This window comes from Mya arenaria, chromosome 15, assembly GCF_026914265.1.
Source record: "Mya arenaria isolate MELC-2E11 chromosome 15, ASM2691426v1".
NCBI classification, from domain to species: Eukaryota; Metazoa; Mollusca; class Bivalvia; order Myida; family Myidae; genus Mya; species Mya arenaria.
The window spans coordinates 56,080,576-56,224,754 of record NC_069136.1 but is presented as its reverse complement, the minus strand read 5'-3'; the positions used below and the strand labels follow the sequence as shown (position 1 = coordinate 56,224,754).

The 144,179-nt window shown below is 35.3% G+C and overlaps 3 protein-coding genes, 1 long non-coding RNA gene and 1 other non-coding gene across 13 annotated transcripts; 3 read left to right on the top strand and 2 right to left on the bottom strand.

The window, feature by feature from the left end:
- The first annotated feature begins 6,075 nt into the window (after positions 1–6,075).
- LOC128220258 (threonine-rich protein-like) lies at positions 6,076–12,317 on the top strand. The gene is made up of 8 exons (XM_052928587.1): positions 6,076–6,146; positions 7,962–8,047; positions 8,174–8,242; positions 8,721–8,847; positions 9,285–9,404; positions 9,926–10,063; positions 10,868–11,073; positions 12,083–12,317. Exons 1-8 carry the CDS (start codon positions 6,083–6,085, stop codon positions 12,170–12,172), a joined length of 900 nt encoding a protein of 299 aa, XP_052784547.1. The 5' UTR covers positions 6,076–6,082; the 3' UTR covers positions 12,173–12,317.
- A 27,162-nt stretch (positions 12,318–39,479) lies between these two features.
- On the top strand, positions 39,480–55,547 carry LOC128218741 (sushi, von Willebrand factor type A, EGF and pentraxin domain-containing protein 1-like). 2 transcript variants are annotated; one of them, XM_052926428.1, is made up of 11 exons: positions 39,480–39,509; positions 39,686–40,703; positions 44,329–44,548; positions 44,920–45,035; positions 45,260–45,339; positions 45,679–45,878; positions 46,096–46,224; positions 46,350–50,720; positions 51,621–51,950; positions 52,387–52,740; positions 53,874–55,547. In XM_052926428.1, exons 2-11 carry the CDS (start codon positions 39,720–39,722, stop codon positions 54,047–54,049), a joined length of 6,960 nt encoding a protein of 2,319 aa, XP_052782388.1. In that variant the 5' UTR covers positions 39,480–39,509; positions 39,686–39,719; the 3' UTR covers positions 54,050–55,547. The 2 variants fall into 2 exon arrangements, with proteins under 2 accessions (XP_052782388.1, XP_052782387.1); XM_052926427.1 differs by lacking the exon at positions 39,480–39,509 and having other exon boundaries at positions 39,526–40,703.
- Positions 55,548–72,171: 16,624 nt separating this feature from the next.
- On the top strand, positions 72,172–134,940 carry LOC128220296 (metalloreductase STEAP4-like). Of its 8 annotated transcripts, none has more exons than XM_052928647.1 (2): positions 72,172–72,194; positions 133,270–134,940. In XM_052928647.1, the coding sequence occupies exon 2, from the start codon at positions 133,272–133,274 to the stop codon at positions 134,787–134,789; it is 1,518 nt and encodes a 505-aa protein (XP_052784607.1). In that variant the 5' UTR covers positions 72,172–72,194; positions 133,270–133,271; the 3' UTR covers positions 134,790–134,940. The 8 variants fall into 8 exon arrangements, with proteins under 8 accessions (XP_052784607.1, XP_052784602.1, XP_052784601.1 ...); XM_052928642.1 differs by lacking the exon at positions 72,172–72,194 and adding an exon at positions 83,925–83,949; XM_052928641.1 differs by lacking the exon at positions 72,172–72,194 and adding an exon at positions 100,563–100,799.
- LOC128220817 (U6atac minor spliceosomal RNA) lies at positions 110,148–110,268 on the bottom strand. Its single transcript, XR_008258857.1, has one exon. It is a non-coding gene; the product is annotated as a U6atac minor spliceosomal RNA (small nuclear RNA).
- On the bottom strand, positions 122,592–127,091 carry LOC128220298 (uncharacterized). Its single transcript, XR_008258745.1, has 4 exons — positions 126,901–127,091; positions 124,858–125,060; positions 123,482–123,691; positions 122,592–123,011 (listed from the first exon to the last, which is right to left on the bottom strand). It is a non-coding gene; the product is annotated as an uncharacterized LOC128220298 (long non-coding RNA).
- Positions 134,941–144,179: the final 9,239 nt, after the last annotated feature.

The following is a 144,179-nucleotide window of genomic DNA, read 5'->3' as shown; positions in this document are numbered from 1 at the left end:
AATCGACTCAACGGGTTACCACTGTTTCATTAATATTTCTTGACCGTTTTATATTGGAACTTTATTACGGGCTAGTACATATGGGTGAAACACTATTTAATTTATAAATAATATATAGCATATTAATCTGCTGAGGAAATAGAAAGAATGTCAAACAAGCCAATTCGTTGCATTACATTTCCCTGCCAGAATAGGCAATAAAGATGGAATGGAAATCAGATGTTCATGAAATATTCAAATACAATACCGTTGCAGACTGACGGACTCTTATGAGCATTGGATAAGAGGTATCTGTTGTAAGAGAGCTGCTCGTCTGCGATCGCCTTGTTTAATAATTCTATAAGACAAAAAGTTAAGCTAAAAATTAAACGAGAAGAACATATCGCCTGCATCAAAACAAATTAACGACCATAATGCGTACTGGCTCTTTAAAGTGACATTCTTATTCAAAATCAATACTTTTTGTGAAATAATCCTTTAACCGATGGGAAAAATGGTGCTCAAAGTTCAGACTATTAATTAGTTCAATACAATATCCCAAATATATGCATGCGAAAAACATACCTTTAAACAGATGATTTAATTCCATATATAAGTATTTTGTTTTAAATGTGTATTCATTTGTTAAAATATTTTAAGCAGATGAAACGTTTATAGATTGAAAAGGCTTGAATTTGTATCTTTATTTCAACCATACATTTCCACGTTCTGTACGATCCGGAAATTTTAACCAACAACGATTCCATCATTAGCACTGCAATAGAAACATAAAGATATACATTATACCATTGTGCAGTAGTCCCAGCCATCCAATCATCATTAAAAAACGAAAGTAATTTCGTAGTCTCGAGCACAGCTAATAAAACCACAGAACAGCATGTCAGTATTCAAAAATATCAATATGAATCTATTATGCATGTTTTAACCTACATACTGCTGTTCAACAAGACAAAACGTCAGTATGTAAACCTTTTAACATAAGGGATAACTTAATTGTTAGAGTCATACCTGTTCTCGCAAATGTATTTTTGTGACCGAGTGCATGTAGCATCGGCCCACTGGTAATTCTTGGACGGGGCGTACAAAACGCAGTTCTCATTAGACAACCTGCCTGGCTCGCTGGATCCCCAGTTTGTAAACGCGCCTGGTTCAAGTATAGTGTGCGAGGAGGCCCACGTCCACACACCCTCCACCGCCTTGTCATTCAGACCGATCCAGAAGTAATCACCTGAGATGTTGAGCATTGTACCTCTTAGAATTAGTAGTCCGCATATTCCTTTAAACCAATTAGGCTTTTCTTGAAAACTTTAAACCAATTTTACATAGCAAATGCAAAGTGGCGCGGCCAGTAATTGAAAGTGTCAATTAAAAAGATACTATTCTGGTTTAACCAGAATGTACCATTAGTTAAGAGCGTTGAGTTAGGTGAATAAACGTAAGTGAGATTGAAGTCTATGCCTAAGAAATAAATCACAATGTATTAAAACCAACCGATTGTGTTTTCTAATCCTGTCTTGAGAGACTGATGTTGCCATACGTTTGATGCATTTTTCAATATATTTTACCGGTTCAATCAAATTTACTTCTGTCTTTACTACATGTATATAATAGTGTTTTGATCGAAAAGGGGTCGTGCTATCATACCATTTTTAGGCAATCACCGAGTGTATTCGCCCTTTCAGACAGGTAAGTCTATTTTAGAACCTCATTTACTGTTTTAACAGTTAATCATTAAGGACAGGTTAATTAATATCTGATAGAAACGTTGGGATTTCAAATGTTAAGTAAATAGAAGGGCTATTCACCGAGTGTCTTGGCCTTTCCTGACAGGTACCTGTCCTCTGAATAGTCGTTTACCTCAACCAGATGTCCACCGATTATCGAACAACTATCCTAAAAAAAATCAATGCCGATTAACGACGTCAATAATAAGGTGCAAAAGTACGAACTATACAAAATAATCATTTTAGAGGCAAAACTCGTATTCGTTGTTAGAGTAAAGCAATAATACTTAAGTGAAAAACCACCGGTCAAAGATTTACTGTGCATTTGTTCGACCTACCAAAAACGCAAATTGGAGAATACAGGGACCAAGGTACCTGCCAAAGATTTTATGTGAACTTGTTCGACCTTCCACAAACGTAAAATGGAGTATACAGGGACCAAGGCACCTGCCAAAGATTTTATGTGAACTTGTTCGACCTTCCACAAAGGCAAAATGGAGTATACAGGGACCAAGGCACCTGCCAAAGATTTCATGTGAACTTGTTCGACCTTCCACAAAGGCAAAATGGAGTATACAGGGACCAAGGCATCTGCCAAAGATTTAATGTGAACTAGTTCGACTTTCCACAAACGCAAAATGGAGAATACAGGGACCAGACACCTGCCAAAGATTTCATGTGAACTAGTTTGACCTTCCACAAACGTAAAATGGAGTATACAGGGACCAAGGCACCTGCCAAAGATTAAATGTGAACTAATTCGACCTTCCACAAACGTAAAATGGAGTAAACAGGGACCAACGCACCTGCCAAAGATTTAATGTGAGCTTGCTCGACCTACGTTAAACGCAAAATGGAGAATACAGAGACCAAAATTTATGCGAAAAGCTACAGAAACAAGCTCAGTAGCAAAAAAGTTTAAACATAGACCCGGGTTAATGGCACTGGGTAAACGCCAATGACATAGAACATAAAAATTAGGTATGATTAACAAGAAATGTTAGGGACGCCTTGGAACGGTCAGTAAAAATGTAAATTTACTGGGGGTTTAAACCAGTTCATGTGTACAAACCTCACTCTCATCCCAACAATACTTAATAAAGATAAAACGCAAAAGATAAATCTTATTAAAGTATGCATTAACTTGAGGAAACTTAACAATAAAACAACTAATAATAAACTTATAGGTAAACCCCAAGTACTTCTATGATTAGAGATCCCAACTCTATCGGCAGACCGAGGAATATAATAATGCAAAAACTTTTCAAAGATACGATGCAGTCATTGCCTCCTGCTAAAGAACCAAAGACTAAATGTGAATTTGCTCGACCTACCTCAAACGAAAAATGGAGAATATAGGTACAAAAGCTTCTAACAAAGACTAACTGTTCGTTTGCTCGACCTACCACACACGCAAAATGGAGATTAGAGGGACAAACCCACTGGCAAAAAACTTACTATGAGCTTGCTCGACCTAACACAAACGCAAAATGAATCGATTACTTTTATACATTTTGAACACAAAACTGTTTATGAAAATGATTTAACAAATGGCCTTTCACACGCAGAGCACTTTATCTAAAACAAAAGAATAGCTATCAAATCTGTTTTGTCAGCGTAATTTATGAAGTTTACATTAAAATAGATTTTTTTTTTTTATTAAACTACTTTTTATTGATTTTATTCACATTATTTATTTTAATATTTGATTGTATCATAAAAATGAAGTAAGGAATACACCATTGTACTTAAAAATCAATGTATTAGTTAATCTGTCCTTACATAAGCTCCGGTCCATGTTTCTTTCCCATGACTGAAGAAATAGCAGGCACCCTGGTGAACCTCGAAACCGTCCGGCAGTCCGCATCACAAACATCTGCAACAGGAATAAATAATAAAACCACGAACCTTATTTGTATCCCATATCAATAAGACTAGGAATAAAAACTTTATTTAAACTAAGAATGTATTACCAATTATAACTGAAAATGCAAATATCAGATGAACCACAAGGTGTGACGCCATTGTTGGTAATATGAATGTTCAAAAAAATAAAAAAAGAATCCTTATCTTGCAGCTCTTTATAGCCAAATGTAATGCTCGCTGTCATGTTTCTGTTGATAACGGAGTTCACTGGCCAGTGGACATCATTGCAGCTAATTACAGCTAATTGGGCCACGGAAAGACAGAACTGAGTTTCATCATTTAGGTATCACTATAAATTATCACAGACTAAGAGTTTTCTGTGCAGTTGACAGGAATTTATGCAGACTGAAGTCTTATTCCGTCTCAATCCGTATGACACGTTATAACATCATCGACCATCAAATTAATATATTTTTGCGAACAAAAGTCACAATTTCCAGCATTTTCGCCCCACTACTTGACGCATATACGCCGCACCACTTGGCGCATTTACGCCCCGCCATTTGGCGAATTGATGCCCCGCCATTCGACGCATTTACGCCCCTTCACTTGACCCATTTACGCTCCGCAACTTGGCACATATGCGCCCCGAAACTCGACGTATTTATGCCCCGCAACCCGACGCATTTACGCCCCGAAACTTGACGCATTAACGCCCCGCCACTCGACCAATTTACGCCCCGACACTTGACGCATTTACACCACGCCACTCGACGCATTTACGCTCCGCCACCCGATGCATTTGCGCCCCGCCACTTGACGCATTTATGCCCTGCAACTTGACGCATTAACGCCCCGCCACTCGAACAATTTACGCCCCGCCACTTGACGCATTTACACCCGCCACTCGACGCATTTACGCCCCGCCACCCTATGCATTTACGCCCCACCACTTGACGCATTTACACCCCGCCACTTAACGCATTTACGCCACGCTACTCGCCGCATTTCCGCCCCGAACTTTCGCCTATGTCATGCATGATGATGTTTTTATGATTACTTCAATTCATGCGCAATTTCATATCTGAGGCAATGATAATGGATTTCACCTTTAATTGAACATTTGCTATTGTATTTTTTAACAAACATCCACAAGTGTCACAGTGACACTTTGTCGTTATGTTATACCTTACATAAATGTGTCCCTTCATTTTTTATATATAAAGTCGATCGGTCCGTTCATTGCTGTATTTAAATAAAATTCCAGTTTTATGATATCCTCGGTCCATAAAATATTTCTGTCCTGTCCTTATATTTGATAGACCTCTGACTTCATAATAAATGGTAAGTGTAATTTTCACAACGAAAAAAATGTCGCAAGTAAACATGAAAAGTTGAAATGCTTGCACATTATTTATTTGTCAATAAAACACATCAAAAGCGATTACAAATTATTGAATGATAATATAAAATGCTTCGTATAACATAAGAAATATAGGTCAAGGGTTATGGACATTGCTTAAAGCATCGGTCTATATACACCTTAGGGGGTTGACTGGCCGTTCCTTAAAATGTCATATGACCTTTATTGGTATGTTACATTTTTTAATTATAACTTGAAGGAACAGTTGTGTCATGATATTGTATAATGCAGCTATTATGCAGCTAAAGCATTGCAACCAAATAAATAAATGAATAGAACTTTAATATTTTTGTATTCATAATGGCAATCATATAGAAATGAACACAATCAGGTTATTTTCTCTCGCACGATTATGTATGTACTAATATACTAATATACAAATCATCAAAGCTAAGAATATCTATTTATTTTCATAATAATATTCGTGTTTTTGTTTTAATTATTTTCAAACTGAAATGATCTGTTGTTGAAAGTTGAATACATTAACAAAGCAGTAAAACAAGGGTATTTTAAATCCATTTTTTTAGTAATAATCCCACACGATGGTACACGCGATATATATACTTTACTAATGGTCACTCGACTAAGGTACATGTTCCTTATCCTTAACACTAGATTTGTTAACGAATCTTAGACCATGCACAATAACAGAGCTATCAAGTTGCCGTTGCAGTAATTATAACAACACATTTAATGGCAAAAAACATCTGAAGGAATACACATTAACTAGTATTTATATTGCATTATTCAAAAAAATATCTCCTTTTCTCAAACTTTTTGGCCATGTCATATCGAGAATAAAAATCATCGTCTCCCAACAGCTGCTGTTATCACTGTGTCAACAATTGCGCAAAAATAGATAACTTCTGTTTTTAAAGCTTTGAAACGTGTTATATGAGCAATAACAATAATATTAAGGCTTTTGAAGGTCACACATATGTTTAACACTAAACAGCATGAATTTTCCCCTTGATTCTCCATATAAAGGAATTCGTTGCCCCAGTTTGATATGGTAAATTGCGTCGACGTCTTGAGAGTTCAAAATAAAAAGATCTCATAACGCGATAGCATGATGACATCTAAGCACTTTCTTATGTGTGTTATATTAGAGGTGGGATTCTTCTTCCAAGTCGGTAAGACATGTGTTGTTTTTAATTGTTATATTTGAAGCTAAAACGTTAAGAAATGCAATAAAAACGAGAGGAATATGTGGAATATGATTACATTACTTATTATGTTCTTTTCCTTGGACCTTATTAAAATCCCACGTTTTTTTAAAAAAAAAATCGTTTGCATTACATAAACGAACTTTTCAACATAAAAACAGTGTAATTACGGCATAAACTAGGGACGTCTGCCGTTATAATGTTCTGCAAAAGATCCTAAGCGTATCACGTTCAAGTATCGTTTTAAATTCAGCCAGATTACTTACTTTAACTTGACTTGATAAAAACAAAAAGAAACACTAGTTAATCGTGATTATCCTAAGATAACTTCCTTTATAGTCTAAATCCCTTCAAATAATGTGCTGATTTTTATATTGTTTTATGGTACATTACAACTAAATGCTAGAACCAGGATGTGGTTCATGATACGTTTTTTTATATTTAAGATTGATTTTGCTAATTTAGATTGATGGTTCATTTAAGTCTGAGTGATGCACATAATTTAAATTTGTTATACTATACATCCAGTCCAATACCTCCAATCAGAGAGAAACAAATCAATTAATATCTCACAGATTAATAATGTTTTGCTGAACCAGAACTTGGCTGTCTTCCGGCCTGATTCAACATGAGTGTCGGGGTGGGCGGGTGGTGGGGGACTTGTGCTTAACTATTAAGTGGGTGAATGTTTTTAGGAGAAACGCGAATGCATTTTTATCGTTTAAATCAATTGGATTTGAACTGAATTTAAGGGCGTTTTTGTTGGTTATAAACTGGTTTCGGTTTTATTTAAGTTTCACGAACTGTGAATTTGTTGTTACAGTTTCAAATAAAAACAAACCAGTTTTATCGTTTTTTTTAACGAAAGCCGAAATCGGTTTTCGAAACCATCGAAACCCCTACCGCAGGCGGTTTCATCGGTCCGTTCCATCCGAAAACTAGTTTACTTTGAAACCAACATGGCGGAAAGTGATCAACCACGTTTGTTAAAACTCAATCCTTTTGATAACAATGCCTTACAATGGGCAAATGAGCTTAATGATAAAGGTTATATTTATAATTGGAAATGATGGCTACATGCAGTAGCTCCGCCATGTTGTTTAAACTGTAAACAAAACCATGCATTTGTTACTTCAAGCCAAACTATCAAAACCGAACTGTTGAAACCATTGACACCAACACTGAAACTGGTTTGGTATCAACAAAAACGCCCTAAGGAAATGTATCGTTTTCATATACATGTAACGCTTCAAATACCAGTTCGTTCCGTTCTGAAGTGTTGCCTGTTAGCATTAAAATGTATAGAGAAATTAATAAGAATTGTATAACCATAAGGAATATCGCACTGATACTACATCTAATTAAATAATGTTACAGACAAAATCTATGATCATCATTGCAGCCCATTACATCAATCCCACATGAAATATCTTTATTCTTAAATTAATGTAATCAAGCTTTTAACAACATGTTCGCAAAGACATCTGGACAAATTCACTCATACCCAATCAGTGGATGGAGAATATTACTTATTTTCTTGTAATAACATTAAGACTTTTAGTATCAATCTGGCCTCGCTTTTCAAACATACTAAAACCTGTTATATCATCTAATGACATTGATCACGAGATAAAAACAAATCCAACCACGTTTTTTTGTTTGTCTTCACATTGACTGTATAACAAATAGTTTAAACCCGTTTTGCCTAGGATATGTGCGGATCATTTGGCTTTCGCTTACGGGAAAAAGGGTTAATATATATAACACAAAACTGTCTTCCAGAATGCGTGCCAATGGAGTGTTATAAGTGTCAAAGTGTAGAAGATCAGACACTTTGTAATACAGTTATTCAATGCCAAACGGGACAGGTGTGTATGAACACTAATTTATGAAATGAATGCAAAGTGCATGTTTGTTTAATCGGTCAATTTGCTTTATATGTTATTGTATATGTATATGCTGCCAGTATATATTAATCTCAATTTTCTGTATAGTCTTGCTACGTGAAAACGATTCAGTCTTCACCTACAGTTTTGTTCGAGATGGGATGCGAAAACAATCAGGTATTCTTAATTTATGATCTAAAACAATAACACAATGTTGATTTTAAACGAATATACAGGAATCACTTAAGACATAGTTCAGCTCACTGAAGGCCGTTCAATATTTTGGAACTATAAGGTTTGGAGGATTAATTTGTCCGTACTATTTCTCATTTTATACTGCACTTTTGTCTTAGCTTGGAAAATAAACAGAAACTCTTCATTCACTTAAAGTTTTATTCCATATTTTTTAAAAGTACTCGTGAAATATTGTTCTTGCAAAATCTACTCAACGGCTGCACACACGAAGTCTTTAGCGGGTCTTATTACCCGAATATGTACGATGTACAATATCTTTGCAGATGGATAATTAAGATAAAGAATGTTGACTATTAACGAGGGGGTTTAATGAATGATTTCTTAATAAAAACAGTTCATGATAAAATAATTGAATATTTACAACGCCTTTTGTTTCGTCATATACAGTTATCTAATTCAGCGTTGTAGCACGGGTTCCCCGGCATCGTCGATCGTCGGTAAACGCCAGACAGCTGCCTCATATTCCTGCCATGAATGTTGTTCAGCAAGCGACCTTTGTAACGACGGACTGTGTGCCCACAGGAAACGTAAACCATTTTCCTGATCTATTTTAATCTTCATTTAACTTTTCATATTTGGCTGTAATTGTAATAAATGTAAACGTTAGATATACGAGCTTAAACTGTTTGTTTGCCTTTGGAAGTAATATGTAAAAGAAATATAAGACAATAAATAAGAGATTGTAACTGCACACTTTATCTGTTGTTCTCTTGAAATCATTCACAACAAGTTCAATTTGCGAGTTATGTTTACTTTTTAATTACTCGTGTAATGTGTAAAGTAACTGATCTGTAAGTTCTTGTCTCTTAGTTAGTATACTTATATTTCGTTGTTAAGTATTCACATGTTATTTTATTGCACGTTAAGAGCTTTGATTAAAAGTATTTGTTCTGATATTAGAATTATTGTATAAAAAACAAAGATATAATCACCAACATCCAAATGTTTGTGTAATTTATTTCAGGTGCATGCGTAGATTCTGAAACTATTGACTGCGCCCTAATGCATTCAGTTTTCAACGTTTGTGCTGATATCGATCATGCGAAAACCTTCTGTCCAAAGTTTTGTGGGCTCTGTGAACATGGTAGGTAAAGTTAAGCATCAACATGTTATTTTGTATTATTATGGTGATATGAATCGCTCCAAAAGTATACGGGGGCACCAGGTACAACCAAAATGGTAACATTGTTGCTAATGACTCGGTACATTGATAGTTGTACATCGGATATACATAGTTCATGGTTTTATTCTGTATCTACATCTACGATATGATAATGTTATTTTATAGAGAAATACTTATTATATTATATACAAGAAAAATATATTTTGTGTAACCAGGACACGAATAGACGTGTACATAAAGATTCAATTCTTTTTAATATCATTATCAAAGCCCATTAAATGCATCATATACTTGGAAGGCTATGTTCATTTGGAAACACTTGTATTTCCATTATGACGCCGCAAAATAGGTTTTATTACACAATTAAATTCAGGCGGTCGTAGGGACATTTTATTTTGTTATCTGACAAAAGTTTAACTCAAGCTTGACTTAGGTAATATTACTTTCTAAATCAAGCGTTACCACGTTCAGAACAATTTAAGGTCAGACCACTACGACACCGACTTCAACTAAGCCGACTCCAACTACGCCGACTCCGACTACGCCGACTCCAACTACGCCGACTCCGACTACGTCGAATCCAACTGCGCCGACTCCAACTACGCCAACCATAACTTCAGGTAACACTGTAGCTACTACCACTGACGCAAGTAAATGTTTATCATTTAAGGTTATCAATTTCGATGAAAAATGAAGTATTGTCATAGTCTTATGATGATGGTTTCGGTGTCATCATAAAACATGCGTTCATGTTACTAGTCACAATAGATAAGAACATAGAGAAGAAAAGCCAATCACATTTGGTTTAATAATTGTTGAATTATGACCTTTCATTGTCATAGAACAATGGACGAGCTTTGGTGCCTACTCTGGTACCCTTGCTAAAGCATGTCTTGATGTAATTACCACTTAATAGGTTCGGACAATACAAGCATATATTGTAGGTTGTTCTTATTTCTTTAGATCACTTGTAATGATAATATCAGGATTGATTTTATCTCTCTCTAAATAAATAAAAACATAATTATATCCACATACCTTCAAAAACACTCCGAAAAGTGAGATGTTGCATACGTGTTTGTCAATAATACCATCAACTAGTTGGCACAGTATATAGGCAAATGTATTCGTGCAGTTGTGCCGGCACAGGCATTTTGTGAAACAGTTTGCTACAAGTAATTAAACCGGGTTTATGTTTAAACATTTTGCTACTGAGCTTGTTTCTGTAACTTTTCGCATAAAAATTGGCACATGGACGCGCGCATGTACATTCGTTTATTCATGCTTTAACGAAAGTTTTATATTTGTTACGCCATTTACACCATTTACACCGTATGTGTAAAGGACATTACTGATATACGCCACAAACTCATAATAATATAGAATATTTTGGGTATGTAAATACACTGTCTCACACATTTCAGTGCCCCTGCGTGTGATTGTGTGTGAGAATAATAATGGTCAATTGCATTGTCCAGCGGACAAGAAAATACAAATAATCTATGTCAACTATGGACGAACACAAGATGCATCAGTATGCCCATATTTTGATCCCTTAGCAACCATTAACCATAATTGCTCGGATAAAGGGGCCTTCGACATCATTAACGGCGCTTGCAACGATAGACAGGTACTTACGCTGCAGAAGTTTGTGTTCAAATAAATTAATACAGTTTTGAGACTGGCCTCGCAAAACTTACAGCAAACATAATTTGATAAAGAAATGAGGTAGGAGAGTTATATAGAAACAAGGGCTGTTCGTAAAGATCGATGACAGGCTTCGTATCTTTAATATCAAACTAGTTATGTAATGATAAACTAAGTTTTTGAAAAGACATCTATTTTGGTTCATTTTTCACACATATTATGTAATTATGTATTTATGATCATATATAAACCTTATACTTAAAGGTAGATATATTGTATAGCTCACTTAAATAATTATCATTTTCATTTTTTATAAATATTTACTTACAAAAACACATTTCAGTAATATTTGTTTTAGTAAATTCTCTTTGAGCGAAAAGTGAGCATTGTGTGTAATCAAGTTTCGTTGCTCAAAAGCATACGTTATGACTTGCTTTCAAACTTGTTATGATCTAGTTTTGTTAAAAAACAAAACTGCGTACTGATACGCACAATATATATTGAACGTAAAAATATGCAAACTGTATATGGCGTAGCAAATTTGGTGTTAATCTCCCAACGCCATTTTTTTCCGCGAACGACTTATTTTTTCGTTGTTGATTATTACTTTCAAAATACACAGAAAACAAACATTAACTATGAACAATATCTTACCAAAATGAATCACGAAATAGAAGTATTCAAGTTTTTATGACTGTTAATATTATTTTCAGACAAAGAACGATATTACTCAAGCATCGTCGTTAAGGGCTGACCCAATACGTTCGGTATTCAGTATTTGGACAGACTGTAATGCTAAATTTTCAGTTAAGTCCGTTTGACAGATGTGGGAGGAGTACGTACAAGGACGCCTTTCGAAATGGCAACACTTTCCAAAGAATAAATAATTATTAAAGATAAAACGAAATTGCCTGAACCAGATTATTAAATATCGTGACATGCAATGTTCTTAGTGATAATATCAACATATTTATTCTTAAATATATTAACAGCAATGCAGCTTGAGCACCTTCTGGTTTGGGGATCCTTGTCCTCATACGTACAAGTACCTCGAGGTCGAATTCATTTGTGTTGGTCCCTGAATTACTGAACTACGGAGCAACATCGACATAGCAAAAGTCAGATACTGTTTTGCTATGAGTGGTTTTATTTCAATAATTATTCCATTGGTGTAGGTAACGAATTGCGATGTTACTTAAAGAGTTGAATAAATATTGTATCAGTGTAGTTGTGTATTATTTATTAGACATAATATTGACGTTAGAAACGTTTCTTTTTTTAAACAACTCATTTACTTCTGGTATGATGTTTTTTGCCTAAAATCTGGTACAGGTCACCATTTAATTCTCGATAGATTTATTGCTTTTAAAGAATCAATTGCAGTTATGCTATGTTAAGTGCACCCATTTTTCAGTATTGTCAAAACAAGGTATCGGATGAGGTTTGAATGCATGAGAACGGAATAAATTCGTAGTTTTGAAGAACAAAGAGCATTAAGTGATTCGGTAAGCCTTGTAATAACTTGCATTGTTTTCACAAGATATTTTACTACAGACAGCGATTTCACCATAGTAAACAAGCAATTGCTCTTCAATCGGTACACAAGGTCGTTCCTAAAAATATTCGTTGTAACATAGATAACACAGTTTTTGCTCGGCGAATCAAAGACGTTTTTTTTACCTCAAACAGTGAATAAGAAAATATTACTGCCCTTGAGAATTATAAGCATGAAATTGAAAAATAGAAAATGTTCGTTTCAGTGTTAAATTGGGATACTTTCAATTAATGACGAAGTCGCTCATGCAAAAGGTTGCTCACTCGGTGTGATATGTTTTGCTAGATTACACTGAACAAACCATTGTCCTATATAACATGAGTTCGGCATACTAAACTTCGATTGTTCATGTTTAATAGAAGGCCATAAATGGTCAAATGGTATGGATTTGCGACTCTCATCAAAGAGTTTGTGGTTTCGACATCGGCATGGAAAGACGTCGGCATGGAATCATTTAGGGAATGTTTTATAAATATCTTGAGCGTAAAACGCCTGCCAACCATATCACAATTTTCAGAGAGCATTTTAGCGAGACTGTGCGGCTTGAGATACAAAAAACGATCGTTTTTGTTGACATTAGCATTATAAATATAATTCCGTCCGATGGGAACCTTACCTAGAAAAAAATACGTACTTATTCCTTTTTCTGGCTTTAAAGAAGAGCTGCTTTCCGAAATGAATCATTTCCGTGCATGAATGAGAATAGAGTTTTCCGTTGTGCTATTGTTCATTATCGAATTTTGTCGAGAAATAGTGTAAACAATGATTTGCATTTTATTTCATTTGCAACATCATTAAATTCCTTTTATTCAAATTATATAAATTGATTTATTTACATCAAAATCATTTTAAAATGAGAAATCAGAAATTATGCTTGATATATTAGATGAAAATGACTAGTACCAGTTCCCTAATGAATTTTTCTGTTTGTCCTAGTCAATTATGGTTGTTTGAAAACTATGGTTGCGCCTATAGTTTTCTAAATTATATTCTTATGTATTCATTTTTTTCTGAAACATCAATGGGTGCAACTATATGGCATTGAGCCATAATATATGGTTGCAAGAACGAAGCGCTCATAATGTATTGGTTCAATCATTAAAATATGTACTGTACAACCATAAATTAAGGGGGCACCGTAGTTAGATCCGTATATTATGGGAATATTGTACACCGACTTTTAGACCCTTACATGCTACGGCTATTACTTGAGCTATACGGAGCAAACGCCTTACCAAAAGCAGCCTGTGTAGCATATATACAAAGTGGACGTACTTTCGAAAATCTTAGTTATCTTAACTTGTTCCACTCACACTTTACCGTTAACAATTTTTCTGCGCGACACAAAATAATGCGAACTTTACCATTCTAAAGCGGAACGATAAATGCAAGTAGACGTATCCCTTTAAAATGGCCGGACGTTGTTTTCATTTCAGTTATTTTTTATATTTAAATAAGCAAGGTGATTTGTACAAAGAAGGGGCGATCACGCATATCAAGTAGTTTCATTCAGACAAATAAAAGCGTGAAACGGTTCAAGGTGCTACAATTAAGATTTACAATTTAAGATCGTTGTTTTTTGAACGCCAAAAATAGCGTCGTCCTTTTCTTACTTTATCGATAGATTACTGATTTTGCAGTCTTAAAGATAAAGACTTTACATTCAAATACATAATTTCATGTGTTTCATCACAGTGAATATCCAAATGCTTTCAGCGCTTTCATTGAGTTACGACCATGATCAAGTGTATTTTGGTCGCCTTCTACTACATGACGCCTACAATGATTTAAAGGCTATCACAATACTTCGACCTTTTGTTGGACGAACCAAGAACTGAAACATAAAGTGTAAATTTCACTTTTGGAGCAAGTCTCACTCAAGTCAGGATGTAGTTGTACTGATATATTCACCAATGAAGAACATTCCGTTTGCTATGATCACGCAGAATGCTGCCTGACCTGACACAAACTGTCATCACCCCAACTGCCACCACGATGAATGCCCTCATTCACAAACATTTGTTTCACGAACTGATGATCGACTTGCCAACTCTGACTCCTATAGTTGTACCGGGAAGTTTTTTCCGGTCCATCCAACTGCGCACAGGATTATCGTTGTAGAAATAAATATGTAATGTTCTAAATTGCACCCTACAACGTTCACTTTGTCCTTTTTTGAGTTATTCTGATATGTTGCAAGGACGTCAGACTTGATAGTTTATCTATAGACATGCAATTCACCCAAATGGTTCAACTGTCTTAATTTCGTTTTAGAGAGTGCTTGGCAAATATGCAATATTAAGTATTACTTTCTATGTAGAAGCCCAATTGTACTCTCTGTTTGGTTTTACTGTTACTTTATGTATACTAAATGCATTTCTAACAGAAGAAGCACCTTTAGTCGCTTATCACAGCAACAGCCATTTTCAGGACATCAACACATAAAAAATAATATATAGTGTTTGTTTGAGGCTTATATATTTGAAACAAGTTATATTTCGCGAAGTGAAATTTATTTCGATTTTACACTGAATGGGTACAATGAACCTAATGGGGATACACAATGAAAGTTTTGTTCCTTAGAAAAGCAAGGCATCTTATATGCAACCGAAAGGTCATTTCGGAAATGACATCTTTTGAAATTGTGTCCTACCGCTATGATCTCTGACGTTTGAATTGGACTTTTGAGCGAGTTAAATTTTCAGTTTACATTTCACTGCTAAATCGTTATAAAAGCATTTAGTAATAGGGTAATCTTGATTCTCAACACAATGATTCCTTTTGAGTGAAGATATTTTTCATACCAGTTTAACGATGTCTTAGGTCAACTTGTACTCAGTTACAAAAAGAATCAATCACACCATTGCTGTCCGGTCAGTTGTATTGTATTCTGGCTGTTCGGTAGCATTTTAAAATACAAGGCGTTTGAATTATGTTTTTGGTCAATACTCAAGAGGACCTACTTTTGTAGGCTCATCATTTTTATATGGACAATCCTAGTTGGACATAATACTCGTATCAATATTTACGGGATATTTGCCAGTTGAAACGCCTTATTTATGTGTATACTCGTATATATGCATTTTTACCCTCACAATGCACATAGTATGTGCTACATTTTATATTAAACATCATAATGACAGACCACATCTTAACTCTTTACATTCTACCCCTCTAAAACACGAGTGGTGTTGTCTTTAAACTTGCCATTGCTCTACAACCCTCGAACATAATATACATGTAATCACCTTGTATTTGAATGTTATGAACGCAAAATATTAATAATTTATTGCACTAGTAGGCCCTGCATTTAGATATATCACCATATTTATCATATTTTATCAGACAATGATACCAATGTTTAGATGTTAGTGCAATGAAACTAAAATACTTATATGAAGCAGGTATTGGCATAATTGTTTATTTATTTATTGTATACACATGTTTTACAGTAAGGTTTCCAATTGAAGAAACTAAGATTATATCATTGTATTATTAAATTTATTCTCTTATCTCGACACGTTCTTTTCCATTGTCTGACCTTCACCACCGGAACACTGCGAATTACCGATGTTATGATTATTACAAATACGTAAGAATTTTTATAACCCTGGGCGTTATTACCTCTATTTTAATTTATTTTAATTTTAAAAATAGTCATAATATTTTTCTGCTGATATTTTAATAACCTAATTTATTCTAATAAAATATAGGAATGTGATGGCGGTGACGTTCTACAGCTCTCATGTTATTAAGCTGGTTTCAATTAGTTTTCGGTTGAAGTTCAAATAGTTCACATATCACACATATGGACTGACCCATGAAGTCCAATCCCATAACTAGATTATCTCCTTTAGCGAACTACCAGTTACATCGCCTGATTATATCTACTTCCGAGGATTCCAAAAATGGCGAATGACATCTTACATAGAATTGCATTCAACAAAAAAACACACAGCCCTTATTGAACCTCAACAACCATAAATATGTCATGATTGAAAAAATTGAAACTGTCAGTTTTTGGCATCATTGGCGACGTCATTATTTGCAGGGATAGGACCGTATGACGCAATATTTGAATATTTGCAGAGCTTAACAGATACAGCGTCGCTATAGAGCGCACACATTTGAACATTATTTATTCATGACCTTTACCAATGGTAAGAACATACGTTAATTACATCCCTACTTCGATTATATCATTATTAAACAATAATTATATTTTATAGATTGAAAATGCAAATTTGTTACCAGGAGTCCAACATCCTCCTTTAGCTAGTAAAATACAGATTGACATGCGGAGGTAACGAATTCACCACAAAAACGAACTTGAAATACCCCCAGTGTTGACGAATGAAGTTAGAAATGACGTCCGCCACGAACCCTCCGTCGGCGTGTTATCATCACAGTTCTTGATCTTAAAAAGTCCCAACAACCATTTCACAAGAGCATTTTATCGAGATCGTGCCCTCAAAGTACATAAAAATATCGTTTCGGATGAATTTAACTAAACAAATATAATTCTGTCCGCAGGTAGCCCTATCTTAAACACATACTTTCATTTCATTTTCACGATTATACGAAGAGCTACTTTCAGGAATGAATCATGTATACTGTGCACACAATAAATATAATAATAGTCTGTTGCACTATTGCTTTTTTGTGGAAATATATCAGGAGATAAATGAAAAATACCTGGTTGTTGACGTATTCCTAAGGCCACTGAATCGTTTCAGCAGGTGCGCGTGAGGTAAGTTCCTACCATTGTAGTATAAGTACAATTGCCGAAAACGTTTTACATATAACTAAGTTAAACGTACCGGGAGTGAAAGGGAAAGGTTTGTCACAAGTTAATATAAATTTGAAGTCTTTAACCTCATTTTTAATTACCAGAAATTCTGCTGCTGTTGACAACAATTATATACATAAAATATTTTTAAAAAAAACATATACAATAATAGTTTATACATTATAAATATATATGATGCCCAAAAGTTTACATATACACTATCAGCCACGCATTTTTGCATATGTATTTAAATATGTGTAAAATGGTATCTGCTATTCCTAAACAAATTCGTTAAAACATTACTGTTCTTATTTATCGAAGACATTTTTGCATATATTAGTTGTACTAACCCATTTTATAATTTATAAACTATAAAACTGTTTGAATCCAATTAACTATGTGCAATATTTATTCTGTTAAACGGGACTATCTGGTCTTTAAATATTTGATACACTTGAATGTATGTTATGTCTTTGAATACTCAATTTGAGCCTCTGAATTGTATTGTCTTTATCAATTACCTCATTTTTTCATGTTGTGCATGAATTTGAGTGAATACAAGTGTTGCCTTGACTTTGACTGCATATTTCGCACATCGCCGCGATTTTTCCTTACCGCAAACGTTATTTTTTTATTCTAGAGTTCACTATACGCTGTGATTGCCCACCGCGTTCATACCTATACTTTCCCCGCGTTCCACCGCGTCGAGTCACCACGATACGTGTTAGTTAACGTTAATTGAGGAAGCTGTCATTTCACTAAAGGCTTTTTCTTTGTTCCCGTTCTATACATATAATTCTAGTCAGTTTTATTAAACTGATACAAATTCGACCCTTCATCTACAAATCTTGGTTTGTACTCAAACGTAGTTTGATCCCTGAAAATTATGCTTGGCAATTATGAAAATATTCAGAGGCTATTGTCGCCTTGTTCGAAAAAATCTAAATTTACGATTGTGATAAATACAATTTGGAGTTAATTAACTTATCAAAGATACTCAAACACTAAATTTTCTAGCGATATAATTATCAAGCTTGGGAGATGAGATTGTTAACCCTCGCAACCGAGTGAATTCCATTCTACGAGCATGGTTCAAGTTACATGTACAACCTCTATTTGTACGTATCACATTAACCTGTTAAAATACCTTCATATCGCGAAAGGCGCATCATGAAGACACGGTGGGTGCACACTTTCGAACGTCGAATGCGATAGATGACGCGCACCACCGCGTTGGCCACTGCGGAATATATCGCCTCGATTTTCCACGATAACACAATCTTTTCCGCGCTGGCAACGTGTTTTCTTGCAAAACACGCGTGGTTGGTAGTGTTTATACAAACATAATGACATTATTGGCTTATTATTAAACTCATGTAGAAAATTATGTCATCACTAAATAGAGACATACAACATTTTTTATTTCACTAGGTTTTATATTAAAAACTTTAAAACGCATGATCAAAATTTGAGAGGTCCGATTTTATTCAACTGAAATAAAGCTACTTTGCATTTGATAAAGTACACAACTGCATTTGAAGAATATATAACAAACAGAAATAGAAAATATCACACAACAAGAATGATTGCACTGAATAATTTTACAAACAAAAGTAAGCGCGTTTTTTTCTTAAATTGAAATCATGGCCAAACATTTAATCAAATACTAATATTAATGAAACAAAAGGATCCGTTACATTATAATTTCAAGAAATTGATTACACATGCTCAATTAATTATGTTAACCCAAGCAAATCTGAATCAACATCTGCAAAAAAGCATCTCAGTGAGAATACAAAATATATTCTTATATCTTTGTTATAAACATAACAAACCCCAAAACCAGTTAAAACACTGTTGCAACATGATAAATAGGAAAAACATACGATGCTTAGGATTAAATGAAATATATAAATACTGCTTTCATTAAAACCAATACTGCAGAAGAATCTAAGCATTCATTTCATAAACTATTAAAATAACTTTCAAGTATTTAAACTGATAAATTACGTTGACATAATATTCAAATCATGTATACAGGTTAATGATTAAAATGATCTAAATTTCAATGAGTAAATATTTTACACAGCCTAGCTAAATTCAGGTTTATAAAAACATAGTTCTGTTTTAGGCATTTTACACTGAAGCATGTACACATGCATATTTTTAATTCAGATCATCTAGAGTCACCCTTTTGTCTTGTCTTCAAACATAAAAGGTCATTTCTTTCATTTGATGGGAAACATAATTGTATGAAAAAGTTCATAGCTTTTAACGGCCCAGTATGTTACGATAAATCAATGCAAATGTAAACCTATCGAAGAGTATGAATACCAAAACGACTTCTCTTACCCTCTTTGACTTGTTTAACCCCCAGGTTGATGAAGAACAATGCATTTATCACAATAACAAGCATGCAACAAAACCGAAAGTAAACAAACAAAGTCACTTCCGAATTAGCAACTCACGTGGCAAAATTGATATTTGAACACAAGTACTCTTTTTCGTTATTTACAGCTGGATCGTTATCAATAACTGTGGTCTTGAGCATATTTATGTATACAATTTACAAAACAGACTAAAAACTTGTTTACATTTAGTTTTAGGTTACACTATGCAGCACAGCCCGAAGTTTGAAGAGAGTCTATAGTATGAGTATGCGACTATGTGGTTTATTCATAAAAGCTAGTCCATTCATATCGGTTATATACTTATAACTTATCAGTATGACAATATACAAACAGTGATCTATTGTTCATAGACAGTCAAAACACCACTATTTGCCAAACTGATTGCTTCCCGAGCAAAGAAAGAATAACTAAAAACTAAAAGATGCATGTTAAGTGCTTGTGTTTTCATATGTCAGATGAATACTTGATGCAAAGTTAATGCAGCAAATAGTATGTATGCCCTAAATTAATTTCTTTTTACTTTAAGTTATTGTTTTGAAAGCTTATTTTTGCACATTTCTTAGGAAACAACACTTTGTAATAGCATTGGACATATATTAAAATACGAAATGATTTTATTCAATTTTGGCGAAGTCAATTGTCTTATTAATATAAATAAGTATTTAATTCAAGACTAGGCTTGCTTTGCTATAGGTTAACTCAATGTACATTGAGTTATTGGAAACTCAATCTATTTTTGAGAAATCGTCTGAACCCTGTGTTGAATAATCCAATAATATAAGGATTAATTGTGCTGTTAATCATGTATGTCCTCACTAAAAGTCATATTCCTACCGGCATTTCAGATTCGTTCTCCACTTTGATAATACTGTATAATCGGATGATCAGCACAGGCTTCAAGCTGACTACAGAAGCCGCAATTAGTACGAAAGTCATTAGTGTAATCTCTTTTGGATTGTTCTTGTTTTGAACTTGTCTGGTGATAATGAGGATGGATGGTTGACTGCCGCCTTGTCTGGCTCTTTCCTTTTCCCATCTAAAATCATTGCCGATGTCTTGCGGTCTTGTAAGTCGAAATGTTCGTTGCTGTTGGTATAATTACGTGGAGCATTTGCAAGCGTTTCCCCACCGATTTCGTCGTTTCGAATTTCTTTATCCTTTTTGTTAGACTCATTTGGTTTTGTCTCGTCAGCTTTTCTCCTCGATACCATCTTCATGGCAATGGTGCCGTATAAAGTGCCCAATATAACAATAGTCAGAACGACTTGTAAAACATCAACGGTAATAAATATTATTTGAATAAGCTCCAGCAATTCGTCCTTAAGGTAGAAACATTATACCCTGTTACAGTGACATTGTTTGGCATTGATATTTGAATCGGGACCGATCCTCCGACAAAAATTTCTCGAATAGACAAGACAAAGGAAAATATAATTATTCCTGTGATAGCCATTTTCGCTGCTTTCATAGATAATCGCTTCGAAGACATAGCCATCAAAATGCAATAGAATCTATCTGTAGCAATCGGTATAAGCAAATATAGCGAGTTTGAAATAAACACGTGTGAGAACAGTAAGTGGATTTTGCACAAACTATTGTTATAGTATTTTAGGTATTTGCCAACTCGTAAAAAGTACAAGGAACGTTGACGCTATGAGGCCATTCGAAAGAAGAGCCATCAGGCACACATTCGAAACAGATTTCCTTCCTTGTTTCAAGTAAAATGCAAGAACGAGAGCATTTCCAACAATGCCAAGAAAACATACAATAGCAATAAATATAACTTCTGGAATTAATTTGTTCTCAAAGATCCTTTGATTGTATGCATTTAACATCTCTGTGTGAGCCTCACTCATTGTGTTCTGCCTCAAAAAAGAAATAATATGAATTACTGTTGATACAGGTAACGATAATAAAAAACACCTGTGTTAATATTAATAGTTACATGTTTTGTTCAATGCATTAACTTATGGTCATAATGATGGTGTTTACAAAAAATATATGATGCTAGTGATGAAATATAAATTAAAATAATTCTTTACATAACTTAGATATGTCCATCTGATAATATTCCTTTATCTTCAATTGCTGCAGCGCTTTAATGGGAAGTCTCTTTTCGCCTCCAGTTTATAAAGCCTTTGATAAAAATCTACAGCGTGCTAACTTCCAATGGCTATGTTTCAAGACTGTATTCAAGCGACGGATGTTAGGTAGCGTTCTCAACTACTGCTGGGATGATTCAAATCTTGTAGCTAGTCAAGTCAAGTCAAGTCAACAGTTTATTGAGTAATTAAAGGCCATTGGCCCAAAATACATAACATACAAGAAATGCATGAGTTGTGTCAGGGTAATTAATCGATATAAGCAGAGTGTAAATAAAATACTTCCCCTTAACCATTAATGTTTAGAAAGAGATGGTATACATAATAAGCTAGTTTTCGTAAATCTCCAGATTGATTTGTGTTTAATAACCTATAAAAATCTTCTAATTCAGTACCATTAGAATACCAATTAAATAAATATTGCGTTCGTATATCATTATATTTACAACATATAAAAAATGCATGGTATTCACAGTTTAAAACAAAAATGTTAATATTATCTAGACAAAACCGACAAACGCGTTCTTCTCTTGGGATATTATTATGCCTACCAGTTTCAATTAACAAATTATGATTTGAACATCTAAATTTGCTAAAAGCTAATTTGTGTTTGTAAGGTATATCTAAAGATAAATAACGTTTCACATTAAGCAAAGTTTTGTATTCTTTATAATGAAAACACCGACTGGAACTGTTAATAGAATTGTGCCAGTTTTGGTTGAAACAATCAATAATTCTCCGTTTAAAAACATTGATAAATATAGATATATCGCCAACATCTTGAAATATCCTGATATAACCGAAGCCATACATAAAACGCTTATTCTTAATATAAGTTGCCCAGCAAGTGCGTCCAACTTCATCCAACGACTTGAGCTTTAAGTATCATTGTTTAGGGTATCTATTATTAGAAAGTTGTAATAATTTACAATAATACCTAATACAATTAGAAAAATAATTTATACATAAAGGCAATCTTCCACATTCACCAAGAATCATACATGTATTAGTGCTTTTATTAACACCAATATGCTTCCTACAGAAATCGTTTTGTACATATTCAATCTTAGGACAGAATGTATAGCCCCAAATCTGGGACCCATAACATGGAATAGGTTTTATCATAGTGTCAAACATTTTAAACAGTTCTTTTGTTGGAAAATAACCAAAAGGTTTCTGGTAACGTTTAATAGCAAATAAAGCTTTTTGAGCTTGAGCTGCTAGTTTGTCTTGTGCTGGCGTCCATGACAACTGTGGACTAAACAATATACCCATGTATTTATAAAACAGATGTTGTTTTTATATCTACGCCACGAAATAACCATTTCTCATTATTTCGTAAAGGGCCACCATTTCTAAAAACAATTATTTCAGTCTTATCAAGATTGACCTCCATACCGGTATTTGAACAAAAACTATCTAATACGTTTAATTGTTGTTGCAATTTAAAAACCGTTTCCGCACAATTAGCTACGTCAGCTGCAAACATTAGGCAAATAATATCTGGCATGTCATTAGTAATGGAAATCCCAGAACCACAATTTTCTCGTAAAAGGGCTGATAACTCATTACTGAATAGGACAAAAATTGTCGAACTTCACTTGTCTCCTTGTCTTGTATCGACATTACATGGGAACAAGTTTTTTGCACCATCTGGTGTTTCAACACATGAATTTAAATCGTGATACATATCTTTAAGAACTCTTAAAAAAATACCATGTATACCTTTGTATATTTTGGAGTAATTGGAACAGTTTAACGTGGTTTATTTTGTCAAAAGCCTTACGAAGTCTACGTATAAACAGTAAAAGCGCTCTCCCTTTTAGCTAGTGGTAAAGCACTTGACTGTCAACCCAGGATTCGAAGGTTCCATCCCCCTCTTCTAGTTGTCTTTGAAGAGGAACGTTAAATCGGTGTCCCGTGCGACAGGGCTTTACACTGACACACGATAATGAACCTGAGTAGTTTTATTTTTATGTGACGTGTGAACAAATTACTTGTTTCAAAGATAAAAGTTCAAGTAAGAGCTTCCCGGTTAATAATTATTTAAAGATATACATTAAATGAATAAAATACTACATTTAGTCGAAAGCATTAGTAACACGATTGAAAACCGTCGGCTTGGTTTATCGAAAGAGTGCTCAAATGAGTTTCTGCCAGTTGATGTTTCGTGATGTTTCGTCAATTGAAAATTAAGAAAATAACTGAATTTGAACGAATGGTTGTATTATGCTTCTAAACGCAGGGAACTACAACACCGCCAAACTCGGGGTACCAGAACTCCCTTAAACGCATGGTTCTATTACACTTCCTAATGCAGATTACTGCAACGCCTACGACTGCAACGCCTCTGAACTCGGAGTACCACAATTCCTTCAAACGCATGGTTCTATTACGCTTCTAAACGCAGAATACTACAACGCCTCCGACTTTGGGGTACCACAACTCCCCCAAACGCATGGTAGTATTACGCTTCTAAACGCAGATTACTACAACGCCTCCGACTGTGGGGTACCACAACTCCCCCAAACGCATTGTTCTATTACGCTTCTAAACGCAGATTACTACAACGCCCCCGACTTTGGGCAATACAACGCCTCCAAACTTCGGATTACACATCGCATCCAAACATGGTACTATTACTTTCGTTAACACAGGGTACTAAAACCCCCATAAACTTGAGGTACTCTCGATAACACAGGGTACTAAAACCCCCATAAACTTGAGGTACTCTCGATAACACAGGGTACTAAACCCCCATAAACTTGAGGTACTATAACGCCTAATGAGGTTGGGTACCACTAAGACTCCAAACGCATGATACTATATCGCCTCTTAACGCATGATACTATAACGCCTCAAAACATTGGGTACTATAACGCCTCCAAACATTGGGTACTATAACGCCTCAAAACATTGGGTACTATAACGCCTCTTTAAGGTTGTTCACTCGTAAATGATTAATACCATTGGTTTAATGCGATTTCTGCGTTCACGTTCTTTAATTTTGTATGTTAATATTTTGCCGTCAGATTTTTTTCAAGCTGTTAATCTCATTCCTAAATAGGAAAACTTTAGATCTGTTAATTGAGTGTCATTTGATGATAGTTTATTGCCAGAAGCCTGATATATTTAATATATCTGCGTCGTTCATCATTATGCGCCCTCCCTACTATGGAAATTGCATTTCGTTTTTATCTTTAATGAGTCGACTTCGTTTGAAATAAAGACAATAATATCCCAATGTATTTAATTAAAAATACTTTTTACGGAAAAAATTGATGTAATAAAGAAATAGCATTTCATTTGAAGAATATTGACATATATTTTTTTGTATGTCTCGCGATCTAAAAATTGAGTTCATTTTGGTTAAATTTCAATTATGATTTAGGCCATGTTCAAAATAGGTCTTAATTGGATCTCAAAACGATGTAGCTAATTGATTGCTTGTTATTGATAAATGATCAATTGAGCGAAAGAGTCAATGATGTATGACCGTAAAATTAACTTAATTTGAATATTGAATACCACCCCAGACCGATAAAATGACTGTTATTTGAATACTCAAATGAGAAAAATCTATTAAACTTCCAAATACAAATAAGAATAAACATGTTAACTTGCATAGCCAACTCAGAATACCATATGCAACTTGCAAAGCCAAATGATTATAATCTATTGAGCTCATTGTTATTTTTATTTGATATGTTATGTATGTCTGTTATTCATGTCGGAAAATAGCTCATTGAGCTAATGTTTCTTGTTAACACATACCCGACTTTAAAGAAAGATTTTTGTATCTTGTATCTTGTAACTTGAAAAGCCAAATAAGATTAAACTTGTTAACGTGCATAACCAAATAAAAATACACTATTCACCTGGCATAGCCCAATTAGAATACTCAGTCAACGTGCATAACCAAATAAGAATACACTATTCACCTGGCATAGCCCAATTAGAATACTCAGTCAACGTGCATAACCAAATAAGAATACACTATTCACCTGGCATAGCCCAATTAGAATACTCAGTCAACGTGCATAACCAAATAAGAATACACTATTCACCTGGCATAGCCCAATTAGAATACTCGGTCAACGTGCATAACCAAATAAGAATACACTATTCACCTGGCTTAGACCAATTAGAATACTCAGTCAACGTGCATAACCAAATAAGAATACACTATTCACCTGGCATAGCCCAATTAGAATACTCGGTCAACGTGCATAACCAAATAAGAATACACTATTCACCTGGCATAGCCCAATTAGAATACTCAGTCAACGTGCATAACCAAATAAGAATACACTATTCACCTGGTTGCTCAATAAGAATACTCAGTCAACGCGCATAACCAATAAAGAATACACTATTCATCTGGTTGCTCAATTAGAATACTCAGTCAACGCGCATAACCAAATAAGAATACACTATTCACCTGGTTGCTCAATAAGAATACTCAGTCAACGTGCATAACCAAATAAGAATACACTATTCACCTGGTTGCTCAATAAGAATACTCAGTCAACGCGCATAACCAAATAAGAATACACTATTCACCTGGTTGCTCAATAAGAATACTCAGTCAAAGTGCATAACCAAATAAGAATACACTATTCACCTGGTTGCTCAATAAGAATACTCAGTCAAAGTGCATAACCAAATAAGAATACACTATTCACCTGGTTGCTCAATAAGAATACTCAGTCAACGCGCATAACCAAATAAGAATACACTATTCACCTGGCATAGCCCAATTAGAATACTCAGTCAACGCGTATAACCAAATAAGAATACACTATTCACCTGGTTGCTCAATAAGAATACTCAGTCAACGCGCATAACCAAATAAGAATACACTATTCATCTGGCATAGCCCAATTAGAATAATCAGTCAACGTGCATAACCAAATTAGATAACAATTGTCACCTGGCATAAGCCAATTAGAATACTCAGTTAACGTGCATAACCAAATTAGAATACACTATTCACCTGGCATAACCCAATTAGAATACTCAGTTAACGCGCATAACCAAATAAGAATACACTATTCACCTGGCATAAGCCAATTAGAATACTCAGTTAACGCGCATAACCAAATTAGAATACACTATTCACCTGGCATAAGCCTATTAGAATACTCAGTTAACGTGCATAACCAAATAAGAATACACTATTCACCTGGCATAAGCCAATTAGAATACTCAGTTAACGTGCATAACCAAATTAGAATACACTATTCACCTGGCATAAGCCAATTAGAATACTCAGTTAACGTGCATAACCAAATAAGAATACACTATTTACCTGGCATAGCCCAATTAGAATACTCAATCAACGTGCATAACCAAATAAGAATACTCTATCCAACTTTCAACGCCAAGAACGAATTATGTTTTCAACTTACATAGCCAAAAATGGTCTTCTCTTTAAACTCGAAAGAGCTGGCGTGTGTGGTAGTTTATTGTCTTGGTTCGCCAACTACTTAGTAAACAGACGACAACGCGTTGTTATTCCTGGAGCATCATCTGACTTAAAATCAATTAAAGCAGGTGTTCCACAAGGATCAATTCTGGGCCCTCTTTTATTCCTTGTTTATATTAATGATATAGTTAGCGAAATTGATTCGTCTATTAACCTTTTTGCTGACGATACTAGTCTATTTGTTATAGTGGATTCCCCACAGACGGGGGCTGTTCAATTACAGAGAGATATTGATAAAATAAGTCTTTGGGCTGAAAAGTGGCTGGTCAAGTTTAATCCAAACAAATCAGAATCAATGGTTATTTCTCGAAAGAGGAACAAACCAATACATCCCTCTCTGTACATGTTTGATATCGCTATCCCTGTAGTGGAATCACACAAGCACCTTGGTATTTTCTTTTCTGATGGAGGAAATTGGCATTCTCATATTAACTATATTATTGAAAAGGCTTGGTCTAGAGTCAATATCATGAAACGACTCCGTTATCAACTTGATAGGAGGTCTCTTGAGGTCACCTATCTATCATTCATACGGCCAATCTTGGAATACGCTGATGTTGTTTGGAGTAATTGTACTCAATATGACAAGGATGAACTTGATAAAATTCAAACTGAGTGTGCACGTATTGTTACTGGTTGTACTCGACTTGTTTCCCTGCGACTTCTTAAGATCGAATCTGGTTGGGAGGATTTAAGTTCTCGGCGAGAAAAACACAAGCTTCTTCTTTTTTTCAAAATGAAAAATGGTCTTGCACCAGATTACCTTTCTGACCTCGTTCCACAAACAGTAGGCCAAGCCTCGTCAAGATTGTTAAGAAACTCATCACACATATCTAGCATTCGTACAAATACTTCACTTTATATGAATTCTTTCCTACCCTCTACTATATCTGCATGGAATAATCTCCCAGGCGAAGTAAAATTGATTGACAGTGTTTCTGGATTTAAAACTTATCTGAAGTCGGATGTCCCAAAAACGAATGATCTTTTTTATTATGGTAAGCGCCGATTACAAGTCTTGCACACACGTCTTCGCAATGAATGCAGCTCACTGAATCATCACCTGTTTGTTAGAAATATCGTGCCGTCTCCCCTCTGCTCGTGTGGAATTCAGGAAACATCTTATCATTTTCTCCTAATTTGTCCTCTTTATACAGATCAAAGGCGAATAATGCTGTCTTCTGTAGAAGAGCTGACTGAAGTAACTCTTCATAATCTGCTTTATGGTGATGAAACTCTTTCAGAAGATCAAAGTATGATAGTGTTTGATGCTGTTCATCTGTTTATTCAATTGTCCAAACGATTTGACTAGTTATCCAACATTTGTATCGAATTCAGACTAAATTTGTAATGTCATTCATAGTACTAAGCTAAGTAGATTGCTTGACACTTGAAGTGTATTACATAAACCAACGACCTAACCTTTCCTTCTTCAACTCTATATTTCTCCGTTTGAATTCAATTAACGATATGGTGTGATACTAGTAATTAAGTAACCGTGTTATCATATGTCCCAGATATAGTTCAACATTCTATTACTTTATAATTATTCATCGTTATGATTTTCATTTTGTCATCTATATAGAGTTATAATGCCCGTCACTTAAAAAAGCACTCTACAAATTGTTTGGAGAAGAACATTATAAGATTTATTTATCTTTCGTTCTCATCCGTTTCATAACATTTGTACTTGTATTTGATTTACATTGTATTTGACATGTATTGATGAATAAAATATGTTTAAACTAAAAATACAAATACAAATAATCTATGCGAAATATATATTTCACAAATTTGAATCAATCTTATTAACTTTCCTATAATCCGCGACCACGAATGTATAAATGTATAATTTTTCACAAAATACCTCCAGGAGTGTCGACTTGGAAAGTGTCCGAGCGTCGGGAATCTGTGTAACATAAATACTTGGTATCCACCCAGAACTATCTAAATGTCTGGAATAAATCCTGTTAATTCACTTGATTCATTTGCGAATTTATACATATTTTTATGAATGTTATTTCTTTTGTCTCTTTGAATAATCAGAACGACATAATTGACCGAAATAGAACAATTGTTTCTAAGGAGTATATTCGAACACAGCTCAAAACTATAAGTGTTCCGGTATATACAAGCATACTTTGCATATGTTACACACATGTACTGTGGACTCGGTCAAGTGACATAGTGTGGTGATCTTGTAGGTCTTTCCGTAGCTCTCTTCCATAGAGGGCATTTGGAAGCACTGCGCTTATATATATATATTTTTATGCATTGTTTTTGTCATTGAGGCTGTAATCGTGTTTAAGCTAAAGATGCTTAAAACTGTACTCTCAGAATGAACGATTTGACAACTGTTTTATCTTTTGTCTACAAACGACCCAATTTATGCAAAAGTGCAAGAAAACCAGTGATATAAATCTGCTGACAAAACATGGGATCGCATTTGACCATATTTAAGTTATAAAAATTATGTTTTATGCATTTTTCTTTAAACGTTAGTAACGCTTTAAGCCATGAAACAAAATCTTTTATCATTGGTTTGCAGATATTTACGCCAAAAAATGCTCTCTTTCCAAGACGAAAAAAAAAAGTTGTAAAAATGGTATATCTGTGTGAGTGCATCTTTAATGCTCCATCAACGCTGTGAAAAGTTCATAGATAATCTTACTCCTGAATCACTAATTCCCCGTTGTGTATGTCAATTTACTATTTCTTTTGAAACAATAACATTAATTGTATCGATCATTCCTTGAGTTTCTAGAACAAACGTCAATCAGAGATTTGAGAACATTCGGCATCATTATTTAAATGAAAAAACTACAGAAACAAGTCATGTCGTCCCCATGGTAGGACATACCAAACGCATATTATTCATTTTCAGACATGTCATGATGGCCCAGCTTTGAATTACATAGTTTATGAAAGTCACATAGTAAAGAACACTTAAGCCTTTGAAAATGAACTATTTAAAAAAGTTGAACATCGATAGCAAGTGATACAGACCATTTACTGGAATCAATACGAAGCAATGTCTTTGTTTTTATTTGCCTGAAATATTCATCACATAATTTATTTAATGCCATTTCAGACCATTTCAGACTATTTAAGAGGGTTTCGAATCAAAGGTGATCATATGGGTATACAATTCGGAATGTGTACTATGCATGTATCTTAATTAAAGACCATTCTATACTGCCAAGTGTTGCTATCTTAAATTGTACCAAAGATATTTCATCATCTGAAAACAAAGTTTTAAAAAACATGTATTGTCTAAATAAAATTATGATATAAGGAAGGGAATATGAGTTCAGTAATGTACAATATTACCTAATTTGTTATAAAGAAAAATGTTAAATGCTGTGAAGTTATTAATCACAACACATTGGTCAAAACAAATTCATGCCTAAAAGCTTAGCTATAGTAAAAATGTTCTTGAGGCTTGCTCAAGTTCTTGATTTCTTATAACAGGGCTTGTTAAAATTACTGATGTCTAGCACTAGTGGAAATATTCGGACATGTTACTCCAAAACACTCATTTCTTTTACTTTTGTTTATTCGACATTGTGCAATACTAGTTGACGTCATCATAAAGGCCTAACTTGACTGTTTTTATATCACATCTTGTCATTAATTATTTACTACAGACCGGCCGCAATGATTGCTTGAGCCATGCTTTTTATATTTTAGATCAGTATTTAAATGTGCCATTAGTCATTGTGTGTATACCACGTGATTTATTACCTTATATATGCCACGCCGAAAGGCAACATTTTGCATAGAATATAGACTTTAATAAAAGATAACTTTTCTTTTACTACACAAAATTAAATAAAACAAAGGGCAGTCTATGCCACTTAAAGAGCCCCGCCTTCGTTTTATTACCGAAGTTTGATTCGGTGATTACACTTCAACAAACCTGTTTCAAATATAATGTTTTGACAGCGCTTCGTCAGACGGCCGTATAGTGAAAAAGTTTTTCACATTGTTTGAAGAAAATAAACTCTCGATCAAGAGCGAATGTGGGGCTTTGCAAGAGGCGTGGACTGCGCTATGTTTCATCTAAAATGGTGAAGTTATCTTTGTTATAAGTCTTCATTCGAAGCAAAATATTGCCTTCCGACGTAGCATTTATGACGCAATTTATCACGTGGTATACACACACTGTTAGTAAATAATCGGAATGTTTTTCAGAGTTGATTAAAAGAGTTGTAAGTTATAATAAACATAGGTTTTTCAAATGCACCAGCTTTTGCCAGTTATGGTTATTTGTACATAATATATGTTTACTTTTCTTGATCGGGGAAATGTTTAAATATTTCACCAGTTAACTTGTATGATTTGCCGTCTCGAGGAAGTGTACAATCGATAAGTGAACGAAGTTTTAGCCTGTATGTTTAATTTTATATTTGATCAGTTTAGTGATATATTATTTGAAGAATACCAAATGGTTGAAAATGGTTCATAAAAGATGATGGAGAGAAATAGAAAGACAACTTACTTAGAGTTTCATAATTAGTTGTTTCCATAAGGTTATAAAAGTCATTTAAATCTATACCAGCAGGGTACCAATTAAACAAATATTGTCTTCTTATATTGTCATACTTTATACAGACAAAAATGCATGATATTCACAATCTAAGACAGATACATGTTCGTTATCATAACAAAAGTACATATATGATCATCTTTTGGTATGTTTAGATGGCTACCAGTTTCTATTCTCAATGTATGGTTTGAACATCGAAATTTTGGGTGTTATCTTGTGTTTTAATGGTATAGCTTCTGATAGGTATCTTTCAACATTCAACAGTGTTTTAAAGTTTTTGTAATGAGAACAGCGAATAGAATTGTTCACAGATTCAAACCAGTTTTTGTTATAACAATCAATAATTCTCTGTTTAAAGATGCTTAGAAAAACGTTAAAACTTCCGAAGCATGAGTTATCCAAATATATCCAAATCCATATGTAAACAACATGTTTTTAATTATTTGTTACCCAGCCAGTTCGTCCAACTTAATCAAGAGATTTAAGCAATAAATAGCATTGTTTCGGATATCTAGTATTGGTCATTCTTAATAATTTACAAAAATATCTCATACAATTTGAAAAATATGATATACACAATGGTAATCTACCACACTCTCAAAGAACCATGCAGGTGTTCGTAGTCTTATTTACCCAAAGGTGCTTCCTGCAAAAGTCATTATGTACAGACTCATAAACTAATATCTATAAATTTGAGAACCGTAACATAAAATAGGGTTAAGAATTGTTGGGATAAGAGTGAGGTTTGTGCACATAAACTGGTTTAAACCCCCAGTAAATTTACAGTTTACTGACCGTTCCAAGGCGGTACCTAACAATTCTTGATAAGCATACCAATTATATATATATAGTATTTATGCAATGTGCTGTTTGTAGAGTTGTATGCTGTTCTATGTTTATTGTCTGTGAATTTGTGTTCTATGTCTTTGGCGTTGCCCATTGCCACTAAACCGGGATTATGTTTAAACTTTTTGCTACTGAGCATGTTTCTGTAGCTTTTTGCATATATATTAATCATGCTATCAAATATCTTAAACATTTCTTTGGGTGGGAAATAACCGAAGGGCTTTTGATCATGTTTAATTGCAAATAAAGGATTATGTGCCTGAGCCGACAACTTTTCTTTAGCTGATGTCCAAGACAATTGTGGGGTAAAAAGAAGGCCCATATACTTATAAACTGAAGTAGTTTTAACGTTAATTTCACGAAACTGCCATTTTTCATAGCTCCTTAAAGGTCCACCATTTCTAATACAATAATTACTGTTTTCTCTAGGTTCACCTCTATACCGGAATTAAGACAAAATTCATCTATCGTATTGAGCTGCTGCTGTAATTTTAATGCCCACCAGTTGTTCTAACAAATGAATTAAGGTCAAAGTACATATATTTCAAGACTCTTAAAGTAGTACCATATACACCTAGCTTTTGAAGCGATAGAAATAGTTTTACGTGGTTTATTTTATCAAAAGCTTTACGGAAGTCAACATATAAACAGTAAAAGCGTTCTTTTTTCTGAACCATAGCTTGCAAACAAAATATATTATCAGGGGCGTAGCTAGGGTCTAAAAAGCTTGTAGGCCCAATGATTCTATGTGAGTTTGTGGACTTTTATATGCATATTACACACTCAAGTATACATTACAATTGCAATGATTACAATACAACCAAGAAAAACACCCTGCACGTAGTTTATAAATAAGAGCACCAAAATTGATTTCTTTAAAATAAAGCAGACTTTTGAGTTGTTCAAAGTGTTTGAGTAGTTTTTGCTGCATTTTTGAGTTATTCAAATTTTTCAAAAAAAGTTGTAGGCCCGGGCCTACAAGGCCTTTATGTAGCTACGCAACTGATTATCAACCGTGAAATAATTTCGACAAAACCCAGCTTGACATTTATCAATCTTATTATTTTGCTCAGCCTAATACAGTCTCCTACTTACAACACGAGAAAAAATCTTATACATGGTATTTGTAATTGATATACCACAGTAGTTTCCTGGTACAGTATTTGAACAGGTCATTTTAAACTTATACCCAAAATTGTGGAAACACTACTTTTCCAAACTCTTATTGAATAATAACACGAAAAAAGGTCCTATATCAGAACATGTATATTTATAAAATTCAGACGGAATTCCATCTAACCCACAGCTTTTATTATTTACTAGTTTGCAAATAGATGATTCTACCTCAGATAAAGTAAAAGGATCATTTAGTGTGCTAGCACTTTCGTCTATAAATTCATGAGCATTTTCACTATTCGGATCAACCAATACTGCATCTTCATCATAGAGAAGGCTTCTGAAATAATCGTGCCAGTCATTGGCAGTAATACTAGACACAGCTTTCGATTTCTTTGTACCAAGTTTCAATTGCTTCCAAAATGATGTAAGGTTTGCACTGTTTACCAATCTAAATCTATTCTTACATTAATAATCGTATTGCTTCACACAGCAACAGTTTTTAAACGCATTGCGCTTATCTTTATATATTTTAAGGTCATTGCTACTTTTAGAATGACAAAATGTACGTAAGGCAGTGTTTTCTTAATTGTTTAAGTTAATAGCATTCTTCGTCCCACCATGGAGATTGGTCAGACACATATTTAATTTTGCTTTTCATACTTTTTCCAGCATCATAGTATATTTTTGTCAGTACTTCTATGCATTAATTTATACCATCGTCCATTGATTGTAAAATAAAAGCATAACGAGCATGTATGCTATCAGTCATAACCGTAGTTTGCGATAACTCCTCGGACTTTAGGTTTAACACACATGAGAATGGAAAATGATCAGAGTCATCTGCATTTAACACTTTAAAATATGTTATATTGAAAAAGGTCAGTAGATGTTATCATATAATCGACTGCACTAACACCATCATTTGAAAACATGAAAAATCTCTGTTTAAATCGCTCGGAAATCTACCATTTATAATATGAACGTCAAAAGTGCAGCAAAAATTAACTACTGTTTTTACAAAAATTATTCCCGCGAATCATATCTTTATTGTTTCGTGGCATTTCAAAATAACTCTCCACATATTCTACATCGCCAAATACATAGTTAAGATTATCATTGGGTATAAAATGTAAAAAGTCTTTAGTACGAGTATTAAAGTCACCTGACAATACTAATAAAGTATTTGCATAATCGTGGCTAATAGTTTCGAAATGCTCAAACAATTGTAATATGCCATTTTTATCAGTTTTCTTATCGTAATATGTGTAACCCTCTGGTAAAACATATGCAAAATACATAATAACAACATTACATTGATATGATGACGATACGTTGACATGTAAAACAACACAATCTTCAAACTGCCTAAATATGCGTTCGAATATGTTCAATTTATACAGAGAATGCTTAATAAATACACATATTCCCCCGCTATTACGTTTAGCATTACCTATCATACATCTAACACTATCAAAATGAAAATATGAATCTAAAAAACTATCGAATTTGCCTGTTTTATTTCATGCATACCGGTGAAAGAGTGAAAAATATAAATGATTGATAACTTGATCATTTTACTCTGGCTCAAGTGAAATTTTAACCCTTGCTCATTCCACTCTGTACAGTACAGACAACTCGCGACTATTTTTTTCCATCTTTTATAAGATTTGCTTCCCTTGACTTTGAAAAAATATATGTATGTCACAAGTACATGTTTGTTGTCGTCTGTAGTGCAGTAATGTATACACATTGACCGAATCGTATTGAATTGTCAAAATCAAATTATGCAATACTTTTAATAATACAAACATTTTTTTGCGATTGATTATAACTATAAAAAAAGAACAAGCTTAACAATGTATGTATAAACTACATGTATTTCATGGAACATACTGTTACAATTAACCCGCTTGGTAGGTATCGGTTGAATATTTACTTGGCCACATGTGCTTATAAAAGAGTTGATAGATCATTTCTTCCTACAAACTCTAACCGCGTACATGCATGCACAAGCATTTTGAATTTGACCAATTTCCAGTTTATATTCATCAGTTCAACAATTCATTTTTCTTTTTAAAAACTTTCAAAGTCTGCGCTGCATCCCTCTCAAAAGCATCTTCGGGCACATCCTCGACATTTCCTCTGGGGTCTTCACACGGGAACGTGACATTCAACTTTAATAGATATGAAACTAATTCGCTGTCTCAACAACAAAACATCCTTCGGCTGCACTGAGCATGAATTCACCCCGAAAATACCGTAAGATCCAGAGTCTGAGAGCGACAGTGACTAGATATACACTACGATAAAAATAAACACAGACTTCCGTTGCTTTTACGAATTCACACTTGTATAAGTCCATCATTGTTAATTTAAATATGTTGAAATTGTTTTTGAATGTACAAAAATGTCACATGCTCAAGTTTCATTGAATTGTATTTCTACGCGATACATTTATTTTTATTTCCGAAATGCTTTTGTTTAAATACTTGTTTTGTGCTTCAATAAATGTTAAACGTGATAGGTTTCGTTGATTGAAGTAGGGTTTTATCTTAAAATAATTTCAATTCCAACAACCATTTCCATAAAGTGTGGAACTGTTTTTTAGTGGACAGACTGCTCACACAAAGAGGAGGTAACTTTGACATAGCGATTATGCCGCAGTTACTTCCCTTCGCAAAGAGGCCACAGAAATTAACTCTAGCGGGGAAATATATTGAAAAAAAACACGATATATGCATGAAATAAAAAGAAATTTTTTTTAAATTTAGTGTAAGATCGTATTTTATTTCACTCGTGGTCACAGAAAAATACGACCACTCGTGAAATAAAATACGATCTTAACACTGATTTCAACCAATATCCTCTATATCATGCTCCATGCTTCAAATAAACAAATGATATCAAATGAACCGCTTTACGCTTATTTTATCATTATATTTCTTTAGTCCACCAATGTTCCACGTGCCAATGTTTACATGCGTGGTTCCTTGAGTACGTATTAAGTGTGCCTCGGCCTAAGTCCGTGGTCGAATCGGAGAAAATAACATCATGGTGTTTTTTCCGTTACATAGCTGGTTTGTCTTGATGGACCACGTGCTCCAAATCACGGTCTTCGCGCCGTGTCGTAGCCAATGGTCTGACCGCATCGAGAACGGGTTCATCCCCATGCGGTGATCTAACACGTGGTCTTGTGAATGAGCGTTTTCCAATAAAAACAATCTGATTACTGTTATCATCATATTTGTAAATAGAATCACTCACAAACAACTTGTCATAACGAATGGACGCATATTTGTTCTGCTGGCATTCATGGATCATTCGCTCCCCGAGTATTCGCCGGTGTCTTTTTGCACGGTAACTATTGTCCTGTTGTACTAGATATTGTGGATTGCGCATACCTTTGAAAACAGCGCTTGCTTTGTCAATAATAGTTTGACAGTCCTTGAATTTATTGAAGCGTGCTATAATTGTACATGATGTAGGGTACTTTGATTTCACTCTGTGCGCACGGTCAATCTCAAACTGTTCAGTTTGTTGACCAAAATTTGATGTCGTTTTAGGAAAATCCCTTACTTTTGTGCTGTAGTATCACATCTCTCGTTAATATTTCCTGAAATCTGAGATTATTGCGTCTTGATTGATTTTCTATTTGATAAAGCTTGATCTGTAATTCAGACATCTGATTATTAAGTTTTATGTTTTCCTTTTTCAATTCATGATAATCCATTTTTAGCTGCTGTACAGTAGTAAGAACGCCATCGATTTTGCGATTAATTGCATTAATGGTACTACAGACGCGTTCGTTCTGAGTGATTAAATAGCTTTTTATTGTTTTAAGGAAATCAAAAATGTCACTAGGCTGACCATTTTCATTACCCTGTATGATGTGTAATGGTTCATGCGAACTGTTGACGTTGGCATGCGAGGTTAATGGTGCCAGCGGTGTTGTTTGAGTGGTGTTGACGATATACGTGTCACATGTTATATCAAGTTAAAAACGACTTATTTCTATGTGAAAGCTCTTGCTATAACCGGCACAAAACTGATGATATATGTTAACATTAGAAAACCCTAGAAATGTTCTCTGATGCAATTCGTTTTTTCATTATATTGGTGCGTGTTTTTTTAAGTGGACATAATTGCTAAAACAGCATTGAAATGCTTCGTTTCTTATATTTCCGTTTAACAACATTTCAAAAGACAGGTGTCATAATTAAGAATGTTTATCGTTTGTGTGAACCTCAATAAAGAGATAAATTTTAAGCTATGACGTTTTAATTTCATTGATAATACAAGATATTGGCAATCATTGAGTTATAGGCTAAATCGTTAAGAAATTTGACTGTCGCGGGTGTTTAAAACCCCACCCAATGCCACCCATCCAATTCCCTTGTCCTGTGTTAGATGTTGCGTTGACAATGTGTCAGCCAATGAGGTAGTATTCTAATAAGGTAAGATGACCTGGAGTTATATTATTATGATTAAGAAGGAATCGTTCGCTACGCTCAGTCCGCCCATTTTAATTCATTAAAATGTAACTTCATATCATCTATCTATTTCATGATTTCAGTAAGGTATGCTATCTATATTCTGTCTTCTATAAAGACCTTAAAGACTTCCGCTTTATAGATGAATGGTTTAATATAATACGCATGGCATTGTTCCCAAAACAACGGCTATTATGTTAATCAATCGAAGTACCGATATGTAGTACATGTTCTCCAATTTAATCTACGATATATCAGGGATATTATATTTTATGTAGGAACCCCATGTCATTTAGTGAATGCAACTCTTACACAACAAGTAAACATACTGAACAAACATATTGATCCTGTGTCTTTTTCAGAAATCTTGTTATGTATAAATATTTGAACTATGTCGATTTCAGTGATGGAGAGTTCCCAGTATGTACTATATGAATATTCACCATGTGTCCATTTTAGAGATATTCCTCATTTATTTTTCGTTTTATTTATTTTTATGCACAATATTTGGAATACCTCTGATTTCCCAATTTGAAAGATAACGCTTTTGATTGGCGTTCTTTTGCGGTTAAATGTAAGCAACGTCGATGGAAAGTGACGTCAATAAAGTATGCTCTATTCAGCCGAGTTAATGAAACGGCCCGATACACACACATGCACGCACATGCACGCACGTACACAAGCAAACACTTGTATGTATACATTATAGGTAAGCTGTTTTTATGCCATTTCCATAGTCCCTTTTGGGTGATGGATGTTAACATATTTAGTAGGCTTTTTTTGAAAAAAAACAACAAAAGATAGACCCGGAAAACATTTGTTATGACTTAAAAACACTAACAATATAGCCTTTTGTTTTTGTTTGCACAATGTCTTTATTGTATGGTTAAAAAAAGAGACATGCTTATTTGAATAGTTTATGTATTGATTTGGATCATTTTTAATGTATTAATAATGCGTGTCAAATCAATACCTACAAAATGGACTAATTTGAAATACAATACCATGTAATGATCGTATTGCATTTTCAACAAAGAGGTGTTAATTCGAAAATCATTTAAGGCAAGTATGTAAGTATTATAGATATAAGGTTTGGAATGTAAACAACCTACAAAAAATGTTTAAAGCCACTATTTAAGTTTGTGAAACATCAAAATATACTAAAATCGATTACTGTCTCCTGTTTATTTGGTTTGCTTATTCAAAATTCTTATACAACTGGCGACTCGATTCGTTTTTTTGTCAGTGCGAGTTTTGGGAATAAGGAGGCATAGGGAACGATGGCATATTCCTTCGCTCAAAGTGTTAAGGAAAATAATAGACATACTGATGATCGTATACCCCAAGATGCGGATGGTTATGTTGATTTGAGCGATAATAACGACATAGGATTTGCATGGATAGATAATGTGGAAAGACAAATTAACTGGGATAAAACTGTCCGTGATGTAAATGACGACAACTTTATGACAGCACGTGGAGATATGTTAAGGACAACGCTTCACCAAGATACTAAGGAGAGTCCGCAACATAATGGTGACCTTGGGGAAACGTATAAGAAGGATTTTTTACGAGGTACTGGTCGTGACGTCAACATTATGTTAGGGGTAAAACAGAAAGAAAATGACCATAGGCCAACAAGGGATTATAAATTAGGAGCATCTGGGAGGTGTCCTGACTTAGAATTTTCTAGAAGAGTCGATTTTCTCGGAAAATCTAAAAAGAGAAATGAGCTAGACCGAAGTAGAGTGGCACAGAGTTTCGACACCGGCCGCATAGATAACGCCATACAATCTAGTCGACGCGATAACAATCTCAGAATGACATCTGTCCAAGACACTCATTTAGAAAACACGCAAGATTACGACAACTTAGGACAGACATACAAGAACAATGTCTTCCAGGGAACTGAGTGTGATCGGGACAAAATAACGAGCAGAGAAGACCCGGATTCCTCCACAGATTATGAAACAACCACCCGATGGGGACAATCAAAATACTATAAAAGGTCGAGAAAAAACCCAGCGTCCCCAACATACGATAGAACAGCCTTTCGAAAGAGTAAACACGGTGATGCCGGCAGAAAGCTGTCCACCTTAGCAGAGGTGAATAAAAAAGATGGACTGCAAGCAGCAAAAACGTATGACTATGCTTATTCTGGTGTCATTAGCAAGAGTCAGGCGAACAATAACGCACACACTCCAGGCTGGAATATGATGGCAGACTCGCCTTTCATGGGAAATATGAACAACCAGTTCAACCAGGTAAACTGTTATCTTGTGTACCTATAATATGCCGTAGTAGCTGAAAATATATATATCTTAATGCATTCTTTTGCAAATCTTCTTTCAAAGCGTTACTTAAAATGATTTATTTAAAGCTGCACTCTCATAGATTGAACGTTTTGACAACATTTTTTTATTTTTTGTCTTGGAACGAGCCAATTTTTGCGAAAATCCATGGAAACCAGTGATAAAAGACTGCTGACAAAAAATTAGATCGCAGATTTTATATTTAAGTTTAAAAAAAAAAAATTCTGCATTTTTCTTAAACCGTAAGTAACGGTTTAAGCCATAACACATTAATTTTTGAACGGAAATATGCGAATCTACGATCTGATCTTTTGTAAGCAATCTTTTATCATTGGTTTGCAGATACTTATGCAAAAATTTGCTCTTTCCAAGACAAAAAATAAAAAAGTTGTAAAATCGGTAAATCTGTGAGAGTGCAGCTTTAATAAACAGGAAGCAATAATAAATGAAACAAATATAACAAAAAATAAACATTTTAACTATTGCGATAAGTCTCTTTTTTATCAGCGTCATGTATATATGCAGAATCTATTATCACCTAGTCCGAATGATCAACTATAAAATTTGTTATACTGCTCTTTTAACCAATGCACTTGAATCTATGTTTAAATATGAATTCAATTGATATGCGTATAAGTTATAGCTCGCTGTCAGGTCGCAAGTAATGTAAACAAATGAGTATTTGTAAGATATAAAGGTTATTACTGAATAGGTTTTAACTTTTCTGCAAGTGATTCACTGAGCAATAGCATTATTGATTATTATTTATCATTTCCATTTTAACTTTTTTCTTCTTTTCTAAACAGTTTGTTTACAAACGAAAACAAGAAAAGATTTAACAACTTCAAAAACTTCAACTTCAAAGTTTATTGACAAATCGGCATATAACAATACCTTTGGCCATTAAACATATTTAACATTGTACAGACGGCCGAATGATATTTTTACAACACAATTACATATATAATTATAAGGAGTACATGTTTTTAAAGAACATATAGATAGATATTAAGCAAAAGTTAAGAAGCAGGTATATTATCAAGCTGTTCTTGTCTATTTAGCATAGCATGATGAATATATTTAGAAACATTTCTAATTGTTTTTGAATTTTCACACGACATTAACTTAATAAACTTTTGTATAGTCGGGAATGCTACATTTATACAATATTTTAGTCTTAAATTACGATAAAGTGGGCAGCATAAAATAAAATGGTATTCGGATTCTACTACTCTCAAATTACAACATTTACAAAGTCTAGCATTTCTATCAATATTTAGATATCTGCCCGTTTCAACAAGAAACAAGAAAGAAATGATCCCAAACAAATTCTGCATGTGAACGTATCGATGTAATGAATAACTTAGTTATTTAGTTTACAAATACATGCTGTTTGCAGCTAAAGCATTGTAAGCCTTAATTTAAAATGAAACAAGCTATGCGACTGTTGGCTATATTTAAATCCTTTAATTCATACAAAATACTAATATATGTTGAGATAACTACTGTTGCATATATTTAACTATGTTGTTGTCATAACAAATGTCATTTCATTGGTATTTAACCTAGGGAATGCAACGCAATGAAGTGGAGGACATATTGCTTATTCTACGAAATGATGATATGATGTGGTGACTACATCTTTCACGATGCATACTTCACAATTTATGAATTCACATTTCACTATGTTCTTCAAACCTTACCTCTAATGTTTTCTTACTACTTCCAAAAACATAATCACGATATCTTAAAGGAAACAGATGAAGTCCGTACATGTTGAGTCGTATCTGGTCTTCCTCAAAAGACAGATGTTCTGTGTTGGAGTAGTGATCCTGCTAAAGCATTATGCAATCTAAGGCCAAAAATTGTAATACCTGTGTTTCCGGTAACATGGTGAAAAAAAATAGGATCGGTCGGTCGGCATTTTTTTTTTTTCACAGTTTCGATTTTATGCAAAATTCTGTTGCATCAAAACAATAATATTATATCTAAGCTTTCCATAATTAACAAAAAGTCAGAAAAAAGAGCATTGTTTAATGTCTGAAATCATTTCCTTACCTTCGACTAGCGTATTTTCCCGCCAATTTTGTCCATGAAATTTCGTGTTTTTTTTTGTTTGTTTACAATACTCCTTTATAAGACATGATCGGTTTTTAGAATAAATCCAGCACTTCAATTTCTACAAATCCATGATGATGTTCTAGTGAAACAGTCATTTATCAACTAATTTTTTAAATTTGCTTTAAAAAATCGCCGATTTTCTTGTCTGCTGTGAGCTCTCTTATGTGGAGGTAGGTTAATAATAGAACAAGTAAACGCGGATATGGATTTATTTTACATATCTTATTTTATTATTTATAATTTGTCATGATTCTCGTAATAATCAAAGTTTCATTCATATTCGTAGTGAATTTAAACATTTCGGTCATTGTTTAAGGATTCCTAGACGACGATAATTGATTATATTTTTTCGATTGTATGGTATTTTCTTACCCGCCAATGGGAAATCTTGGCAATCTAATAGTATCATACGGTATCCGAGCGACCGATTTAAATACAAACCATAGCCGCGCGCCTTTGATCTTATTACCGCTCGTGCTCTGACGTCACAAATTGTACTGTTTGATCTGCAGCCGACACATTCCTATACATGTGTTGTTATAACTTTCACAGGTTTTTGTTTGGATTTCAGTTGATGAGACTTAAAATAGGCTAAATAAATAACCATTGATAATTGCGGATAAATTAATATAACGATTAATTAAATGTGAACCTCGCAGTTAGGCCTGCATGAATTTGCAAAGCCTGATCGTAAGAAGCCTGCATGATATACGCAAAGCTGATGTAAAAAAGTAAGTTCTATTTTGGACATGAATAAATAACACCTCAAACTATAATTATCTTTAATATTTTCATTATAAAGGCAGCAAAATGTGTTTCCTGTGTTCAACCACATGTTTGGACCATAAACATGCGTTTGCCAATTTGAAGATATCGGACAGGGTTTTGCCGAACTCCGCCATTTTGTTTCCCTGTTGACAACGCGTCTCGGTAATAGTATTACATAATCAGGAATGAAAGTTTATTCTCCGGGAACAGAGACAGACAAACAACGAAAATAACAACGATATATTTAATTTTTGATTTTTCACTTTTATGCCTAAAAAAAGATTAGGATCGGCGAGGAAAAAATAGGATCGGTCGGGTTACCGGAAACATAGGCATTTTTTTTGCCTAAATAATAAACATTGCACTTTTGGTTTGACTGAGTGTTCTCATGAACAATACTTGTACTGTTAAGACTGTCAGTGTTATCCTTCCCCTACCCATCCGCATCACAACATCACACACCGTTCCTCTTTCGAAAGCCACGAAAATTATTGTATTCAATTTTATCGAATTATTCCAATGATATAAGTACATAAAACACAACCGTTTGGTCGGAAATACAATGGAGACTTAATGGCCCCCACACAGCTTCTGAAATATTCAATATTCCACCCTGTTTTCGCAATTTCGGAAATACGATTACGCATTGTTCAGAAAAAATAGCTTATTACTTAGTGAATGCGTTTAGGTAATACCGAGGTTGGCGCCAAGCTCTACTATGAGCGACTACAGTTCGGAGAAATGGGATGAACAGAGTACCACCGATAGCAGCAGTACTGGATCGATTTCACTAGAGGAGCAAGCGGCGAAGCGATCCAGACTGATCATTGTATGCTTGATTCTCATTGCAATTTTATCTCTGATTGCGATTGTTGTGCCCGCGGTGATACTTGTTTCCAGACCTGATGGTGAGTACTTTAATTATCATCAACATAAACAATTGAAACGTTTAATACAATTTGATTCTTTGTTATTTCAGTAAATCAACGACTTCAGAATTCAAGAATTGGAAAAATAATCAAAACTTCCGTGTCAATTAATCAACAAGTAACTTGAATACCATATCTTATGTTAATTGATATGTTTGATATATATATCGTAATTATAAAAGATATCACCTACCTTGAGACAAAGCGTTAAGATCAGATACCAGTGAACACAATGGTTATAAACAAAGCGAAAGATTAACCGTTATGGTTTTATGCAATGACTTGATTAAAAATGTCAATTTGTATATACTAGAGTATATCTTATTAAATTGAATATATTCGATTTGAAGATATCACTGAGAAATACGCATTGGAAACTCGAGTGATCAGTGAATCGTTCACAGATGAACTACAAAACAACCAGTCTGAAGAATACCGTAATTTTACATCTCTATTTTGCAAAGAGGTACATACTTTGGCTACTTGGTTTGTCCCTCTGGTTTTCTTTGTATAATGTACAGTTTTTGCTGGCACATAATTTATCAAACATCAAAAAAATAATTACATTTGTTGTAAACTTGCACTAACAAAAGCAATCCTTTCATAAACGTGGGTTCTTTAAAAATATATATTCTATAAATCAATATTAATTTTGACATTTGCTTTTTAAACCAATTTCTTTAATGATAGTTGGAACGGACTGCCAATGAAAGCAATCAACAACAGCATTTCATAAAATCGTTTGAGGGATGCACGGTTTCAAGATTAAGGTAAGTAATTGGTCAATATATATATACTTTGAGGTCGTTAAAAAAGACAAGTAAGTGTTGCCTTAATATAAATTTAACCGTAGCTGGAAGGCATTAGCTGTAATGTACTAACCATTTGTTTCCCTTTTTTTGCGGAATCAAACCAAAATGTCAAAAACACGACCCCTTTCCATGTAATTGTTTATATGTTTTTATACAATGTAACATTAGACTGTTTCAACAACATGATTAAACTTGCGTCCATACGTTGTTTTTGTGTCTCCGTAGATTTCAGGTATACATTATGACTACTTGAAGATTATGTCAGTGCTAATATCCTAATATATTTGCATCTTTTAGAAGAGGCAGTGTTGTTGTCAGTTTCATAATTGTAATAACGCGGAGTAAAGGATCAAACAGATTGTCAACGGACACACTTAAATCGTTGCTAGGAATTTCAAGTTCCGAAGATGTTCAGTTAGGGTCATTTATAATCGGAACTGAACTCGTTGTCCTGGATGTAAAAATCCTTGAAAATGATGAACCTGCTATTCCTAACAGTAAGGCAAAAGTGTGACAGTATCAATTACGTTTATTGTACATCATAAAAGATTGACTCTTTCGTAGTTTTTACTCACTATTTTCCTATAAAAATAATCATCTAATAGTAAATAAAATTATTTGTAGCGATATCATTTGTAGAATAAAGTTTACATAATCTGTATTTTGCTAATTATAAAAGTAATGTTGCAATACGTATAGCGTCTGCTTTCTTAGGAATTGCATACAACAAGGCATGTACATTGCACGACACTTGCGCGAACCCCCTTGCTATGTGTAGGACTGGAACATGTTTATGTCCTCTACACAGATTCTACGACATTGAAAATGAGGAATGTGTACCAGGTATGTTTAATTGAATATTAAGATAAAATAATAGTATTGATATTCTTCTTCAAAGACAAACACCGTTAATGTGTTTATATATTTGAAGCTCGTTTCAGACGAGTCCTTGTTTTCTTTTGTTTAAGTAAACTGTGGAAATCTGCCTAGCATTGAGAATGGGAATATGACCAGCAATGGTTCAATGTACGGGAGCATCCTTTCAATTTTATGCTACGAGGGACACCAGTTTCATGACGGTGGCAATAGGACTAATATAGGCTGTGTCGCACACGGTTCTTGGGGAGAACTACCTCCGTGTATTCCAAAGAAGTGCTCCTTTATTCAATTAAACGAGCATGTGATTCTTGAAAATGGAACGATTGAAGCGTCATACAGTTATGGTACGACTTTAGGGGTTCACTGCGAGAATGGTTACACATTACAGGGCGAGGTTACAATTACATGTCAGTCAGACACAATTTGGACTAATGATACTGTATGCATCCCAATAAACTGTACTGGTTTCGATATTCCTCGCAACACTTACATTGAGAAAGGGATGAACTCCAAGCACATATACAAAGACAATGTTACTTTTGTTTGCAAAGAAGGATTTACTATGATTGGCGACGCTATAATAACTTGCCAGGCAAATAAGAGTTGGACTTCACTTCCTAGCTGTGCTCCTGTAAACTGCACAAACGTTGTCCTTCCATCACACTCTGGCATTATTACAGACAACCATTCAGAAATGCTAGTTTATAACGACTCTCTTACACTCTTCTGTGATAATGGATATGATCTGAATGGAAGTTCAGAGGTGTGGTGCCTGCATGATGGAAACTGGACTCAATTTCCGTCCTGTGACCCGGTGAGATGCGAGAAACTTCTTTGGCCTGTGAACTCAGTCATAAACATGAACCTGACAAATCTACTGGTGTATAATGAATCTATAAGCATTGAGTGTATAAATGGTTACCAATTGAATGGATCTGACACAGTCACATGTTTGTCCGACGGTAACTTGACTGATGTTCCAAACTGTGATCCTGTTGTATGTAAACAATTTACAGTACCAGATTTTAGCAAGAGAATGGGAATGGCTGTGAATGATATTGCAACAGAATATTATGTTAACGACACGGTAATATTTGAATGCTTAACGAATTACGTCATGTTCGGGAATGCAAACGTGACGTGTTTATTTGATGGAAATTGGAGTCCATTGCCAAAATGCGTTAACTGTCAGAACTTTACCGTGGACGATGGAACCGTAATTATTGAACAGCCAGAAGCAGTAGTAATGTGTAGCACAGGCTTTGTTTTAGATGGAAATGACACTGTAATATGTAATGAAGATGGGAATTGGACAACGTTGCCAGTTTGTAAACGAAAACCTTGTCCTGATTTTATATTACCACAAAAGGCATACGCCAATGAGCAAAATACAAATAACAACGTGTTTGGAGATATTTTAAATATTTCATGCTCTACAGGTTATAAGGCTAATGGAAACGAGTACCTCACTGTCGCTTGCAGTTCTAGCGGGAAATGGAATGACAGTGTAGTGTGTAATCCAGTAGTATGTACCAATAATCATGTTCTTAACTCCGGGTACATTTTAAGTGATCTGTTAAATGAGTATGACTTTAATACTTCTGTAACTGTTGCATGCGCAGATAACTATACCATGTTTGGTGAAGGCATCGTGACGTGTTTAGCTGACGGTAATTGGAGTAGCATCCCAAAATGTGTACAGTGTTCAGAATTTGAAATTGAAAACGGAACTGTAAATATATCTCAGCCAGTGGCAAAAGTGATGTGTGACACGGGATTTATTTTAGATGACAATGACACTGTTATTTGCAAAGAAGATGGAAATTGGACGGCACTTCCAGTATGCAAACGAATTCCCTGTCCTAATTTCAACTTAACCCAAATGGCTTACGCTGATAGAAACATCACAAATAACGTGTTTGGAGATATTTTGACTATTTCATGCGGTATAGGATACAAGGCTAATGGACAAGAATATGTGAAGGTTGCCTGCAATTCTAGCGGGAAATGGAATGATAGTGTAGATTGTGATCCAGTAATATGTCGCGGTAATGATACTCCTGCCAATGCATACATTTTAAATGGCTCGTCAAATGAACTATCTTTCAATACTTCTGTATCTATTGCATGCGAAGAGAATTATACAATGTTTGGCGAAGACATCGTGGCGTGTTTAGCTGACGGTAATTTGAGTAGCATCCCAAAATGTGTACAGTGTCCAGAGTTTGAAATTGAAAACGGAACTGTAAATATATCTCAACCAGTGGCAAAAGTGATGTGTGACACGGGATTTATTTTAGATGACAATGACACTGTTATTTGCAAAGAAGATGGAAATTGGACGGCACTTCCAGTATGCAAACGAATTCCCTGTCCTAATTTCAACTTAACCCAAATGGCTTACGCTGATAGAAACATCACAAATAACGTGTTTGGAGATATTTTGACTATTTCATGCGGTATAGGATACAAGGCTAATGGACAAGAATATGTGAAGGTTGCCTGCAATTCTAGCGGGAAATGGAATGATAGTGTAGATTGTGATCCAGTAATATGTCGCGGTAATTATACTGCTGCCAATGCAATCATTTTAAATGGCTCGTCAAATGAACTATCCTTCAATACTTCTGTATCTATTGCATGTGAGGAGAATTATACAATGTTTGGCGAAGGCACCGTGACGTGTTTAGCTGACGGTTATTTGAGTAGCATCCCAAAATGTGTACAGTGTTCAGAATTTGAAATTGAAAACGGAACTGTAAATATATCTCAACCAGTGGCAAAACTGATGTGTGACACGGGATTTGTTTTAGATGACAATGACACTGTTATTTGCAAAGAAGATGGAAATTGGACGGCACTTCCAGTATGCAAACGAATTCCCTGTCCTAATTTCAACTTAACCCAAATGGCTTACGCTGATAGAAACATCACAAATAACGTGTTTGGAGATATTTTGACTATTTCATGCGGTATAGGATACAAGGCTAATGGACAAGAATATGTGAACGTTGCCTGCAATTCTAGCGGGAAATGGAATGATAGTGTAGATTGTGATCCAGTAATATGTCGCGGTAATTATACTGCTGCCAATGCAATCATTTTAAATGGCTCGTCAAATGAACTATCCTTCAATACTTCTGTATCTATTGCATGTGAGGAGAATTATACAATGTTTGGCGAAGACACCGTGACGTGTTTAGCTGACGGTAATTTGAGTAGCATCCCAAAATGTGTACAGTGTCCAGAGTTTGAAATTGAAAACGGAACTGTAAATATATCTCAACCAGTGGCAGAAGTGATGTGTGATACAGGTTTTGTTTTAGAAGGGAATGACACAATAAAATGTCAAGACAATGGTAATTGGACGACGTTGCCACATTGTGAAATTGTAGATTGTGGTCCACCAGATAATGTCGACAATGGTATAATTGAATTAAATGCTGCAAATGAGACAGTGTTTAAATCTAAAGCTTATATAAAGTGTGACTATGGCTTTGAAATATCAGGAGATGGGATCCTTAACTGCGAAGCAAATGCTTCATGGATTGGGTATAAACGTTGCAACATTATTACCTGTCCAACTTACAATGTTACAGCAAATATGGCTATTATGAATGATACTGGTTTAGATATGTATGACTTAAACACCACATTACGACTTAATTGCACTGATGGTTATTCGTTCACTACTAATGAAACATTTGTTGTTTGCGTTGCAAGTGGTGGTTGGGAAGGCAATCCTGCATGTCATATTGATCAGTGCACGGTATTTGACATCGACAACGGAAACTATTCTTCAATGTTATCTGTAGTTGACTTTAATGAAACGATAATATTTTCCTGTAACGACGGGTATGATATATTTGGCGAAAACATACTTGTCTGCGGTGCCAAAGGACGGTGGAGTGATTATCCGAAATGTGTTCCCATTAATTGTACAGCCTTCGAGAGGCCAAATAATAGTACAGTAACGCCGGAGAAAGACATATATATTTTTAATGATTCTGTCGTAGTGAACTGTTCGGAAGGGTTTGAACTTGTCGGAAATGCTTCAACGCAGTGTCTTCCAAATGGAAGCTGGACGTCTTATCCAACGTGTGAACGGGTCGGCTGTGGCAAATATTCAGTAGCTAATGGTAAAGTAAACAGTACAGAGGATATAAATGGTACAACAATGCATGTCGTTTGTGACGTTGGTTATTCACTCGTCGGTAATAGCACAGTTGTTTGCAAGGAGGACGGATCATGGACGAGTGGTGTGTCTTGTTTGATAATTGATTGCGGTAACTATACTGCAAATGCAAGTGCGAGATATAACGTTGATCCGGGAGAAACACAATTTGACAGCAGACTTCAGGTTACCTGCATCCCGGGGACAGTTTTCACGGAGAGTTCTGACAAAGAAGTTATTTGCAAAGAAAACGGTTGGCATGGGAACCCAGAGTGTGAAATACCAGGTAACGATTTTTTCCCAAAAATATATGATCCGAATTTGTTTACAAACACATAAATTACCTTAAATAGTGTATATAAAATGTAAGGTAAACAATAATATCATGTTAATGAATGCAGTTCTTTGTAGGCACTGTTGTTTGAATAAGACATTGACACTCTGTACAAGAATGCAGAAGCATGTATTGTTTGCCCCGTAAGCAACTATTCCAGATGGCAACAATTAACTATAGCTAAACCACTGGCACAGGAGCTGTTGCATACGTAAAATTGAATTTCAAAAGATCATGTATCTATAGATATTGAGCTTACATAATTTAAACAATCTGTAGCAAATTACAGTGGAAATTGGTTTCGGTTCTCGCAACGTGATGTTTCTAAGTCTTTCAGAATATTGTTTTTAGTTTTACAATTTTACAATACTAAACAATCACCTCAAGTCGTGAAAAATCGTGTTATAAGATATGAACTATTTGTGACTTTAATGAACTACATACAATATGCAATATCATACAGCTATTAGTACCGCGTTTTGATCTGGAAGGTTGTATTCGGCTCGAGTGGAATATTTTCAGATTCTGATTTCGAGAGGCGATAACAGAGTGTAATCTGCAAAAATATCGAATAGTCGAATATGACATTCCAGATCAAAACATAGTAATAATAGCCCTTTTGTTTCAGATACATTATCTATCTAGTATTGCAGGGGAATACGGAGTATCGTATTATGCGATATGTTTATCGTGTGGACATATAATGGGTATATAATAAAGGAGTCCATACATCCAAAGAATCATGTATATTGATGATCAGGATTTCGTACAACTATTAGGAGATTTTTTTTAAATGTTAATATTAATCTTGTTGAACTAATTATCAAGTCAATGACTTTGTGATATTTTCAGTAAATTTTGTTTCCAACACTTACGAACTGTCAGTCAGTGAGCCAGGAATAATCACATGCATCGGTAGCCTTTCCAATTGGACGCAAATCCACATAGAGAGTGAAGATGACTCCACTTCCGTTATTCTGTTTGCAAACGGAACAAACAATTTAGGGAATACAACCAACATTGATGTATCAAGGAGTGTGATAAATGAAACCGCTGCAATGTTGGTTGTAGATTTCACACCAGTGGCTTGCCCTGCCACAGGCGAAGAGTCTTTGAACTATACATGTGCAATTCAAACGGACAGCGTTAATTATTCTGCAATAACCAGCATACGGTTTCACAGTAAGTGAATTGTAGGATACTTTTTTCCGAAATTTAAACTCAATTTTGAAAATAAATACAATTTTTCGAATCGCTAAACTAAGTTTTATATATTTTAAATCACAGCAAAAGATATTTTGGGATATAAATGTTTTTTTATTGAAACTCATTAAGCAAAATACCGCGATAAGTATGTATGACGTAATCAAACACTTTGACGTCAAATTTTCTTATTGCTAATAATAAAACTGCGGTTTCCTTGTTGTGATCTGCATTAAAGGTGTTGGAAATATAGGTATATACTCTTTCTTCTTTTTCTGAAAATCATATTTGAAATGATGCTCAACACATTTTTAAAAAAGTTGATTTAAAATGTATTATAGACTAATTTCTGATTGTAGAGGTTCATATTAAGTCACTGTGTTAAAAAGTAAACGTATAAATTTGGTTTTTGTAGAAGCTCGAGGTAACCTGACATTTGTATTGCCGAAAAGTGCGCAAGAGGGAGAGCTCACAGGCCAAAGAGATCCGCTACAGTGTTCGTTGGAGCTAGGGTATCCAGCAGAGCAGTTCGTTCTTAAAATTGAAACATACAACTCTAGCACGAGGAACTATGAAACATTCAACAGAGGGAAGAATCAATCCACAGTAGCTGGTGAAGACTGTCCGCCTAACATAAAATTGGAATATATAAACATGAACTTTTCCTCAACTGAAAATGGCACGCGTTTACGATGCAGTGCATATGAAAATGCTTCATTCTTGGAACCGAAGTTTTATACAGAAGATTTACAGCTTAACATCATAAGTAGTAAGAAATACAATTTATTGTTAAGAGACTCGTTCATGGTCAAAATTGTAAATTGCTCATTTTATGATTGATTTTATTAATACGACAAAGCTTTGCAAATTATAAGGAGCGTTAAAACTTGCACACTGCCGGCTTAAAACCTTCAACAAATATTGATATTTGCTCAAATATTGTCTTTGAAGTCCATAATTCTGAATTAGAGTAACTAACGAGATTTAACAAAGGGCTGTAAAGCGATTGGTCGATTGACATTATCACGTGATGCTAGCAATGTTTTCACTAAAGGTTAAACTTCCGTCAGCTTTGTATAAGTACCTGTGGGCGAGTAGATACAGTATCTTTTTATTGTACCGACATGGGTTCGCTCCCATTAAAATCAGGATGTTTCTCCATACTTAAGTTGTACTCTTTAGAAAATATCAAATAACTATAATATAAGTGTTTTCAGATTCATTTTGTTGGTTTAAAAACCTGTGCAAGTCACAAAAGCTTATCAAGATATAACATATATTTTGTGATATATATCACCCCATGGTATTAATTGTCCCGGGGTTAATTTTATGTGCGCCTGACTTTACGTACTTAATGATGAAATAGTATATATATATATATATATAGTGGGAAAAGTTTATATATCCATTTAGAAAAGTTTGTTTCTTAAATTGCCTAGTATTCTAATCATCTGTTCTTATGTGTAAGGTTTTACATTCTAAATGGAAAGTTCCAATACGGTGTCGGTTGATAGCAGTACTGTCAAATTTTACAGTCGCCCAGAGGGAGAAATTTTACTGTCAAAACTACTATCAACCGGTACGAAAATACCCGGAGACTACCAATGACTAAGCGCAAGCGCATTCATTGATATTTTATTTTAGATCTAAACAGGCGAAAACAATTAATAATATGACTAGTTGTTTTGGTTAGTTTTATGAAATCAATAGTGATGTGAATAAACTTTCTTGGCGTTATTTGTCATTTTGAATTAACAACAAACCATTGATCCCCAAATCCACTGTTCGTTCTTAAAGCAGCTTTAAACACTATTGTTTTAAAAACTGTAAAACTTTTTGACCACATTGAAACGTTATACGTTTTCGTAATACAAGTTTAATATCAACCGCTTATATTTTCAGATCCCTGTAATGGCACTGGAACTTATACTATCAAACACCCAACAGCTTGTGAATATTTCATTAAGTGTCAGAATGGAATAATGAGTGCTCTGCGGTGCGAGGCAGAAGGCACTTGCCCTATCATTTTAGACTTAGACTTCACAGCATGCACATCAGAACAATGTAACGAATGCTAGTATTGATGTTCAGAATTAGAAAATGCACCCACTTCCCGAGTTATTGATGAAATTTTAATTTCAAATACGAGGGTTATGTATAGAAGCTAGTTTATACAATAGTGTCAACCAAACGACAAAGCTCTCTGATGTCATTAGGTAAACTGTGTGAGTTATTCAGGTGTGTTAATAAAATACTATTCGTTTGCCATTTCTAAACGGAACCTTTTAATGATATGGAGTATTTTGAACTATTGACATATATTGTCAACAACTGAGATGGGTTTTTTTCTGAGTAATCGTTGGTTTCACTTTATCCAAAGAAAAGAAGGAAACTCGGACTTCAAATTGTGTGTGAAGATTTAATTTTTATGTGCGTTTTTCGCCGAGAATGTATTACTTTTTTATTATTGTATTTGTATTGTTGTCTTTCGTCATATCAGTCGAAATTCGTCCAATTATGATGTTTCGTTTTCCTTTTTTATATTGATTTCAATAATTATAGGTTATCTAACATTGTTCTGTACAATACGGATATCAATTTTGACGAGAACAGAGCTTGGAAAGTCATATTACATTAATATGGATTTCCAAGATGTGTTCGAGTCCGAATATATTCCGTATTGTACTGAACAATGTTAAATGACCTTTTTATTCTATAACTATAAATATAATCCCATTTATATTCTGTATTGTACAGAAAATGTTAAATAAAAAAAATCTTAATAATAATAATAATAATAATAATAATAATAATAATAATAATAATAATAATAATAATTTTTAATAATAACAACAACAACAACAACAACAATAATAATAATAATAATAATAATAATAATAATAATAATAATAATAATAATAATAACTTCCGTGTTTATAAACGACAATATCGATCCGATAATAACCGAGCTTTATCGTAACGCTTTATTTAGAGCGCCTGTTGATTCGGATTTTCATTCGGAACCTTTTCACGGGTTTCGGACTTTATCGAAGGTTTAACATGGGACATGTGATTCGTACAATACGGAAAAAATATGGCATTTTTGTACGCGCGTGCGTCCCAATACGGTAAAATATTGTACAGTCACGTGGTTCAAAAGTGCGTCTACAATTCGACGTATGATTAAGGTATAGAATAATATAAAACTAATTGTAGGCTACCGTGTAATTTCAAGTTACATATAAATAATAGCAACATATAACAGATATGTACACTTTTTAAAATCTCATATTTCGTTCCAAAGTGGTAACCCCTACATTTATTGATTAAGATATTTTGGCGCATGTGTGATCTGTCTGTCTGTGTTGTTCATACGTGTTTTGTCTCTGGTTCAATGTCTGTTAGGCCTTGGCTTTTTGCCTTTAGAAAGGTATTTGTCAAATGTTTGGTTACTGGACTTGTCATTGTAGTTTCTATTGTATTATGGAAATGTCATTTCGACCTGTTCCTATTTTTCATGTTTGTCTAACCATTATGAGTTTTGCTATTTTGTATTTTAGTAAAACAATTATTTGACATGTCTGTTGTGTTTCTGCTTTTACAGTCTCTAAAGGCATTCATCAGTGCAAAACTAATGAAATTGGTAATGAGTGGTCAATTTCCAACGTCTCGCACATTTTTTATGTTTTAAATATAATATTTACCTCTACCATTATTTTAAGATGTTGTAAAATGTTATTCTCACCTTTTAATAATCATAATAATGACTGGAGCGTATTATTTTCAGTAGCAGAGTGCTTTTAGTATTTTCGTTCACCAATTGTATGCCTCAAGATTCTCATGTATATAAACATATGTTTGGAAAAGAAAAGAATTTGGCCTTTTGCAATAACAAACAATATTTTATACACTATATGCATTTTCCCACGTTTTTTTGATAAAAAAGTATAAATCGCCCAACATCGCTCAAGAACCGTATTTTGTAAAAAATATCCCTTAAATGCGCTGTTTTGAAATATTGAAATCGAAAATAACAAACCATACAGCGCATTACCTATCCGAGGCGAGACGTAAGTGAGCAAATTGACATTTTAGACGCATTTAATACAAACAAAATCGCTCAGGGTCGCATTCCACCTTAAGCCGACCTCTCATATATGCCAAGATTTGAATATTAGTAATTTGAAACTTACAATGACGGTCGAAATTGGTCATTTTTAACAGGACCTTTTCTTTTCAACCACGTCTTAACGTGATATTATCACTAATTATAAAGTTGAGGAATTTTTAAACTTGACTTACCAGTGAAAAATACCAACTTAGTGGTCGAAATCTAATTTTATGCAATTGATAGTGCAGTATTTTTTTTAATCTGCCGTACAATTATTTTAAAAATATCAATGAATCCACCGTTATTGATTTTAATCAGATCAATCGGTTGATTCAAACAGAGACTGCGTCAGTGGACAAAATATTATCTCGACCACTAAGATGGTAAAAGGCATTTAGAATTACCAAAACAAATTTGTATGCGAGACAGACGCATTAAACCATTTCTTTTTGGAAAAATATACTGGTCACCTTCAACTTTACTTTGTAATACAACCCCGAGTGCGTTTCTACAAAAAAAAATCGTTAAAGGTTATCTAACCTACATCCACCTTGAATAAATACTGAATACTAAATCGTTAAAAATTTCGGTTTGCGTTAGAGGAACCTCTCTTCTTGCTGCAATACGAATTTTAAAAAAAGTGCTATATCACAATTGTAGACAAAGCGACTTTATAAACGCACAGAAAGCTTAGATGCTAAACTCGTGCGACCCCAGTAGATTCAGCATTAGTACTATCAGCTTTTATTTCCCTGCAACGCATCGAGGCTGATGTAGAGTTTTGATTGGTAGACAACGAATCATTGCTGTAAAATGTATGCAACGTCTATGAAACAAGCGGTCAAAATGTCTTATTATTGCTATTTTCAATTTTGGAATCGTTATTTTCAAGATAAAATTTAGATTAAATTAGATAAACTTTGCAAATGATGAATGTAAATTTGCATAAAAACATTAGGTCTTTGAAAGGATACGCGTTCGCTCTACTTACCATGCACTGATCAATTACTTTCATACACCGATAAACTGAATCTCTAAAACAGTATTATAACACACACACACGCACGCACACACGCACATACACGCGCGCTAACAGTGCACTGACCGATTGCTTCCCTACAACGATAAACTAAATAACTTAAACAGTAAATTCTGAAAATGCATCTGCTAATATGAACACGCACGCACGAACACACAAACACACATGCTAGTTCACATATACACGCTAGCATTCACCCCCCCCCCCACACACACACTCACCCACATCTCCCCACACGTACGCACGGACGCACGCACGCACGCACACACAAACACACAAACACACACGCGCAAGCGCACGCGCACACGCGCACACACACACACACGCACTAAAGAACACTCACATAAGCACGCTAGCATTCACAGACGCATACACAAACACAAACACGTACGCCCGCACACTCAAACACGCTCGCATTCACACAAGCACTCACACATACACGCAGGTACCCACGCACACCACACACACACACGCACGCACGCTCAAATATATGCACGCACACACACACACACACACACACACACACACAATCACATTCGCACACGCATGCACACACACTCACATTCACGCACGCAAACACACACGCTCGCATTCACGCATGCAGACACACACAACCTCGCATTAACGCACGCATACACACACGCTCGCATTCTAGTATGCAGAACACAAGCTCGCATTCACGCATGTACACACACTCACGCATTCACGCTCGCATACACACACGCTCTCATTTGCGCATGCATACACATACTTGCATTCGCGCACGCATACACTTACGCTCGCATTTCCGCACGCATACACACCCACTCGCATTCACGCATGCAGACACACTTGCTCACATTCTCGCACGCATACACACATGCTCGCATACGCGCACGCATACACACATTCTTTCATTCGCGCTCGCATACACACACGCTTGCATTCGCGCACGCATACACACATATTCTCATTCGCGCACGCATAAACATAGAGGACGAACAGGGCGGTTTTCGCAAAAACAGAAGTACAATAGACCAAATCTCTAGTCTTACTAGCATTATTGATACCAGGAAAAAACGCAAACTGTCGACATTTACCGCTTTTATTGATTTTAAAAAAAACTTATGATTTTATTAATAGGGATAAGTTATGGATAAGGTTATTTGGACTGGGTTTATCTGGTAAAATGCTTAAGGCTGTTATGTCGCTCTATTCCTCTGTCAGTTCCTGTGTACGTGTTAACTCTCTTTGTACAGACTGGTTTAATGTTTCTAGTGGCCTACGGCAAGGTTGCATCTTGTCGCCATTATTGTTTAATCTATTTTTAGATGACCTAGTTAAGTACTTAAAAAGTTTAAATGTTTGGATTTCTATTATAGATGAGAAAATGTGTGTTTTATTATATGCAGATGACATTGTTCTACTAGCGTCAAGCGAAGCTGACTTACAAGTACTTTTAGATGCTTTAGCTGACTGGTGTAATATTAATGACATGACTATTAATACAACTAAGAGTAATATAGTTCACTTTCGTCCTCAATCTGTACAACGCACAAATTTCAACTTTAAGTGTGGCAATGACAGTTTATATGCAGTTGATAAGTATACTTACCTTGGCATTGTTATCAATGAATTTCTTGATTATAATGTGACTGCTAAAGCCGTTGCTCAGAGTGCTAGCCGGGCGCTCGGGCTTCTTATTGCTAAATGTAAAATCGTTGGTGGTATACCGTATGACGCATACACTAAATTATATGATTCTATTGTTTGGCCGATTATAAGTTACGGTGCATCTATCTGGGGTGTAAAATCGTTTTCATGCATCAACACCGTGCATAATAGAGCCATGCGTTTCTTTCTCGGCGTTGGGAAATATACACCTAATGATGCTGTTTCAGGCGAAATGGCCTGGGTACCACCGATTATCCGTCAATGGAAATCTATAGTCGGACATTGGTCTAGGTTGTGTAATACACCTGTGTCTCGTATCAATAAACGAATAGCTCTTTTGGGCAAACGGCAAGCCATGTAATACATACAAATCTTGGTTTTATTATGTAAATGAGAAGATGGTAAGCCTTGACTTGGATATATATACTAATATGAATGACCATGTACCAAAGTCCACCGTTGTTAGCCAAATATATGATAAAATGATGTCAGCGTATATCAATGAGTGGCACGATTCTATTAATAGAACAAAAGGTATACGTGGAAGGGGTGGAAATAAGTAAGAAACTATTGCAAGTATAAAATTAACTATTCTGTTGAAAATTATTGTAAATTGATTATGCCGCCAAAACATAGGGCAGCGTTAAGTAAATTTAGATGCGGAGTAGCCCCTATTCGAGTGGAAACGGGCCGATATGAAAATCTTGCCCTAAATGATAGTCTTTGCCCTTTTTGCAAGTCTGTTGAATCAGAAATGCATGTGTTATTCTATTGTAAGTTGTATAATAATATAAGAATGCAATTGTTAGAAAAGGCGAACACATTTAATCCATTATTTCATGTCAAGTATGTCCGATATAGATAAGTTGTCTTTTATTTTATCAAATAACATGTTGTCAAGACTTAGTGCCAAAACCTGCAACGATATTCTTAATTAATTCACGCACGCATACACACATGCTCGTGTAACGTTTCTTCCCTAGGTAGCTCGGACAAGCTACCTTAAATTAAACTACAAACCTATTCTAGGACTGCATTGTCCCAAAAAATAAATATGAAATTAGTAATATATACAAGTGATTAACAATGATTGCTTACAAAACCAATGATTGGAGAAATAATTATTATGGTTCAAGAATCAATGTTTAATTATCCCAAATCAAGAACGCACAAACAAAAACACTAAAACACCATTGCTATATCTTCAAACAGGACCAGCATACAAAACGCTTATAAACCAATCTCACAATATAGCAGTAAAACCCGCAGTCCTAATTGTATAGCTTTTACGGGGAATCAAACCATTGACCCTGTTCCGTCTGTATCGCAATGATCCAGGCTTACTAAGAGGCCAAAAAGAAACCCCACGGATGTCCGGAACTGGAAACTAGAAGCTGTAGCGCAATGCTTCACTTTAATTCTCCTAGCCTCCGATAGTTCAGAACCCGCCCTAAACAGTACAAAAAGATACTTTAAAGCTTCCCTATTTATTAACATGTTGTTCTCCCATCGGCGTCGAGACACGAACTAACTATCCCTAAGTCTTTCGCTGCATTTATACCCTAACATCACGTCACCAAAATGAAATGATCCATTTAAACAAACCCGATGGGTGAAACCATTATACATTACTTACATTACAGAGTAGGGGTGTCAAGTTCATAAATCTTATGAAAAGAAGTAAACTATTAAAAATAGTCAAATTTTGTATTAATTTGTGATTTACCGGCTAAGTTTAGACATTTAATATTAAAACCTTAATTAGTATTAAATACACGAAATCATCCCAAAGAAGTAATAGCGATAAAGCAAAAATCAAATGCTTTATAAATTTCACTAAAACATAAATGTTTATTTTCCGGGCTCCGGACTACATGATTCCAGGAACATTACAGTCGCATTCGCGCACGCATGAACACACATTTGAGTTAGCGCACGCATACACACGTTCGCATTCGCGCACGCCTACACACACGCTCGCATTCGCGCACACATACACACACACTCGCATTTATGCATGCAGACACACTTGCTCGCATCCACGCACGCATACACACACACACACTTGCATTCCCGCATGTACACACACACACGCCCGCATTCCCTCACGTATACACATACACTCGCATTTACGCATGCGTACACACACGCTTGCAATCGCACACGCATACACACATGCTTGCATTCGCGCACACATACACACACACACACACACTCGCATTCACGCATGCAGACCCACATGCTAGCACTCACACAAACATACACACACGCGTGCATTCGCGACGCATACATACACTCGCTTTCCCGGATGTACACACACACACGCTCACATTCACGCACGCATACACACATGTTCGCATTCGCGCACGCATACACACGTACACTCGCATTCACGTATGCATACATACATGCTCGTATTCACGACGCATTCACACACAATCATAACGGTACTCTACCCATCGACATCGATAACAATAAAATAGTTGGCATTACCATCTGTAAACGGTCATAAAAACTACAGAGACAAAACAAAGTTGTCACTGAAACATTATTTTATTTTGAATAATTCTAATAATCACGTTTTTGTTGATAGAAAAATAAATACAATCTCTTAATTCCAGATAAATAGATCACACATGTTTATTTGAATAGTTTATCTATTATTTGGGAGCATAAAGGATCAAATAAACAAGTTTTAAATATCTACCTTCACAATTGAATACATGAAATGCAATATCATGTCACGCAGATCGTATTGCATTCTCAACAAAGATGTCTTACGTTTTATTTTTAAAAAGAATTTAAAGCAAGTATGTTAGCAATACAGAGCTATGTATATGAAGGTATACAAACATAGTAAATTGTTTTGAGCATACTTACTAGTAGACGCAATAACTATCTACGAAATGATTATATGCATGTTGTAGTGTCGTTTGCGACGTTGGTTATTCACTTGTCGGTCACAGTACAGTCATTTGCAAAGACGATTGATCATGGACGAGTGGTGTGTCTTGTTTGATAATTGATTGTGGTAACTAGACTGCAAATGAAAATGCCACATATAATATTGATCCAGGGGAAACACATTTTAACACCAGCCTTAAGGTTATCTGTATCCCGGGAACAGCGTATACAGAGAGTTCTGACAAAGAAGTTATTTGCACAGAAAACGGTTGGCAAGGGAACCCAGAATGTGAAATACCAGGTAACGATTGGACACAGGCGTCCGTTTTCTCAAAATGCTACGGACTGCAAAGGCGACATGATTGCTACAATTGTATTGGCGTTTACCAACGCAATATCAGAGATTCAAATCATTTTAATCAAATAAAAAACCTGTTGAAGAAGTACTTTATTCAGAAATAAAAATATTTAAGATCCCCTTGACCTTTGGTCAATATAAATCGACATGAAATAATAAATATCAAATCAGGATAAACAAGAATTTTCCTTCGAAATTTGTGCATTGAGCATAACAGTTAAATAGATCGCCAGTGTGATAAAACTAGTTTTGGAACAAGCAACATCAAACAATTTAAGAATCCAAGACGTTTGTTTTCATTACAATTTCAGAAAATCCCTTAGTAAATACTCACTTTACTCATATATCTTATGAGAAATGAATTATTTGACTTAATAAAGGGGAGGGTAGACCCCATAGCAACCTTTTCATTTATTCTCGATATTCTGTTCAACTATATGAGATAGATAAAGTGACATTAAAACATTAAGTCATACACTAGTCATTTACTTTGTGTTTTGTTTTCAGTTAATTTTGATTCCAATGATTACCATCTGTCAGTTGGTGAGTTAGGAAGAATCACATGCATTGGTACTCTTACAAATTGGATGCAAATTCACATAGAGAGTCAAGATAATACACTTCCGTTATTCTGTTTGCAAACGGAACAAACAATTTAAAAACAAAACAAAAAACAACCAACATTATTTTAAAATATAAACGTTTTTATTGTAACTAATTAAGATATAAATCGCGAGAAGCAGAAATGGGTATTATAGAATGTATGACGTAGGCAAACAAAATGACGTCATAATTTCTTATTGCTATTAATACAACTGCGGTTTCAATGGTGTGATGTGTATTAAATGTTATTGATACATGCTAGGTAATTACTATTTCCTTGTTTTGGGTGAAAACCATATTTGATATGATGCTTAAAACAGTTAATTTAAAATTGTACTATATACCAATTTCTGATTGTTGTCGTTCATGTTAAGTCAATGTGTTAAAAAGTAAACGTATAAATTTGGTATTTGTAGAATCCAGAGGTAACCTGACATTTGTATTGCCGAAAAGTGCGATAGAGGGAGAACTCACAGGTCAAAGAGATCCGCTACAGTGTTCGTTGGAGTTAGGGTATCCACCTAAGCAATACTTTCTAAAAATTGAAACATACAACATAAACACGGGTATCTATGAACTATTTAAAAGAGGAAAGTATCAATCTACAGATGTTGGTGAAGATTGTCCGTCTAACATTAATGTTAAATATATACACATGATTTTTTTCTCAGATGCAGTGTATATGAAAATGCTTCATCTTTGGCACCGCAGTTTCATTCCGAATCACAACTGAGTATTATAAGTAGTAAGTATGTTTAATAAACGACAATAAATAAAGTAAGATGAACTAAACTGTATATTATTTTCTGTTATATCAAATATAAAATAACGTTTAACAATAGATTTCTTGTTATCTCACTTGACATAATTGTTAGAATGCATCATCAAGTTCACACATGCTTCGAAATTCGTATAGCGTTCACTGATACGGTTTTCATCTGTTATGTATTTTCAGATCCCTGTAATAATACTGGAACATATTTTATCTACCATCCAACAGCTTGTGATCACTTCATCCACTGCCTAAATGGAACATTGTATCCATATCAGTGCCAGGAAAAAGGTGCATGTCCTTTAATAGAAAACTTTTCTTACCATTCCTGTAGTTTGAACCACTGTATTAGATGTGTGTAGTAATGGCATTGTTCTTCGAGCCAATGTCTTAAGACATTTAATATTGGAAGAACTTTACCTTACAATAAGTATTTCTTTGACTAGCATAATAAGTTGCTGTCATCCGTTTTGACCTGTTTAACAAACAGTGTTATAAATGTGTTAATCGATTGAAAATCCTGCAAGGACAGTTACTAATATTTTCCATATTCAAACTCTACTTGAACGCACTTGTTCATTCAGTTCAGTCAAATTAACTGGCGTATCTTAATTTGACCTAGCAAACATAAAAATGATACCTTCGAAAATGTTGATGTTTATTTTGGCGCAAATTCAGACTCAGATAGCTGCTGTAATTGTATTTTGTTGTTATTGTTAATTTTGTTGTTGTTGTTGTTGATTTTCCATAAAATAAAGACACAATTATACAGTCACTTACTTAACGTTTTACCCCAATAGTTATAAACGAGTATGTAAGGTGCTGTAAAAAGGGGGAATTGAGTGTATCGAAGCCACACCGGTTTATTCAATGCATTTGAATGTTTTTAACAGTTAAACAGTACCTAAATGGCAGGAAAGCAATCTTGCAGCAAGGTTTGTCGTCATATTCAACGGAAGTCACAAAAATTATCAATCTCCTCCCAAGTATATACCTGATGGTGACCAATTATTGGGATTCGAGTGAAATAGTAAGGGATGTCATATTAAATACATTACGGAACAAATCCCTTCAACTATTTTTTTAAAGACGGCTAAAATCTCCCGTGATTTTAAAACAGCTTGTATGTTGTTCTGGGTAGAAAGTCTGTGTACTGTTTAAAACATATATAATACACTTGTTACGATATATATGGTTAATGACTTATGGCAAGATAAGGCAAATAAAAACGAAAATATATTGAGGAATTTGTTCACTAATGAAAAATATGCATGGATGGGGATGGCAAGTAAAGGCGAATATCTTACTTACGGATTTTATTCACTTATGCAAACTATCATAGAGTTCGAGTTGTGTCCTCCCCGATATAAAAAACAGCATTTAAATCAGTTCTACTTTCATCATTGGTTTAAGTATTAGACAAGATGACAGTATGATGATATCGGTGAACCCAAAAAGTGAAATATTATTTTGTGTTAAAAAGCAAACTTCAGTGTGTCCCAACAAGACAATGATTACGATAAATTATGTTTCAGTGCAAAACAATCAACGATAAATATTTAATTGATTGCATGGACGGCATCGGAACCTGATCAGCTATGCCGGGACTTAAAAATAGAAATAGACGTGTTTGGCAAGTTGGTCAAAGAGTAGTATTCGTGTTCGGAGAGATGGTAGCAAAAGATAAGGCACTGATAAGGCACTGTCGGATCTATGCAAGTTTACATCATAGTGTTCATGCAAAAGTCACACATATAGTTCACATTTTTTGCTTAACGGAAAGACATTTCATCATTGTAAGCAGTTCTTAAGAAATTGGAAGAGAGATGTTTCACCATTTACATCCAAAAGTATATTTCAGTCAGATCTAGGCTGGACATCGACATTTATTTCAATTGATATAACAATGACATAACTTTATGATATTGTGTTAAATTCAGGTGTACCAAATTACAAGGATGCTAGGATACCGTTGAAGACAAACTGGAATATTTCCATTTTGCGGTCACTTCTAATGGATTATCAACTCAACTAAATTTATGTGTAAATAAAGGCCTCCGACCCAGAATACAACATCAACAAACGTGTCCAATAATATAATCTGAATGATTTTGAAATATGTGATTTTCTTGAATATGGGTTTTTCTATTGGATATTGTAAGGACATTTCACCAGTATCGGACGTTATAAATCCCAATTTTACGCTTGATGTAGATTAATTCATTGACGCCGAATAAGGTCACTTTGCTATGTATGGTCAATTTCAAAAGAACCCTCTTTGCTGTGACTTGGCTTTTTCGCCGTTGAATACTGTTGAGAAATGTGAATCGAGACGCCGAGTGATTGTTGACTTGAATTTACATTTTATTGACCGTTCCATGGCGGTACCTAACAATTCTTGATAAACATACCTATTTTTTATATATAGTATGTATGCACTGTGCTGTTTGTGGAGTTTTTAGCTGTTCTTCTATGTTTCTTGTTTGTGATTTTATGTTCTATGTCTTTGGCGTTTACCCATTGCCACTAAACCGGGTTTATGTTTAAACGTTTTGCTACTGAGCTTGTTTCTGTAGGTTTTTGCATAAATATTGAGCTGGCCAGAATTTACTTCAGTAAACAGTGGAATATTGAAAAACATGTACTTAGGAGAGGACATACAACTTACATTTTCAACCGTTCATTCCTTAGTGGATATCATTTTGTGTCAGGGCCCTGGTTAATTGATGTTAAAACAGACCTATTACGTGCATATCGCCAGATACGCGTTGGCCCCGGTGATATTCATCTTCTATCTATAAGATGGCGCGGTAAGATTTACAAAGACTGTGCACTCCCGTTTGAATTACGTTCTGCAGCTTTTATATATCAGCGAGTAACATCCATAGCCTATTATATTGTATATTTGCAAAATGTACCCAGTGTAAATTATTTAGATGATTTCGGGGGTGCTGACGTACCCTCTCGCTCGCACCACTCTTACCGTGCTTTGTCGGATACGTTGCACCGCGTTGGTATGCAGGAGAACGTTAAGAAGGCATGTGAACCCTCGACCTTAATGGTTTTTCTCGGTGTCCTTCTGGATTCAGATCGTATGGAGTTACGTATTACTCCGGAGCGCTTGGAGGAAATTCGTTCTCTACTACCAAGATGGATGAAAAAGAGATCGGCCTCAAATCGGGATTTACAGTCACTTCTTGGAAAACTTCAGCTTATTGGCAAATGAGTGAAACCAAGCCGTGTGTTCATATCGCGTATATCAGTGTTGCTACGTGGTTTGAAAAATAATGATCAAAAAGTGAAGTTGAGAAATGAATTTAGGAAAGATATCAAGCGGTGGATAAGTTTTGTTCATATCAATAATGGTGTGTCCATGATTAAAACCAATCAATGGTCTACTGTTGATCAACTGTTCACATCAGATGCTTGTCTTTCTTTCAATTAGTATGGTGATATCTTTCATAAAACGTTTCCCAAATGTGTTCTTGAAACGTGCTCAAATATAGCTCAGTTTGAGTGTATCTGTGTTGTAGTCGCTTTAAAGTTGTGGTTTGTTAAATGGCAGGGGATGAAAATATCCATATTTTGTGACAACCAAGCAGTCTGCTCTGTTTCGAATTCGGGGAAAACCAAGGATCCAATCTTTCAGAAGTGCCTTCGCGAGGTAGCATACTTGGCGTGCTCTCGCGAGTTCGAGCTTCGAGCAGTGCATCTGTCCTCGGCTAGCAAAAGACTTTCAGACTTATTCAGTCGCTGGCATCTAGATCGTTCTTACGCAGAACTATTTGCGCACGAGGCGCTTCTGAATGGATACACGGAGATAAATGTTGATGATTCAATGTTTTTCTCCAACCTCAGATAAGTAGATCCAAAATTTTAACCATGCTAGAAATTTTTATCACGCCCACGGGCAAAGATAAAACGCCCGTATGGAACTCCTTTTTAATGGTCATCACATTGCAATTACCTCCCTTGTTGAAGGCTGTCGTCTGTAGCATCATAGAAACCTTGTCTTGTGGCAATATTTAGAATGCTTATTTTTTTTTCTCGCTTCAAATGTCACCATAAAACAGTTTTCACGCACCTTTCAAAAAGTAATGCTTCACTCTCCTCAGAACTATTTAAAGACCGATTTGACTATTAACATAATCTGAATCATTGCGCGCATATCCATGACAACCACGAATTATCACATATCCATACGCATTTATTTTCACTATACTCAAAGGAGTTCCAGTAAAAAGTACATTTCCTACTTCATTTTTTTAACTGAGGTAGAAGAAAAAGCATCTTCCATAACCGCTCGTGTAAGATAGGTTCATCCCAACCCTCGCGTAGGGTGTTTTGCTGATACTCGGTTAACCTCGTTTCCCCAAAACACTTATAATCTTAGAAAACGATTGGTGAACATATTGATATACTTTGGTAATATTCATTGATTGGTCGATATATTATTATAAACATATATTTCTACATGGGTTTTGTTTTTGAGTAAATTTTGTTAACCTGTGTGTAACCCATTTGATCATTTAAATGCATATCTTGGTAATTCTTCATTTGATGTGCCTAAGTGTTCGCAATAGTGTTTAATTCATGAGCTTTAGATCAGTTCGACATTTATTTTTATTTTCATTTCTTCATGCCTCAACGGACTTATAATGGTTTAAATGTCCTTGGTACCTCTTACGTTTTTTTATGAATAAGCCGTGCATTTTAGATGCGTTTCTTCTTTTAACAGATGAAGGATCGAACAATAGTATGGGGCTTGATATTCTTCGTCAACAGTTAGTTCATACCCAACGGTCTGCTTATTCACAGGGGACCTACAAGAACTTAAAGACTCAAATTCGCTCATTTCTGCTATTCCATTTCATGCTACGATATGGTGCTTTTTTGTTTGCATTTTACATGATGTGCAGGAAATCAAGCATAGTTCCTGATTCTCGTGTTAAGTTTGGTAAGTCTAAATACCTGTGTAGAAACGATGTGTCAGTGACAGATTTTGACATTTTTGTTTTACTTATCAATTCGGGGACAACAACGTAGTTATTCCGTTATGTAAATAATTTTCATGACTCTTCTTCTTTATGTCCAGTAAAAGCGTTTCAAAACATGTGTAGGTTAGTTCCCTTGGCACCCACAGAACCGTTGTTTTGTACTGTTTCCGGTGGGAATGTGATCCCACTTGACGCGCGAGCAGCGTTGATCGTATGTTCGACGTATTATGACACAACTTCCGACTGCTCACGCTCACGAATACACCATGCGCTCCTTCCGACGCGGAGTAGCTTCCTTCTGTTTTGAATGTTGTGTGCCGGGCGTACTTATTCAATTGTTTCGTAACTGGAAATCCGACTGTTATCTACGCTACCTTAGATTTTTATTTTCTAGCATGATTGACGCGGCTCGGCTTGTCGCTTTTGCTTCATAACTAAGATTCTGGTATTTAAGTTCAGGTTTTGGCCGTTTTGGGGGAGGATTTATGGCTGCTTTTGACATAAGCTTTATATCTATGCTAATTTCTTTTCCAATCTAGCAGCCCTTTCTTTCGGCCAAATTAAATTTATATTTTACATTTGTCTTTGTTTTTCCTAAGCGCATTAATTTAACAAATTTTGAGAAAATTTAATAATTATCAAGGGAGGGAACTCTTTCTCAGCACTGAATGTTTAATTGTCCGCACTTCTTTATTTTGGCGCCTTTCTCACTTGTTCTCTTGTTATAATCCGGTTCGAACGTGTGTTTTCTCCCTCCCTCTTGCCCGGTTCTTTTGTTTCTTTTTTCGGACAAGTTCTCAATTTTATCTTTGCTTAAATGATTAATATTTTTTCCCTATATTATCTAAGGAATTTGAATATTTTATTATGTTTTTCACTTTAGGCCACACCAAATTGATATTTCGTTCCGCGATTTAACCGCTCCTATTTTTTTGAAAATGTAAAAAAAATATTTTTATTTTTTTGTGTGCGCCCGCACATCCATTTTGATCGCCAAGTAGATTTTTTTCAGGTAATAATTGATTAAAAGGCTAAAAATAATCAAGTATGATTTTTCTACGCTATTTTTCGTGTTTTTGTAAAGGGAAGTTACCGATGCGTAGTGTTTTTATACTGTTTTAGCATGGGTTTCAATAAATTCAATCAAAATGGCGGCTTCCGGTATAAACAATGTGGCTCGAAGTTTGGAAATTAAATCTTATTTTTGACAATAAATATGTTTTGAGCATGCTTGAAGTCATTGTTGATCGTCTCATGCACTAAAGGATCATTATTTAAAGCAATCATTATGCAATAAAGCATGTGTATCTAAGACTGGTAGCGATTATATTGCGTAATTAGTGACTCGTTTTGAATGGAAATCGGACAGGTCAACTTAACTGGAACATGAGTCATTGTTTGGTCCAAATTGATGTATCAAACTCAATTTTTATCTAATTCTGACAGAACAAACAAATATCTTTTCACAAATAGCGATATAAACACTGGTCTGGATAAACCTCAACATAAGTAAGCCTAAGTTTATTACCTTATATTTTGTTTTTATTTGCAGCATAATCCGGGATTGTAATGCACTTGCCAATTGTTACCACTGCCCCGCTTACCCCTCGTCGTTGTTCCAGGGGTAAACCAGGAACAGCAGAGGCAATGGGCTGTGTTTTTACCTTTCAGGTGGCCCCGCAGTGCCTAGTGAATGTGGTTTTGTCTTCATATTGAAAATAGTCGGGAATGGGCCTCACATAGGTATTCGGGGTTGCGGGGCCATTTGGCAGGGATTTTATCAGCAGTGTGTCCCTGCAGGTCGGGTATTTTACCCGGATCTGAGGGACCGAAAGTCAAAGTCCCCGCTATTCCGGACTTGGGGGGGGGGGGGGCATATACAATTGGCTGGTGCATAAAAACATCTGAATAACCAAAAAAGTACTCTGAAAAATACCCTTGTTCTTTTTGTTTTAATAAGCACATTTCATTGCATTTCCTGTGATAATAAAAACAAAATTTAGTATATGTTATATGGAGTCTCATGTTGGATGATGCCTGTGTAAGTGATCATTTTTTACAAATCCAAAATCAATCAAGTAATGTCTAAATGCATGTGATGTTAAACTGATTCAGGTAGATTTATATAAATCGTTTCAAACTTTTTACTAAAAGCAGGGTTATTTATTATTATAAATGATCGTCATATTAAAGTACGTTTTAATTATATAAGAAATAAAATTTATCCATATAATGTTTGTACTAAACACGGATGAATAAATAGTATGTATTCCGACATTTTCCCAATGTCCAATAGAGGTTCAGTTCAAGATGGCATTAAAATGGGTTTAAGGGCAATTATTTTGAACAATCTTTCTTATTTATATTGAATATAAGGAAAAATATAGTTTTCGCTCTTCGCTCGCTTCGTTTTTTATGAAAACTGACATTTTTTATTTTTTTTTGCTCGCTCGCTCCAATTTTTTTTGGCAAAAATCCGAGGAACTAAACATTAATTTGGTGTGGCCTTATTATGCTTTCTGATGTGATGTACCCTCGCGTGGAGGATTTATGGCTGCTTTTGACATAAGCTTTATATATCGATGTTTTCTTCTATGTGTCCAAACGGCATCCTGCGTACTCGAACATGTCTCATAAAACTGCGATTATTGTATGTTTGCAAATTTATGCTATCAAATGTTTGAAAAATAACAATCTCTAAATTTAAGTAAGATTATATTTTATTTCAGCTCGTTCAATTATAGTTGATTTGTACTACAAAAGGAAACTTGAGAATTCGAAAAATTAATATATAGCATTGTGCGTTAAGGGAAACTTGTCATATGTGTGTTCAAATTATATCCTGTGTACTTAAAAATATTTGCAAATGTTCAATTTTGGGCAATCAAATGTTTATATAATGACAAAAAGATTAAAAAGTAAAAGCTTTGCTTAAAAAATTATATAAAACGATAACCTAGTTCAGTTGACACTGATATAACTGCAAAAGAAAACTTATACATTCTCAAACGAAAATAATCATGTATAGACCGTGAAAATACAGAAAATATGTTGTGTTTTTTTTTCACCATGACCAAATATTTGTACAGCAGCTTATCACAAATGAAAGAGTTTTTCGAAAGCAGATCAATATGTTTTACATTCAATACGTTTGCTACTGGTATCAGCGATCTAAAAGGATTATATTTCTTTCTTCTTGCAGTTTGATACTTCATTTAATTCTCATCATTACCACCCAAATACAGCTAATGATAAAAGAACAATACAAAAATTCTGCCACTCTGAGTATGCATTATAGGACACGAATGCATGTCACAACAGTATGCTATTACAACAACGAATCTTATACATACACCATAACAGTAATGTTCTTAAAATGTGTTTAACAATACATAAATTTATAAGAAAAATAGATTACTGAAAATAACGCCCACTATAATGCATACTTAAGAAATGGAAATAAATGATCTTTGATAGTGCGGCCAGATCATTGATAAACTTATATGCACTCTTTTATAGCTATGCATAAAGTAGCAACTATTGATAACGGGAAAACAAAAACAAAGCAAGAAAGAATGTTACTTTTTTATCACAAAGCGTGCATCTTTGTTTTTACTTATAAGAAACACATCCATCAGTACTGCTAAATGTTGCTTTCAGTGTGGTATTTAATGCGAAATGTCAACCATTTTTCTGATGACAATTATGAAATGGATTAAAGCAGCCAGACAAGAATACCATTTCTGGACTATCTTCAGAGCAACGTCTCGAGACAAAAACTCACAGGTAAGGTGAACGAATAGATCATTTTGGCAAAAACTTACCGATACATGCAATGTTGCCGTATTATACTTCAGGTATTTTAAAAATTCTACGAATAAATTGTTTTCTTTAAGAATGTAATTCAATCTAAATTGAACCTGCGTACAAATTAATTTGGATCTATTTTTGGATTTCTTGGATTTCCATTATAACGTATTGTTTTTTTTTTATTCAACTTGAACGCTCCTTATTAAATATACTTAACCTTGAACTTACCAAACCACTTTCGCCTGTTGCCCATTACCCGATCATTTCAAGTCAGTCTCTCATTTTCACTAGCAGATCTAGGGAGGTGGGGGGGGGGGGGGGGAGTTGGGTTGGCAAACCTTCGATTGTCCAAGTTTACAATTGTCTATATCCGAGAAATAAATGAATTAATACACCAATATCCATTGTTTCAAACTTAACTGTTTTTTGGGATGACCCCTAAACCCTTTTCGCCCCCAACCCATGAATTGAGGAGCTCTCCAATTATTTTAAGAGCTCTTCAAACGCCCGGGTGTATTAAGATTTTGCGTTCCATAGTCTTTGCACTTTGTCCCAATACCTAACACGATTATATATCTCACCCGGGTCGACGCCCATGCATAGTTCGGTTGCGACATTAAATAAAAGTAATTCGTAAATATGTTTATATTTTCGACCTACGTCGACCTAGGTCGGTATTAGGTCAGGTTATCTGCATATGTGATTTTAAAAATTCTTATAAATCGTAAACGAGATAAAAGGTTGATTGGCACAAAAGGTTGATTGGCACTTACAAATGTTTTCATCTGCTTCGATGAATATGACAACTAAATATAAAGTCGTATCTTTTTTTGGACGCTTAATTGAACTGACGTTACAAAACCTTAATTTTTGATGAACTCGTATAGTTTACAAGGATAGTGAGAACACATAATTTCACGGTTTGTGGAAGACCTGCTAATCAAACTAAGCCTTTGTTTAAGATCAATGAATTCACTGTAACAATTTAAATGCTTTTTGATCGGGTTACTCTAAACGTTGTGTTTTTGTGATATCGAAATATGTATTTGATCATATTTCATATTAATCACATACTTTGTCAGTCGTAAAATAATTTAATGTAACATAGACGCATCTCTTATGTTAATGATAAAAACATCTACCAACCATTGTTCTTCTTTAACCGCATAACATGACATTATTTTAAATTCGTAATCAATTGTATTAATTCTTTCTTTGTGGGCATTTATCAAAACTTCAACATTGGTCGGCAGTTGTGACTCATTTGTTCAGTCATTATGAACATCAATTTTGATGAGTCACATACTAGACAATGCCATAATGCTTACGTATATGTTTTGCTTTATTACTCAGAAGGAAAAAGTATATATTCTCGAATATGACATAAATTCAAAATCTGTTCATAAATGCATTGTTTGAATTGTTATTATCATAGATGTGTCTATACAGAATATGGAGTTTGTAAGTTATATGTGTATAAAACTGTGACCATGCTGATTACAAAACTTGTTATGGAATCTATGTATGCTTTTGTTTTTAGTTGTGTCCTCGTAGGGGAAATATTGGTTAGAGATTTTGTCGGCGTATATTGGTTTGCGACATGATCCGCCAATGTCATTCGAAATTGCATTCACATGATTATTATGTAATCGTTGGTTTTGGATTTCGGTCTCGTATGTATCCGCTGGTTTTGGATTTCGGTCGCATAATAATTAAATTATGGGAAATTTGGTAAGGCTTTTGCCAGCTAATGTCGACAACTGGTTTGATATTTTGTCAACTTTTTGTTAAACTTGTTTAAATAGTTTTGTGAATTTTGTCCACCTATGATAAGCTAATAGGAGATTTCGTTCACCGATGTTGAAGTTGGTTTAAGGCTTTGTCCGCTTATGTAGATTTTATTTTCGGGATTTAGCCCGCAAATGTAAGAGTTGGTTGTGGATTTTGGCCGCGAAATTAAAAAGTCAGTTTGTGATTTTGTCTACGTAAGAAAAAGGTGTTTTAGAAATTTGTTCGCCTATGTAAACGTTGGTTACGTATTTGTCCGCCTATGTAAAAGTTGGTTGAGATTTTGTCCCCCTAAGCAAAAGGTGGTCTGGACTTTGTCCGCCTATAAAAAAGTTGGCTGAGGATTTTGTCCGTGTATGTAAACTTGTTCGGGTATTTTGTTCGCCTATGTAAAGAAATCGGATTTGATCGGCCTATGTTAAAGTTGGTTAGGGTTTATGTCCGCCCATTTATAACCTAGATAAATATGTACTCATAAGTGTCAAACTTGACTTGGAATCTTGACTACTTACGCTAACGTTGCTTAGAGATGTTTTCTGTTAAAGTTGGTTAGTAACTTTGTTCACCTATGATAAATTGTGTTTGGAACTCTGTCTGCGTATGTTAAAGTTTGTCAGGAATTGTTTCGCGCAAGTAAAGTTCGTTGAAGATTTGATCACCGATAGTAAAGCTGGCTGGAGATACATGTTAGTTTAGCTAGTTTCTTGAAAGTAACTGATAAAGCTATATATGCACTAGGATATGTAAACAATGCTGTAATCACGCGAGTTTATTCCAAATGTGAAGTAAAATAAATGAAACCCGGTGTAATTATCTGTTAACCTCGGTTCATCAACAAGATTTATTCAAGTTCTTCGTCTGGCTTTCAAATATTTCGTATTTAAGATAAAGTGATATTTCAATTCGCACTATCTTAAGCCGCATAGCACCAATCTTTAACTATCTTTAAAATGCCATGTCAAAAAGTAGATATCACGATACCTACTTTCTATAGCCTACAGCCTAAAGATGGCATAGGTATCAATTATAACGAGTGATAGATGAAAACACACTCATTAAAAACACACGATAATGATATTAATGATGAAAACGTTAATGATTGCATGGTAAAATGCATTTTGTATAAATGATTTCATTATATCATATTATTATTATTATATATTTAAATTCCAGCTGGATAAAAGCTGTTGGACATAAATATTTGATACTAGTACGTTCTTTTATATTAACCAAAAGCTAAACTGTGCAGTTATTTGCATATAAAACATATAAAATATTACAGAATATATCGTAAAAGAGATGAATATTGATGGCTGACAGTTAACTGCTGAAAACAAAGTCATATACTCTTACGGCAATTATAACTTTTTATAACTTCAAACATTGTTATTTTTACAAAGCGTAATTTTATCTTTCTTTTTGATTTACTGTCAATCGGTTTAATCTGCCAAAGGATGGATATTTACTTCGAAAGCAGTTTAAAGATAAATAAAAAAATCACATTTTGTTTGCTCTCCATGGTGGGCGACCTTTATGAAAAGCATTTTTCGGGCAGGACATGAGAGGCCGAGTAATTAATAAAATTCGTATTATATTCGTTAAATTAATCTTACATCGTTTTTTGTTAAAGTTTCATTATGATTTTTTAAACACGACAAGTACATTGAAAAGAAAGAAAATAAATGAGTGTCGTTCCTAAGCACGCTTGAAGATAACACACAAACAAAAAACATGCTTGTCCCGTTGTTGAGAGTTTATCGCTAAACATTACGTAGCAGGCGACATTTTTGACAGTCTGGTGTACCCGGATATGGTTGACTTCACGAAAGGCGATGACAGACATAATGCAAATACAAGAAAAATCCAAGACTTGATTCTACCATAAACAGATGATAATGTAATTCAATAGTGCATCATACATCCCATGTTGCTGTATTCTTTTGATATATTAGTTGCATGTAACCTTGAATAAAGACATGCAACTGTGATAAAATAAATTCCTAAATATCATACTAGATAAATACGTCAACAGTTAAATCATATTAAGGAAAAGTCTTTATACATGGGTCATGAGTCAAGATCGTCTGCGTATCTGAAATTACTTGAAGATTGCATAAAATAAAATTTACCTATCGAAATATGCACATTGAGTGTTTTTAACTGAAACTGCTAAAAATAAGTATCGCAAGAATAATAATATCTGTCATGTGTTTCCGTTCCGGATGATAAAATCCGACCCGAGGGCACCTGCGTTGCTAGGTAACGAGGCTTGCCGAGTTACCGGCTACGCTGCGTGCCCGAGGGTCGGATTTTTCTATCCGGAACGGACACACATGATAGATATTTTTTCTAGCAAACGTAAAATCACATTTTTTGTGAAGACAATACATAAGAAATCGCGTTTTTGTACATTTCACCAAAAAGCGCGTGCGATGATGTTTACTGACGTCACCGCACGCAGTAATTTGTATTCACTGCATACGTAAATAGGTTCCTTCGATATCACGTAATGTTAATGGAACTCATCTATTGAAATCTCATAACTATGGTTACATTTAGTGTTTAATAAAAGAAATTGAAAGTATTACGTCACATCACGTGACTCATCTGGCATGGGGGGAATGCCAGATGGAGTTTTCCAGCACGGATGAATTAACCGGAAATGCCTATCCGGTGTGCTAGAACACGTGATACGGATGTCGCGTATCGCAATCATGCATCGCGATCCGGTTTTGTGCGTATCGTTACAATCCAAATTGTAAACATTGACTGGACGAAGGCCGTCACGTAGGGTTTCGATTGATTATATTATATTTTACTGCAAAAAGTGATACCCTGTGTATGTGGAAGTATCTTAAAAAGTTATTTTGGTGATGAAATCAAATGTTCCTATATTCTTTTTAATATTTAAACATAAAACTTCTAATCTCAAGTTCAGTCCGTTTAATTGTAATTCATTTAAGCTGAAAAGAAATCGAAAATTTATTATCAAGCATTTTACGTAAATTAGTTGTTTTTCGTCGGTGTAAAATGTACATCCGGTGTACTTTAAAATGTTTTGCAAAAGTGAGACTTCCAAATGTCTATAAAATGAAAAAATGTCTTTAAAGGTGAATGCTTATCTTAATGAATTATTTAAAAAAAGATAAGAAAGCTCAGTCAATTGAAGTTGATGTAGTTTCAAACGAAAATTAAGTACATTCTCATAGGAAAACAATCTATAGATCTTGGTCGACAGCACGTCTAGCCATTTTTCTGATACTGAATATGTGTTTGAGCGCTATAACCGTTTCGCTTCTTTGGCTAAATCATGGCCACAAATAAGGTCATTAATGTAAGGTACAGCAGTCTGTCACGATTAACAGTGTCCTAAGTTTATTCTGTATTTGTAAGATTCAAAACACTTGCTAAATGGGCACACTTAAGGTGCATTATATACAAATAATGCATTACTATGTTTAATTCATGTGACTTGATTATTTGTGTACGGATAATGAGCGATATTTTGGCGCTTTTCTACTGGGTTGTCTCTTGTCACGTAGCTATCAATCGATAAACTTCTTATAAACGCTAGATTTCTTTTATATTTACACAAACCATATGTTGTTGTTTTATTTTGGTCACAAAAGTGAAATGAATAAAACATAATTCATTTTTATCTTCCAAGTGTCTATCAAGTGTTCAGCTATATTGTGCTTTTTTTAACATAAGCCTTATTTTAATCTCCTGATAAGATATAATGATTCCATGGTTCACAAAGCAAATTGCATTTGCTTGCGGATTTTCACCGGCGCATTTTGCAGTTTTTTGTTCATTTATGCATTTAATAAAGTGTTGTAACTCAATTGAATAACATGAAAGGCTCTTGAGAATCAATATCCACGATTCAAATTTCACATTGCATAAGCAATCTAAGATATTAACATTTTAAATAATATTCGATCGGGTTACTATTAATGTTTTTTATGTGAGTTCGAAAAATGTATTTGATTATATTTCATTTTCATCGCATGGTTTGTCAGTCGTACAATTAATTTAATTGAACATTAAGGCAACTCTTATGTTAACGACAATCTATTAACCATTTAGGTTTTTCTTCAACTGCATAACATGACACACTTATTAATTCGTAATTGAGCTTATTAATGCCTTCCTCAATCGCATTAATCAACTCTTCAACATTAGAAGCCTGTTCGTCGGCAGTTGTCACAGATTTGTTTAGTCAGTGTGAGCATACTATGACAAATCACACACTAGACAATTTCATTATTCTTGCGTATAATTGTGCATTATTACTCACCAAGAAAAAAATATATTCTCGAATATGATAATAACCGCGATGTTTTTGTATGCGTGTACAGAAAGCCATTGTTTGAAAATACCATATTTGTATAATTACCAAGACTAAAACCATCCATTCTTAATGAATACAGATGAATAGGACATGAAAACAATATCTTATCTACTTAAACAGACGTTATATCAAGACGTATATAGATTAAGTGACCCCACGGCGGTTGCATTTGTGGTCATATGACAAGAAGCTGTTCATTAGCCTTGTTATTCTTTTCCCCCATGTAAACCAGGATTTAGTTTTTTTTATTTTAAACTGACATTCAAGGTCGAAATTTGTAATGTTGTTTTCAACAAAGACCTCACATTTTCAATCTCTTATTAAAGTGATACTACCATTCATCGTTTAGTTTAGAAGATTTATGTCACGCTTTCAAGTATAAAATACACTCGTAATAACCGAAATTATATTCTATATAATGGGAAGGCAATATGTATCTTTCAATATATGCCGTGAATTTTCTGTTGGTAAATCAGCAATCAGCAGTTATTCATTTTTATCAATTGAGTTGGTAGATTTGAACAGAAGCTGAGTCAGAAGTCAACATAAGATCTCGACCAATAATTATGATTAAAGGTTTATTAAAATTGATTAATCATTATTAATGTTTATGTGACGCAGTTGACCCACACTCAAAACAACCTTTAACAATTATGGAATAATAAAAAGGCGGATTGTGCTTGTACAGAAACAAAACATAAGCATCTAAGTGGTCAACAGTAAACCAGCAGTCGGCTGTTATTGATTTTTATCAGGTGAAGCGGTAGATAAAAGCAGTTACTGGTCAAGTTAGTAAATGGTTTATTCACCAAAATAGCCAACCGTCATGCTGACGTTCTACAGCAGGATAACGCTTGCTGTCACACTGCACGTTACACACAAAACGTTCTGGCTGGACACAACATTAACACCCTCGATTGGCCTGCGAAATCACCTGATTTCTCACGATCGAGCATATGTAGTATTATCTTGGACGTGAAGTACGTATCAGGGATGACGTCAATAACGTTGCGGATCTTGAGCGAGCTTTACAGGAGGAATGGGCGAGAATACTACTTCACGTTATAAGAACACTAATAAACAGCATTAGACGTCGGTGTCTTGTTGTTATTGAAGCGAGGATGGCCACACTAGATATTGACATCGACATAATTTTTCATTTAGACCCCTATGCTAAATATGTAAAATACTGGAATCAGTTGATATTGTCTGTTTAAATTGTGTTAAACATATGTTGGATATTAAATAAAATTTGTGGTAAGTCAAATGTTTTTTACGTTATAGTTTTATTTCCGAGAACTATTTCACAAAGTAGAAGTACTGACCAAACTTTTTCTTCTGAGCATATTACAAGTTTTATAAAAAGCGTTATCGATAAACACCAGAGACGCGTTGAACCGACATCTGTTCACTGTACTTATCGGGTTCGAACAAACTATCAGCTTCAAAATGAAAAGTACAGAATATCCAAAGATTGCGATGCACCTATTATTATATTGCCGCTTTATATATGTTAATTCCAATACCAAGTATATGTCAGTTTTCGACTATTTTCTATTTTTTCCGCTATTTTATCATCCGGAGTACAGCCCCCTTAATGTGATATTCATAACATAACTCATTCATGTTCTATTCCTCTTATGTAATAATGGCTTGATAACATGGTAGTTTTTACAATTATTATATCATATCGATTTGTTTTAATGTTTAACATATTAAGATCTAAGCGTCACATAGAACATGTATTCATTTATTTTGTACAATTCTTTTTCAATTTTGATTATTACAAGTGCGCCAATTTTCCCAAAATACGCCCGTTCTTATTTTGAGGACACAAAGTTTGGTCCGAGAAAAATGCCCATACATATGCTGACCAATTTAAGTCTTAAGTAATAGATCGATCAAGACAGATTTCATGTAATATCTGTAATTTAAGGGTGGTAACTATCGAGTGACTTATGCGATATGGCAGCAGGTTATCGAACGTGTCTGAGACATAATACCAATACTTATTCTGACCTAATTCGGTAATGATTGTACAATGGCTATTTAAGTTATTGAGTGGACAAGACTAGTTTAAGGCCATTTATATAATATAAGAGCGATAACTCTCTAGGGATAGGGGTGATATAAGTGGTTATTATGCCAGTAAGCATTCTGACCAAATTTGGTGATGATTGGAGAAAGGCTTCTAACGTTATTGAGCTGACAACATACTAGAGGTCGCCCGTCCGCTCGCAAGCCGCTGGTCAAACTAGTATACGTACAGTTTTATAAACGGACGTATAAACATGTATAAATCTTTGAAGGTTTCGCCATATTGTCTGCTATTTGGTAAAATAGGTCTTTGAATTTCACCTATACATTTTCTGTTGCTGTGTTTTCAGAACAATTTATTTTTTAGAATTAATTTATGGTTAGTCAACTTAATTCAGAATGAAAGTGTCACTTTAATAGCGATCCTAGTGGCGCAAATTGATGTCGTTTTAATGACACCATGTTTTTACTTCATTTTCTGCTGAAAGGAGTTATATGGTGCACTAAATGTTCTTTCGTTCACAAGCTGAAATTGCATCATGATTTAAAGATAAGAAAACAGCGTGCATACACGATTCGTAATTTATGGCGGGCTGCTAGGATGTTCATCCTAAACCTGATCGTTGCCTCTAAGGATGTCCGACAGCAGCCACCTGTATAAGACTTGGAAATGTTTTTCACAGGTTATCGTTTGGCCAGCTTGCATACTTAAATGATTTGATTGGTTGATAGTAATGAATTATTACAACCGATGTTGTGTTTTTTTTTCTTCTTTCATACATGAGCAAAGGTAAAGATTCAAGGTTAAAAAGTCAAAGTAAAAGACAAAAATAGAGACGTTAACATAAGAATGTTTCTTGTCATATGATATATCTAATAAGCATAAATGATCGCTTGACATAACAAACATTTGAAAAGAAATCTGAATAAATAAAACAGCAAAAATATTTGACTGCAGTTAGATATCATATATAATAACCATAAACTAATGCATATTACCGTACATGTATTAAAATGATGGCTAACAAGAATGAGTTATTCTTATTGATAGTTACAATAAATTGTTCACGAAAACCAAACGGATTACAACATCTTTATTAACATATTTGCACTGCCGTACCAGAACATTGTTTGCAAAAGTTTGATAAAGTTTGCAACACTTAGGCTAATAAAGAACTATCTTCTTGAGATATCTTTTCGAACAGTTTAGAAAGTTGTACAAGTGCATGCAATACGGTTCTAATTTTCTAAAACACCATATCCGCTTATAAGATGTATCTTTGATTATGGTCTGTTCTATAATTGCGTATCAACCAGTTTCAATGAGTAACTGCTTAACTTTGTAAAAGCAACGTGATTTGTGTTTTGAACTTTGTCCAAATGCAATGAAAATTCATATTGATTTTAAAATTCTCTAAACAAACATATAACACATCGCTAATTTATTCAGAGTTAAACTATACTTGCATGAACTGGTATTCCAGCCTGTGTTTGTTGAATTGATGAAAATGATTCAAAATTACGTTGTTTGCGTAATTCCAAATATCTGTAAAAACCTGCAGTGTCTAATAAAGACCTGACTTTACATTCCCAATATCGTTTGCCTCTGTCAACATCAACAAATATATTTTCATAATAAACAACAATGTTTTAAACTTCTAATAACCTCGTTTCACGAAGTTTGGGTAAAATGTCAATACTTATTAGCATTTGTTTTTTTCTATTTTCGCCCAGAAAAGCCATATTATTTGCAAATAACATAACTGCAAGGTAAATGTATTTCCGTATTAAAATCATCTATAAAAAGAAGGTCTTTATACATTTTGAAAATAATGAAGAAGACAAGGCCACATCACTGAATCTTGTTTCAAACCAATAGAGCATTCGAGAAAATCAGAGTATGAAGAACAACATCTAACATGTGCTTTGACCTTTGTACATATGTTTTAACAATACGTAGTAATTCTTCACAACCTTACTTGTAAGCTTCCAATCATAAACCATTTATATCTATAACATTAAAGGCCTTTTCAAAATCAATAAATACACATGGTAATGACGTTTATTTTATTAATAATAGCATTGAGGACAAAAATATTGTCCGCCGTAGTGCAACACTGATAACATTATTGTGATCTGTTTCTTCTGGACAGATATTTGGATAAGGTCAACGATTTGTGCAAGGTATATTTTCATTAAGCTACTGTGACCTGGATTTGACAGTTCTATGCCCTCAACATTGAATTATAGTTCAGAATCATTGGAATGTACTCAAACATACTCTGACTCGTATTTATCGACAGGTGATGTTAGCTCGCCTTTAACTAAGCTAGTTTTCAATGGTGTTAAAGGAAGTCTACAATCGATAACAATCATGATACGTTAGTTTTTCTGGCGAGTGTATTTTGCATACACGTAAGCGTTGGTGGTATTCAATGTCCACTAAGTCCACTATAACAATTTAATTGTCTGACCGTAAAACATGTGTACCTTAAAGTTATATTCTAGATTAATTGTTATTTCTTATTTATATGAATGATATTGACCCATATTCGGCTCTTTCTGGACAATACCAGCCATATCATTATTGTTGATGATCCAGGTGAGTCGGCAACTATCCTAAATTGTGATTTGATATATTGTACATGAAATTGTGTTGAAATTTTAATCCTAAGTAAATAGAGAAATTAACAGTCTTAAAAAAGACGCAACAAGTACAGTACCCACTATCTGTACGAAAGATGAACAGGTTCTCCGAGTTGACAGTCATAAATATGCGGGATCTTTCTTTGAATTTTTTTTCAATCAGGTGCTGAGATCAAATATATTGAAAATGATGGTGGAAGAGAATAAATACGATGCGTAAATTAAATAGAATTGAAATATATCTGGATACTGATGTAGCGCATCGCAATATACGTGGCGATCCTTAGATTGGGGTATCTTTAAAACCCTTATTGTATACATTGACTGAACGAGAAGCGCGACGTACTGTAACATTGATTATAGCATTGTGTTACTTAAAAACTCCAGTGTACGTTAAAATGTGTAAGAAAAGGTATTATTTATTTATGCAACTAAATGTTTCTAAAATTATATTAATATTTAAACATAAAACTTCTATTTTTCAATACAATAATAAAACAAAATCAGCCAGTTCAATTGTAATTTATCATCTGAACACAAACTCGTATTATTTATATCAAACATTTTACGTAAGCTAGATGTTTGTCGTCTGTGTCCAAAGTACATCCGGTGTACTTTAAAATGTTTGGCAAAGGAGAAAATTCCGAATTTGCGCAATCTATCAGTCTATAAATGAAAAAAGCCTTCAAAAGTGAATACTTATCTTAATAAATTATTAGGAAAAAGATAAGAAAGCTCGGTCCATTGATTTACAATTGATGTAGCTTCAAACTAAAATTAAGTACATTCTCAAAGGACAACTCTCTACAGATCGTGGTCGAGTGCACGTAAAACCATTTTTCTGATATTGATAATAGGTATGGGCGTTATAACATTATTGCTTCTTTGGCTAACTCATGGCAACAGGTAAGTTCATTAATATTTGTACAGCAGTCTATCACAATTGACCATGTCCTCTTATACACTTTTTAAGCTCGTTCAATTGTAATGTCTTAAAAAGTGATATTTGTATTTATTCAATCAAATGTTTCCATTTGTTTATTAACATTAAAACGTAAAACATATATCTCTTCAATACTGTTATATATTTTTCAGCCCATTCAATTGTAATGCATTTAAGCTGAAAACAAAATCGAAAAATTACTTTTAAAAAAAACAACATTTTACGTAAATGAGATGATTGTCGTCTGTGTTTGGAGTACATCCGGTGTACTTTAAAATCTTTTCCAAATGAGAGCATTCCGAATTTGTTCTTCATTCTACAATTGCAATTCAAATGCAGATAAACCTGTATTATATTCAATACGCTCGCTGAGCGTCAAGAGGCACACTATATGTTCACACTTGGTAGATGCCAAACAAATGAAATAAGGCAATATTATGTTTAACTCATTTGATTTATGTACATATAAACAAATATAAGAGATATGTTGGCGCTGTTTTACTGGGTTATTTCGTGTCACGTTGTCAATTGAAAAATCTACTTATAAAGGCTAAGATGTCTCTATTATTTACACAAACCATTTTTGGTTTGGTTTGATTATTAAAATCGCATGAATTAAACATAACATTTCATTTTTATTTTCGTTTGTGGCTATCAAGTGTTAAACTATAATGCGCCCCTTTAACATGAACCTTGATTTTTTGCTCCTGATAAGATATAATGATTCCATGGTTCACAAAGCAAATTGCTTTTGCTTGCGGATTTTCACCGGCGCATTTTGCAGTTTTTTGTTCATTTATGCATATAATAAAGTCTTGTAACTTAACTGAATAGGATGAAAGGCTCTTGAGAATAAATATTAATGAATTCAATGTTCATATTGCGTAAGCAATCTCAGATATTAACATTTTAAATCATTTCGATCGAGTTACTCTTAATGTGGGTTTATGTGAGTGCAAAATGTTTATTTGATCACATTTCATATTCATCGCATACTTTGTCAGTCGTAAAATTAATTTAATGCAGCATAAAAGCATCTTTTATGATAATGACAAAACCATCTATCAACCATTTAGGTTCTTCTTTAACTGCACAACATGACACACTTAATTATTCGTTATGTAGTTGAATGCCTTCCTCGGTGGCATTGATCAAAACCTCAACATTCGAAGCCTATTTGTCGGCAGTTGTAACCCATCTGTTCAGTCAATGTGAACATAATATGACAAATCACACACTAGACAATGTCTAAATTCTTGCGTATAATTTTGCATTATTACTCACCAACAAAAATTATATATTCGCGAATATGATAATAACCGCGAAATTTGTTAATGCATTTACCTAAAGCCATTGTAAAAATACCATATTTTATTGCCAAGACAATACTAAAACCATCAATTCTTTATAAACACAGAAAAGAAATACATTACAACAACTACTACTATCTATGTGTTATATCACAACTGACATAGAATATTAGCACTAGATTACGAATGGTAAAATGAATTTGGGGCCGTTCCAAGAAAGGACAATGGACGTTATTGCAATTATATTAAATCTGTAAAAATGTCACAAATAGCAACATATTAATGTTTTAATTTCCTCAACTTAATAAGACTAAATAATGTATTCTTTTACTCTTGAGTACAGCAATTAATCGATAAAAATAAATATTTATGGACGGACGTGATTTCTGTCGGCGTTTGCATTTGTGGTTACGTGACAACATTTTGGCCAACAGCCGTGTTAATTCAGTGATGTGGCCTTGTCTTCTTCATTGTTTTTAAATTCAGCCGAGTTAATCTTTCCTCCAATATAAACCCGGATTTAGTTTTTTGAAATGTTAAACCTTCATTCAAGGTTGTTATCTGTCATGTTGTTTTCAACAAAGACCTCACATTTTCAATCTCGTCTTAAAGTGAAACTATCATTCATCGTCTAGTTAAGCAGTTTTTTGACACGCTTTACCGGTATAAATTACACACATAATAGCCGAAATTATATTTTATATAATGGGTATGTATCTTTCAATGTATGCCGTGTATTTATGTTGGTAAATCAGCAATCAGCCGTTATTCATTTTTAAACAGGTGAGTCGGTAGATTTGAACAGAAGATGGGTCAGAAGACAACATATAATCTCGACCACTAATCTGGTGAAAGGGTTATTAGTATTGCGTCACTACAATAAATGTTTATGTGACGCAGTTGGCCCACACTCAAAATAACCTTTAACAATTACAGAATAACAAAAAGCCGGGTTGTGTTTGTACAGAAACAAAACATAAGCATCAAAGTGGTGAACATTAAATCAGCAGTCAGCCGTTTTGGGTTTTAAATAGGTGAATCGGTATATATAAGCCGTTGCTGGTCAAGGTAGTAGATGGTTTACAGAATGTCATGTAGACCACTAAAAACCTGATGGTAGTATGTACTTTATTATTTAATGGTTATACGACTGTGTCGCATCAAAACATTTATTTCAGGAAATATTAACATTTTACAATTACTTCGATTATAACCTACATCTGTTTTGAATAAGTTCCACGCTAAATCCTTAAGAATTGCAGTTTTAAACTTAAGTAATAGTTGACTAAGTTATAATCCAGTGTATGTATACCACGTGATAAATTGCGTCATAAATGCTACGTCGAAAGGCAATACTTTCTTCGAATGAAGACTTTAAACAAATTGTTTATAACGAGCGTTATCGATAAACACCAGACGCATTGAACCGACATTTGTACACTGTACTTATCGGATTCGAACTAACTTTCAACTTCAAAATGAAACTAAACGTACAAAATTTTCCAAAGATTTCAATGCACCTATCATGATATTAACAATTTATATATTATACTTCTTAATGTGATATTCATAACATAACTCATTCATTTTATTCATCTAAAATAACATAGACAGGGTAACATGGTAGTATTTGCAATTTCATATCGATTTGTTTTAAAGTTGATCATAATTAGATCTAAGCGTCTTTTGAACACGTATTCATTTATTTCGTATAATTCGTTTTTATTCTGGATTTATAACAAGAGCGCCAATTTTTCCAAAAATTAAGGGTGGTAACTATCGAGTGACTTAAGCGATATGGCAGCTGGTTATCGAACGTGTCAGAGACATTTTACCAATACTTATTATGACCAAATTTGGTGATGATTCGACAACGGATAACTACGTTATTGAGCGGACAATACTATTTTTAGGTAATATATATATATATATATGATTAAATAGCGATAACTCTCAAGTGATAAGAGCGTAATGCCAATAATCATTCTGAGCAAATTTGGACAAAGATTTCTAAACTCAATGAGCGGACAACATACTGGGGGTCGCCCGCCCGCCCGTAAGCCGCAGGTTAAACTATAATACTATAATAATATATTCAAATGTATAAATGCTCGTATTCGTCGCCATTTTGTCTACTGGGTCTATTTGGCCACGTGGGACTGAACTATTGCTTTATTAATGTACTGTTGATTTTTACAGTTGACGAAAAAAAATAATTTTAATATTCATTTCTGGTTAGTCACATCAATATAGAATGAAAGTGTCACTTTAATAGCGATCCTATAGGCGCAAAGTTATGACATTTTAATGACTACATACATTTACTTTCACTTTGTTATGTAAATGCATTGCATGATGATTAATTTCTTGGAAAAAAATAAAACCCACACTATGCAAATTAATTTATCACCTGCTGACATGATTTATATGTGTACAAAATGTACTTTCGTTCACAAGCTGAAATTTGCATCCGCAGTCGGCTTTAAATATATGAAAAGTGCATTGAGTAACCGACGCATACATACATATTTATGGTGGGTTGCTAGGATAATATTTTGTTGATCCTATACCTGATCCTTGTCACTAAGGATGTCCGACAGCAGCCACCTGTATAAGACTTGGATAGGTTTTTCACAGATTATCATTCGGCCAGCTTTCATATTTAAACGTTTCGATTGGTTGATAGTTAGGATATTATTCAACCAATGTTTTTGTTTTTTCTTCCTTCGTTCATGGGCAAAGATGAAGATTCAAAGTTAAAAAATCAAGGTGAGAGAAAACCATTATTAAGTAACGTGAACATTTGCATGTTTTTGTCAAATGATATATCTAATTGACATACATGATCGCTTGATATTACAAACATTTGAAAAGAAATCTGAATAAATACATCAAATAAAAAAGTGACTGAAGTAGCTTATCGTGTATATTAACAATAAACTTATGCATATTACCATGCATGCATCAAAATAACGGCCACGAATGAGTTATACTTATTTATAGTTAAAATATTTTGTTAATGTTAACAAAAGCTTTTTTAATATATTTGCATAACCGTACCAGAACATTTATGTTCATTGTTTGTAAAAGCTCAAGAGATTTTCAATTCGTAATGGTTTTACTTTGTACAGGCAACGTGATTTGTTTTTGGAACTTAGTCTAAAAACTATGAAAATTCAAAATGATTTTAATTCTCGAAACATACATATTAAACAGGGCTAAACTGACCAGAGTTCAACTAAACTTGCTTGAACTGGTATTTCAACCTGTGTTTGTATTTGATGAAAAAGATTCACAATTACGTTGTTTGGTTCATTGAAATATCTCTAAAACCTGCATTGTCTGATAGAGGCTTTACATTAGATCCCCAATAATGTTTGCCACTGTCAACATCAACAAACATATTTTTATAAATCTTTGTACACCGATAGTTTTACATTCCAGTAGTTTACATCAAAACGTTATTATGCTAAAACATATATTGGAACTATAGAGCTCCATTCATGGGATAATGGTATCTTAAATTTTGGTCAAGAAATGGACCGCATCCCAACTAGAATGAGTTAGTATTTCCTTAAAAATAAACGACTGGCTCAAAAACAGACTCTTACAATTTACTGAAATTAGTAGGAGAATGAATACGCAGCAGACGTAAGATCGAGCATTAAGGTTAAATTGCCTTTAACAATAATGTCCTGGACACCGGAATCAATTGCCAGATGCATCGAGTCGAGAAAAGATACCCGCTGGGCCGTTGTCGTGTTTGGTCATCTATAAAATACTCCAAATAAAACATGTATGTTAGCTATGACCCATATGCACACAGTATCAATGATCTACTGATTGAGCCGTCTTTGTTGAATACTCGTGTTCTTACCATATAAAGAAATTCGGCCATGAGTATCCTCCTTATGATAAGAACCGATGCGAATCTTTGATAATGGAAGATCTCTGTTGCGCAAACTCTCATCAGATGCAAGATTATCGAAATATGTACTTTCTGAATAGAGTTTGTCAAGTTCTGAAAGTAAGCTCTGCACATTGTAGTTATCAAATGGGATGTGACGAGATAAGGGGAACATTAAATATGTTGAGGAAGTGGACGATGTTGACGTGGTCCTTAAGGTTGTTCGAGGATTAGGATGTACGTCACTTGCTAAAAGAAGCAAGGTTTACATAACGTATGACAAAATATAACACATACAATTAACGCAAGTAGCACGTCAAACGAAAAAATTTAGATAGGCAATCCTCGATGACTTGGAAGGGATATATCCGATAAAATGGCGAAGAAGGGAAAAACACTTTTGAGTGTACATATACTTAAATTTTAAGAAAACTAATTACTGAAGCAGTGGGGAAAATGTGGTTTTAATAAGTTTATGTTCACGCTAGAAATTAAGAAGTTCAGTTGAATATTGGATCCAAAAAAGTATGTTTCATATTAATAAATATAATTGTACCTGTGTTACGGTCAGACGATTAAATTGTTAAAGTGGACATTGTGGACATTGTAAACCTTCCACGTTTCCTTATATGCAAAATATACTCATCAGAAGTATTGAATCATGAGTAGGGTTGAAGTAACACTTTTGACAATTAACTAAGATAAACACGACTTAACATCACCTTTCAACCCTTATGAGTCCATGAAGGCTCGAGCACATTCCAATGAGTCTGAACCATACTCCCAGGTTGACAGATTAAACCTTTCCTTTTTCTTGAAAGTTCCCCAACGACAGGCGATGACAGACATAATGCAAATAAAATGTTACGATAGTTTAAACCAAGACTAGATTTTATCATAAACAGATTCTAATGTATTTTATAGTGCATCGATCATCCTATTGCTTTGTAAATATTAGTTGCATGTAACCTTGAATAACTTTGGTTTTGCCGTTTGCAACAAAAGAATAATAATACTGTTAAAGCATGTAACTGTTTGAATTATTACATATGATAACATATAAATAAGTAAATAGTAATACAATGTTAATGCAGTCTTTATTCGTGAGTCATGAGTCAAAATCACCTGCGTAAATTCAATTGCTTGAAGATTGCATAAAAAATAACATGCACTTATCGCAATACCCATTGAGTGCATGTAGTTGAAACCGATAAAAGAATAATTAAATAAAATCGCAATATATCGTGATACGGGTGTAGCGTATCGCAATATACATTGCGATCCATTTTTTGGCCTATCGTTAGATCCCTTATTGTATACATGGACTCGGCGAGCCGTCACGTGATGTTTAATTGATTCTATTTTATCTAACTATTGAAATAATGTATCCTGTGGACGTTAAAATGACTGTTAAAAGTGATTTTGTATTTATGCAATGAAATGTTTCACTAATTTTATTAACATTTAAACGTAAAACGTCTCTCTTTTTTAATACTGTAATATATTTATCAGGTAGTTCTATTGTAATTTATTTAAGCTAAAACAAAATTGAAAACTTGATATCAAACATTCTATGTAAATGAGATGTTTGTCGTCTGTGTCCAAAGTACATCCGGTGTACTTTAAAATGTTTACCAAATGAAAAAATTCCGAATTAACGCAATCAAATGTCTATAAATTGAAATTGGCCTTTAAAAGTGATTGCTTATCTTGATACGATATTTAAAAGAAGATAAGTAAGCTCGGTCGATTGAAATTGATGTAGCTTCAAACGAAAATTGAATTCATTCTCAAAGAACAACAAACTATAGATTTTGATCGAGAACATGTATAACCATTTCTCTGATACTAAAAATCGGTATTGGCGTTGTAACCTTTTCGCTTCTTTGGCTATATCATGGCCACAAATAAGGTCATTAATATCTGTACAGCAGTCTATCACAATTGACAGTGGCCTCTTCGATTGCAGATTATTCTACATTTGTAATTTAAATGCAGATTAAAAATATATTACATTTAATACCCTTGCTAAACGTAAAGGGGCACAATATAGGTTTATTATTCTGTTATATATTAGTTGCATGTAACCTTGAATAATAATAATGCATTATTCTGTTATATATTAGTTGCATGTAACCTTGAATAATAATAATGCATTATTCTGTTATATATTAGTTGCATGTAACCTTGAATAATAATAATGCATTATTCTGTTATATATTAGTTGCATGTAACCTTGAATAATAATAATGCATTATTCTGTTATATATTAGTTGCATGAAACCTTGAATAATAATAATGCATTATTCTGTTATATATTAGTTGCATGTAACCTTGAATAATGATAATGCATTATTATGTTAAACTCATTTGGGTTTTATGACTTCGGTACAAATAAACAAAAATAAGCGATTCTTTGGCCCTGTTCTTACTGAGTTATTTCGTGTTACGTAACGTTTAATTAACAAAAATATAAAGGCTAACTTTTCTTTCATACGTACAGAAATCATGTGTTTTTTTTTGTATTCATTATTAAAGTCAAATGAAATTAACATAAAATTTCATTTTTATTTTGTGCGTCTATAAAGTGTTTAACTTCACCGTGCTCCTTTAACGTCAGCCTTCCTTTTCTATTTCTGTAGTACGCAAATGTTAAATGTTAAAATGTAACGAATTTAGTTAATTTGCCATTCAATTTTTGCAAATTTTTCTTTCGAGTGTTCAGGTTTGTTTCGTATGTGCTGTATGAATATTTGGTGAAAACTGGATGACTAATTTTTGTCAAGTTCCCCTCGGCGTTAACATTTGTGGTTACGTGACAAAATTTTGTTCATTAGCCGTGTTAATCTTTCCTTCTAAATAAACCCGGTTTATTTTTTTTGAAATTTGAAACTTACATTTAAGGTCGATATCTGTCATGTTGTTTTCAACAAAGACCTTAGGTCTTAAAGTGACACTTTCACTCATCGTACAGTTTAGCGATTTTGTAACACGCTTTACCGGTATAAAATACGCACGTGATAGCCGAAATTATATTTTATCTTATTTGAAGGCAATATGTGTTGTTGTTTTTTTCAATATATGCCGTGTATTTATGTTGGTAAATCAGCAGTCAGCCGTTACTGATTTTAAACAGTAAAACTAAAACTAACAAATTGTAAGTATGTACTTACACAAAATAAATGGTTGGATTCGAATTTGTCCTAGAAATGATACCAATACCCATTTTGACCAAATTTGGTGATGATTGGACAAAGGCTACTTAAGTTATAGACCGGACAACATTTATGCGAAGAACTACAGAAACAAGCTCAGTAGCAAAACATAAACTCGATTTAATGGCACAGGGTAAACGCCAAAGACAAAGAACATGAAAACAAAAAATCACAAACAAGAGACATGGAAGAACAGCATAAAACTCCACAAACAGCACATTGCATACTATATGTAAAAAACTAGGTATTTTAGGTCATTTATATAATTGACCAGCGACAACTTTCGAGTTTCAAGAAACGATATCGCTGGTTATCATTCCAATAAACATTCCGATGATTTGGTGATGATTGGACAAATGCTTCTTAACTAGCGTATAAAAATGTATAAATGCTTGTATTTGACGCCATTTTTGGCAAAATGGGTCAATCAACTTCTGGTTTATAAACTTTCTGTTGGTTTTACAGTTAAAAAACAATTAATTTGTTTATATTCATTGAGGATCAATCAGATTAATTCAGAATGAAAGTGTTACATTAATAGCGATCCTATAAGTGATGACAATTTAATGACGTTATGCTTTTACTTTCATTGTTTAATATAAATGCATTGCATGATTATTAATTTCTTGAAAAAAAATAAATCCACTCTATGTAAATTAATTCATCATCCGGCCCCAATTTCTCGAAACTTCTTAAGTCCCTTATAACAGGATTTAGCTAATCTCCCTATTTTTGTTGTTTTATAAAATGTGTTATATTTACCTCTTCAAGAATTTTTAGAAATTATGTAGGAATAATCTGTATGATTATCAGAATAAACCATTTTTCATTTGTCAAAATTCATTCTAAGTATGTATTTTGGCTAATTGAAATAAGCGTCTTAAGCCTGTTAAGCTTAAGAAGTTTCGAGAAATTGGGTCCTGTTGACAGGAGATAAATCTGCACTAACTGTACTTTCGTTCACAATCTGAAATTGCATCCGGTGTCGACTTTCAAGATATGAAAAGAGCATTTTAAAACTAAGCATTCATGCACGTTTCTTTATTGTAAATGGCCATGAAAATCCTTTGTTGAGGCCTAGACCTGAATACCTGATAGTTGTCTCAAAGGATGTCCGACAAATAATTCGAATAAGTTTTCCACATGTTATCATTTAGCCAGCTTGCATGATGATTTTTAAATGATTTGATTGGTTGATAGTTATGAATTTATACAACCAATGTTGTTGTTATTCACTTCCTTTGTACATGGGCATAGTTAAAGATTCAAAATTAAAAAAAGAAAAGTACAAAAAAAATGTAAGTAACGTAAACATATAAATATTTCTTATCATATGATATATCTAATTCAATAAAATGCTCACGTGACATAAACTAACAATTTTAAAGAAACAAAATATATGCAAAAGTAAAAAACAGACTGAAGTAGGTCATCGTATATAATAACCATACACTAACCCACATAATCATGCATGCATAAAAACAACGTCCAACAAGAATGAGTTTTATTTATTGATAGTTACAATATATTGTTGTATTGTCATACGTAATGTATAAATTGCTTCTAGTAGTAAATGATTAGCATCCCAATCCTCGCCAAAACCCAAGAACCACGTCAACATCGTCCACTTACACATTTTGAATGTCTGACTTATCTGATCACCAATCATGTGTTAACTACAATGCGAACACAATCGCTAAGCTTACTTCCAAAACTTGACAAATTCAGAATTTAAATATTTCGATATATTTGCATTTTATGAGAGATTGTGCAACAACGATCTTTCATTATCAAAACATCGCATTTGTTCTTACAATAACGACGACAATCATGGCGGAGTATCTTTGTATATATGTTTAGAACAAGATTATTTATCAAAGACTACACAATCTGTAGATCATTGATGCTGAGTGCATATAGGTCGAACTAGTCATAGCTAACATGCATATACACTTTGCTGTATTTTATTGACCAACAAAGACAACAACGGCCCAGCACGCATCAATTTAACTTGATGCAACAGGCAATTGATTCCAGTGTTCAGGACACTATTGTTTAAGGCAATGTTACCAAAATGCACGCATTCCAACGTCTGCTGCGTCTTGATTCTCCTATTAATTTCACTCAATCAATGTGTCCATTATTGAGCTAATCGTTCAATCTCAAGAAAAACTGATACATTTTAGTGGAATTGCGGATCCATTCCTTGACCAAAATGTAAGATCTTAGCCCTTGTATGGAGCTCTTAGTTTCCAATAAAAAGATAATTCCTGATTTTATCGTCATATTTGGTCTTTCGACAAGGGCGACTTCAATCAACTTTGCCGTATGGCTGCCATTTATAGTTCGGGATCTCTTTGTGATAATGGTGTTGATATGTATTGTTTCAATACAATACCAGCAATAACAGATGTCTCGAAAACCTGTATACCGAACGGAAATGTTCTTATTGGAGATCACGAGACCACCCCCCCCCCCGCCCTCTGGTTAGACAAAAACATTCGCCGACGTAAACGAACTTGCCGCCGCAAAGCACTAGGATGCAACAAAGAACAACTGTGGAATAAATTCAGAACCCCCGGAATGAAACAACTAATGCTATTATATCAGCAAAACACAAATACAATCTATCCCAAGCAGAAAAACTAAAATCTAAGAATAATTCTTCCAAAAGATGGTGGCAATCAAGGCTTTCGATAGAGTATGGAATGAAGAATTGATTCACAAACTTAAATCGATTGTTGTGTCTGGTAAACTTATATCCTGGTTCGATTCGTATATATCGGGTCGTAAGACAGTATTTGTTATTTAGGGTGTGCAATCAGAGTGGAATAATATAATCGCAGGTGTACCTTAAGGTTCTATTCTAGGTTCGTTGTTATGTATTATTTATACAAATGATATTGTCACATATTCGGCTCTTTGCCGGCGATACAAGCCATTTTATTATTTTTGATGATCCAGGTGTGTCGCCACCTATCCTAAATTGTGATTTGAATAAGATAGCTTCTTGTACATCAAATTGGCTTGTAAATGTTATCCTAAAAAACGAAGACATTAACAGTCTCAAAAAAGACACAACAAGTACACAATCCACCTATAAATACACAGGATGAACAGGTTCTCAAAGTTGCCAGTCATAAACATGTGGGATCTTTCTTTCAAAAGATTTCCAATGGGGTGCTCAGATCAACTATATTTAAAATAATGTTGGAAGAGAATAAATATGATGCGAAAACTAAATTTGTTTTGGATCGAAAATCACCCGAGACTCTTTATTTCATTCATTCGAGTGACGAATTCTTCGATAAATGCACTTAGCACGAAAAACAAGAGCTTGAAAAGATCCAACAATTAGCTGCAAGAATCAACAGGTGACACTTAGCTTGTATCCATCTCTAAACTAATAAAATATCTCGGGCGGGACACATTGGAAAATCGTCGTAATAAATATTTTGCAAAATGAAAATTCATGTTCCAGAATGGTTTTGTGATTTAGTACCACAGACAGTCGTAAACATGTTTACCTACTGGTTACACAACGCAGATCTCCCCAGCATGTGCCCGCCTGCATGTCTTATCACTTAAACTTATTTCTTTCGTCTGTTATTCGTAGCTTTAATGCCCTTCCTCTAAGTTTCCAAAAAGCCGTCTCGATATCATAATTCAATACGCTACTAGATGATAATGCTCCGCATGTGCCTGTTCATTTCTATTATGGAAATAGAACCCTTCAAGTGCTTCATACGTGACTTCGCACAAATTGTACTACTTAAGGACTGATCTATATGTCAAAAATATTGTGGACAGTCTGTATTGTATCATATGCCGCGAGGATGACTTCTATTTTAAGTTTTCAGGTTTCTCGGTTCCGCAACTGCAGCTACTTCAGAACATTTCAGGAATATGCACCCTAACGCTGAATGTCATGTTGTTTGTTGAGAAGACGTTTAGTTCTAAATTTAACAGGTCCATTTTCACAAACGTCCAAACCTCTATACGGGAAACAAACACTCTATCCACCCTACTAGTATTTGTCCTATTATCGCTCAAAATACTTTTATCCTAATTTTCGTCATATTTCAATAAATCGTTTCCAACTTTGATAGAACTACATTTTCAATCAATTTTCTAAATCAATATTATGTGTATTTTTTTAATCAACATATGAATGTCTATTTAATTGGGTTGCATTATTTTCATTTACATGATGATAGTAACCGAAACGCCATGATACACTTACTGTACACACGATACTTGTAGAAAAGGGCTTTCATACAGTGTTTAACATCTTCCAGCCCAATCCTATATTTTGATAATGTTTATATATAACTGTGCATACTTTGTTTGTTTCTTTCAATAATAAAATAGGTTTAAACCAAAAAGTAGTACAAAAATCCGTTTCATCCATTGATCTGAAAAATAACCGGTAAACAAAATACCGCTAAAATATCAACAAACCGCAAAGCCAAAATATCACATGATGCGATAAAATATCCATTAAAAAGGTAAGACTTTGTTGTGCTTTTCTTCAATTGTTGCACTATACAGTCGCCCTAATGATCGGCAAACGCCATAAGAATTTTCGTTGACTATAAGTTGATTTAAGTGCACTGTTCCACCACGTGTTGTGCGACATTAAGCATTGCCAACCGCGTTCGACATGTTTTGTTTTAATTGTCAATGTTTGGTTAACGTTTGGCAAATGGTCTGCTATCGATCTGATTTAGATTTATCTATCGATTTATCTACAAATAATTGCCGACGTTCCGTCAGTTTCTGGTGTATGCCGACTTAAACTGATCGGTAAGTGCTGACAACTAATCGAGACCAATTGGCAATCTGTCGCCCAACCTTGCGAAATCGATTGGCATCCATACAGAATACTCAATGCCTGTTTAGTCAACAAAAGTTTTCCGGTACATCATCGGTAATGTCCAGCCATTCAAGATGTTTTAACAATCAATCGCCGACCACATCCTTTCCAGACTGCCAAAAAGCATTTCACTACCTTTGGCAATAAATTGGCGAGTACTTGTCGGCGACTTGTGGCTCATACATCATTACCAATAGTGTCTATCTAAATAATTGTTCTCCGAATTGGATGGATTTTCTTCTGTACTATATATGGAAACATTAATGTATCTAAATAGGAAACAAAAAGAGCAAATGATGCTACTTAAATTAGAAGAATATTGGGCCGATTAAACAGAACTTTGTTAAACTTAATAAGTAAAGTGAAGTCAAGTACACCATATTTACTATTTCAGGCTTTTTAATGCGGCAACATGAGCAATCCATCGACACAAAACAGTATGTTTATAGTACACTACAATCAAATTTACGTGATATGCCAATTTTAGTAAAGTAAAAATAACAAAATAATGCACAACAATACGGCTAATGGAGGGTAAACGCAAAACGAAATATTCTCAGTATAATTGATTGATGCAATGTAGTTGGAAAAGTAGTTGCAAATTGCAATTTTTCATCTTAAGAATTGTAGAAAACAGAGTAATAGTTGTTGTGTTTAGTTCGAGCTTGAATATGTTTATGGGAGTGTAACTGTTCAAACATTTCCAAAGCAACATAGTGCAAAGTGGATTGTACGGGTTTCTTTATGTTTGAACTTCAAAACGTTATTGACGCCATCGATATTAACCAGTTCAGAACCACTCTGGAAGTTTAATGGATCACAAGGAACTGCTGTATTTCTAACATAATTTGACACAAATGTTTCAACTGTATGTGTTTATGTTTAAATAGGTGAGCACAAAATCAACTATTCCACGTTTTAAAGTTAACAACGATGTCGTTAATTTGAACAGAAAGTTCTGAACAATCGGTGTATTGTTTTTAAGAACTACTTTTCATTTAAGAAAATAATAGTTAGACAGCATGAAATAAGATCTAGATAATTAAGAATTGGCGGGATGAGCGTATCGAACGAGCCCTTCTCAATCATTAAGATATTTATTCAGGTAATATAACTGACTTAGAATACAACCTCATTGTCTTTCACATTGTCATCAGTGTGTATCGAATGAGTGGCAGTAATAAGAATGTACCCTTAAACGGTGTCTGCTTTATTGGTATTTGAGGAAGTTTAACAGAGGGTTTAAAAGTATCTGTCAATGCACGACATTTACATGACATTTCATTTTCACTACATGTAAACCCTCTTGGTATCGCTCAATAAGTCAAATGCGTTCTTCTTGGCTTGCAGTTCTATTCCGATGTATGTGTGCTATTTCTTTGTCTTTTGTAGATGGTATGTATGTGGGATTTTTACATACATTGTAATAGTGCCTCGAGTCATCGTGATTGTACTGCTGCCGGACTTGTCCTTGAAGTGTCCATTGTACTCAAGCAATTAAGACTATAGCGACATACTATATTGATAAAATAAGTAAAAACTGAGCGTTTTGTTGAATAGTAAATGTATTATAGTTACATACGCGAACGAAAAGGAGAATAAAATATCAGTCAGAAACAAATGTCATCCTAAACAAAACAGGGTCGGGATGAAAATAGAGTCGGGCGGGAAACCGAAAACAAAAAGTGTTATGCCTAATGTTAAATTCCCTTAAAGACCTACTTAATTCTGATAAGTGTCTTCCCTTGATTGTGAAAGAAACAATGTGGTCCATTTCTTGATCTTCAGATCTAAGCTTTTTGTTCCATAAGCGAATCGTATTACAGCATTTATAAACTTGCTATTTTTCTGATATGAGGTACAAACGAAAGAAAAACTCCGGGGTATGTCTGTAAGTTTTAACACCTATTTTCAATATAAATGAGAGAATGTACGTTAATGAGAATAATTTAAATAACGCGCACTAATATGTATAAGACATAATATCACCACGGTTGGATCGGAGATGAACTGATACATTTATTTGTAGATTTACATAAATTAGAAATATACTAAAAGCTAAAAGATGTATCATTTACACAAATAAAACATCATATTTTAAGAGCAGTAATGCAGGTAAAAATATGGCTTATCTATATCCGACATGTTATAAAAAATGGATGGATGATTTCGCCTTTTTTAGCAATGACATTCTTATAGTACCGTATTGTCTACAAGAAAGCACCACCTGATTATCACAGTTTCACAAAACTGGCAAATAAAAAAGGGTTTCCTTGTAGAAGGAGGACGTGCCTATATGTATCATTAAGATCATAAAGGTATCTTCCGTCCTTATTAATGGGCGTGCTTTCTTTGCTCGTATCTTTTATGTATGCTATACTACTCCTTTCTTTGTGGTTGACACATTCTGCAAAGGCAACAAATGGGTTCGCTACTTAAAATTCTGGAGAGGGAAATACTATAAAGGGCATTATTCTTATCACTTCATTTAAGGATTGCAAAATCGCGACCGAGCGTTCATACTGCATGATCGCACAAAAAATAATAATCGATTCTCACATTTCCTCCTTTCATTCCTTTTTTGTCACTTTAATGATTTTGGTTGTTATATATAATTATCGCGTTTAACAAGAACATTATCGACATTGTGTTATTAATGTGTTTCATATACATGACCCAGGTACTTTTTGCGAAACTTAGTCTACAGAGTTCACAAAATGTCGACCTGTGCATGCAAAATGAACACATTTGTTTTCGTACAAACAATCAAGTACTAATGTTGATATAATAAAATATAAATTAAATAACTAACATTCAAGTTTTAACAGAAATTAAAATTCTTGAACCGTTGTTTTCGTTCTTAAATTTCAAAAGTCAAGAACTAGCAGGTTAATTCTAGAACACATAATTTGCTAGAACAGTTCTAAAACTGAGTGTTACTTCGTGAACTTTTCTCCTAATTGGTTCAAACGCATGTCACTTTGGCATTAAAATATTTAAAGTCACTAGTGGAGCATGCCATAATGCAGGCAATGAACTAGGGCAGACCTTTATAAACTTTACGAAACAAACACAAAACGTGATTTCTCTCTTGACGTTTTATCGCATGCATTTTATCTAAACCTGAATATATGTAGATCATTCATAAAATGATAAAGTAGGTCTTATTAGAGTAGCGGTGACAATCGGTTGGTTGATATAATAGTCTAACTGATGATGAAACCTAGCATGCGTATGACAATGATGATATGCAGTATTGATTTACGAATTAACGAATGAAATACTGAAGTAGTGATGTTATGAATACGTATATCACTGTTTTTACGTTCGTTAAAAGCGAATGCGCCGTTGGTATTCCCCTCGGAAAGGATTGGTTCAAAAGTGAATAAATTATGCGATTACATGTGAACACTGTTAAACAAAACTGATATGCCAACATTTTAAGATAATACTGATAAAAAAAGTTACAAAATGGCTTATACTCAGATTAAAAGATCTTACACAGGTAAGCACTTAAGTGTTTTTGTCGATTTCCGGAAATTGTTGTAGCTTCGAGTTACTTGATATTTATGTTATTTTTCCATTTTACCGCAGACTTACGTGAATGTTTAAGCAAATAGCGTACAGTTTAAATATATTACTTCTTATAAACTTACACCTAACAATATTATTCTTAGTTGCATTAAAAGTGTATAATATCGGATTAACCGAACTATGTAGAGAATTAAGTCTATGATATATTGCCGTAAACATGACTAAAGAGAAATGTTAAAAATTGCCCATGCTCAATTTACATTTGTAATTTTATTTTTGATTGAGAAATAGATGTTATACAACTGTGTATATGACGTGACGCACACTTGTTTACATAGTCATGTCGAAACAGAACGTTTAAAACAGCCTTATCGAGGCCTTTAAAGGATTTGTATAAGCTGTACTGTTTTTGTTGTTTTTGTAAAATTAAAGTCTCTTATCTTAGCTCCATTTAAAGCGCAATAACATCTGGCAATAGGATCATTTTGTGTTAATCCTGAATAACTCTCAGACGTGGTCTGTATAACAAAACTGTTAAAGTTTAGAAATCAATCGTCAATTAGAGTTAAAACAAGCATATGTTAATGAATGCGGGACTTCCTTACTTCATAGAACCTTTGTGTGAAACAGAATCCGTGTATCAGTGGTATGCCCGGAAAGTTTAAGGTAATTCATCCATCATTTTTACCTTATATTGCTTCTCGTAAACTTTCATTTTAACGTTACAAATTGTTATTTCAAATGTTTTCACCAAGAGCTTTTACATAGACAATATGTTATTTAAGAAACAAATTAATAATCTGCCATATAATGAAAGTAATATTTTGATGTATTACCTCCCTTTAATATACCATCATAATAGTAGCATCAAAGTGATGTTATTCAATAATGTATTCCGTGCAAAAATATAATGGTTAATCTATTTAAACTAAACATATATCTTATGTCGATTTTAATATATAAAAATCAGTAACACATATACACTTGTACTCTTATGGACTAAATGAGCAACAGGCTGACGTCTAGAACGTTGGAAAATGACAGCTGTCATTTGAATGTTTATCAAATAGCAACGCGATGACGGATTTGAAATTTATGATAGCCATATGTTGTGACCTTTGGGTTATGATAAAAAGACGACGATTGAGACAAACGAGTCAATTGTATCAATATATAACATATATAAAAATAAAAATTGTAGTTTTGGAGTGTCCTGGTTAATAGAATACAATGATCATATTGATTAGTTGTTCTTTATACTTATTCAATTTAAATCGAGTGTACAGACAGCTGCAAAACCAATTCGAGTCTGTTACCAGGGTAGAAACCATGAATGTGGGTGGTATTTAATACTGGTCTAAAATAGTTCTAAGAACGATGTAGCTAATTGGATTGCTAGATATAAAGAACGGACCTATACAGTGAATTGAGTCAATGGTATATGGCAAAAAGATAGACTTTAGTTGCATATTTAACCTTTTTAAGGCGTAAGAGTATGTACCCCTGTTGCGGATCAAGCCCATCACCTCTTGAGCGAGAAGCGGACGCCTATTTTTTATACTGACCAACATTACTGCACCAATTCAAATTAACCAGACCATGACTTAATTGGCTTAATCACGGGTCCGTGCCTTAATTAACCGGTTCTAAAATATAAAGAGATAAAGAATATAACTCGAGTCTGTGTGTGTCTTATATCAAAGTACTCAACAGATAACGAAACTGTACGTGCATGTTTTTACAAATCCACTTATATTTAATGAAATTAAAGGCACGCAAGCGCAATTACTTCTATAAATTTGAGAAAATACAAATAAATGATACACTTCTAACTTACATACTAACATATTCAGAATTAAAGATGAATACAACTTGCAAAACAAAGCGATAACAATGAAACACATTTTACAAATGATATCCATACGGAATGCCAAGTTTTTGTTTGTAAAAATAAAACATGTATACACCAGTACAAAATAACATTTGAAAATATATCGTTCCGCTAACAGCAAATATAAAATACACCTCCCCCATCCCCCTACTCCGCCCCTTATTTAAAAGTTGCAAGGATGGAGTTACGCCTATTTTGAATTATTTTTATTTTGTTAGTTCATACATTTCTGTCGCAAAGGTATCCTTTTTAATATTTTGAAACTAAGCAACCTATACATACGTACTTTTCATCGTCGGACACCACCGATACACTTCTACGCTATGCTTCGTTGTGTACCATGGGCAATTAAGATAAGAAAATCTCGTAATCATGAAAAATTAATGTGGCAGTTTCAGTGGTTCCGCAAGGAACAAGATGCTTTTCTCGCAGAAACATATCTTTGCGAAAGCCGAAATCAAACCGCATCCGCCTTTTCAGTAGAATAAGTATTAAAAGCAGTCAAGACCACTCGGGTATTGCTGCTGTAAGGTTAGAGTTTAAGCTTGAGAAATATTTGTTTGCAACATGCAAATTCATTGAAAGAAAAGTTGTCTTCCCTACGTAATGCAAATTTATTAAAAAGAGATTTTGTCAGTCAATTTATGATCAGCGTTCAAGCTTATGCCTCCGCCAATGGGATTGACGGACCGATTTTTATATTAATACGAGCTTTGACAAAATACATTCAGCAGTTTACTCATCAGAAAAGAAAAAAGCCTCCAAACATTAATTGATGTTATTAAGTGAGTTATTCATAACATCGCGCATGTGCACTTGCTTGAATAGGGGCTTTTATGTTTATTTATGACGGAGTGCAGCCCAATTGTGCGAGTAAACATCAACAAGGCAAATGAGTTCTTATAGTTGTCTGGCGTTTATCTGGAGGTGGACGCGAAATGATTCTAAGAGCGACTAGATATAAAGTAGATAGAACCTTTACGCTTTAACTCCTTAGTATTTGAGGACCCAAAAAAATAATTGCCTCACACATAGTTACACAGTTATGTAATGATAAAATGTTATCAGAATGTCAGTCACCGAAGAAAGAGAGTGCGACGCATCCTCAAAAACATATTTTTAAATGTATTCTAGAATAAACTTTAACCTTTTGGTCAAGATAAGAATTTGTTTACTGGCCCAGTTTATCTTTAACGAATGATGAAAAATTGTTAGTATTCTGTATCCACAAAAAAATGGTTTGATGCGACGCACGGTTTGTTTTGTGTTAGTACACACTAACAATCTTGAATTCTTTAGTGGTCAACATTATATTGTATAAACTACCCAATCGGAAAGTCACTGTTTGTATATTACGTTTCACCTGATTTAAATCAAAAACGACTGCCCACTCTTTGACTTAAAAAACGTATTAAAAAGACTTGAAAAGGCTGCCTTTTCATTGGACAAAGTATATTATTACCCGATGCCCTTTATAAATGTAATTGGCTGAGTTTTTTTGTCTGGGATGATTTTGATCGCTAGGGTAGCTTTACGGCATTTCGTGTTTGGCCTTTTTTAAGATGTAGGCTTTATATAAGAATGTCATTTTCTTCATTGGAGAATTGTGTTAAAGTTATCTCTTCTGTATAAGCATTTAAGGTTTAAAACTACATATTGAAAAGCATTTTTTCTGACTATAAAAACGTTAGGGTCGGCGCCTATTCCGTAGTCAGGGTCGGGTCGGGTTACCCGAACCAAATGCATTTTTAGGCCTAACTCTATTGAGAAAATTATGTTCAAATGAGTATCTGCCAGTTTTCGTTTCATATTTTGCAATGAAAGTAGTTAAACAAGTTTTAAAAAAGATTGCCAACAATCTGTGACCGAGCCCCTTTAAATATATTCAACATACTACAGCTCTTTTTCATTTCCATACTCAATTTACAAATAATAATTATTCACGTTAAGAATTAATGAAGACATCCATCTGTCTCTTTTTATCTTTGTTATGCAATTATTTGACAGGATAAAGGTTATTTTAGTCCATCAATTATATTTGTGGGGTTCAATGCGGAAGGAAAATTTGTTAAATTCTATTGAAAATAAACAATTGCAAAACAAAATGCTATCTCTTTCAAACGTTAGCATATCTCATACATCCGTATCCTCCGTTAGATTCAGCTTCAGTGCACCCAATGCATTCGTTTCGAGCGTATTTGGTTTGCAAATTAACATTTGATTACCTATAATCTAAGGATAGGATAGGATTGGAACGTTTAAGGTAACATTATGTAATGGTTTAAATAGTAAATGAGTTATATACACGCGACTGAAAAGAAGAAGAAAATGCTTGAGGTCTAACGACAATAAACAAAACAGGGTCGGCGGAAAACAGAAAGTCGGTAATGGAAACAGGAAACTAACATTGTTACGCCGAATTTTACAGTCCCTTAAAGGCATACTTTATTCTGATAATCGTCTTCCGTTATTTGTGTTAGAATGAGAGTGTTAAATATCGTGATCTTTATATCTAAGGTTGTTGTGTTGTAAACGAATCAATTTACCGCACTTATTAAATTACATTTTTATCTGATCTGAGGTACAAACGAAATAATAACTCAGAGGATTGTATACAGGTGTTAGCACCTGCTGTGCACATAAATAATTTACCTATGCGTATAAATTCAGGACTATATACTAGTTTACTGACGACAAATTATTTTCAACGCTTCACTGACATTGCATTTGATTATACTTTCATTAATCATATATCTTTAAATTGCTATGCGCTTCAACATATCTTAACCGTATTTCAAAAGAAATCCGATAGGATATTACCAAAAAAATCAACTTTAAAAATAACCTACATTTGCAGCCAATGGAATTGCAGATCGGCAGTCATTAAGTACTAGGCTTATTCATTAAGAATTTCAATTTTCCCGGATGTGGAAAGATCCGACTACTGCCACTCTTCCGATATTCACTCCTCTGCGTCAGATCTTGTGTTGACAATTTGTCAGTTAATGAGGTAGTAATCTAAGACATTTCGATGACATAGACTTATATATAAATAATTAAGAAGGGCTCGTTCACTACTCTAACTTCGCCCATTTTTAATACTTAAAAAGGTACCTTATGTCAGCTAACGCGTACATGTACGTATGGATCAGATGGTATATATGAGTTACTCTTAAATCGCGCTACTTTAACAAGCCGGTCAGTTACCGAGTGACAAGTGCATGCAGGACAAGCTAAAGTTGATTTATTAAACTCTATGTTTAAGTAAAATGTCCATATAAAAGGAAGATTCATTCTCTTCCAGCTCTTTAATATCGGGTTTCCATTAGACAAAGATATGTATGATTTTAGGGGTCAGCGAATTCTATAAACACAACAAACAGGACACTTTGTGGTACTGAACAGTAAACTATTTTAAAACTCTTGAACCCTATTTGAAGTCATTTTTATTCTTATACTCAGATTAAAAGATCATACACAGGTAAGCATTAAAGTGTTTTTGTCGATTTCCGGAAATTGTTGTAGGTAATCGGGCAGCTTGATGTTTAGTAGTGTAATTTTCTATTTTACCACGGGCTTAAGTGAGTCAATTAGGTTTATGATTAACATAGTATACAGTTAAAATAAAGTAAAACGATTGAACCGACTTACACCTAACAGTATCAATATTAATTGAGTCTAATAGTATGTGTATTTTATCGGAATAACCAATCTATGAAGGGAATGAATTCAATGAACTACCGCCATAAGCTTGATTTAAGAGGAATATTGAAAATTACCCATGCTCTGCCTCAATTTAATGCGTATTTTTGTTTAAGAAATAGACAATATACAACTATATCCATGACGTAATTCGCACTTGTTTACATAGCCATTTCGAAACAGAACGTGTGTCACCGCCTTATAGAGGCCGTTAAAGGATTGGTATGAGCTGTATTTTTTTTTGTTTAATCAAAGTCTCTAATCTTAGCTTCCTTTGATGCGCAATTACTTTAGACAATAACATCATTTCGTGTTAATCCTGATTAACTCTCAGACGTGGTCTGTATAACAAAACTGTTAAAGTTCAGAAATCAATCGTCCATGAAGTTTAAAGTTAACATATGTTAATGAATGCAGACAGTTTAACGGACTTCCTTACTTCATCTAAACTCTGTGTGAAACAGAGCACGTGTATCAGTGGTATGTCCAGAAAGTTTAAGGTAATACATCCATCATTATTACCTCAAGTTGCTTCTGGCAAAGTTTCATTTTAAACGTAACAATTTTCTTTTTTGAAATGTTTTCACCGAGAGCTTTTTGTACAGACATAATGTTATTTAAGAAACAAATTAATACTTTGCTGTATAATGAAAACATTATTATACCAATATAAACAATATATTACCTCCCTTTAATAAATAATATCTTAACAGTAGCATCAAGCTGGTGTTATTGAAATATGTAATCCATGCAAAAATATAATGGTGAATCTAAATAAATTAAACATACATCTAATGTCGATGTTAATATTTATAAATTACTAACACATAGGCATTTGTAATCGTATGGACTAACCCTAATCCTAACCCTTTTACCAATCCACATATATTATTATATGGCACGCAAGCGCAATTTCTAAAAATGCCTTAAAAGTTTTTGAATAAATAAAGAGTATTTGTGCGTATAAATACCTGAATAATTAACGAATAAATAAAGCGCAATTGTGCGAATAAACATCAACAAAGCAAAGGTCTGGCGAATATCTGGAAGTGGACGCGAAATGATTGTAAGTGCGACTAGATAAGAAGTAGATAGAACATTTTTGCTTTTATGCCGCGGTATTTACATTCCCAAAAATTAAAAAGACTCACACAAAGGTACACAATTATGTAATGTTTAAAGGTTATCAGTATGTGAGTCACCGAAATTGGAGGCCTAACGGGATACAGTCGCAAAACTGTATTAAACTGTATACTTTAATAAACTTCGAAAACATTTGGTCGAATATGTTAGAGATGCAGTCCAACTTAAAGGGACTCATTCGCGTATTATAGGGTAAAACATTCAGTTAATGTGAAATGTGAGCATCATGCGTCAACCAATGATAACATAACAAGTTAACAATATAAGTTAAATTAAGTGCACTATTTTAACAGTTAATTAAAGTTAGTACAATATTTCAATTTGAACGAAATGTTGCCAACCTTTGATTTGTGATCTAGTCCCTTTAAAATTAATTCAACAATGCAGGTCGTTTAAATTTCCACAATACAGTTACCAATACTAATTATTCAAGATCAGAATTAATGAAGACATCCATCTTTGTTTTTCCTTCTTCGTTATGCAATTATTTGACATGATATGTATAAAGTGTATTCATCTATCAGTTTGTTGGACGGGCAAAGTGCGGGAAGAAAAATGTTTTTATAGTGTTAGTGATCTATATAATGAACAGGACCAGCCAATGTTTGTGTATAACGCTTTACTAGATTAAAATCAATGACTACTGACTGTGGATTTACTGAAATAATTATTTGGGAAAACTTGAGAAATTCTGCATTTTCATTAGACAAAATATGATGTTGATCACTGAGATAGCTTTACAGCATTTTGTGTTTGTTTTATCAGGGATATGGTATCAAAAATAAAGACAGCATTGGTTTTCGATTTGAAGCTTGCCAATAATTTAGTTGAAACATGTAGTTGTTGTGAAAATTGAACAACATGCGTGTAACAATGATAACAAAGTTAACAACAGAGGTTAAAATATGTGCTCTAATGTCAACCTTAATTTAAAAATATGACAAAATTCTCTTCCCGCTTAAATTTACAAAACTCTGTTCAAATGAGTATCTGTCACTTGTTTTTTCTTTTTTTTTTAATGAAAGTAAGTACAATGTTTAAATTTAAACGAAATGTTACCAAGTTGAACATTAAATCTGTGAACGATTCCCTTTCAAGTTAATTTAATAATACAGGTCATCTTCAGATGAGTGGCATGAGGCGTTCCTTTAAACACCTACGAAAGCTGAATAATTGCCTCTGTTATTTAATTGTCTGATACTATAGGTTGTATTCTAAAGAGTGTTGACAAGACTAGATGATGTTTTAATAAGAATGTGCCCTTACATGCTGTTTGCTCTGTTGATATCAAATAAGTTTAACAGAATGTGTAAAAGTATCTGTCAATGCAAGACCTTTACATGGAATTTCATTTTCAATACATGTAAAAAACCTTTTAATGCATCGCTCAATAAGTCAAACTGCATTCTTCTTGGCTAACAGTTGTATTCCAATGAAAGTGTGGTATTTCTTTGTGTTAAGGTTATATGTTATGCAGGGGTGGATCCATGATTTGATGTTAGAGGGGGCGTAACCTTTTGACTTACTCCCCTCCCACAACCTGAAATTTATTTCGTTGGCGGGGGAGGGGATATATTTGGCTTCTGTGCGTGTCCTAGAAGTTTTCAATGTATTGATGTTATTCAAACTATAGACGCGACCTACTATATTGATAAAGAATGTTGAACCTAAGTGTTTCGTTAAATAGTAAATGTATTATATTTACGCGACAGAAAAGGAGAAAAAAAAATCCGAACAAAATGTCTGATGACAAAAGAAACAGGATCAGGAGTGAAAAAGGGTCTGTAGGGAAACCGGAAACCAACATTGTTACGCCTAATGATGTACGTATACTTTATTCTGATAATTTCCTTCCCTTAACTGTGCAAGAATGAAAGCCGTCGATTTCTTAATCGTCATATCTAAGCTTTTTGTACCGAAAACGAATCGAATAACCGCATTTATGAACTGACATTTTTATCTGATCTGAGGTACATGCAAAAGAACAATTCAGGGAAATGTCAATATGTTTTAACATTTATTGTCCTCATTAATTAATTACCTTGGGTGTTTAAGGACTTGACCCTAGACTCACGTTTAATGATGTCAAATCATTGTCAACGCTTCATTAACATTGAGTTTTATTACATTTTGTTGCGTTAATATGCGATTTTATTTTAAATGAAATGTTCAATATGACGAGAAATAATGTTTATCAAATTAAATGTTTATCGTAACGAGAAAGTACGTAAATTAGAATACTAAAAAAACACGCACTCTCATGCATAATATATAGTATCACCACGGTTGCATCGGAGATGAACTGATTCTTTCATTTTTAGCATTTTTTACATAAACCTAAAATGTATCGTCATTTACATAAATAAAACATATTTTTTTAAGAAAAGTGTTGCATGTTTTGGCACAAAGTCTTGACAATATTAGTTTATAGTATAAAAGTAAGCTTATCTATATCCAACATGATTTGAAATAATGGATTCATGATTTCCGCCTTTTTTAACAATGGCATTCTTATAGTATCTTATTGTCTGCAATACAACAACACGTGAGTTTCTGACTCACATTAACACAAAAAGGACAAAGAAAAAAATATGAGGTGTCCTCGAAAAAAGAGGATGTGCCTCAATACATATCATAATGGCCATGAAGGTCTCTTCCGTCCTTATCAAGGAGAGTACTAATCTTCTCTCGTTTTTATATGTATGATATGCTATAATATTTCTCTTTCAGTGGTTGACACATTTTACAAAGACAACAAATAGGTTTGCACCTTACTAATCTGAAGAGCAAAATACACTTAAGTGCATTCTTTATATCAGTTCATTTAAGGATTTCAAAATCGCGGCCGAGCATGCATGAACGCACGAAAAATAAGAATCAATTCTTATATTTACATTTCCCCGTTTTTATTCATTTGTTGTCATTATTATGATTTTGGTTGTTAAATATAATTTTCGCGTTTATTAAGAATATTATTGAGATTGTTTAATTCATGTTTTTCATATGCATGACCCAGGTCTTTCTTGCGAAACTCAGTCTAGAGAGGTTACAAAAGGTCGACCAGTTCATGCAAAATGAACTCAACTTTGATCGTACTGCAAATCAAGTGCGAATGATAATACGGAATTCATATTTATATTAACTTACATTCAGGATTTAACATGAACAAAAGTTCTTAAACCCTGATTCAAAACGTTTTTGTTCAAGACCTACATAAGACAATAATTAGGAGGTTAGATCTTAAACAGTTAGCAAGCTCTAAAAGAATTCTAAAACTGAGTGTTACTTAGTAAACTTTTCTCGCAGGGGTTCCAACGCATCCGAAACAAACTCAAAACGTGCTTTTTCGCATGTGTTTTATTTAAACCTGAATACATACGGCGATATAGTTCATTCATAAAATGATAAAGTCTGTCTTAATAGAGTAGCGGTGACAATCGGTTGGTTGATATAAATAGTCTAACAGATGATGAAACGTAGCGTGCGTATGACAAGGACGATATGCAGTATTGATTTACCAATAACGAATGAAATACTTAAGTAGTGATGTTATGAATACGTATATCATTGTTTTTACGTTTGTTAAAAGTGAATGCGCCGTCGGTTTTCCCCGTGGCAAGGATTGGTTCAAAAGTGAATAAATTATGTGGTTATTTGCGAACACTTTAAGACAATACTGATAAAGAAAGTTACAGAATGGCTTATACTCAGATAAAACGATCTTACACAGGTAAGCACTTAAGTGTTTTTGTTGATTTCCGGAAATTGTTGTAGCTTCGAGTTACTTGATATTTTATATGTTATTTTTCCATTTTACCGCAGGCTTATGCGAATGTATAATGACATAGTATACAGTACAAATATAGTATTTCTAAAAAAAACGACCTCTACCTTGCAGTTTAAATCTTAAATGCATATAGGTGTATGTTATCGGAATAACCAATCTATGCTGGGAATAAATTCAATGAATATGACCATAAGCTTGACTTAAGATGAATATTGAAAATTGCCCATGCTCAATTGAAAGCTTATTTTCATTTAGAAATAGATGTTATTATACTGTGTAACATGATATTGCGAACGCATGTTTACATAGCCGTTTTGAAACAGAGCGTTTGTCATTGCCATATCAAGGCCTTTAAAGGATTGGTGTGAGCTGTATTGTGTCTTTTTTTGTAAAATCAAAGTCTCTAATCTAAGATTCCTTTGAAACGCAATTATATCTGGCAATAACATCATTTCGTGTTAATCCTGATTAACTCTCAGACGTGATCTGTATAACAAAAACTGTTAAAACTGTTAAAGTTTAGAAATCAATCTTCAATTTAGTTTTAAAATTAAAAGTTAACGAATGCGGACAGTTAAAGAGACTTTCTTACTTCATCTGATTTTTGTGTGAAACAAAATACGCGTTGACATTATGTTAAATAAGAAACAAATTAATCAATTTGATATATAATCAAAGTAAAATTTTGATTTAATTCCTCCCTTTCATATATCGTATCATAATAGAAGCGTTATAGTGGTGTGATTCAAAAATGTAATTTATGCATAGAAAATGTAATGGTTAATTAATATAAGTTAAAAATAGGTCTCATGTCGATGTTAATATATAAAATGCACAAACACATATGCATTTGCACTTGTATGGACAAAACGAGCAACAGTTTAACGTCGACAGCTGTCATTTTAATGTTAATAGCAAGACGCCAGTTGGATCGATAGACAAAATCACATGCACACATTGAGACGAGCTGTGACAAAATACATTGAGCAGATTACATATCAGTAACGAAAACATCCGCTAAATGTTTATTGTTTTTATTTAGTGAGTTATTCAGAACCTCGCGTATGTGCACTAGCTTGAATAGGGACATTCAATGGGCATTTTGCTCTGAACACTAAGAAAGTAAGCATTTAGTTTCGGTCTTTTGAACTCGTATAAGTCGGCGCCCCCTTTAACATACAGTCAAAACTCGCCATGTCGAAATCGTTTGGAAACTCGGGAAGTACTTCGAGATAACGAGCATTCTATATAACCGAAATAAAAATCATGTCTAACTAAACAGATTATATTCAAAAAAAACGTTCGACATAAACAGAAAATCGAGATAACTGAGTTCGACATAGCGAGTTGCGACTGTTTAGAAAACAAATATTAATCACTTACAAGTACTTTTTGTACGATCGATGCCTGAATAGTTTTTGAAGAAATAAAGCGTAATTGTGCGTATAAATACCTCAATAGTTCAAAAAGGAATGCATCGCAATTGTGCGAATAAACATCAACAAAGCAAAGGAGTTCTTAAAGTTGTCTGGCGTTTATCTGGCGGTAGACGCGAAATGACTGTTAGTGTAACGAGATAAGTTGTCTGGCGTTTATCTGGCGGTAGACGCGAAATGACTGTTAGTGTAACGAGATAAGAAGTAGATTATAAGTATCTTCCATGGCCGAGAGTGTAAGATAGGTTCATTCCGACCCGAGCGTAGGGTGTTTTGCGGACACGAGGTTTACCGAGTGTCCGCAAAACACCCTGCGCGAGGGTCGGGATGAAACTAGCAAGGGAGGTAATTATAATGTGACGACCGTTAAAAAGGAGTTCCATACGGGCATTTTATCTTCGCCCGTGGGCAAGATAAGAATATCTAGCATGGTTAAATAATTGAACTAATTATCTGAGGTGGGAGAACTAACCTATCCGCTTTCACTCCGCGGTATTTGCCTTCTCCAAACACGTTGCCTCACACATAGTTACACAATTATGTAATGATCAAAGGTTATCAGTATGTCAGTCACCGCACAAAGAGGTCCTACGCGACGCAGTCGCAAAAACATTTTTTAAAGATACACTCTTACCCCAAAAAAGATAAACCACAATTAATACAATTGTTTTAATATACCAAAAGGATTCATAATTATCGTAAACAACGGTTATGATGGAAACCGATGTTAATTTAAAAGAAAGGTACAGAAAACACGGTATTTCTACCTCATGAAACGAAAGTAGATCACAGAAAATCTTATAGCACTCACCAATCATTTAATATGTGTGCGTTTCAGCTATTAAATACACGTTTACAATCTTGTTCTCAGTTAATTACAATTTCCATAAATGCATTATCAAGTAAGTAGTTAAAGGATTATCACTAAAAAATTATGTTTGTTATGTATGTGTTTATATTGATTTTGAATAAGAGTGCCACTTTCAATGTTTACTAGAATAGCCTTTTACTATTTTTAGGTCGAGGTTGTTAAGATGTAGTTCAATTTCAAGAGACTCGTTGACGTTTTATAGGGTTGTACATTCAGTTAATGTAAAATGTGAACATCATGCGAGTAACAATGATGACATAACAAGTTAACAACCCAGTTAAAATTAATGCTCTATTGTTAACAGTTATTTATAAATATGACAGAAAATGCCTTATCTGCAGAAAAGTGTTAGTAATGCTCTAAAAAAATGACTGACTTCCCGCTCAAAATTACAAAATTCTGTTGAAAAACGTATCTGTCAGTTGTTGTTTCGTGTTTTTTATGAAAGTACAATATTTCAATTTGAACGAAATGTTGCCAACATTATATCTATGGACGAGTCCCTTTGAAATTAACTCAACAATGCAGGTCTTTTAAATTTCCGCTCTCCCTTTAACAAAACTAAATATTCCAGTTCAGAATTTATAAAGACGTCCATCCTTCTTTTTTCTTCCTCGTTATGCAACTATTTGACATGGTATGTAAAAGAGTGTTCACCTATCAGTTTTATTGGATGGGCTCAATGCGGAAGGAAAAATAGTTTATTTTTTATGGAAAAAATAGCTGTGTTTTTTGTCGGAAATAAACACTTGCAAAACAAAATGCTGATTACAAATATCTTTCAAACATTAGCAAATCTCATACATTCGTATCCTCCGTTAGATTAAGCTTAAGTGTACCGAGTGAATTCATTGCAAGAGTATTTATTTCGCAAATGAACATTTGAATACCGTAAAATCTAACCATATGACAGGATTGGAGAATTCATGGCTACACTATGTAATGTTTAAAACTGTTTAGTATGTACTTAAAAAAATAAGCAGTTTTATTCAACGACGTCTCATAAACATTTATTTCTGTGAGTTTATACTAACAATCTTTACGTTGTTATTGATATACATCATATTGCCTAAACTACCCGCTAATTGGGCCAGTCACTGTTTATAAATACCGTTTCACCTGATTAAACTCAATAACGGCTGACTGCAGATCTACTGTAATAAATATATTGGAAAACTCGCTATATGCTTCGTTCTGATTGGACAAAACATAATGTTGACCGTTAAGTTAGCTTAACGGCACTTCCTGTTTGGATAGTCAGGGATATTATATGGAAAAGAAAAGCAGCATTGGTTTCAGTTTTTCTGTAGTTTTTCACATTAGTTTTGGAGCTTGTCAAGAATGTTGATTTGTTTAAGACGTAGTTTAATTAAAAGAGACACGTTCACGTTTTATGGAGTTAAACATTCAGTTGAAATGAAAGTGAACAACATGCGTGTAACAATGATACCATAGCAACAGAAGTTAAAATACTTTCTCTACTTTTTACAAATACTTAAAAATACGGCAAAAAAGTGTTAGTAACGTTATTGAAAATTGACTGTCTTACGCTTGGGTTTCCGAAATTAAGACAAATCAGACAAATGCAAACTGTTGTTTAGTGTTTTCAATGAAAGTAAGTGCATTGTTTGAATTTGAACGAAATGTTACAAACATTCAATCTGTAAACGTGTCCCTTTGAAATTAATTCAACAATACAGGTCGTTTACATTTCCATTCACCAATTACCAATACTAATTATTCAAGTTCAGAATTAATGAAGACATCAATCCTACTTTTTCCGTCTTCGTTATGCAACTATTTGACATCGTTTAAAGGGTTTTTATCTATCAGTTCTATTTGATGGGCTCAATGCGGAAGGAAAATAGTTTAATTTTAAACTGAAAAAGAGTCAATTGCAAAACAAAACGCTGATTACACATCTCTTTCAAACGTTAGCATATCTCACATATCAATATCCGTCATTAGATTAAGCTTCAGAGCACCCAATGCTTTCGTTTCAAGCGTATTTATAAATTCGCAAATTAACATTTCATTACTCTTAAATCTAAGGTATGGTGGCATACTTCTGCCACCAGATAACCATATAACTAATTAGTTAATTAAGTGGTTAACTAGTTACGTAACTAGTTAAGTTTTTAAATAAATAAAAGATCATAACGGGAAATAAATGCATGTTAGTGCCTACAACTGCCATTCTTGTATTATTTTACCAGCTTAATGTTAAGTGGTTAACTAGTTACGTAACTATTAACCACATAATTAACTAGTTAGTTAAGTGATTAACTTGTTAAATAACTAGTTAATCACTTACCAGTTAGTGATGTTTTGAATAAGTGGTAAGTTATTAACTAGTTACGTAACTAGTTAACTACATAACTAACTAGTTATATAAGTGATTAATTAGTTACGTAACTAGTTAACCAGTTATCACTTATCTATAAATAGCATTGTTTTGTTCCATTGCATTGATACACAGTCACACTTTAGTCATCGCAGACATTAGACGAAGTCTTTGGGGGAAAATAACCACCCTCTTCAGTTGATGAATGTGATTCCATCTGCAATAGTATTATAAAATTAATTCACAAAAACAAGAGGGAATTTTATATCAATGAAGTTTTGTGTTCAAACAAACGACCAGGTCAATAATTGACTCGCCTGGTCGACAACTACCGACACACCTGGCTATTCTTTGCACATTATAATTGAAGATTAATGAGCGGGCCTTTGATGTATGCTATCCTTAACGTAATGCATGGCCGTTCGCAAAATGCGAAAATGTGGGGGTGCGATTTTCGACAAAAAGGGGTTCCAAGAGGCGGTTGCCACTTTGTCAGGAGTATGGGAGACAAAACCCCCGTTGGCTTTTTACGTTGAATTTGATGAGAAAACACATCCATCAGAGGGCGGCTTTCTAAACAATTTCACGATAAAGAGAGAAAATATTTGTTAAATTTGGATAAGCATTTCTGTAGGGTCTTTGACCATAATACTAGTCGGTACATAGAAAGTTTTAACATTGCAGGTCCCCTTTGAACTCTCGCTCTCCCGTGTCCATATTAAAAGCCCTTTTGTATGTAAATGCACGAGCGAGCGCAGACAGCAAAAATCTTCGATCTATAGCCTACATGACATGTATGATATACTTCCCGCGCAGATGCAGAAGAAGGATTATGGTACAGAACGGGTATTCCAAATAGTACACAATATCTATTTATATATAAGTGATAGCTGCTTAACTAGTTACGTAACTAGTTAACCACATAATTAACTAGTTAGTTATATGGTTATCTGGTGGCAGAAGTATGCCACCATACTAATGATATGATAGGATGTGATAGTTTAAGGCAACAATTGGAAATGATTAAAAATTGTAAGTTAAACTTTACCAAACAAAGTGGTTTGATTTGATGCAGTTTTATAACCATTCATTTTGTGTTTTGTAAGTTATAAGTGGTCTACATGATATTGCATAAACTACCCATTAATTGAGACCAGCCACTCTTTATATGTATCGCTTCACCTAATTAAAATAGATTGGCTTTATGACATTTCGTGTTTAGATTATCAGGGATATTAAAAATAAGTATTGGCTTAGTTTCGAAATTTGCCATTTTTTATGGGTTTTTTTAAGATACAAAACAACACAGGATAAACAATTAAGAACTCTATATTTAAAAGTATGACGGAAAATGCCCTCTTTGCAGAAAGGGTTTTCGTAACCCTTTGAAAAGATACTGACTTCATACTTGAATTTACATTAGATTACGCTGAATTGGTAACGATATTACGCAAATTAACATTTTGATACCATAAAAGCTAGGGAACGATAAAATTGGAGAGTTTAAAGGCAATATGATATCAGCTCATATGTGAAATATCACTCTTGCACGTGTCTTGTCGCATTGTCGATTTGGTAAGCCTATATGATACTTTACCAGTTTGCGAAATCAAGTTACTGTGTTTTCAAAGAAGTAAAAAGGGAAAAAACAAGTTGTAAAGATGATCTTTTTCTAAAAGCCGTTGATAATGAGATTCCCGCTAGCCCGCTAGGTGATGACCATATTGTGGTGAGTTTAGAGTGGTTTAAGTCTGTCCTTGAAGTTAATGAAACTTGAAGCATCACTAGATGATTATAACGTGATTATCTGGGACCCATATATACCAAATAGCTTTCCTTAATATAATACAAATAATATAATACAATTTAAACGTAACTGCTCTTTCATTCTTAAATAACCACTCTGTTGTATAACATACACATCTCTCTGTTCATTTAACAGAGAGAGAGAGAGAGCGAGAGAGAGAGAGAGAGAGAGAGAGAGAGAGAGAGAGAAATGGGGGGGGGGATATGTGTTTGTACCCATTTGTATAACCATTTCTCTATGTTCAATATTCCCAAAGTTAACTTCCCCGATATTCATTACGTATAAAAAACCTATGTTGATTGTAATTTTGCGTGGACAAGATGGCAATGTGTAATTTGACACAAGTCATGAAGAGAGTATGCACAGACTCCCCACGCTCCAGCTGCAGGGGCCATAAGCCCTTCAGATATACAGTCATTATCCTGTGGTCGTTCTAGTGTTTATGTACAGACTCCCCACGCTCCAGCTGCAGGGGCCATAAGCCCTTCAGATATACAGTCATTATCCTGTGGTCGTTCTAGTGTTTATGTACAGACTCCCCACGCTCCAGCTGCAGGGGCCATAAGCCCTTCAGATATACAGTCATTATCCTGTGGTCGTTCTAGTGTTTATGCACAGACTCCCCACGCTCCAGCTGCAGGGGCCATAAGCCCTTCAGATATACTGTCATTATCCTGTGGTCGTTTTAGTGTTTATATACAGACTCCCCACGCTCCAGCTGCAGGGGCCATAAGCCCTTCAGATATACTGTCATTATCCTGTGGTCGTTTTAGTGTTTATGTACAGACTCCCCACGCTCCAGCTGCAGGGGCCATAAGCCCTTCAGATATACTGTCATTATCCTGTGGTCATTCTAGTGTTTATGCACAGACTCCCCACGCTCCAGCTGCAGGGGCCATAAGCCCTTCAGATATACAGTCATTACCCTGTGGTCGTTCTAGTGTTTATGCACAGACTCCCCACGTTCCAGCTGCAGGGGCCATAAGCCCTTCAGATATACTGTCATTATCCTGTGGTCATTCTAGTGTTTATGTACAGACTCCCCACGCTCCAGCTGCAGGGGCCATAAGCCCTTCAGTTATACAGTCATTATCCTGTGGTCGTTCTAGTGTTTATGTACAGACTCCCCACGCTCCAGCTGCAGGGGCCATACGCCCTTCAGATATACTGTCATTATCCTGTGGTCATTCTAGTGTTTATGTACAGACTCCCCACGCTCCAGCTGCAGGGGCCATAAGCCCTTCAGATATACTGTCATTACCCTGTGGTCGTTCTAGTGTTTATGCACAGACTCCCCACGCTCCAGCTGCAGGGGCCATAAGCCCTTCAGATATACAGTCATTATCCTGTGGTCGTTCTAGTGTTTATGCACAGACTCCCCACGCTCCAGCTGCAGGGGCCATAAGCCCTTCAGATATACAGTCATTATCCTGTGGTCATTCTAGTGTTTATGCACAGACTCCCCACGCTCCAGCTGCAGGGGCCATAAGCCCTTCAGATATACAGTCATTATCCTGTGGTCGTTCTAGTGTTTATGCACAGACTCCCCACGCTCCAGCTGCAGGGGCCATAAGCCCTTCAGATATACTGTCATTATCCTGTGGTCATTCTAGTGTTTATGCACAGACTCCCCACGCTCCAGCTGCAGGGACCATAAGCCCTTCAGATATACTGTCATTACCCTGTGGTCATTCTAGTGTTTATGCACAGACTCCCCACGCTCCAGCTGCAGGGGCCATAAGCCCTTCAGATATACAGTCATTACCCTGTGGTCGTTCTAGTGTTTATGTACAGACTCCCCACGCTCCAGCTGCAGGGGCCATAAGCCCTTCAGATATACTGTCATTACCCTGTGGTCGTTCTAGTGTTTATGTACAGACTCCCCACGCTCCAGCTGCAGGGGCCATAAGCCCTTCAGATATACTGTCATTATCCTGTGGTCGTTTTAGTGTTTATGTACAGACTCCCCACGCTCCAGCTGCAGGGGCTATAAGCCCTTCAGATATACTGTCATTATCCTGTGGTCGTTCTAGTGTTTATGTACAGACTCCCCACGCTCCAGCTGCAGGGGCCATAAGCCCTTCAGATATACTGTCATTACCCTGTGGTCGTTCTAGTGTTTATGCACAGACTCCCCACGCTCCAGCTGCAGGGGCCATAAGCCCTTCAGATATACTGTCATTATCCTGTGGTCGTTCTAGTGTTTATGCACAGACTCCCCACGCTCCAGCTGCAGGGGCCATAAGCCCTTCAGATATACTGTCATTACCCTGTGGTCGTTCTAGTGTTTATGTACAGACTCCCCACGCTCCAGCTGCAGGGGCCATAAGCCCTTCAGATATACTGTCATTATCCTGTGGTCGTTTTAGTGTTTATGTACAGACTCCCCACGCTCCAGCTGCAGGGGCCATAAGCCCTTCAGATATACAGTCATTATCCTGTGGTCGTTCTAGTGTTTATGTACAGACTCCCCACGCTCCAGCTGCAGGGGCCATAAGCCCTTCAGATATACTGTCATTATCCTGTGGTCGTTTTGGTGTTTATGTACAGACTCCCCACGCTCCAGCTGCAGGGGCCATAAGCCCTTCAGATATACTGTCATTATCCTGTGGTCGTTCTAGTGTTTATGTACAGACTCCCCACGCTCCAGCTGCAGGGGCCATAAGCCCTTCAGATATACTGTCATTACCCTGTGGTCGTTCTAGTGTTTATGCACAGACTCCCCACGTTCCAGCTGCAGGGGCTATAAGCCCTTCAGATATACTGTCATTATCCTGTGGTCGTTCTAGTGTTTATGCACAGACTCCCCACGCTCCAGCTGCAGCCATTCAGATATACTATCATCATCCTCTGGTCGTTCTAGTGTGTATACACATACCCCCAAGCTCCAGCTACAAGTGCCATAAACCCGTTTTGAGACTGCAGTTTTGTTATGAATGCAGGTCATCTCTAACCCAGCTATTCGAAAGACTTCACAATGGTATGTCGACTTTTCGTCTGACTTATAATCCCAGTTATACGAAAAGACGTCCCACTTTCATGTCGCCTTTGTGAACAGACGACATAAGACAAACATAAGTCACTCCGAGTGATAAATGCACCTTTTTGGTATGACAGTATAGCGTGTGGCAAATCATAAGGAGTGTGAAAACTATGATACAGACGGATTAAGCCCTTCAGCAAATGTTGATATATGCTCAAATTATGTTTGATGTACACGATTTTAATCAAAGCGCTGAAAGCGCTGCAAGACTGTCGGTGACGTAACTGAAGAAGGCAAACTCTACCCCAAAGTTCTTTCAAATGAAATGTGATCAAATGATTTCATACAAATGATGAACACTCTTTAAGGTAGATGAAGAAGGATAAATGTGATTATAATAAGCACAAATATATTGGCCCTACTTAATCATGTATCCAATGACCTACCAGATTCTTAATTCAAATTTCCTAATTTTGAACCGCTTTAAATTAGTTAAATGCATATTCATTATGTTAAAATTGCTTCAATTTATGATGTCGCTTATAACAGTTTCAGTAAGCAATTACATTCCTTCATTTCATTAGGGTCTGTTGAAGCCAATGTCTTTAAAATGCAAATACAATACAAACTATACCCAAGATTCAAGGGACATAATAAAAATATAACTTTAAAATGATGCTCTTTCAAGCCTAAAAATTCCTCCCAGAACTTCTATCAACAGAGTCCACATATCTACAAAATTTGTGCTCGAGTTACTTTCTTTGATATAAAAGTGAAAACAAATCTGCATGGTGCTGTGGCATCATACCATGAAAAAAACTAATATCTTTAAAATTTGTTTTCTAGTTTGTTTTTATTATAAAAGTGTTAATAAATCTGCATGGTGCTGAAGAAAAAAAACTAATGTATTAAATTTCAAACCTGCAGCATTAATTAGCGCCATGTTGTCAAGAATATCTGGACAATTGAATGAAATATGCATGGACCGAAATGACAGCTGGTTTTTCATTGACAAAAGATGCCTTTGAAGCAGTTTTAAGATTGTGCTATTCAAAGTATGAGGGTAGTTGGTACAGTTTTCACTCATATTCAGATGATGGCTGATATTTGTTGATAAACATGTATCCTCTTAGCAGCAGGGAATAAGTAAATGTCATAGTTTTAATGACCAATATTGGAGATGTGACCTTGACCTCCAAATCCAAAGGGGTCATCTGCTGGTCACCCCAAACATAAATTTCAAGTTTGAAGGCCATGGGTGCAGACTTTGTCGAGTTGTCACACAGGCAAGCTTTTTGCATTCAATGGTCTGTGACAAATCAATAGGGCTCACCTACTGGTCAGGCCCAACCCCAAAGTCAAGTTGTTCAAGGGCCATGGGTGCAGGCTTTGTCCAGTCATTATTAGTACAACCTTTTAGCATTCAAGGTCACTGTGATCTTGACATTTGACCCAATGACCCCTTAAATCAATAGGATCTTCTAATAGTCAGACTTAGCCTCCATGTTGAGTTTGAGGGCCATAGGTGCAGGCATTGTCAACTTATCAGTCAGAAGTATGGTTTGACACCTTCCTGTTCAAGGTCACTGTGACCTTTGACCATATTACCCCTAAAATCAAAAGGGGTCATCTACTGGTTAAACCAAACTTTCATGTCAAGTTTGACAATAGGTCTAGGAATTGTAGAGTTATCACCCGGAAAAGCTTTGGTCTACTGTCAGACAGACGGACGTAGCGGCCAACATGTCCAAAGCAATATACTCCTCTTCTTTGAAAGGGGCATAATAAATTGAAATTGATTAAATATTTTTGTTTATTATGTTAATTAACTTACATTACATACAACAAGTACCATTTTGATATTTTCGAATGCTCATTTGGGCATGTACATGGGTTTTGATCTGACTATGAACATGAAACTACATAGTGATGTTCCCTCCTATCAATTCTAAATTTAAATAACCATGAGAAAAAAAGAATGTTTTCACTGCACCATGAATAAATATGTCAAACAAAATAAATGTCATGTTATTCAAGATTAATTTAACACTGTTCTTTTGATGATTTCCGTGCATTCCTGACTGCAGGTTTTGCCCATTTTCCCACACAATTATTTCATATTGGCCTTACAAGGTCAGATCTGGAGTTGGGTCTTCATTGCTGGACACTATCTCTTTATCTCTACAGAAAACACACTGGTGCCAGTTTCACTGCAACAACTGCAAAAAAAGTTATATTATATTCTAACTGAACTCTGCATCAATATTCAATTATTTTTTATTGGATTTAGGAAATGCCTTGTTTTAAAGGGTTCATATTTTTTTTTCAATTTAATGCATTATCATGCTGGACTCTTTGACATTGATGGTTAAAACAAAGAAGGCATATGATTTGTGTACAGATTAAACATTATTAATTATAAATGTGTTCTTTAATTAATAGACAAGTGGCAACAATTTCCCCAGTTAAAAAAGCTTACATTTGTATATCTGCAGATTAAATCATTTGCATTTCTTTTGCTTTGATCATTTAAGTCAAATGAGTTAGACATGATAATGCATTAAAATAAGAAATATATTTTTTGGCATCAAATTGTAGTGTGTGCCTTCAATCTAGAAATAAATTTCTTCTCAACAGATGCTAAATTATAATTTTTTTTATATAAACCAAGATTTTGATTATGACATACCTGCATAGTTAGTGGTCTCCATAACTGCTCAGAAATGCTCCCTATGACAAACTAAGTGCTGGTGTATGGCTGGGTAATAGTGCTGCTCCAACCAATAGCGCAATTCTTCCTACAGGTGGACCAGCTCCTCAATATGGTTTCTGTCATGGCAGTGATAACAGTATGTAATAACATGCCCTTTTCTACTTTCCAGAGAATGAATCTTCCAATCTAAATTACAAATTTAAGAACAAATATATACATATGCACATGTAATGTTGTTAAAAACAAACCATTTAGATGCCACAAAACTATAAGATTTTAGGTGAAAATTAAGCCAAATAAAAACATTTAGTCATTTAAAGCTGCACTCTCACAGATTTACTGTTTTTACAACTTTTGTATTTTTGTCTTGGAATGACCTATTTTTTTGCTAAAATATCTGCAAACCAGTGATATAAGACTACTGACAAAATATTAGATTGCAGACTTCCATATTTCAGGTCGAAAAACAAAGGTTTTATGGCTTAAAGCGTTACTAACGGTTTAAGAAAAATGCATAAAACATTTTGAACTTAAATATAAACATTTTCTGACAAATTTATTGCCAGCAATCTTATATGAATGGTTAACATGCATTATCACATAAATTGGCCCGTTCCAAGACAAAAAATAAATAAAGTAGTCAAAACGTTCAATCTGTAAGAGTGCTACGACTCTCAGTCACAGATTGAAGGTTTTGACAACTTCGTTTACTTTTTGGCGTGGAATAAGCTAATGAAAAGCAGTATGAAAACTGATGAAATAAGACTGCTGACAAAAGATAAGATCATGTTTTTTATATTTACATTTGGAACTATTGGTTTTATGGTTAAAAGCTAACGCTTTACTAAAAATGAGATTTTTGGCACAGAACATCATCTTTTGACCGTATTAAAATAAGAAAACAGCGTTCCAATATGTTCAGTTGTCTTTTTTGACTGAATTAATATAAGAAAGCAGCGATCCCCTTTTTCCAGTTGTCTGTTATGTCCAGTGTTCAGAAATTCGCATAAAATAATTCATTACAAGACCAAGAAATAAAAAAAAGAGTTGGTAAAACAGACAATCTGTGAGAGTGCAGCTTAAACATATGATATGCATTATCAGCCAAGTGCAGACCTACTCACATCCTGGCTACACAACCAGTACATTCATCAGCTTTACTGATTCGAACCAGGCACATTTATATTGGTAGACTAGCATTTTACCATTCTGTGCTAGCCAGTAAAGTTCTCATTTGAATTAGAATTCAAAATGTATATACCTTTGTTCATTTTATTTGCCAACTCTGTTTCAACTGAACTTCCTAAATGAAGAGAAGTTTCAAAAAATAATTACAATATCTCAGTTAATACCTGCATTTATGTGTTTCTTGTGCAATCTGTCAGCTTTGGTAGGCTCAGGTTTCATTTTGTCCACCTCAATACTTGTAATCTTCTAGTCTGATGTACTGCCATCCAATTTTTAAGTCAGGTCAGGCAGCCATTTCAGCTTTGTTCCAGTTGATTGTATCAGATGATGTTAACAATACTAGCCTTGTATCCAGGCACTTCTCAATCTGAAAGTTTACAAAAGAACATGGCCTGTAATATTTAATAAAAAAATCATAATTGTTTACTCATGGATGATGGGTTCTAAAGTAAACCTTTGAGAAAAGATGCTACTGGTATGGTGCTTGAACCCACGACCATGTGAACACTTGCATGGAGATCTGTCAAACTGAGCTAACTGGGTAACTGATTTTTAGGCAGCTCCCAGCTTGGCTCTACAATTGACAGGTGCATTATACATTATAGAGACAATAAATCAAACACTTGAAGCACTAGTCCAAATAATAGTAACTTAACTGATCTTTTTACAAATTTTGAAATGGCATATCCTTCACATACAATTTTTTTGTACCAAAAGTGGGTAGCTATTCCGATTGGGATTCCTGGTCAGATAATTAAATATATCTAATATATGAGTTATGTACACAAAAAATAAAAGCTGACGAATTATTATGAGTTTGATGAGTGTTTTTCTTCATTTCATACTGTCAAAACATAATGATATAAACTGTTATACATGAAGATCACCTGCAAGGCTGCGGTGCATAGATTTACATAGATGTAAAATGGTTGTGTTTAAATGCATTAAATGCTTGTTTTGTGAAAAAAATCTTTGCACTTACATGGTAATAAGTAAAATACGAAAATAAACCTTTAATATCTATTTCAAACATATAATACTTATCTAACTACGATTTCAATATCTTTCAACCCCCACCCTGTTTTGCACCAACCTGATTAGACGTAAGGGATTGGAAGAATCCCATATAACACGTCTATTTTTTTAGACTATTGAAGCATATATGTTCTTTTTTGATGGTTGAGACGTTTCAGGTTAAACAACAATTAAAAATGCGAAATAATTTTAGTAAATAATCATCTCTGAATTAAAAGTAACATGAAGATGTTGTAGTGAAGGATTTGCCATATATATATATATATATATATATATATATATATATATATATACATTTTTTTTTAATCGTAAAAAGAGTCCGTCAACGTACAAATATTTAGACTAAGAGATGTAGATCAGCTAGATGTACCTTCTTGTCCAAATAATTGTACGTTGACAGATTTTTTTACGATTTTTGATACAGCAAATCCTTCACGTACAAATTGTTTTGTACGAAAAGTGGGTAGTTATTCCGATCGGGATTCCGGGTTAAGGCATATTGCACCTATAACATATCATAAAAACAAGAAATATTACCAGATAATGTTATTTTATATAAATTCCGTAACCAAAAAGTAATATCAAGCAAATAATTATGAGTTTGATGGTTTTTTCTTCATTTCATTCTGTCAAAACATAACAATATATACATGAAGGGCACCTGCAAGGCTGCAGTTCACAATTTTACAACAATCGGAACATTTCGGCCATCAATTGTAACAACTCGCCATCTTCGGTAAGCTTCGAGATAGTCAATCCCTGTTGGATACTGGCTGAGGTGTTCAGATTGTTCGGCCAAGGCCGAGTTGTTACAATGTATTATCTCGAAGCTTGTCGGAGGTGGCCAAATTATTACGATTGGGTCAAGTTGTTCCACTTGGCATAATTGTTGTCTGTGTCAGTCAACTTTCCTTTTAATGAAAAGGTAAATAATGTGTTTTAATGCATTAAATGCTTGTTTTTTTTAGCAAAATAGCTTTGCACTTCCATGGTAAAATATGAATATAAATCTTTACTTTATTATCCATTTTAACCATAAAATACTTCACTTAATACAATTTCAATATTTTTCAAACACCCCCACTTTTAGCACAAAACCGTTTAGACTGTAGGGATTGGAAGAATCCCGTATAACACGTCTATTATTTCAGACTAATGTACATGTACTGTACCTTCGTGTCCGAAATCGATCACTTCCTTGGAGCTCATTTCTGGATTGTCTCCATCTAAATTTAACATTTTTAGACGCATACATTGATGCCATTTTTGCTTCGATTGATGTTAAAGCAATAGCACTAAATACAGGTGGGTTATTTTGTAGAAGAACGTGTTCGAAGTAACATTCAATTTCATTTCCGCATAATCGCCGCCATATTGTGTATTGTGTGACTTAAAAACTACACCCTATAGTCCAAAATAACAATAGGCATAACGTTGACACACTGTGATAGGTATAATCCAAATAATTTACTCAAACAAACACAATAGTTCGATTGCTGCTGAAAAAAATCATTTGAAACATAAAAGCTATTTCACAAAATATTACATTACATGAACTCTTTAACCGCGTATGATTTATTTCTTAATAGCTTTCATTCATAAAATAAGTTCTTTGCCGGGGTTTGCCGGGTCAGTCTTGAATGCTGGGATATGTGTGACGTCACACGGGGTGCAAACATGTGGTGTAGCTTACTATTGGATGTAGGGTAAAATGACTTCGTATGTAAATGCTATACTTTCATTATTTTTCATTATATTGTTCAATAAAACTCAACAAATTGTAACGGAACAACTATACTAAGAGTAACACGCAATAATTGTCATAAAAAGGCAATAACGCGTTAAATACACATAAGCAGGTACTTGACGCCCCACATTCACGTAAGTAGTTCTGTTGCTACGCAGGTGGTGTGTATTAATATATTCATGTTCAATATGTCGTGTCAGGCGACTAGTCGCGTTTCTGAAATACCGCTCTCTAAAGACTGTTTATAACGTGATTCAACAAAGGGCTTAATGGTGAAGTAATCCTCCTGTTTGAGTAGGAAGGAGTCCTTGTGGGCGCGATGTGCTTTTTTCCTTGACTGTACCGGCGTGGATTCGCACCCAGCTAAAACCAGAAAATATATATTATTTTTTTTAAATTTGTGTTTTTTGTCCTGCACTTTCGGTTTCAAAAAGTAAAACATTTATAGTATAAGTGTTTTCAAAATGCATTACTGGCAAAACATTTATGCAAAAACATGAGCGAGTCCCTTTGACACGTTGTTTAAAATTATCATATTAAATGGTTACAACTATTTACGTATCCTAAGTATAAGTGATGGCTAGAATGATATAATATCGATAAAAGTGTGCTGTAGCCGAGAGCAGCTTTGCTCGTTAGAACGATTTCTATTTCCAGACGTTTCTTGCATCATTAGATCGTAGCCGTGATAAAATGGGTTTTCATTATATGTTAGGCCAAAGTTAAAAAAAATTATGTTATCGATTCCGAACCACAATTAAGCTTATTCTCTGATATCACCATAAGCGTGATTTTTAATTTTTCAAATACTTGCCCATAATATCACGAACATACTTAAGTCATGTTCATTCTCTTGAACATTTAAATTATTTATATAATTCAAAATATACTTAAGGATAACTTCAGTAAGTTCAATTTTCGCTCTAAAAAGAAAAAAAAAATCTATGAACTATTGACGAAATAGCTTAGTCAACATAATCTATGAAATATTGACGAAATAGCTTAGTCAACATATTCTATGAAATATTGACGAAATAGCTTAGTCAACATAATCTATGAGACAGACAATGTGCTTTAATACTAGTAAAACATATAAGATTGTATGCGGTTCTGTGGTACAATATAAGATTGTATGCGGTTCTGGGTACAATATAAGATTGTATGCGGTTCTGTGGTACAATATAAGATTGTATGCGGTTCTGTGGTACAATATGAGATTGTATGCGGTTCTGTGGTACAATATAAGATTGTATGCGGTTCTGGGTACAATATAAGATTGTATGCGGTTCTGTGGTACAATATAAGATTGTATGCGGTTCTGTGGTACAATGAAAATTGACTTATGTATTTTTTGTTATATTGTGGTCGGTTGGTTTTGTTTGAACGGATAATTTATATGTAAAATGAACGGCCGAAACATCGTACATAAAGTGATAATAGTTACTGAAAACGGACGTAAACGACAGTTTGCCAGCAATGATAGTTTTAATACCATTGACGGTAATAAAAAAATACATTTTCTTCTCCTGCTAACAAACCCTTTCCACGGATACTAAAAATAGTTCGGGGTCACAAGACATCTAAAATTGCATTTTGAGGGTCGGATAACCTGGACGTAGAAATATTGAAGTTTTATATTTATAGATATTTAAGTCCTCCCAGCGCAAGAGAAACATACATTTCAGATTTATTTATAAATAAACCATCCTCGCAGCGCAGGAGAAACAGACATTTCAGATTTATTTATAGAAATTTTATTCCTCCCAGCGCAAGAGAAACATACATTTCAGATTTATTTATAAATAAACCATCCTCGCAGCGCTGGAGAAACAGCCATTTCAGATGTATTTATAGAAATTTTATTCCTCCCAGCGTAAGAGAAACATATATTTCGATTTATTTATAGATATTAATATATATTTTATTCCTCCTAGCGCAAGAGAAACATATATTTCGATTTATTTATACATAGTTTATATCACACTGCACAGGAGAAACTAACATTTAAGATTTATTTGTTGATATTTTATTCCTCCCAGCGCGATAGAAACAAATATTTCAGATTTATTTTCAGATATTTTATTCTTCCCAGAGCATTAGAAACAAACTTTTCAAATTTATTTATATAGGGCCTTTAAATGAAGCGAAACCCATGCACCCCATTGGACAATATACCTACCTTATTTAGGCGTGGTAAAGTGTGAGCCATTCAATGTTCGCTAGATGATTCGAAGTGTCGTAACTAATAGGTGTTTAAAAACATTTGGAAAAGGACGTATCAATTTCGAAGTACATTTATTTTAATTATTTATTTTATTTTATGTTTCTTTTACCCGAGAGGCTCTTGCGTTTCATCGTCTACCTGTCTGTCTGTCTGTCTGCCTATGTGTATGTCTGCCTGTCTGTCTATATGTCTGTCTGCCTGTCTTTAAGTCTATATATTCATCTCGCATCTATTTGACGTTCTGTTTTTATATGTCTGCCTATGGGTGTACCGATGTCATATTTATAATATAACATAATAACTATAAGGTTTAAATAATCGAATTAAATAGATATGCTTTCATACTAAAGATAATACTTTTAAAATATTAAGTACAATAGAAGGTGATCAAATGCGTGCCGTCGCGAGATACCGTGTATTGTTATTTCCGTTATTTGTAGTATGTTTTAAAATGTCAAGATTTTGCAATGATGCATAGTTAAATACATAAACCTGACATTTAAAATTCAATTAGTGACACTCATGTGAACTTGGTGACTCCTTTGAAGAGTGTAAAAACTAGCACTAAGAACTGAATAAATATGGAAGCGCCGGGGTCGGCTACGATGATATTGTATGTATGAGTTTGTACTTATAAGTTGACTGTCGACTAGATTATGTCGACTCAATAACTTATAACAGCACATGTTGTCAAAATTGTGTCGACTAAAATAGTGTCGACTCGATTACTTATAACAACACATGTTTTCAAAATTGTGTCGACTAAAATAGTGTCGACTTCTTTACTTATAACAACACATGTTTTCAAAATTGTGTCGACTAAAATAGTGTCGACTTCATTACTTATAACAACACATGTATTCAAAATTGTGTCGACTAAAATAGTGTCGACTCGATCACTTATAACAACACATGTTGTCAAAATTGTGTCGACTAAAATAGTGTCGACTTCATTACTTATAACAACACATGTTTTCAAAATTGTGTCGACTCGATCACTTATAACAACACATGTTGTCAAAATTGTGTCGACTAAAATAGTGTCGACTCGATTACTTATAACAACACATGTTTTCAAAATTGTGTCGACTAAAATAGTGTCGACTCGATTACTTATAACAACACATGTTTTCAAAATTGTGTCGACTAACATAGTGTCGACTTCATTACTTATAACAACACATGTTTTCAAAATTGTGTCGACTAAAATAGTGTCGACTCGATCACTTATAACAACACATGTTGTCAAAATTGTGTCTACTAAAATAGTGTTGACTTGATCACTTATGAACTGGGCCTGGATATGTTGATATAAGTTTTGTCGACAAATCCGGTTTAACACAATACGAATAATAAATGAAAAATAAATCGTCATATCGAATTACTTAGTGGACATTTTTGCAATTTTTCGTGTTATGAAATATCCATGTCGTCGAAAAGACAACAAGATCACATTATCAGATTATACGATAAACGCTTCCACATTTAAGCTGCACTCTCACAGATTGGCTGTTTTGACAACCTTTTTATATTTTGTCTTGGATGAGCCAATTTTTTGCATATGAACCAGTGATTTAAGACTGCTGACAAAAGATCAGATCAGTTTTTCATCATTATGTTCGAAAATTGATGTTTTATGGCTAAAGGCGTTTATAACGCTTTACAAAATGAGGATTCGGCAGTTAATTTTTTTTCAATGATGCCCAAATCAGCTGATTCTGAGACAAAAAAATAAAGTATAAGCAAAACTGTCAAACTGTGAGACTGCAGCTTTAAGGCCTTTAAACAAACTATTATGGAGATTACTTTTGTACCTCCTCAAAATGAAGGTTGAAGGCGATATTATGAACGTATGATGAATACATTTTTGTTAATATTGATATAGCAAATAATAACTATCCTTCTGTTTGGAATTTGGGCGGTCAAGTCTGGCTTTTTTTCAATATTTACTGTACGCTATACCTTTGGACTTATCCGATATAGCTTAAATTAAACATAATCTGTTTATATAGTATAGTTCAATGGTATAACCTTATGCAGAATAAGCCATTTCAATGTTATAAGAAACCACTGAAAGAAATATTGCATGGACAATAAATAGAGCATTCGTTAGCATTTTATGGAATTATTCGGTAGCATTTTTAAACATTTTTCGGTGGCATTTTAAAGATTATTCGGTGCCATTTTAAAGAGTATTTGGTAGCATTTTAAATATGATTTGTTGGCATTTTAAGGAGTATTCGGTAGCATTTTAAATATCATTTGTTGGCATTTTAAGGAGTATTCGGTAGCATTTTAAATATCATTTGTTGGCATTTTAAGGAGTATTCGGTAGCATTTTAAAGATTATTTGGTGGCATTTTAAGGAGTATTCGGTAGCATTTTAAATATCATTTGGTGGCATTTTAAGGAGTATTCTGTGGCATTTTAAAGATTATTCGGTGGCATTTTAAAGAGTATTCGGTTACCGTAGCATTTTAACTATAATTTGTTGGCATTTTAAGGGGTATTTGGTAGCATTTTAAAGATTATTTGGTGGCATTTTATGGAATACTCGGTAGCAATTTAAGGAGTTTTTAATTGCATTTTATGGAGTATTCGGTAGCATTTTAAGGAGTATTCGGTGGCAAAGTGATGAGTATTCGGTAGTATTTTAAGGAGTATTCGGTAGCAAAGTGATGAGTATTCGGTAGCATTTTAAGGAGTATTCCATACGCAAGAGGGTTTGTGTTAATATAATCGGGTTATTAGTAATGCGTTTTGATTCGGGAGGTTGTATTCGACTCGAGTGGATTTTTGCAGGCTGTGATTTCACGAGGCGCAAGCCGAGTGAAATCAAAATCTGCCAAAATTAACGGATCAAAACGCAATACTAATAACCCTTTTATTATATACATTACTGGTTAGATCACTTAAAAGCCACATGTTTTCATAATAAATTTCATTTTACCGAAGCAATATTTTGTATTATTACGCCATTTTAACATCGCGCAACGATACTTGTTATGACGTGACGTCACAAGAGTGGAATACGGTCTACCGTATTTTGCGATATGTATTGCGCGTGGATTTATGATGGGTGTATAATAAAAAAAAAAATATTAGCGATAATTTTGGGATTCTTTACTGGGAATTCGTGGCCACATAGCTATTGATGAACAAATCATTTAAAGTGCATTTTTGTTTATCTGTAAACAAATCATTTGCATTAAAATTAATTTCTTTTTATTGCACCAGCCTCTTTTAGCGCCTTTAAAAGCTATTTGTTACGCAGAATACGGATGTAGATCGTAGATTATATGGTGTATAAGGGTTTACACTCTGAACAACTATTAATGATGATTTAGACAAATAGACAGTGAAAACCAATGGGTAGAATCTTAGTCATAACAAAAATCGGCGGAAACCAGAAATAATTGATCATCAAGTCACGTTTTTCTTGTAAACAATATAAATTTTCAAGATTTTGAATTCATATTTACCGATTTTCAACGATTGTAAGCTAATAAGTATGATGTTTTAGGCTAACATTGGCTGCTAATATTTCAAAATTGCTAATTATCGTTTCAGGTATGTCGACCATAGACTCCGTGCGGCAAATTGGCATAATTGGGACTGGAGACTTTGCGCGAGCACTCGCTAAGAGGCTTTATTTCTCCGGATATGACGTCATCATGGGCAGCAGAAAACCGGAAACAAAGATGTTGTCCGCCATTGACGAATGTTTATGCAATGTAAGCTTAACAACGACGGAAGAGTGTGTCAAATCTGTCTCAATACTTTTTCTTGCTGTACATGTTGAGAACTTCAAAGACTTGGTTCATGGCAACGAAGAGAGTTTTGACGGCAAGATCCTGATAGATGTGTCGAATAGAGACAGGCCAAATACAGTGCACTCAAATGCAGAATACCTACAGACACTTGTTCCAAATGCAACCATTGTTAAGGCGTTTAACGTTATTTCTGCGTATGCCATGGAGAATGATTACAACACAAGTAGTCGACAGGTTTTCATTGCAAGCAACAGCGGAAACGCCAGGTCCGTCGTATCAAACGTAGCTAAAGACATGAACTTCCGGCCGGTGGATTTTGGGGGACTATTTGCAGCAAGGCGCATTGAAAATCATCCTCTGCGTCTTTTTCCTGACTGGCGCGGACCTCTGGGATTCGCTTTGGCTGTCTTCAACATCTGGCTTCTATTCCTTATCTATATTTATTACATTTCAGCCTCCGTTTACAAATGGGAGCAAATCTTTGTGAAAGTGTTGAACAAAGCTATATGTATGACGGGCATCACGACCCTTGCCGTGACTTATCTTGCCAGCAGTTTTGCCACAATATTCCAAATTCATTATGGAACAAAGCACATCCGGTTTTCAAGATGGCTAGACAAATGGTTGAAAACCCGGAAACAGCTTGGACTAGTGTCGTTCACTTTGATATCAATGCATGTTGTGATGTCAGTTCTTATAATGTCTCCGACGTACCTTCGCTCATGGTTCCATTCCACTGCCATAACGATTCCAGCGCATCTGAACGAGTCTTTTAAATTCGACCAAATTACTTGGATGACGTGGAAAGGAGAGGCGGCCTGTCTGTCGGGAATACTCGCGTACATCGTTCTCTGCTTTATCTGCGCGTCCACGTTTCCCTCCGTAACGGATTCTCTCAACTGGAGGGAGTGGAGGTTTGCCCAGTCGATACTTGGTCATATAGCACTGTGTCTCTCTGTTGGGCATGTACTTGTCATGGGGGCCCCTGGATGGTTGGCTAAACCGCACGTTCTATACAAATCAATCACATTTCTCTGTTCGATAATCCCCTGGTTTACGCTTGTATTGAAGCTAATATTTTCGCTCCCATGCGTGGACAAATACGTCATGAAAATACGAAAAGGCTGGGAGCGAAACGAGGACTCTTGTAAAGCAAAATGCATGAAACAGACGCACAAGGGTTACGTCGAAATGAGTACGAATGGAACTATGGTTGAGGTTCCATCGTGTATGGAGGCGTGTCCCTGCCCCGGGGACACATATCCCATGGAGACCCTCAAAGGCAGATGTGACTGTAGTGCCCCTAGACATGTATGATTCGCTTTCCGGCTACGGATCACGATGTTGTTGTTGATGATGAGAGATATATATTTTATCGAACAATGTTCTAATTGTCTTGTTAATATTTTGAATGATTTGCTGTTGTATATTTTTGTTTGTTTGTTTTCAAATAAACCGTCTTAATCAACTCGTTCTTTAGATGTACGGTGTGTATCAAAACTGCTAATTGAGTGTTATATGTCAACCTTGACATTATTGTTTTGCAAAGAATATGCTTTCATTTGTATTTTATTGATCCTGCGCAATTGAAGAAAGTGGAGCGAATACCCTTAAATAACTATTTCGTAATGACTAAGCATCGGGCCGTCTACAAAATAAAAGACACAAGATACAAGCATCTTTATTAAAATCGGGTATATGCTAACAAGAAACATAAGCTCAACGAGCTATTTTCCGACATGGATACCCAACACACTTAACATATAAAACCACAACAAAGAACTAGTGACCTGGGAATAAAAGCTTTTAGTTTTAAGTAGGTACAATATTGGAAAGCCGTTTCTATTTAATTATATGCATGCATACAATTACGAAAAGTAAGATGGTTAAGAGCAATGTTTACAGTGATAACATCAACTAGTCTCTCGATTGGGGCGTTAAACTTTGGTCCCGTGTGACAGTTTTATATACTGGTATACACTTAAAGGGGCTGTCTCACGTATGATAAAATAGCGAAAAATATTTTTTTTCGAAAACTGACATAAACTTGGCATCGATGTGTACAGTGCATTGAAACTTACTAAATGAAACACGTGATATAACCGAGGTAGGTGTATAATTTAATTATGTCACCCTATTAGAATAAGCCTTTATAGTTCAGTGAGTAAGACGCTGGACTTCAATTTGGCGACGCGGGTTCGAACCCGGTCACCGGCACAATTTATTTTACATTTTGGTACTTTTTTTTACTATTATGACATCAAAGCGTAACACATTCAATTAGATAATTGTCCTGAGATTCGTTACAGAAAAAGCTGTTTTTAGTGCCAATCTGTGAGACAGCCCCTTGTCTGGGAACTACAGCCATCAACCTAAGAAGACTCTTACCGGGTCCGACGCCGGTGGATTAAATCACCGGTGGCGTCGACAAATATACAAACATTTCCCGCCCCATATCTTTCGGCAATTCAATGATTTACTTACGTTTCTCATTAAGATTATAAAAGATAGTCTTTTAATACGGGAAATGATAATCACAAGTGATTTTGCGATATTGTCGCTTAATTGCCTGAAACCATTTTAAAATCGTAAAACTGGTGAGAAAACCACACCTATAATTATTGACGACCTAATAAAATAGCGAATTAATGGTTTGCCATCTAAAGTGGAGATCTAATGCAATTTATGAAAATAATGGTTGATATTATTTTTGGCGCAATGGGATTAAAGCAATGTTTTTCAAAATGTTAGTGATGTAGAGTGAACAACGCGCATTTAATACGACGCTGTCGCTCTCGCAGACTAGCACGTACACACGGACAGACCGATGGACAAGCAACCAATCAGACACTTTCTTAAAAAAATCATTGCCAGCATTGAAACACACGAACATCATTGTTTGCAATTAACTGCATGCCGACTTTTGATGGAAACAAAAGTCTTCGGCGAGACGCAATTATTCCATCCTAATTTCTTACTTAGCAAGTGCAATTCTGATAGCTACATCATAATCTTAATCCATTTTTGAAAAGCAACATTAAAAAGTTCCTGGTGTGGAATGAGCCCACAACCTCTTGGGTGAGAGGCGAACACCCATACCACTAGACCACTCTCACCCTGGTGAGGATCGAGCCCACAACCTCTTGGGTGAGAGGCGAACACCCATACCACTAGACCACTCTCACCCTGGTGAGGATCGAGCCCACAACCTCTTGGGTGAGAGGCGAACACCCATACCACTAGACCACTCTCACCCTGGTGTGGAATGAGCCCACAACCTCTTGGGTGAGAGGCGAACACCCATACCACTACAACACTCTCACCCTGATGTGGATCAAGCCCACAACCTCTTGGGGGAGAGGCGAACACCCATACAACTAAAACACTCTCACCCTGGTGTGGAATGAGCCCACAACCCCTTGGGGGAGAGGCGAACACCCATACCACTAAAACACTCTCACCCTGGTGTGGAATGAGCCCACAACCCCTTGGGGGAGAGGCGAACGCCCATACCACTAGAACACTCTCACCCTGGTGTGGAATGAGCCCACATCCTCTAGGGTGAGAGGCGAACACCCATACCACTAGAACACTCTCACCCTGGTGTGGAATGAGCCCACAACCTCTTGGGTGAGAGGCGAACACCCATACCACTAGAACACTCTCACCCTGGTGTGGAATGAGCCCACAACCTCTTGGGTGAGAGGCGAACACCCATACCACTAGAACACTCTCACCCTGGTGTGGAATGAGCCCACAACCTCTTGGGTGAGAGGCGAACACCCATACCACTAGAACACTCTCACCCTGGTGAGGATCGAGCCCACAACCTCTTGGGTGAGAGGCGAACACCCATACCACTAGAACACTCTCACCCTGGTGAGGAATGAGCCCACAACCTCTTGGGTGAGAGGCGAACACCCATACCACTAGAACACTCTCACCCTGGTGTGGAATGAGCCCACAACCTCTTGGGTGAGAGGCGAACACCCATACCACTAGACCACTCTCACCATGGTGTGGAATGAGCCCACAACCTCTTGGGTGAGAGGCTAATGCCCATACCACTAAAACACTCTCACCCTGGTGTGGAATGAGCCCACATCCTCTTGGGTGAGAGGCGAACACCCATACCACTATAACACTCTCACCCTGGTGTGGAATGAGCCCACAACCTCTTGGGTGAGAGGCGAACACCCATACCACTAGAACACTCTCACCCTGGTGTGGAATGAGCCCACAACCTCTTGGGTGAGAGGCGAACACCCATACCACTAGACCACTCTCACCCTGGTGTGGAATGAGCCCACAACCTCTTGGGTGAGAGGCGAACACCCATACCACTAGACCACTCTCACCCTGGTGTGGAATGAGCCCACAACCCCTTGGGTGAGAGGCGAACACCCATACCACTAGAACACTCTCACCCTGGTGTGGAATGAGCCCACAACCTCTTGGGTGAGAGGCGAATGCCCATACCACTAAAACACTCTCACCCTGGTGTGGAATGAGCCCACAGCCTCTAGGGTGAGAGGCGAACACCCATACCACTAGAACACTCTCACCCTGGTGAGGATCGAGCCCACAACCTCTTGGGTGAGAGGCGAACACCCATACCACTAGAACACTCTCACCCTGGTGTGGAATGAGCCCACAACCTCTTGGGTGAGAGGCGAACACCCATACCACTAGACCACTCTCACCCTGGTGAGGATCGAGCCCACAACCCCTTGGGGGAGAGGCGAACACCCATACCACTAAAACACTCTCACCCTGGTGTGGAATGAGGCCACAACCCCTTGGGGGAGAGGCGAACACCCATACCACTAGAACACTCTCACCCTGGTGTGGAATGAGCCCACAACCTCTTGGGTGAGAGGCGAACACCCATACCACTAGAACACTCTCACCCTGGTGTGGATCGAGCCCACAACATCTAGGGTGAGAGGCGAACACCCATACCACTAGAACACTCTCACCCTGGTGTGGAATGAGCCCACATCCTCTAGGGTGAGAGGCGAACACCCATACCACTAGAACACTCTCACCCTGGTGTGGAATGAGCCCACATCCTCTAGGGTGAGAGGCGAACACCCATACCACTAGAACACTCTCACCCTGGTGTGGAATGAGCCCACAACCTCTTGGGTGAGAGGCGAACACCCATACCACTAGAACACTCTCACCCTGGTGTGGATCGAGCCCACAACCTCTTGGGTGAGAGGCGAACACCCATACCACTAGAACACTCTCACCCTGGTGAGGATCGAGCCCACAACCTCTAGGGTGAGAGGCGAACACCCATACCACTAGAACACTCTCACCCTGGTGTGGATCGAGCCCACAACATCTAGGGTGAGAGGCGAACACCCATACCACTAGAACACTCTCACCCTGGTGTGGAATGAGCCCACATCCTCTAGGGTGAGAGGCGAACACCCATACCACTAGAACACTCTCACCCTGGTGAGGATCGAGCCCACAACCTCTTGGGTGAGAGGCGAACACCCATACCACTAGAACACTCTCACCCTGGTGTGGAATGAGCCCACATCCTCTAGGGTGAGAGGCGAACACCCATACCACTAGAACACTCTCACCCTGGTGTGGATCGAGCCCACAACCTCTAGGGTGAGAGGCGAACACCCATACCACTAGAACACTCTCACCCTGGTGTGGATCGAGCCCACAACATCTAGGGTGAGAGGCGAACACCCATACCACTAGAACACTCTCACCCTGGTGAGGATCGAGCCCACAACCTCTAGGGTGAGAGGTGAACACCCATACCACTAGACCACTCTCACCCTGGTGTGGATCGAGCCCACAACCCCTTGGGTGAGAGGCGAACACCCATACCACTAGAACACTCTCACCCTGGTGTGGAATGAGCCCACAACCCCTTGGGGGAGAGGCGAACACCCATACCACTAGAACACTCTCACCCTGGTGTGGAATGAGCCCACAACCCCTTGGGGGAGAGGCGAACACCCATACCACTAAAACACTCTCACCCTGGTGTGGAATGAGCCCACAACCCCTTGGGGGAGAGGCGAACACCCATACCACTATAACACTCTCAACCTGGTGTGGAATGAGCCCACAACCTCTTGGGGGAGAGGCGAACACCCATACCACTAGACCACTCTCACCCTAGTGTGGAATGAGCCCACAACCCCTTGGGGGAGAGGCGAACACCCATACCACTAGAACACTCTCACCCTGGTGAGGAATGAGCCCATAACCCCTTGGGGGAGAGGCGAACACCCATACCACTAAAACACTCTCACCCTGGTGTGGAATGAGCCCACAACCTCTTGGGTGAGAGGCGAACACCCATACTACTAGAACACTCTCACCCTGGTGTGGAATGAGCCCACAACCTCTTGGGTGAGAGGCGAACACCCATACCACTAGAACACTCTCACCCTGGTGTGGAATGAGCCCACAACCCCTTGGGTGAGAGGCGAACACCCATACCACTAGAACACTCTCACCCTGGTGTGGAATGAGCCCACAACCCCTTGGGTGAGAGGCGAACACCCATACCACTAGAACACTCTCACCCTGGTGTGGAATGAGCCCACAACCTCTTGGGTGAGAGGCGAACACCCATACCACTAGAACACTCTCACCCTGGTGTGGAATGAGCCCACAACCTCTTGGGTGAGAGGCGAACACCCATACCACTAGAACACTCTCACCCTGGTGTGGATCGAGCCCACAACCTCTTGGGTGAGAGGCGAACACCCATACCACTAGAACACTCTCACCCTGGTGTGGAATGAGCCCACAACCTCTTGGGTGAGAGGCGAACACCCATACCACTAGAACACTCTCACCCTGGTGTGGATCGAGCCCACAACCTCTAGGGTGAGAGGCGAACACCCATACCACTACACCACTAACCCCTTTGACGCTTACAGTTTTATGCATTCCTATGGATATACCGTCATTGGTACAAAAAACACGATGCGGATGTGGGACAGAGAAATAAACGGAAAATGCACATTTAACTTGGCCCTGAATGGCTGAATCGAAGCAATTAACTATAAATAATAATATAATATGTTTTCAGCCTGCATAAGGCCAATTCTTGGTGTATATGAATATAGTTCAGTATATTTCCAGCCTGGATTATAAGCTCTTGCAGCTCATACAAGAATTAGTGAAACACATTGTATGGTATTTATAATAGGTTTAAGGCTGTTCCCTATAAAAAGATACCTATATAAACTAACAAATCGTTTCCATTAGCCCCATAAATAGTTCTTTGTTTCCACTCAAACATCTCAAAAGAAGGTATGGTAGGTAGGCATAACTTTTCTATTCTATTTTATTTATTTATTTATTTTTTTTGGGGGGGGGAGGCTATACTGTACCAAACCGATGGATATATTGCTATTGTAGAATAAAACTGAATATAAAATGGTCTGATTTCTAATATGTTCCCTCAAAAATGCAACTTTTTTTTTAGAAAATTAAGGGAAAATAGTATACTTCGGCAAAGGAAAGTTTAGAGTCGGTAGGAAACATTAGGATCGGTCGCGTTAGAGGAAACTAACAAAAATAGTTTAATACCTTAGCATATTGACTTTGTACCATCGTGCTGGATAAAATATGTTAAAACAAAAGATTAAGCGAACTTGCCACCATTTTTAAGTAGAATAAATTACCTAATATCAGTCGCAAAACTGGGAGTATTTAAGTAATACAAAGTCCTAGAAGTACACCACTAAGGCGACTATTAATTCATTGCTAGATTTTTATCCTCGCCCGCCCTTGTTGAAATGGGATCTGTTTTTGCGCATCGGGCCGGCAATGTCCGGGAACAATATTTATTTAGACCAGCCGGTGTCAACGTAAACATTCAAATTAAAAAAAAAATAAGAAAAAAAGGGAGAATTGTAAAGGTTTTTGGTCACTCAAGAAACACATGTATATGGTTACTTATGCAAAAAGAAAGAGCAAGAGCGCATATTCAACGGTGAAACAGTCATCTTAGAAAAAAATTGTTAACCCCGCCCAAATTTAGAAAATAATTGATGAACATCTTGCAATTAAATTGTATTGCCTTAAACGTCAGGAAACGAAAAGAGCAAAACTTTTTACGTTTTACGTTTTATTTAAACACACACCCCTGCGACTAAAGAGGTGTTTTATGTTTTAAAGGATACTTTGAAAGATCAGTTATTTACATACAATTGTATGTACAATTGCTCCCGAAGAGAAATGAAAGTGTGGTGCGTGGACGGCTCCCGTGGACAGCTCTCGTAGATCGCGCTTTTCCATGAACGCGTGGTGTGGGAACCATGCTCGTAGACGGCTTTCGTTGACCAAGCTTTTGTTTTTCCATGAATGCGTGGTGCGTGGACCGCTCTCGTAGACCGCGCATTTCCATGAATGCGTGATGCGTTGACCGCTCTCGTAGATCGCGCATTTCCACGAATGCGTGGTGCGTGGACCGCTCTCGTTGACAGCGCATTTCCATTAATGCGTGTTACATGGACCGCTCTCGTAGATCGCACATTTCCGTGAATGTGTGGTGCGTGGACCGCTCTCGTAGACCGCACATTTCCATGAATGTGTGTCGCGTGGGCCGCTCTCGTAGATCGCACATTTCCATGAATGCGTGGTGCGTGGACCGCTCTCGTTGACCGTGCATTTCCATGAATGTGTGGTGCGTGGACCGCTCTCGTAGATCGCTCATTTCCATAAATGCGTGGTGCGTGGACCGCTCTCGTAGACCGCGCTTTTCCATGAATGAGTGGTGCGTGGACCGCTCTCGTTGACCGCGCATTTCCATAAATGTGTGTCGCGTGGGCCGCTCTCGTAGATCGCACATTTCCATGAATGCGTGGTGCGTGGACCGCTCTCGTAGATCGCACATTTCCATGAATGCGTGGTGCGTGGACCGCTCTCGTTGACCGTGCATTTCCATGAATGTGTGGTGCGTGGACCGCTCTCGTAGATCGCTCATTTCCATAAATGCGTGGTGCGTGGACCGCTCTCGTAGACCGCGCTTTTCCATGAATGAGTGGTGCGTGGACCGCTCTCGTTGACCGCGCATTTCCATAAATGTGTGTCGCGTGGGCCGCTCTCGTAGATCGCACATTTCCATGAATGCGTGGTGCGTGGACCGCTCTCGTTGACCGTGCATTTCCATGAATGCGTGGTGCGTGGACCGCTCTCGTTGACCGTGCATTTCCATGAATGTGTGGTGCGTGGACCGCTCTCGTAGATCGCTCATTTCCATAAATGCGTGGTGCGTGGACCGCTCTCGTAGACCGCGCTTTTCCATGAATGAGTGGTGCGTGGACCGCTCTCGTTGACCGCGCATTTCCATGAATGTGTGTCGCGTGGGCCGCTCTCGTAGATCGCACATTTCCATGAATGCGTGGTGCGTGGACCGCTCTCGTTGACCGTGCATTTCCATGAATGTGTGGTACGTGGACCGCTCTCGTAGATCGCTCATTTCCATAAATGCGTGGTGCGTGGACCGCTCTCGTAGATAGCGCTTTTCCATGAATGCGTGGTACGTGGACCGCTCTCGTTGACCGCGCATTTCCACGAATGCTTTTACGTGGACCGCTATCGTAGATCGCGCATTTCCATGAATGCGTGGTGCGTTGACCGCTCTCGTAGATCGCGCATTTCAATGAATGCGTGGTGCGTGGACCGCTCTCGTTGACCGCGCATTTCCATGAATGCTTGGTGCATAGACCGCTCTCGTAGACCGCGCTTTTCCATGAATGCGTGTTGCGTGGACCGCTCTTGTAGACCGCGCATTTCCACGAATGTGTGGTGCGTGGACCGCTCTCGTAGATCGCGCTTTTCCATGAATGCGTGGTACGTTGACCGCTCTCGTAGACCGCGCATTTCCATGAATGCGTAATGCGTGGACCGCTCTCGTAGACCGTCTGCGTTGTAACGCTTTTCCATGAACACGTTGTGCGTGGACCGCTATCGTAGACCGCTCCCTTGGATCGCGCTTGTCCATAAGGAAGAATCGTTGTCCAAGGAGACTCCGGAGACAATTTTCCCCTGATGTGTTTTTTATATATATATATATATATATATATATATATATATATATATATATATATATATATATTACGATGCGCGTACAGCGTTTCAGTAATATTTCAGACAAAGAAGACTACGTTTAAGTAACCAGGGAATGTTTATTGACATAATTTAGTGGTTAGCGCCAAACCACCAACGACCTTAGCACCGACATAAGCGGTATGATTTTCAAGAACAACCACGTTAAAATCAAGTACTCGGTAGTAGTTCGGCAAAACGAATGGGAAATTAGAAACAATACTTCGAATTGTTTAACACCTCGACACAGTCTTACGTGTAACGTCATTTAAAAAAAAGTGTATGTGTAAGTGCGATCCATTGGAAGTACGATTTATACCCAACACAGGAAAATTGCAGACTCGTTCCAGTTACAAAATTAATTGACTTTCGTCATTTCAAAACACATATATCGAGGATTTGGCGTACATCGGCCATTTTATAATTTTTCGATCTCAGTAATTACAAAATACACGTTTAAACACTTCAATTAATTAAAACCATTATTTAAATTTGTACGAACTACTTCTACTGGTGTACCGGCATATATCCGATGTTGTTTTCGATTGAAAATGTACGATTTTTTCCGAATGATATAACTAGTTGTTGGAAATATGTGCATTC

Coding starts and splice junctions, on each gene's coding strand:
- LOC128220258 (XM_052928587.1), top strand. CDS start 6,083: ATGATGACATCTAAGCACTTTCTTATGTGTGTTATATTAGAGGTGGGA. Junction 6,147..7,961: donor GGGATTCTTCTTCCAAGTCG/GTAAGACATGTG, acceptor ACTGTCTTCCAG/AATGCGTGCCAATGGAGTGT. Junction 8,243..8,720: donor TGGGATGCGAAAACAATCAG/GTATTCTTAATT, acceptor TATCTAATTCAG/CGTTGTAGCACGGGTTCCCC.
- LOC128218741 (XM_052926428.1), top strand. CDS start 39,720: ATGGCATATTCCTTCGCTCAAAGTGTTAAGGAAAATAATAGACATACT. Junction 51,951..52,386: donor AACCAGCATACGGTTTCACA/GTAAGTGAATTG, acceptor TGGTTTTTGTAG/AAGCTCGAGGTAACCTGACA. Junction 52,741..53,873: donor ACAGCTTAACATCATAAGTA/GTAAGAAATACA, acceptor TTATATTTTCAG/ATCCCTGTAATGGCACTGGA.
- LOC128220296 (XM_052928641.1), top strand. CDS start 100,766: ATGGCTTATACTCAGATTAAAAGATCTTACACAG. Junction 100,800..133,269: donor GATTAAAAGATCTTACACAG/GTAAGCACTTAA, acceptor TTATCGTTTCAG/GTATGTCGACCATAGACTCC.